This window comes from Amphiura filiformis, chromosome 11, assembly GCF_039555335.1.
Source record: "Amphiura filiformis chromosome 11, Afil_fr2py, whole genome shotgun sequence".
Lineage (NCBI taxonomy): Eukaryota > Metazoa > Echinodermata > Ophiuroidea > Amphilepidida > Amphiuridae > Amphiura > Amphiura filiformis.
Window position 1 is genome coordinate 51,564,162 of NC_092638.1, and position 144,179 is coordinate 51,708,340.

Genomic DNA, 144,179 nt, shown 5'->3' on the forward strand with positions numbered 1-144,179 from the left:
CGTTTAATGTCAACCCTAATAATTATTACATAATTTATTATATTATTGTAAGAAAAACAGACGGCAACTCTGCCCAGACGTTAATTTTTTGTTTAAAGTAAAGATGATAATTACATAAATGTATTTGGAAATGATGCAAGGAATCCAACTAGCACGGTAGATATCTTGAAAAATTAGCAGTTTTTAAGAAAAGCACCAAATTTGATTTTCATACTAATTCTTTTGTTTCAGTCCACCATAACAACTTGCCCTAAATATCGAAATTGGCGAAAATTGCGTATTTGTGTTCAAATACAAAACTAGTAACAGTTTTCTTAAATGTTAAAATTGTTCTTCGTTTAAACAATTGGGTCAACAAGGATCAAAATTTGCCTTTTGTTTTCAATTTTGACCCAAATTTAGGATTGGGGCCAAAAATTCAAAAATGTGATAGAATTGTTTCTAGTTTTGTGTTTTTAGAACACACATCATGCAATTTTCATCAATTTGGATATTTAAGGTAAGTTGTTATGGTGGACCGAAAAAAATTGGCATGAAAAATAAAATCAATTTTGACGTTTTTTTCAAAAACTGTTGACTTTGCATAAATCTGCCATGCTAGATGGATTTCTTGCATCATTTCCTTTCTGAAAATGTATACTTTTATGTACTTATCATTATTACTTTTAAAGATATACAATACAAAACAATCTCTAAAAAATCCAAATTTAAAGTGCGCAAACCGGGGGGGGGGCAGCTGTCCCCTTTGCCCCCGCCCTCCTCGCCACTGCATCAGACATATCGAATTACATTTTGAAAACGAGGAACGTCTTTCTGAATTCAAATAATAATTATGATTGCCCCCCCCACCCCCCACCCCAAAAAAAACACACCAACAAAATTTAGGTGGGTTTTTTTTTGGGGGGGGGGGGCTTTATCTTCAATATAAAAGGTTAGATTTTCAATTGATGGCAAGCTTTTCATCCCAACTAGGCCTACATACACTTTAAGTATCATAAAGTTTACTTCGAGGACTGTCAAATATCAGAGATATTAAAAAAAACCTCTATAATAAATTGCTATAAAATTTGTATTATATATCGCGCATTTCAAAAAGTCAAAATTATTTGATATCAGAAGGACATACCTCGTATTCATAATGCAATTCGATATGTCTGATGTGCTCTCATGTCCCAAAAATACTGTGCAAACTGCAAACGTTGCTATCCGATTCCTCAAGGCCCATTCGGTGACTTGCTCATCCAGTGGATCGCAAAATTACCAAAATTCGTATTTTGGTATAATAGATGTGCTATTATAGCCCGGGATTATAGCCTGCTAGTGGTTCAGCCAAAAGCCGTGTATTGAAAGACAAAATAAGGCATTTGCATGAATCTGTAATTTATATCTGACACGGCCTATTTCGTGTTTCAACTTTCTCATGAGCTGCTGTTTTCTTCGTTTTTCGCCAACGTTTTGAATGACATTATCCTTCACCATTAAAGCAATTTATAAACAATTGCAGATTAATTCGTATCGTAGAATTTGAATGTACACGGCTTGTGTAACAGAACGAAATTACGCTGCTTGTGGCCCATGGACATGATGGAGCAGGTAATACACATACTCATCCATACCTTGGTGTCGAAATTGATAGCAAGATGAGCTGGAAGGCTCAATACCAGAAGTTGACATCCAAAGCCAACAAAGTTCTTGGTTTCCTCAAGCGTAACTTGTGGTTTTGCCCGAGAGAAATGAAAGAGACAGCTTATAAAACGCTGGTACGTCCAATCCTGGAATACGCTGGTTGCTCTTGGGACCCGTACAAGAAGAAGGACATCGTAGCCATCGAGGCAGTGCAGAGAAAGGCAGCAAGATTCTGTATGAATGACTACAAGCAACTCAGCAGTGTCACAGAAATGACCAGAGTGCTGGGATGGGAAGCGTTACAAGACAGAAGAAAAGACGCCAGACTCCAGCTCATGTATAGGATCATGAATGGGGAAGTTGGAATCAGAGCGGAAGACTATGTTCAACAGGGTGGAACAGCAGGATTGAAAACAAGAGGAAACAGCAGGAAACTCAAAGGGAGCTGATCAGGAAGGATGTGCACAAATTCAGCTACTTCCACAGAACGACGACCGACTGGAATGACCTCGACGAGACGAGACGACAGTGACAGCGACGAGCGGGGAAATGTTCAAAAATAATCTTCATTAATTAGCTCTTTTCGCGACGCGACGCCATTAAATGCGCATAGACCTTTGACCGCGAAGTTGGTGAAGTACAGCATGTCTGGCAATGCCGACTCAACCAGAACCAGAACCAGAACCAGAACCATTGTCATGCCGATATTTGTGTTGATTGGCTCTATCGGGAACCAATGGGATTTGTCGCCTTCGCGGGTTTCGGGCGTGATTAGGTGATGATTTATTCACTGTTGGTTTTGTATCGGACTCGACAACAACAAAAATTTTCCCACCCACCGCTCCCTATATGGGCGTGTGAGAAGGAGTTAAAATATAAAATTTTGCGTGTGAAGGTCATAAGATAATGACCCGTTTAAGGGCTGGGGTATGAACGTTTGGACAGTATTTATTTTGGGACATTAGAGCACGTCAGACATATCGAATTGCATTCTGAATACGAAGAATGTCATTCTGATATCACATAATTTTGATTTTTGAAATTCGCAATTTAATACACATTTTATGGCAAATCATTAAAATTGATATTTTTGATATTTAACAGTACTTGAAGTAAACTTTATAAATCTGATGATTTATACTTAAAGTGTATGTAGGTGGGATGAAAAGCCGACGATCTATTGAAAATTTTGACCTTTCGTATTGAAGATATGGATTTTTTTCCCAAAACACCAAAAAAATAGGTCTTTTTGGGAAAAAATCCATATCTTCAATATGAAAGGTCAAAATTTTCAATTGACCGTCGGCTTTTTCTCCCTGCTACATACACTTTAAGAATATATCATTAGATTTATATAATTTACTTCGAGGACTGTTATATATCAAACATTTGAAAAATATCAAATTTTTATAATTTGTCATAAAATTTGTATTATATTGTGATTTTCAAAAATGAAAATTATTTGATATCAGAAAGACATGCTTCGTATTCAGAATGCAATTCGATAGGTCTGAGGTGCTCTCATGTCCCACAAAAAATACTGTCGAAACGCATAATAAACGCTCATTTTAGATCCCTTAACAACAGAAAAATTTTTCTACTTAGGTACAGTCATCTACTACATAGTAGTGTGTTAAATAGCTAAGTAAAGCATTCAACTGTCTGCAAGTTTAAAAATCAAGAATTATGATTCATATAGATAAGGAGGAAGGAATGGAGTGTTGACGCCAATCATTAGAATTACATGTGACTTGCAATTATTTTCCCTTTCTCAGATCTTCAAAGGTACAATGTACACTGTCTAATAGATCATGTGTTCAATATGTTGCTACAAAAAAATTTATATATTTGTTCTGTATTAACCAATGTAGGATAACAGTTCAAGAGGGAAGTAAGTCACCGAAATGCTACAAATAATTTATATATTTGTTCTGTATTAACCAATGTAGGATAACAGTTCAAGAGAGAAGTAAGTCACCAAAATTATATATTTCTTAATGTACAGGAATTGAGAATCATATTGTTACATGCAGGCACAGGTGTCTTCAAAGACGGTGTTAATAGAATATGCTTTCTTTTATTGGGTCAAAGACTTCACACAGTAAGCAAAATAAAATAAGGTGGGGTTTTGAATTATCTTTTATGTATTTATTTATTATGATATACATGTATGTACATGTCATAGAATGCTAACATTAATACTTTATCCTTTGTAACTTCAGGGCAATCACCTGTTGAGAGTCTCGAGAATTGTTTCCACTCGGGAGCGTCTGACCTGTATGCACCAGTACCGTAATTTATTGTTGAGTTTCCAGCCATTATATTTGATTTAATGATCCAAGGGTTCGGGGTCAAACGCTCAGAATTTGAGCTTCGGGTGGCGGCTACTCGAATGCAAGTTTGGATCACGTGTTGGTTTATCCAAAGCGAGATTTCTCTGCGCCTTTGGTCGTTGTATCGCTAGAGTCTTGGGTTGGGTATTGTTCGCTCGATTAGAGAATCTCCTATTATATATTTTGCTATAAATGCGGCTGAGAGTGTAGGTACTTAGTGCGGGTCCTAAACAAAAGTCAATAAATGGTTGTCGTGTCCGATTGCCAATATGCATGCAATTTTTGCGTCCGATTGTTTTTCTTAAATTTCTCTGTCTTAGGGTAATGGACAGGAACCCTTCCCGGCACTTATTAATTACCCGGTACTACCAGTAATATTATTTCAACATTTTGAGTAAAGAATAACGAAATTGTAAATTATGGACTTAATCTCCCACACAAGGGGTGTAGATTTCAGATGGAGTCATCCATTCAGGCAACTCCATTTGAAATTTACACTCCCTGTGTGGAAGAGCTAAGGTCATGTTTTTCATAGGGGTGTATGGATTTCAACTGGAATAGGCCACTGAATACAATGATAACATTTGCATTTTTAAGAACATTTTGAATCAATGAATTTTTAATACCCTTTACATTAATGAAAAATGTAAATATACGGTATTTTTAGGTGATAATTTATTATGGGAAAATGTATGTTAAAAGTGAAATGCATAAAATCTAAAAATAAATATTTAACTCAATCTCTGGTTCAGTGATTTATGTAGTTTTCATTTTGAACATCAAGGACATACACTTTGCCATTTTCATATTAATTTTACATTCATTATATCTCCTGCACAAAATTTAAAAAGTGACATTTTTTTCACCATTGAAATATACAATTCCATAATGAATTTCACTCCTGTACAATATGTACACAGGAGTTTAAAATATTTAAGTGAAATTAATGTGAAAATGACATTATTTATTTTACAATATGTAGTATATATTATTATTACCAAAAAAAATATATTTGAAAACATATCAGGTGCAAAAATCTGATTTTTTTTTGGCATTTGTTTACGTTTACACATGTCCAAACTTACATTGTACATCTAATTGGATTCAGCATGACTTTAAATCCCCCATAGAACACAACAATTAAGCAGCTAAGATATCAATTGAGTTTTCCTTCATTTTCCCTATTTAGTTTGGCTTAAAATGACCAGAAAACTTTCCTGATGAGAGTTGCTACTAATAATATTTTATAATATTGTCAAAGAAAAACCTAATTAAATTTTACCAAAACCATATATAAAGGTTTTAAAGGGGCATTCAGCAATCCATCAATCCCGAACTCCACCATTCCCACTTTTTTTTTCACTCAAAGATATAAGCACTGATCAGCATTATTATTCTTCCCAAGCTTTTGTCATTGTTGCAGTCCAATTTTTCCCAGTAAAGCTGGATTGATGGCAAAATCCAAATTGTCCCTTCATGGGGCAATAACAAAAGGCTCCCAAAATATTCAACTCAGGGGTGTGCCCCAAAACCAGATACTCTGTGGTGGAGGAGGCTGCATGGAATTGAGGCTGATTTTGCATGATGTTTCAGAAAACCGAGGGGGACTGAAAGGACTGAAACCCCCTACATTGCTTGAAAAAATGGCACAGCTTTTTGTTTGTCTCAATATCCTAAGTAACCCGCAGATTTGATCGGCTTAGGAACCCCAAAGCCACCCCTGGGCACGCAACTGCAACTAAATACTGGTCCACTGGGCTATTCCAGTTAAAATCCATACACCCCCTATGGAAGACATGACCTTGATCTTCTACACAGGAAGTGTGAATTTTAATTGGGGTTACCTGAATGGGTAACTCCATACACCCCAGGGTCCCTTTGTGGGAGATTTTAAAAGGTTCTGTCTTCCATTAGGGGTGTATGGATTTCAACTGGAATAGCCCATTAAATGGCTCAACCTATGCCCCTGTAGCTCAACAGAAATTGTTTATAATTCATCATCAAGTTAGGGAACAAATCAAAACATAGATGAAGTGCTAGGAACAAAACTACAATCCTGGTGAAAAAGGTTGCCCCACCAAAGCATTAATTGGCCAACATAATTCCCTGTTCCCCTGTATTGCAATATTGATGATTTGGACAACATCATAATCATTATTCATTTCTACATTGTAGTTGCCCAGCATTAAAAAATGGGGGTGGGGAAAGGGAGTGTGTAAGCTGAATGTGTATTTGCAACTATTATACAAATATGCAGAAGCATACTTAGCTCTGGCGATTGCGTGCTTTTAACACCAAATGTGCTGGTGTGGCAACAAATTCCCGTCAGGATTCTAATCCCGGGGGCACTCAACTTAAATTTTGGTAGAGGTGTACGGCACGGAGCTCTGAACTTTGGGAAGAACTGATTGTCAGGTAAAATAGGGGCTTGATGAACTGAAATTAGGGCCAAATTATAGGCTGTGGAAGTAAAAAAATCAATTTGTTTCCAAATTTGAGCTTATTAAAGACTTTGAGGCACAAAGAACTGTCCAGAGCAGATCCATATGGCTCAAAATAAGCTAAGGTGTCATAAAAGTGTAACACACAATTATTTTTCCAGCTCTTTTCTTTTGGTCTCCAACCAGGTTTAAATTATAGTATGCACATATATCGTTCATAATACACTTAAAGAAAGATAAGTTATAGACCATTTACTTCACAAATTTAATTTTCTAGCCCTTGCGTACGTTATATTTGACAGACACAATTTTGATGATTTTCTGCAATCAAATAAAAATTTATAAAGTATTACATACAGGTATTTTGTGGTTATTTAGGTGTAGGACCTACAGCAACTGATTGTGGAAAAAAATGTGTCCAAATATTACAATAAGGAGGATAAATTGTTATAAATAAAATATGTGTGTCTGTCAAGCCATAACATACGCAAGATGTCTGTCAAATGTAACATACAGAATAATAATTTGGCAAAAACAGTAGTTCAAGATGGGAAATTGAATAAAGATCACATGCAGTTTATAAATCACATGTTTTAAAACACTTTTATAAACTCTAAACTATCATCATAATGTGAACATCAAGTGATTTTTAATTTTTTTAAACATATTGCGTATGTTACTTTTGACAGACACATACAAATCTTGCGTATGTTACTTGCGTACAAATGTTTGACAGACAACACTTAACAATGGATTGTGTCATCAAAAAAGCTTCTCCTCACAAAGTGATAGTGCCACAAAGCTAGGTGGAGCTAAATGCTATGTCATGTAGCATAATTAGCTGTATCACCCTAGTTTAGCAGGAATTACAGCACCGTCTTGCGTATGTTACTATTTGACAGACATTTCAAGAAAAATTTTAAAATTGTTATATGTTCAAAAAAGATGGCAGCCACTTACAAATTGATTATAATATGGAGAAATGAAGTTATTTACAATAGATTTACCCTTTAGTTTATGCTTCAAGTCTTTGTTTATAAAAAACTGAGGGACTTCAAAATCAATCAAAAGTTTGACAGACAATAGTAACATACGCAAGGCAAACTTTTAAATCCTTTTTTTTATCTGTTAACTTATAATTCATAATGCCTCTTTCTGTTTTTTTGATTGGTTTACTGCACCATTTTGGGAAACAGGTCACATGAATTTCTATAAGGATCCATAAAAAAAATTAAAAGCTGTTGAAAAAAGGCGTCTCTTGGCATGTTACAAATAAAAGTGTAAAAATAGGCATTTTTACAGCTATTTTTTATCTTTTTTATTATTTAGAGTGAAAGGATTTTACTTAAATTGTGTATGCTATGTCTTTACTACCTAAACTTGCCACTAAACTAGCAAATATTCCATTTCTATAATTATTATTTTTAAAAAAAGATGTCAAAATATATGGCTATAATATGACACCTTAGCATATTTTGAGCCATATGCAGGTCTTAAGGGGGTACTACACCCCTGGGGAATTTTGTGCCTATTTTTGCATTTTTCTCAAAAATTATAGCGCATTGGTGACCATTAAGATATGTATATTATAGGGGCAAGGACTACAACTACTGCACTGAAAATTCAGCAACTCAAGGCAAGTAGTTATTGATTTATTGATCAAATATTGGTTTTCCCTAATTTTTTACTGTAACTCCACAACTGTTGTCTGTGCTGAAATAAAATTTCCAGTGCAGTAACTGTAGTCCTTGCCCCTATAATATACATATCTTACTTGTCATCAATGCTCTATAATTTTTGAGAAAAATGCAAAAATAGGCACAAAATTGGGCAGGGGTGTAGTACCCCCTTAAAGAACTGCCGGAGAGCCTGAAAAAGGGACCCTTGACTGCCGCACATACATGTACCTGTACCACCTTAACATGTGAGTGCCCCCCCCCCCTGATTGTATTTTCCTTAGGAGGGAGTTGTTACAAATGTCATTTATGTTTCCCTTAGTCCTATGCTATAGTCTGTGTCATCTCAAGTTGAAGATGACACCATCTTGGGTTTTTCAGCACAAATTCAAATCATGCAAGCTAACCTAATCCTGTAGGCGTACTATACACACGCCTAGAAGGGCAGTTTGTCCGTACACTGGTGATGCAACCTTGTAAATGCACCGATTCGAATCTGCCACTGCAAAATCAAATTAAACATTACTCTCAACTTGAGATGAGACATGTTATAATTTAAACATGAATATTATTTTAATCCACTTCTGGATTTGTTACAAATATGGGCTATTCCATTCAAAATCCACACTCCCCCTGTGGAAGATTATAGAAATATCTTCCACAGGGGGTGTATGGATTTCAAAGGAATGAACACATATAGACAACTCCATTTGAAACTCACCCTCCCTCATAGGGTGTATGAAATTCAAATGAAACTGCCTGATGTGCCAATTCCATTTGAAATGCATACTCCCCTGTAGAACATATTTCCAAAATCTTCCACACAATAACAGGGGGAGTGTGGATTTTAAATGGATTAGCCCAATTGACAGGGGAAGGGGTCAGCAATGTAATGTAACTATACATGTACATGTATACCAAATTTATAGGGCTTCAACAATGGGTTGGTTTGTTCCTTAAATCAGTAACAATGACCTCACACATAAATGTTCCTAAATGTATGTATTTGAAGAACTTGTTTCCAAACCATGTTAAGTCCACAAACACATGTTTCTGATTTACCTGTGCGATATTGCAATGGGTTGTGATGCTATAGGTATAGTAATATCAGTTGGATGCAACAAAGCAAACAGTGAATGGATGCACAGTAGCAATACTGTGTGAGGCCTTTGGTTCCAAATGAGAACAATAGTTTGCATGCAGCATTGTTGTGGTAAATAATGGCTTGTTGATGGCACAACTCATTGTTAAACTTGTGAAAGTAATTGTGATTGTACCACACAAGTAAATGAGAAACATTTGATTGTGGAGTTAACATGGTTTGGAAACAAGCTCTTCATATCTAGATTCAACTGAGCATTATACCCAAAGAGTACCAACTTCTCAATATTGTGCATCGTGCATGGAGGACAAAATAGTATACTCTGGATTATTTTGTCATGGGCCTGCTTAAATTTAGATTCAATGTGCAGGCTTGATTGCATTCAAGACGCAAAGCACCATTCGATTTTGGACTTTGTGGATAAATGCCGGATGTACACTATTTTTCTGAGTTAGTACTCTTTGAGTCTAATATCTTTGGCTATTAGTCATCTTTCATGTCTGTATCATCTGTTTCTTGGAATCAAAAATGTAGCGCTTGAAATCAAGGAAGATCTTAATTGACTGACGACTGCCACTTGGTGCATCAGTAGAAGCACCCTCAACCTCCCCAGATGCTGACGCCGCAGCCTTTTTCCCTTTCTTTCCTTTCTCCGATAACTGTTTGAATGTCTCTTCCTTCAAACCGGATGGTATCCTGATTTTAAACTTTCCACTTTGGCCAAACCCACCCTCAATGACTCCCTCTTCACCGGAAGAAAGGCTGACTTTCAGTCCGACGAAAGTCTGGATGTTTGTCTCCTTCTTGAACAAAGATCTTCCAATTACGGAGTTGTTGTCAGTTGCCCTCTCTACAACACCTTCTCTTGACTTTGTCTTGAAGATTTTCAAGTTTGGCAGCAAAGTTTCATTGTATGTTTTGTCTGTAACAGCATATAGTAATTCGCCATGGAAAGCTAACCTGCATGTATTGGAATGGATATCAGTGTCTAGCTTTGAGCCAATCACCAGACAGTTTCTTTGACAAGTCACTGGTTTCTCAAACTCAATGAGAGCCCATTGTTGATTGGTTGTTGCTTGAGTTGAGCTGGCACCTGATTGGTTATTCGAAGCAGTGTTTTCTTTCCCTGCAATTGGTGGGGACATCAATTCATCCTGATAGAGGTACTCTTGATCCAGATTAAACTTTGACCCCTCTCCATCGGCGTCGTTTGGTGATGAGGATGCTTCAGAAGAAGCACCAAAGAATAGCACTTTAGCCATGACTGTGTCGTGGCCCATTGTCACATGGAACTTCGCTTTTGTTGAGCATGTCCCTTTAAAGTATGGTATCTTCTTCACCAATGCAATTCCAGCAAACAATGTTGGTAATGTGCCAGGCGTACACACCAGACCTCGTTCTAACTGCTTCGGATCAAACTGTGTGACACAGACCCCTACTCTGTCTCCCTGAATGGCCTGGGTGACAGGCTGTCTAAACATCTGCATCGACTTCACTTTACGATTCATTTTCAAAGCAGGAATTTCAACTGTGTCGTTGATAGCTACTTTCCCACTTAGGATCGTGCCGGTCATTACCGTACCTTGGCCTCGAATTGAGAAGCAGTGGTCAACTGAAAAGAGAAAGGGACCTGTTGGGTCTCTTTCCGGAAGATAGGATTGCTTTTTCAACTCGTCAATCAAATCTGCCACACCTTCAGCTTGCATACTTTCCGCAGCTTCAGGTCCTCCTGGTTTCGCTGCCACAGCTAGAATCGGACAATTTGCAAAGCGTGTATTCTCTAACGTCTTTAGCATCCGTTTCTTCATCTTCTCGATGGTAGCCGCTTTCTTTGCAGCAGGAAGCAGATCTACTTTGTTCAACACGACCACCATTTTCTTACAAGCTATCTCTCCGATAACGAGGCACTCCGCCGATTGGGTCTGCATACCCTTGGTTACATCGATGACAAGCATCATCAAATCGATGATCTGTGCACCTCCGATAATCGTCCTGATGAGAGAGGCATGTCCGGGGCAATCAACAAGCGTAAACTGTAACCTCTCGTAACTGGTACCCTTGAGATGTTCTGGTAAATCAACGATAAAAGAAGAGAAGCCTAAGTCAAGAGTGATCCCTCTTTCTTTACTCTGTGGATTCTTGTCAAAGGCAGCCGTTGACGCTATTGTGCTAAGCGCTTTAGCTAATGACGTTTTCCCACTGTCAACATGACCAAGAACACCAATGTTAAAATTCAGCAAATTTTTCGCTGCTGCTGTTGAGTCGGATGCCATTGTATTTTCCAAGTCTGCTACAATTTCTTCAATAGACAGATTTCCAATACACTTACATGTAGATCAAGATACACCGGCAACCCTGGAAAAAAGTAAGAATATGATTATAAGTTAATTGAGGAAGAATATTAAAGTGTTAGTTATAAACAAATCGCCATGGCTTGAAAAAGTGGGGAATTTGGGAAGCTTCTTCCCAGGAGATGTTTGTGTTCGGAGGGAAATTCTGGTATTTGGAGGAAATTGTGTCTTTTTGTAAATAAAAGCACATGCTATAAATTGTGGGAAAGTTAGCTTGCTTCCCGGGAAATTAACATTTTTTTAAGCCCAGCAAATCGTACTGACTCGAGTATACTATAGTCCCACCCCTTTTTAGGTGAAAAATTACCAAAATTGGGGTGGGGTGGAACTATACTGGAATTTTTTTGTTTATTTATTTATTTATAATATTTTGGGGTTTTTTTTTTGGATCTGGAGTGTCATTGCACCTACATGTAGAGCTAAATGCTATGATCATGCACAGTTGACTCGGAAAAAATATATGCATAAGTTATAATTTGTGTTCATGCCATGTACATGTACCTCTACATCAAATAATTGGCAAGGTCCTTAAGTCTGGATGTCAAGTGCCAAGGCAGAAAAATCTGTTACTCCCTTGCAGGTGCCAATATACAAAGTGTGAGCATAGTCTAACACTAACATGAACACACACTATAGCTTTGCATTTAGACAAAAAATATTTTGTTTCTTTTTTTAGTCAACCATGAGAATGACTAGCATTTGGGTCTGGGTCCAGGGACAATCCAAATCTGAAAAAAAAAGAAAAAGAAAATGTTTAACTATTTCTGGAATTTAAAAAATGGGGTGGGACTTTACTCTATAAAGGTGGGACTATACTCGCATCAGTATAGTAATTGGGATCTGCTCTCACAAAATGAGCATAAACTTGCAGTCAATTTAGTAAAATGCCAAATTCTTTTTAAGCGCAGTCCTCATAAAATCAAATTTATAAAAAATATATGAATTTATGGAGCAAATAATTTATTGATTTTTGAAGGCAAAAAAGAAGATAGCAAATTAGCAACTTCACTTGAACATCTTTGAATAAAGGTTTCAAATCTCCAACATCTCAGTCCGAAAGTTATTTTGTCCACTTCTTCATTTCATGTTTATTTTCGGAGAGCAGCACAATTTGCAAGAACTTGTGTATGGTCAACATCATCACCCCTGCTTTCTAACCACAAAATAAATATGTCTATAACCAGTTTCCCCACCTAATAAATTAATATTGATGAAACACGGCTATTTCACGAAAATGCCCAACCAGTATATTTTAGCCCAATTGGGCACCACAAATGACAGGGCTGTTATAGGTATAAAGGTTAAGACTTTAAGAATAAAGCATTATAAGGTCAAATAAAATAAATAACATGTCTATTATCCCTGCCCTCATCAATTTTTGGAGATTTTCAAATAATTTTGTTATTTTCCCACTTACTTTGTTTTTAAAATTGTTGTGATGAAAAGACATGGGTAGGGCTTAAGTTTTGGAGATCTAAATAAAATTAAAAAAATATTTCATGGGACCTCTCCGTTTTTATGATGCGTTTACACAGCTGTTGCAATTGCAATTTTACACAGAAATAAATAGTAAATTTGTAACAAATTAACAAATTAACAAATAATAATTTATAAGGGCCTCCCTCACCAAATTTTGAGCCAGTCCGGACAGAAGCGGCTACGGGACGCCAGTATTAAATTGTTGTTTAATACACAGTCAGCAGTAATCCGTTGACCACTATCCTCTCAATCAACATCTAATTGGGTGGTTTATAGGGCATGCAAGGGTTAGGTTGGCAAGAAAATACCGAGATTACCTGGCGTCCGTAGCCGCTTGTGTCCGGTATACATAAGTACATGTATTGTCAATTGTGTTGTGATGATCATGATGTAATAAATGTATGCTTACATTTTTTACATTGAGTGTTCGTGTCAGTTCACTAGTCCGAATAATCAGACCCAGAACAAAATATTAATTTCTGACATGATCGTGTTCTGTACGTGTTCACTGGGACTGGGTTTAGTGCTAGTACAAGGAACTTATAGAGGCCGTCAGCGTGACGTCATATGCCGCCATCTTGTGGGTACACGCTGCGATGGTCGTTCGATCTCCATGCGTGAACAGCAAAATCACTGCGTCGATGCATTAAAACAGCTGCGTGGCAAGCTGCGCCCTGCGCGCAGTGTCTGGCGCATGAACACGCGTATCTTTTGTACCCACAAGATGGCGAAAGGCTGACGGCCTCTATACGATGTCCTCATTCACAAACTGATACTATCTGTCCACGAGCGGTCCGAATTTTGACCCATACAAGTTTACGTGGTGAACTAGTTAAATTTAGTGCATCACTTAAGTCATACTGAAGTATGACTTACCCACACAGGGTATATATGCATCACTATCATCATGATCATGCTATTCACTGTATTTACTTGATCCTAATTACAACTTACCCAGCTTCAATTTGCAAAGCTACACATGTATGACGCAAGCTGCTTTCCAGCGGATCAACCGATGCAATGGAAATAATACAGATAGATAAATCTTATCACTTACACGTAGCGATATGGGCGTGTGTGAACCAGTGTGCGATGGATCAGCGGGCATTGGCTGAGATTCGGGATTCTCCTAGTATCAGGGCTCACTGCACACAAGTATTAGGGATGGGCAAACCATATCATGATGCGTATTGGGTTTTGGTCATAACGTGTAAGGAGTGGTGCAATAATTATGTGTAGGCCCTACCCCCGGGGTGGTGAATTCTCAAATTGGTCTGCCAAAAATCGATTTGCCCCCCCCCCTTTGACCGTGCCAAAAAACCTTTGCCGGCCTTTTGATGTGCCAAAAAATCTTTGCCCCCGGGGTGGTGCAATAATTAGGGCCTATGTGTAGGCTACCCCGGGGTGGTGAATTATAGGGGGGGGGGGCAAAGATTTTTTGGCAGGTCGAAAGGGGGTGGCAATTCACAAGCAAGTTCAAATATGCGAAATTTCCTGCTCACTGTGATCAGACAATTTCGGGTTCCCCAATCAAGTGTAAGGGGGGGCAAAGATTTTTGGCACGTCGGAAATTCCCCGGGGCTCATAATTATTGCACAGCCCCACACATGCAAGATTTTTGGGAACCTGAATTTAACTTGAACCTTAAAAGCTCTTAAACGTCTTATCATATATATCCTATATAGGGCCTACCGTACGGTAGTGCGAGCGCAGCTATCAGAAAATTATGCATATTGAACATGTTCCTAACGGTTTCCTACACCTTTTTAGGGCGTAATATAGAAACGGTAGGCCTACGCGGTACCCAAAATATCTGTGCCAAAAATTGCTTCCCCCCCCCTTTCGATCTGCCAAAAATCGCTTGACTCCCCCCCTTTCGACCTGCCAAAAATGCTTACCCCCCACCCATTTGGCCTGCCAAAAAATCTTTGCCCCCCTATAATTCACCACCCCGGGGTGCACATAATTATTGCACCACCCCTAATACATTATAACATTTCCAAGGTTATGAAACGAACAAAGCGTATAAAAAAAATACAATAAAAATGTTTTAAATGATGTTAGGGACCGCTCATTATTAATGTGGGAGGGGCCGGGAAAAATGTAGGGGGATATGTGATTTTTACTTTGACAAACAGGGGGTTATGTGATTAAATTTTTCCTGATAGGGGGGGTCATGTGAAATTTAATAGTCAATATCAATCATACCACGGTCTTACTTGACTTTAACAAAATTGTTCCCATTTTGCACCATATGTCACCATTTTAGCTTCAATTGGGCCAAAAAATTGCGCGCTTTGTAGTTATAAACATAGTCAACAGCCAAAATGTGCTGGATTCACTATACCCAGTTCAAGAAATATTTTCTTTTTCCTACCCCATCCCCCAATGTCAAAAAAGAAATCTACGCCACTGCCACATAGCTGCCACATGCTACACACACCTCTCACTCCTCACCACATGACCACCCCACCTCCAAGCACACACCTATAGGCCTACATTTTCTCATCAAAGTAGATCTATTGGCATAGGGGTAGATCCCTGGGTGGGGGGGGGGGTAAATTCCCTCCTATTTGGCCAGGGGGATAGTCCATACAATCACCTAGGCCTATGTGGGTTTCTTATATTTGGCAATTTTAGTTACAAAATCGCAAATTTTGTGCGCTTCGCACGAATTTATTCCACTTTTGCAGCTTTTCGCATCATATTTCATCAATTAAGCTTCAAAATGGCAAAATTTTCCTCGCGCTTCGCGCCCATTTATACAATACACTTATGTTGTCGCCAAAAAGAGCTGGATTCCCTATGACTTCAAGAAATTGTTTCCCAGCCCAACACCCCCAATGTCAAAATCCGATCTCCGTGACTGAATTAATTAATATTTAAGTTTGCTTGAAGGGGGGGGGGGTATGTGATTTGTTTGATTCAATAGGGGGTTACGTGAAATTGATTCATCGCAATAGGGGGTTAGGTATTTTTCACCCATAAAGCTCAACATTCCCTCCCCGCATTAATAATGAGCGGTCCCTTATCAAAATGATATTAAATAACATTAGGCCTATGTTTAATGTTTTGCAGCAATTTTACAAAAATGTTTTGAATCATTTTATATCTTTTATCATGGGTGTAGGCTCTAAAATTCTCATTTCAAATCGAGAAATAATTCTAGGTAGGCCTATAGGCCTACTACTTGCACTAGTAATATTCCCTTTAAGCTTCTTCATTTAACCCGATAAAAACATTTGAGTTTGGCTGCTGTAAAACTTGCCCGCAGAAAATATAGTCTCTGTGTGGAGGGTTTCTCTTCAAGGAAATTTCCATGACCGTGCATTTGGAAGGGTTAAAGCTCATCTTCCAGGTCTCCTGCCATGTTTCAAGAGGCAGGCTATATGGCTCTGACAAAGCATGGGGCAAAATTTTGCCAATCCACTGAATGTTGTGATTTTTGCCAGAGCCTAGACACCAAAAAGAGGGGATTCTCGGTTTAAAGGCCCCAAAAAGAGGATCTTTTCGTGGGACTAAGAAAATCTTACCAAAAAGATGGAAATGTCCGTATGGAAATATTGCCCCGCGGCTCATTGCCCAGCCCGGGGCCCAGCCCCAAGAAGGAATAAGTGCATTATTGCCCAAGCATAAAAAGTGCAATGAGCTTTGAATAACGAAATAATATTGAAACGACGAGGAAAAGTCTAACAAAATTAAGCGTGAGCCTTGTGGAAATAATATAGTTTCATACTTACTTTTTATGTATGCTATATGAATACTGGACACTTCATCCCCTGGACACTTCATCCCCTGGACACTTCATCCCCTGGACATTTCATCCCCTGGACATTTCATCCCCTGGACATTTCATCCCCTCGTGTTAAAACGCTTCTTTGAGCGTGACAGTCATGACAGTGAATCAAGAATGCATATGAATATAATAATTGAACTTAGAAGGAACTAATATAAGGGAATTAATCATCTTATTTATCCAATGTATGCACCGTGTTCTGTATGAGCTATCACCAGCTGATCACACGTATAATAATCGATCAATGTTGAATGGCAGCAGGGCCTATAATAGACTAATAGTTAATAATAGTTTATACATTCAATGAATTTACCTAAATTGAACAGTGCATACGCACATATCTTTTGTTATTACTGTGAGTATAATTGTAATCATTATATTACTATTATTGTTAATATTATTAGGCATATTATTATTATCATTATTATTATTATTTACTGTGGGTTTTTTTTGTTGATAGCTCAGACTAATTATTGTTATGTTATGTTAAGTGCATTCTCTTTTTTCCTGTTATTTATGTATTTATTATGTATTGTTTGTTTGTTAATTAATTATTTTTATTTATTTATTTATTTATTTATTTATTTATTTATTTATTTATTTATTTATTTATTTATTTATTTATTTATTATTTACTTAAAGTTGTTCATCTAACAAAATTAGTACATTTTTAATACTATTTATCTGTTTATTGTATATTGATAAATATGTTTGCATATGGAAGGATCATGGCAATATTTTTGTATTGTCCACTTGATGAGGTGATTAGCGCAATGTCATGTTATACAATAGGAACAATAGCCGAATGGTTACAGGAAGTTGAATTCTTTCAATCATTGACTGGTGTACTATTAATCAATGGAATCTACATAACTATCATTCGGGAACCTGTAATATAACCACTGATAAGGTGCGATTAAAAGGTTCTAAAAGTAGTAAAGTACAAGGATAGTTAGAACTTATACTTGTAGGAGAATTAAATTAATACTAAACGGTAAAGACTAAGGAGTACTATGTATACGCAAAATACTGGAATTCCATCAGTTCAACTGATAATAAATATCTGCATTATATTTTTCTTTTTCTCCTATTTTTGCCCATTTATTTTTCTTGCTTTCCTCCAAAGATCCCCTTCACCACCTCCAAAGATCCAATTTTTTCTTGTTTTCACCCAAAAAGCCATTTTTTGCAGACCATTTTGTGGGGACACTCTATACTGTTATAAGATCGGCAACCAAGTTTTAGAATATGGCTCAAAAAACTGCAGAAAGAACTGATTTTGGGGGTTTTCCGCACATGCATGTCATTTTACTATTAGAGTGCCCCCTCCCCGGAAACTTTAAAGTTTGAACTACGTGATTCCCGACAGAGTTTACACTCTGCATCTGTATGGATTACAATCCATGGCCCCTAAAGACCGGGTTATAAAAAATCGCACGACCGCAAATATTTAAATTTGATTTCTCTAAATTAAATTTTCTAGTTTCTAAAAGTAAGACAAAATTACTCAGTTTCACCGCACCCCATACAAACTTGCTCAAAAATATTAATCAACATAATTTGTCAGTCGAGTATACATGTACATGTACATGTAAGTCATATTTGTTCACCTGAAGATCGTGTGGTTACTTATTTTGTTTATTTATTTGTTTCTTTGTTTGTTTATTTTAACAACATATATTTGTATTTACTTCCAAATCTGGGTGTTTGATAAACCTAGATTTGGAAGATGTGTGTGCACTCTATTCATTATTTTATTTTTGCATGTCGTGTGTAGAGGCCCTGTACGGGTGTTACTTACTGATAATGATAATAGTCATTATCAAATTTACATTTGTAAGTTATTACGTATAGTCTAATGTGAAATTCATGAAAATCCTATCATTCAACAAAGAATTTATCGGGGAAAAGCTCTTTGACCGTTTCCAATTAGGGATTTTCCTTTTAACAAAGGAACACCGGCGTGGTACAACGCCCTGCAGCATGTAGCAATATCCATCGGCATAATCAAATACTATCAATCATTTGCAAATCAAATAGTCAGATTGCACCCTTTTTCATACTATATGATTAATATTATAATACTTTATATAGGCATGGTGTTTGCTAAAAATTAGTAAATAAATATAATGTGCATGATCATGATGTGTATAGGCAAAAAGGTATAGGCCGTAGGCTAAACATCATAAATGAAAGAAAGAACCATAAAAGAAACAAGTACGGAATTATTTTAGACATGCGAACGACATCAACTGGCCGAGCTACCTATAGCTTCCAAAACTAGGTGTTTGATATTCCTAGATAGGGAAGACGGTGCGCCGTGAACAGGAATGAACAAGTTATATGAAGTTTAAAATGCAATGATGCATAAGCCGAACCACCTACATCTTCCAAATTTGGGCGTTTACTGTTTGGTATACCTAGGTAGGGAAGACCTACGTGCACGCATGAACAGGGAAAAAACCTGAGTATCTGAAAAGTCCCTTTCACTAAACATATTATTATACAAAATTGTTCCATTTACCTTTTACTTAGGGTAGCTCCAATGTCTTACAAACATAATGAATTTGAGTGATTCCAATGTAAGCGTAGACATGTTTAAACATTACAAATAATATGCCAAAATATCAGCATGATCAGGGTTGAAAAAGTAGGCCCTACTGAAATACAATCGTAGGCCTATATACATTATGACCTTGTCTCCAGCTCTTGACCCCGCCTCTTGACATTCAGCTTTCTGCTCACTAGTCATATTGAAAGAGAGAAGAAAGCAAGAGAGAAACTTAAGAATGAAGAACTACCGGGGAAGGACTAGAAAAACTTCACCAAAAGACCGAGCTGTAATTCCATGCCCGGAGGTTCTATATCCACAGCAGCATAATACTCGTAAACGCGCGGTTAGAAAAGCGCAACTCAGATCATGCAGCTAGCATCTGAGCTCATCTGTAAAATGAGTATAACCTATTATGTGAGGAGGAGGTGGTCCAGGTTTTGGTACATTTATACCACTAAATCAAATTAAAAGACTAGAACAAAAGATGAACGATCAAGAAGGGTTCCCGTGTAAAAACTATAGAGCATTTGTCCACAAAAGACCTTACCATGCCGCATAATCTGAGACGAAAATACCTAGTCTCAGACCATCATGACCATCTTATCTAGCTGTATCCCAATCATCACCATGCACTGCATAATAATTATTCGTAAATGAATGAAAGAAAAAAACTTGAGAAAAAAAGGACTCTGGCAGGGAAGGACTCAAAGACTGAGCTTTTCACCAAAGACCCTTAAATACCTTAGAGCTGTAACCCGTGCCCAAGGAACCCATGCACAGTAGGCCTATGTCAGCATTGATAGGCCTATATAAGGAGGAGGTATGATAACTTGAACAATGTTATTAGGAATGACCTTGAAAAGATGTCATGCAGTTATATTCCGGTCTGAAACTATCAGACAATATTTTAAAAACATTATTAACGTTAACATCAACAATTTACAACAAACCCAAATTATGAAAAAATCACCACAGGGTAGTTTTACATTTCTCCATTTACGATCCTGCCCAAAAGTGTCTCCTTTTATATACCACGTCACAACTACATGTATTTGCATGGGACTCAACTTTGTCATTACTGTGGATTCCTCATTTTTGACAAATGTTTCATTTTGAAAATACCTTGATCCGATTTGTGCATGATGATGGATGCATCATAATATTTCGGAGCGTGCTTGTACACGCCGTACTGGAAGTCAAATTGTCATTACAAAAGCGATTTAAAAAAAAAAATTTCATGATAAATTTATGTGAGACCTTATACTTTGCGAATATACTTTCTTGCTGATCAAAATCAAAAATAATATAGGCCTACCATTCCTTTTTATACAATTTTTTTTATAAACATGAGTTTTAAGTTCAGTCAACTTTCAATCAATCAACCCAGAACACCCTCCCGGGTCCGTGGATAACGACTGGTAATGTAGTCTAAGCTATTTTCTATTTTCATCGCCCCCCTGCCCACCCCCTTCGTAGGCATACATCATGCATTTTTGTAAAATTAAAAATTTTAATTTTAATTTTAAAAAAAATAGATAACGACTGGTAATGTAGACTAACCTATTTTCAGCCACTGCCCCACTCCCCCAGAGCCATGGAACATGGAAATAGTAGATGCCCCCGCTTGGCACTTTTGTCGTCTTAAGCCACTTGTGAGAATTGATATGGGAATATTCTAAGGATAATCATGGGGATTAAGCCCTTATATCAGTTATCTCCCTGTGCGTGTATGACTTTAATTGTTTCCCATTGTCATACTTGAATGCACACTGACCACAGAATGTTTTCTTTTTATTTGAATTAGTTGTTTGGAGGTTTTGTTTTGAAGGACCATTGACTATGACAGAATATCCAATTTAACAATTTTGAAGTCGGCATTTCAAAAACCACCCAATATTTAATGGATTTCGAGGGTGAGATTTTTAAAGCAGCCAAAATGTCGCGAAATCGCGGGAGCACTTCGTATACTTTCTTGCTGATCAAAATCAAAAATAGTATTGGCCTACCATTCCTTTCTATACAATTTTTTATAACCATGAGTTAGCTTTCAATCAATCAACCCAGAACACCCTCCGGGTCCGTGGATAACGACTGGTAATGTAGTCTAAGCTATTTTCTATTTTCATCCCCCCCCGTGACCACCCCTCCGTGCCAATGTATAATGTTGTGTAGTTAGTGATCTTTTTAATTAACCCCAAAACAACCTCTTTCGTAGGCCTACATCATGCATTTTTGTAAAATTAGTTGATTTTCAAAAAAATAAAATAAAATAAAATAAAATAGATAACGACTGGTAATGTAGACTAACCTATTTTCAGCCACTGCCCACTCCCCAGAGCCATGGAACGACATGTTGTTATGTTATTTTTAATAAACCCAAGTGAACCTACATGAAAAGAGAAACTTGGCCCCCCGCTTGGCACTTTTGTCGTCTTAAGCCACTTGTGAGAATTGATATGGGAATATTCTAAGGATAATCATGGGGATTAAGCCCTAATATCAGTTATCTCCCTGCGCGTGTATGACTTTAATTTGTTTCCCATTGTCATACTTGGATGCACACTAACCACAGAATGTTTTCTCTTTATTTGAATTAGTTGTTTGGAGGTTTTGTTTTGAAGGACCATTGACTATGACAGAACATGGAAATAGTAGATAAGAATCTTATCTACTATTTCCATGGACAGAATATCAAATTTAACAATTATGAAGTCGGCTTTTCAAAAATCGCCCAATATTTAATGGATTTTGCGGGTGAGATTTTCAAAGTAGCCAAAATGTCGCGAAATCGCGGGAGCACTTTGTTTGTCGCGGGACGAAAGTCAAAAGTCGCCCAATTGGGCAACTAAAACGGGCAATATAGTTATATGTATAGATTCCAATGAATGAAAGAGTTCAACTTCCTGTAACCATTCGGCTGACGGCTATTGTTCCTATTGTATAACATGACATTGCACTAAATCTAATCACCTCATCAAGTGGACAATACAAAAATATTGCCATGAACCTTCCCTTGGGCCTATATGCAGACATATTTGATGCTATTATCTTTTATCACTATAATATAACATACTATCCACATGACATAACATTAACAGATACATGGTTCCCATAAAAATGTAGGCCTACTAATTTTGTTAGATGAACAACTAAGTAAATAATAATAAAGAAAGAAACAAACAAAATAAATAATAAATACATAAATTATAATAATTATAAATAAATAAACAGCCTATAAACAATACACAATAAATACATAAATAACAGGAAGAAAGAGAAGAAATACACTTTAGCTAAGTTAAATAGTCCAGGCTAATATCAACAACAACAAAAAACAAAGTATAATAAGTAATATAAATAATAATAATAAAAATATTAATAATAATATATTGACGATAGGCCTACCCGGTAAAATAACAAAATAAAATAATAATACTTTTAATAATAATAATAGGCGTAATACTGAATTAGAATCATCCGTGTCGGGGGCCTACACGCACTGTTCAATAGGTAAATTCATTGCACTATTGCCATTCAACATCGATTGATTTTTTATACGTGTGATCAGCTGGTGATAGCTCATACAGAGCACGGTGCATACATTGGATAAATAAGACTAATTTTAAATAAAGATTAATTTCCTTATATTATTTCCTTCTAAAGATCCTAAACAATTATTATATTCATATGCAATCTTTTTACTGTCACGCTCAAATAACGCTACAATAGCGTTTTAACATGAGGGGATGAAATGTCCAGGGGATGAAATGTCCAGGGGATGAAAATGCGAGGGGATGAAATGTCCAGTTACCTGCTAGATCATGATATTAACAGCACAAACGTACATAACGCTTCTCTGATACATTAGATTAAGAGCAAGCTTTAAAAGAGGCTACTGCTCGAAGTCGGCTGCTGATTTTGCATCGGAGTGGTAGAAAAAAAATGGGGAAAAATAAAGCTAAGAAAGATGATAAGGATGGTGGAGGTTTGTAGAATAATTATATATTTTTAACTTAGTATTAAGTATCGTAGTGAACGTAAATTTAGCTATTGAAAGGATCGTGGGACTTGACATTTGCGATTTTAGAGTAAGCTTACCGAGCTGTGCTGACAGTGGCTGTGTATGGTGAATGATGTACCCACCTTCAGAATGTAGGTAACCTAGGCTAGGCAAACCTTAGTTAACACATTTACTAGTCAGCGAATTCGCCGAGACCGGGGCCCCAACACAATGCATATTTACATAGAAATTTGAATTTTTTTCGAGAATAGGTGGGTGAAGGAAACCTACATAAATATGTTTTCTATACTTCACTTGACCCAAATATATGATAGAGGATTTTGATAGCAGTTCCATTAAAAAAGCTGCCATCGCCATGAGACTAAGATCTAGAAACACCCCGAAATGCCGTTTTGGGGAATTTTGCTAGCTGAATCTTTTTGATGAAAGTCAATCTTTGACAAGATGTAACTTTGCTACGGAAAGTGCTATGAAAAAAGGTTTTCAGTTTTGGCTTAGTTTACTCAAGGGCTTTAATTTGATATATAAAACGATGCAATTTGATGGCAAATTTGAATTCACCTAGGATACCTACAGAATGCCTATCCTGCACGAAAACGCCTGGTGTGGCTATCTAAACATGCAGCGTTGTCATGCATGCATACTGCTGCATGTAGGTAATAGTATGAGAGGCAAACCTTAGTTTAATATTAATAACACATTTGCTACAATCAAATTACGTAATTCTTGGCCAAACTGGAACACTGTGAACGCTAGTCACTGCTAGTGGCTCCGCGATAAACACACGCGAATATAGCGTGGCAGAAAGCCTACAATGTAATGCTGGTTTCATATTACCCTGCCGCTGAGCGGCGTGGCGCACGCGTATTGCAGACAAACAGACACAATCAAGGCTTGAAACGCGCAGCGGCAAGCGGCAGGAAAGTATGCTGGAGGCTTTACACTGCGTACACGCACTACATGGACGCAACATGCATGTTCCAGTTTGGCCAAGAATTACTTAATTTGGCCCTTCGCACTTGATTATTAGTTTCCTGTTTACCGCCTGCGTCCAAAATTTAAAATCTCAAAATAATTAATTATTTTATTTTTATTTCTAATTTTCTCCTTAAAAATAACTTTCAACTACTTCTACTTGCCATTTTCTGACTTGAATAATATCAACAATAATGATAAATGAACAAAGAGTACAACTCCACCTTTGAACACTTATTTAGAAAATCAAATATTGTTGTGAAATAATTAAATGCCCGCTCTAGTCAAAACGAGTCAATAGTTGCTTGTAATAGTTCAAACTAAATAAAGAAAATAAAAGATAATTAATAATTAAAAGTCACCTCGTCCCTTTTTCAAAATCTTTAACAGGAAACTAATAATCAAGTGCGAAGGGCCTTATAGTCAGCCAAATTAGCCTAGACCGGGGCCCAAACACAATACATATTTACATGGAAATTTTTACATGTAATCTTTATCAAGATGTAACTTTGCAACGGAAAGTGCTATGATAAAACGGTTTTCAGTTTTGGATTAGTTGACTCAAGGGCTTTAATTTTGATAAAATGATGCAATTTGATGGCAAATTTGAAATCACCTAGTATACCTACATGCTGATCATGAACCTTCTGAAGTTGTAGTCAGCAGGGGGAAAACCGCAAATCGCTAACTATTTGGTGACCGGCAAGCTAGAGGTTTTTCTTGAAAATATATAAAGATGGGGCTGATATAGTGGTTTGAGCGAGGGAATTCCATGCCCTTCCAGTTCTTGGGGAAAATGAGTTTTTATAGATGTCCTTCTTGATGAATGGAATTTCAACATGTAGGTGGTGGTTTCTTCTCAAACCCGCAGCAGAAGAAGTTTGAATACCGTATAGGCTTCTTTGTTGATTCCTACCAACTCATTTTGGATTTTGTAAAACATAGCTAAACGATTTCTCTCCCTTCTGACAGCTAGAGTGTCCCATCCGAGATCTTCCAGCATTTGAGTGACACTACTTTCTCTTTGGTAATCCCCTGTGCAAAATCTTGCAGCTTTTCTCTGCACACTTTCAAGCTTCTTTATACATATGAAGGAGGCACTTATAAGGAAGAAGAAGAAGAAGAGTCCTGCCCTGTATGGGTCCCATGCACAAGCAGCGTACTCTAGGACTGGACGCACTAACGTTAGATATGCAATAGACTTCACTTCCCTGGACAAAACCACAAGTTTCTCCTCAGGAAACCTAAAGTCCGGTTTGCTTTGTTAACTGTGTTTGTAACATGTTCTCCCCAGTTCAGCTTGTTATTCAGCTGCACCCCTAAGTAAGGATTTGAGTTTGGCTGCTGTAAAACTTGCCCGCAGAAAATATAGTCTCTGTGTGGAGGGTTTCTTTTCAAGGAAATTTCCATGACTGTGCATTTGGAAGGGTTAAAGCTCATCTTCCAGGTCTCCTGCCATGTTTCAAGAGATTTTAGATCAGCTTGTAGAGAGTCCATGTCCCTTTCATCTGACACTGTAGAGTACACCAGGCAGTCGTCTGCAAAGAGTCTTACTTGGTTGCTCAACATGTCCGGGAGAACGTTTATATAGGTTAAAAACAACAACGGCCCCAACACCGCCCCCTGTGGTACTCCAGAAAGGACCTCTGTGGGTGATGAAAAGTTGCCCTCACATGCAACTCTCTGGATCCTATTTGTTAGGAAACTTCTGATCCATTGATGAAGGTTGTTTCTAATCCCATAATGATGAAGCTTATTCAGAAGGCGTTCATGAGGAACCTTATCAAAGGCTTTGGAGAAGTCTAGAACAGTTAAAATGAGTTGAGTTTCAGTGGAGCGCTTAGATCTGAAGCCATGTTGTAAATCAACCAAACTATTATGCTGCTCCAAGTGATCCATAACATGAGAATGTATAGATGAGGTGACCTCATTGTTTAATCAACAAAGACTGTTTAATAGTCTTATTGTGATGTGGCAGGAGTTTTAAAAACACGAGCCCTGAACAAAATATGATGCGCGTGCATACTGCCAGGCAAAAAACAATGGAAATTGTGATGATGCGTGCGCATACTGTCAGGCATTGACGTCAGAAGTCACATCATCTATAATATACTCCAGAATCTCGCAGGTGACGCTTGCTAACGAAACGGGTCTATAATTTTCAGGCACGGCTTTGTCCCCCTTTTTAAAGATGCCACAAATGTTTGCCTCCCTCCATTGATGGGGGAGAGTCCCTTGATCAACAGAAGCTTGGAACAAGTCTGTAAATATCGGCGCAAGTTTCTCAACAAACATTTTGAGAAACCATGGAGATGGAGGTATCTCATCAGGTCCTGCTGCTTTATTCGGAGACAGTTCCTGGAGTTGCTTTAAAACCCCCTTTTCATGAATGATTAAATCCGGAATATCTTGAATACTGCTACTGCCAAGTGTAGGAATCGCTTCCTTGTCTTCCCTTACACTAGCAAATTGTGCGTTCAATGCCTCTGCTTTTTCCTTCCCATCGCTAATCATGATATTATTGTTAACTTTGAGATCTGCGACACCGCTTTCACTTTTACCCAGTCTTTTCATGTATGACCAAAACTGCTTGGTGTTCTCTTTTATTGCAGTGGTAAGATTATTTGCAACAAACTCACGCTCGGATTCATTGAGAGATTTCTTAAGTTCTTTCTGGCAAGACAAAAAAAATTTCCAGTCATCACTACTTTTTGTAACTGACCATTTCTTTCTTCATTTAAAGGTTAATATAATGCAATCACCATTCCACTTAAATTGCTCTTTAATTTTCATTCTTGTATTTTCTTTTCAGGAGAAGAACATAATCAAATGTACTCTGCACTTGCCATAGGGTTAGTGTGCATTGTTATTGGTCTGCCATTATGGTGGAAAACAACAACTACATACAGAGCTAGTCTACCATACAGTGAAATTGACACTCTAGCACAAACACAGGTATGCTATCCCCTAGACTACCCCGTAGTCCACTTGCCCATTCTGCATATACTCTGGGTATTGTATTTGAGCTTAAAACTCTGATTTAATTAATGTGTGCACAATTGATAGATTTTCACATCTGATCTTTTAGTCACCCTACACCCTCTGTTTGTTAGCTCCCCAAGTGGACTACTGACATTGGATTGCGGTCAGAGATGCTTAACACGGCTGTCTATGAGCTTCTATGGATGAGATTGTCGGAAATCTGGCCTACTAAAATTGGCCATGATGTAATGCGTCTTTAAATGGATCTGGCTTGTGATTGGTCGCCCAGATCTCGTTATGGTTTAAATCCTGGTATCTATCATTACCATTAATAACTACATGGTACACAAGTCTGCCGCCATTGTGTTGTGTAATTGCATGAACGCGTCACTAAGTGCATGAGCGCGTATTGTATTTGCTTGCGGTTAAATTTGATTGATAAACAAGTGTGATTGACAGTGTGAGTGTCAGGGACTTTGCCCACTCAAAATCTCGTTTATAATTGGAAGTCCATAGTCTATTTTTAACCTGGAATTTCGCGATTAATAAACTTGCAGATTTTAAAATCAGAATTGTTCAGTGAAGTGCCAATACAATTATGACATTATGATAATTTATGTTGCATTCAATAATATAAGCCTACGTACACTTTACTTTTACTGTCACTAATATAATTATAATACTTTTTCATAACAATTTTATACTAGTATATATTTTGATGTAATAAATATCAGTATAATTTCGAGTTCAACTGAATGCTTTCATCATGATTAACATTAATAACCCCTATCCTTGTATTTGTTTGTTAGGCCCTTGAAAGTTCATTGTGTGTTTCCCGTCGCACATCCCATCACCAACATCAGAGAGTCATTTTGCAGAAATAATTCATTATTTTTCCATTTTATTGAAAACTTTTTTTCTACATTTGATAGTCTCAGGTGTAAAATAAACTTATACCACAGTGGCAGTGCATTATAGAGGTCAATATAAGCTGCCATTTTCTTGAGCTTGCCTTCTGTTGGTTACCATTAAGTAACATATATGTTTTAGAGGTTAATAACTGCGCATCGGTTATTTGGAGGCATTGTGAAAAATCTAAACATTTTGCCTTTGGAACCGAGGAATATCCCGAGGCGCAGCCCGAGGATATTCCGAGGTCCAAAGCAAAATGTTTAGATTTTTCACAATGCCTGGCATATTATACTGATGCAAAGTTATTAACCTCATTCATAACCGTCACTTTGATCTTTTAACTTTACAAAATAACACAAAATTTTCCTCAAAAGTTGTTTATTTTTACATCTTCCCTTTCCCAAAATCGATCAGGCTAAAACAAAACGACCAATAACAAAAGTGCGTATCAGAATCTGTGCAAATATGGTAGCGCGCATAATCCAAATCTGACAGCCAGCGCGCAGCAGTTCGTTGGACGCTGTCACGGCGCACGAGAAGTCAATTGTGTGCGACATTGGAACAATTACGCATTTTGCGGTCAATTGTGAGATATTAATGACCTCGATTTGCGTTCGCGTTTTCACAAATAATAAAATATGATTGGATCGCACGCATCGCGTTTATTAATGAGGTTATGAAATATAATTAATGGTCAAATAATTAATAACCCTAAAAGTCTTACAAAATCTTGCAAAGAAAACCACTGGGCATGCATGCACTCCACATGATGCCATGACACAATCAGCCTAAGTCATGTGTACGGAATCACTGGCCGGGCCAGCAAAACCCCTGTGGCTACCGGTCAAGTTTTTTTGCTTGGCACGCGAAGGGTCTAAGGTTTTAATTGTAAGGGTGCCAAGTAACTTCTTTGTTCATCTTCTCTCCTTTTTTGTTCCTTCTTTTCTTTCAAATAGCCAAAAAACATGTTTGGCATTTGGGTTAATACTAAAAGAGATGCCTCATCACTCACCAAAAAAAAATGTGACAGGAAACTCACAAAGCACAATCAACTTGGGAGGGCCTAATCATTGTTTTTAGTTTGTTCTTCCTAACTGCAAAGCATTGTTGGCTGGGGAAAACCTCCTATATGTGTCATTGGCCCCTGAACATGTTTAAAGCAAAACCTCCTATGTTGTTGGACTCATTAACCCTAAGCTGGAAGTATATGACCCTTGTGTTTCCCATTTGACTCTTGGTTGTCAATTATCATCCCCAAAAGTAATTTTACACCCAGATTTTAGTCGGGACTTTATAATGCTCACACATTGGGAATTCATTTTGATTCTGGGAAATTTACCCAAAAGTCAAATTACTGGAAAGAATTGATTCATCATTACTGTTAAACCTGCAGTTATAGCCAAGACGAAACATGATTCCATTTTCTGTTATCAATTGCAGATTTTAGTTTATAAACTTTGCATGAATTAGAAATAAAATGCTACAAAATCCTAGCATTTTGATATTGTATTTTACCACATTATGCCCATATTAACAGATATCGTCAGTTTGATATATTTTATTTATTCATTTGTTTTCAGATGCAATATAAAGTACCAGTAAACATTAGATCTTGCCTTAGTGAACCTTCAACCAATGAAAATAATATATTAAAACAACTGCAGGAAAAATTGAATCAAGGTAAGAATGTGTAGGGAGTTGTTGGCTATTCCAGTTGAAATCCATACACCCCCTATGGAAGACATGATGTTAATCTCCCACACAGGGAGTGTAGATTTCAAATGGAGTCATCCATTTAGGTAACCCCATTTGAAATTCACACTCCCTGTATGGAAGATTAAGGTCATGTCTTTTGTAGGGGTGTATGGATTTTAAATAGAATTGCCCATTATTTCCAACTCTGCAGACTATTTATTAGCATCCATGGGCAGGAAAACCTCCTATGTGTCTTTGGCCCCTGAACATGTTTAAAGCAAAACCTCCTATGGTCATGTTTTTTGAGGTGGGACCCAAATGCGTCACATCTTGCAATTTGTCAAAAATCAACTCCTTTTTTGTATTTCTGATTATATTTCAAAAGTTTTCACCCAAACTATGTAAAAGTATATATTTTAGAAAGCATATATTGTCAGGATTGCAAATCTGTTAAGTTTGAGTGGATATACAGGGTGTGCCAAAAAATATACAGGGTGATTCCATTGAAAAATACCTAAAAAATTGCATTTCTTTACCACTCCAATACTTCTACATAGTATATTAAATTGGAAAATGAACTTGATATTTGGAATGTACACAATTAGTCCTTTCATTAAATATTTAGTTTGCACTATATTTGTTAAGCCCATTGTGTTATACAGGGTGTGAAAAAAGTTGTATTTTAAATTGTTTAATTTAATGTAAAGTTTCCCCAAGTGCCATTTGTAAGCAAATGCACTTCAAATTTGGAAACAAAATAGTGTAAAGAATTGCTATAATATCACATTTAAATATTCAATTCCATATAGGGTTTTTCAAAAATCAATTTACAGTGAATAAATTGTAACAATGGTACATGTTGGCATATGCACAATTAGCCTACATCAATAAACTATTTAACAATAACCATAGATCAATATGTCATCAGATTAAATCCTTTGACTGCAATAATCTCCTGAGAAGATTTATTTAATAGATATTTCAAAGATAAAACAATTCAAAAGATTTATTTATGACAGATGAGATTTATTTTCATTCCTTTCTTCAGGCATGCAAAATTTAAAGCCCATTTTATTGCATGACACACATTCCCCTGCATTAATTAAAAGCTTGTTAAATCCTTAATTACAAAGTTTATTAAGATTAGCTAGGCAATTATAGTTACAGAAAGTTAAAAAATAAGATTAACATTATGCAAATGCATTTTTACTTCTACTAGGCAACAAAGTGCATATATTTTATTATTGAACACCAACTTCTCATTGGATTCACACAGAGCTCCTCCTCTACTGGCTCCTCCTCTACCGGCTCCACCCCTGGCTAATTAACTTAATTAAGCAGTTGTAATTAATTAATACATTTGTTCAACTGTATTTAATTTGTTACTATTTCATTAGATTAATAATTTATCTTCAAAATGAGACCAAAACCATTTCTTCATGATGGATTTTAGCAAAAATATATGAAGAAGAAGAAAATTTTTGTTGGAAAATGTGACAGCTCCACCTTTTTTGGGTGCCCACCTCAAAAAACATGACCCTATGTAACCTTTTTGCAGTTCTGTTTTAAAACTTAAGGACGATACTATACCTTGACGTTCAAAATTAGCAACATTTGCCACTGCATTTAATGATATTTGTATAAATGTTAGATGTGCATTGAAAATTTTGAACAAAAATTTTGTCTTCAACCCAACACCTCCCCCCCCCCCCCACCCACCGCCCCACCCACCCATATACATTTTAGATTCTTGAGTGACCTGGACAAAACAAAATTAGGGAAGTTTGACCAACAATTCACAATTTTGTGGCAAAAACAAATCTCATTAATCTGTCTTTATACATTCACAAGTTTGTAATTCCTCTGTGGAATTTGATGGAGTTAAATTTTATTTTTCATTTTAAAATTGTTTTATAATCTACCTTGTGCTGAGTTTCTAGCTATATATTCCCATTGACTTTGCATGCAACAGTTTGAAGTCCGGTAGCACCCTCTAAACTTCATTCAAAAAGCGATACAGTTTTGCATTTTTTTCACTAAAATTCACAAAATGAAAGGCTGCTCTGTTAAAAAATTAAAAATACTTTGTTCTCAGAATCAGCCGACTCTGTAACTATCATTCTACCCCTCAAAATATGCCTTTCTGTTTTTCAGATAATCCAAATTCAAAAGTTTCTGTGCAGTATAGCATAAATGTTAGAAAGTGCAATCCAAATGATCTTGATAGAGTTCATCAGCATCAAAATTTACAAGGTAAGTTAGAATAAGTAAAGATGGCTAACTTGAAAATTACAGATTTCAAGCCATATAGTTCTCAAGACAAATACATGGGTTAGAGGTCATAACCAAATTCAAATATAGATATATTCTATACCAATATTCATATCCATTGGCTTATTTGCTTGTAGTTTTTGTTTGCAAGCTGGTTTCTATACTCCAGTGATATACCTGAACTTTTTTGGGGGAAGGGGGAGGCAACTTTCAAGTGGGAAAACTTTGACAAAAATTGGCTTATAAGTACAACGAAGGCATAAAAATCTTAAATATCTGGACGGCCAGCATCCCAGAGAGGAGGCAAGACTTCTCACAGGGGGCAGCTGCCCCTTTTTCCTCCCTGAATACGCCACTGGTACTTGTATGTATACCTTGGTACAATACCAACCAGGTAGTGCTTCAGGTTACATGATAAGGGGGAGTTTTGTCACCGAGGTATAAGTGTGTTAGTGCCATAGGCGATCTAAAAGAGAAGTCCTCTTTTGGTCTATGCACTAGCGCTCGCCTTTTCATCACGAGGTCGGCAATGATCATTGGATCAAGTCCTGGCAGGACCGAGTGACTGGATACTTAGTTAACAGATGTCTGGGCAGTGTGTGACAAAAATTGTGGCAGTGGTGGTCCCTTGTGGTTTTTAACACCAGGTGGGCTTAATAAAAAATACCTGGGTATGCCTTTTATCAAGGACCAGGTACAAGGATGCACCATGTGAGAAGGGAGGAGGGGGGGGGGTTGCAGGGAGATTTGTCACCAAGGTGTAAGTAAGTGTCAAAGACCAGACAGGGAAGTCCTCTTTTGGTCTTTGATGAATTTAAGGATGCTGGCTGGGTGGTCCATGGCAATACTGATATTAAATTTGGAGATTCACTTGACTAATGTACATATCCTTTTTATATTTACAGAATTAGACAGGAGTTTCCTGAACACTAACACTGATACGGTGGGACATCCTGTTATATATTTACTATCTGGTGATCATAAAGGCTTTCAGGGTATACACACTTATATTGGCAAACAGAGAATATCTTATGTAGCAATCCACAAAGATGGTGAGTATATAATGTCATGGATTTGGTCAGAGTTTCGTCTTTTTCAAAATCAAGTTTATATTTTAAGTCAATAAAAAACTAGCAATTTATTTAAGGAATCGGATAGCAACGTTTGCACAGTATTTTTGTGGGACATGAGAGCACATCAGACACATCACATTACATTCTGAATATGACGAATGTCCTTCTGATATCCAACAATTTTGATTTTTTTTTTAATTCGCGATACAATACAAATGTTATGGCAAATTATTAAAATTGAGATTTTTGACATTAAACAGTCCTCGAAGTAATCTTTATAAATCTAATGAAGTGTATGTAGCTGCGATGAAAAGCTGACCATCAATTGAAAATTTTGACCTTTCGTATTGAAGATGTACATTTTTTCCAAAAAAAACCCTAAATGTCAGGATTTCAGGAAGCTAAATACCCATAATCCTCATTTGGCCCTCAAGCCTAAACAAATAGTTTCCTTTCAAGGCCTAATATCTGATCAAATTCACCCCCGTAATTTAATTTTCGAGGGGTGTTGTGGTATCAGGGGAAAATCGCATTTTGTCCTGTCTATTTTGAGCCCTGGTCTGAAGACAATTGAGCTTACATATTTAGAAGCTGTATTTTAATTGGGCACTCAGATGAATATAGCACATCAGAAACCAATCAGAAACGCTGAAAGAAAAACAGTAGTTATCAGGGGCTTAAAAATACAAATAGGCTTGAGGTAGACCTTCACTAAGTCTTTTACGCAATTTCTTTTTAATGCAGATTTATCAAATTCCCTGGATCATGTAGTTCAGCTTCTCAGGACAACACTAGTTAATGAGTTATCTATGGTTAAAATATGCAACGCAGCTCAGGGATTTCAACATACACAGGTAAGTTGAAATCAGCATCTAAAACTGGACATGATGCCGGAAGAAAGGAAGGGATGAGCTTAGGGAGGAATTGTGATGATTAATGAATAAATGAACAAACCACCGATTACAAAGAACCAACCAACCCAATCAATTTAGAATCTGAGACCGGATTAAAAATTCTAGTTTGTGCCTGATGTCACCTGTCAATCAAACTAAGAAACGATTTATTTATGTAGAGCAAGGGTTTTTTTTTGCCTGCCCGTATAGAGCAAGGTTTTTTTTTTCATTACCTACATGTAATAGGAAACTTTTATCCTGAAGGCACCGTATCAACAATTTCCGTTTGTTGTAGACCAAGCTTATACAAGACCAAACAATATGCAAAACACAAGTATAAAGCATTTTTACAAAGTGTGAAGTTCACCCCAGGTAATTATAGATACTGTGTGAGTTTGAGGCTGGTTTATCTTCCATGCATACATTGTAGTACCCAAAATGCACTTTGTTGTCTGTAGTAAAAAGAAGGGGCTCATTACATTACTAATTAGTAGTGTCAAATGCTGAATTGTGTTTGCAACATCATACATATAAATGTAGGTGAATAAATTTATGTCATGAGTTATTGCAATTAAAATTGCAGCCAGATAAAATCAAAAGTACTCTATTATACATTTGGATAGGTAGACAAGTTAGCAACAATATACATACAAGCTATAATGAAAGAGAGAGATAAAAAGACTATTTCACGTCTGAAATTCTGAAAACTAGACAGAAAATGCTATACTGCGCAGGTCGGCAACCAATCACGGCACACCTTTGCCCTGACGTCAGACACGATTTAGTCTTTTTATCTCTGTCTTATATTATATAGTGTGTCTTGTCTTGAGTTGAGAGCAACGCCATGTTGGATTTCACAGTGGCAGCAGGGTTAGCGCTAGGTCAAAAACCTTACAACAGGACGCAATAACTCACTGCTTTTACAAAATTTGTGTGCGAGATTTGATTTTTGGTGAGTCTGGGAGCTAAAAACACAGCCCAGCACAACCACTGAGTGGCAGATTTGAATCAGTGTTTATGTAGTTGCGTTGCCAGCGAATGGACGAATGGATAAATCGCCTTTCTACGCGTGTGTATATGCCCGGCGGGATTTGGTTAGCTCGTGTGATTTGAATCTGCCACTGCAAAGTCCAACATGGCGTTACTCTCACCTTGACACGAGTAGGTGGCTTATCAACACTCAAGATGATTTGCTGCTGTAAAGTTTGAGAATGCATCTTAACGGAGTGTAAAAGACAGCAAGTATAACTTTAATAACAGTGAATTGACTGTGTATGTATTGTTTTCAGGCTGATGCAGGTACCATGCGAGCAGTGCGTTCAACTCCAGGCTATGGGATATCTTTCAGTTTACTGAATCCTCAACCAGATGTGCTGGATGTCAAGTGGGACATACGACAAGCCATCCAGGGTGAGTCTGTTGCCCATTTTTGATGAGTCATTTTCAAGCCCAGTAAACCAAGTTGGTAAATGGACACATGCAATCTACATTCATTTTCAGTTGCCATTTTGATATGAAGTGAAATGCTGGTTTTGATTATCCCTTTAGGCTTGAGTTAATTGAGCCTTATTTACCTTATTTACCTGCAGCTTGCTCTATCCTATTGGGCTATTCCATTTAAAATCCACACTACCCTGTGGAAGATTTAGCTAAAGTCTGCCACAGAGGGAGTATCAATTTTGAATAGAAGAGACAATTGGGTAACTTCCATTTCTAATACTCACTCCAGTTGTGGAAGATATAGGTAAAGCCACAATACAGGGGGAGTATGGGTTTCAAATGATTACCTCTGACCAATTACATTTGAAAAACATCCTCCCATTATGGAACATATTTCCAAATCCTTCCACAGGGGTAGTGTGGATTTCAACTGGAATAGCCCATTCAGCAGGCTGGCCTGTAGGCAGGGTTTTTTTTGCTAGCCCTTGCGGAATTTCCAAAATGTGAATTGGTTTTTTTTCCTTTAAAAAATTGCTTACATGCATAGAATGAACTTAACCCCCTCCTCCTAAAAATTTACTTTGCTAGGCAATTTTGAACACTTTAACATCAAAAAGTGGTCCCTCTGTTATTTTTTCTTTGACAGATCCCCTAGCTATAGTAACAGGCCTAAGCACTATATTAAAATTCCACATGTTTTTATTTCCTTTCTCCATACAGATTACTTGGAACCATTCACACAAAAACTTGATGAGTTTGCCAACTTTGTAGTAGATTCCCAAGTGTTATACTACACAGGGATATCAGTGAAGCCCAAACAATCAGAGGATAAGAGTTATTACTATCTATCTCAGGGGCAGCTCCCTCAGGTCATCACACCAGTTGAGGCTAAACTAGGTAGGTGGCAGTTGCATTGGTCAGTATTATTTAAAAAATATTGTAGCATTCTACAAAAGTTGCATTTCAACTTCTTTTTTTTTTTTACAAGTATGAAAACATTGATCAAAGTTTATGACACTTACTATTAGATCCTTGTCATTTGATTGGTTAAATTAACATCACTTGACTATAATAAGTGACAAAATAACTAATCAATGGTCAAACCGTTGATTATATTTTCTATTCATTATGGTAGTCCGTACTTTATCCCACATTCTTAGTCAGTGGGAGTGGTCTAGTTCGTAGACACATTTCTGATTGGACAATCGCATGAATTTGGGTGCCGTCTATCAGGCCGTAGACGACCCCACGTCATCATGCGTCTTGATAATCCGTAACACAGCGTGTAGAGGTGTGGCGTATGTATCGCGCTGGATCGTGAGACTAGCTAGTGCGGAATACGCGAGCACGCGCTAGCAGTCGCGCAACAGAATACTGAAAAGTTGTAAACAAGTTTCGTTCATTTTATAATGAGGGGAGTTTTTATGACGGTAACTTAGTTTTTGCTTTAAAAAATTGTTTACAGTTATTAAAATAATATTTAACTGACTAAGAATGAGAATAAGCGATAGGAATTTTTATTTTGCCTATCCTCTACCTATGATGAGCGACAGGCAGGTCCAATATTTTTTATCGTAGTGGATACCCGGCTGCGCCGGCATCCACTACTCAAAATATTGGACCTGCCTGTAAATCTATCACTGATGAGAGGATAGGCAAAATAAAAATTCTATCGTTATTCTCTAAGTGCTCAATGCATTACGATTATTACTCATACCATGCTTTGACGCAATAGGGTGGGAATGACACCATATTCACTGCTCACCAGATGTCAAGTGGGACATACATCAAGTTATTCAGTGTTGATGAGTATTCATTGAACATACTGTAATGTGACTAATGAATTGTGGTACTAAAGGTGGTGTTCTGATTGCGATTACCTATATGCTTAGACGCAATAGGGTTGGAATGAGACTGTGCGCACTGCTGATAACCAAGTGTGTAGCGTTAAGTTAATGTTAAATTAAAAGAATGCTGTGAAATAGGGTACTCCAGTTGAAATAGATATTGATCCATACACCCCCTATGGAAAGCTATGGAAGACATGACCTTAAATGCCCATGCAGGATGTGCAGATTTCAAATGGAGTCACCCATTGAGGTAACCCTATTTTGAAATTCATACTCCCTGTGTGGGAGATTAATTTTGATAAGGTCATGTCTTCCATAGGGGGTGTATGGATTTCAACTGGAATAGCCCAATAAAACAACTGATGGACCAATATTAAATAATTTTAATCTGAAAATGACTATTTAAAAAAAATTAATTATAATCTATGCAGCAGAATATTATATTCACAAACATTTTTTTCTGTCTTTGTTTTTATTTATAACCAGGATCTCATGTATCAACCTATCCAAGTCTAAATTTCTTGCTTTACGTTCCCAAAAGAAATCATGCACCATTGTATGTCGTTGACGCTAAAGGTAAGAACCGATAGAAGTATTTAGAAGTAAAGGCATGTTTTAGTACAGCTATGAGCTCCCTGCTTAGGTTTACTATGCATGTGCTCCCTACTCATGTGTTTTTAATCAGTTACTCTGGGTTTCCACATACATACTTGACCTCTTCTCATATTCTGTACAGTCTCGCTCTTGAGTGGACTTCAGTTTAGCTGCTAGTGATTCAGTGGCTGGGGTACTGTTATAGCTAAAACCTCAAAAGTTATCTCTCCCAACTCCAGAGATGCTCTGCAAAAAGGTGGATTTTTCCCCACAATTACAAGATTTTCAAATTTGAAGTGATTTTGAAGTTTTATTGTGGTTTTAACTTAACTTTGATAAATTTGCTACTGATATATACGTTTACATGTCCTAAAACATATATTCTTTGTAGGTGACCAAGTGTCCACTAATGCCTTTCTGAGTCCTCGATGGGGCGGTGTAATGGTTTACAATGTCCAGGACCCTACCAACAACACTGAATTACCTGCTGAGGTGATGGTGAATATGCATTCAGCAATGGAAGTATTCTTATCTCAGCTGAGGTTGCTCATCGGAATACCAGCTCAGTCTCAGGTAAATGAAAAATGGTAGTAACGATCAAGACATACGCAATATATGACAGGTCATACCAGAACCAGAAGTATGCAATTGTTGGCCTAACATACACCTCATGCATGGTACTGGTATATTGGTTCATGCTTTTATCAACATCTCTGTCAATAAACACAAAAACAAAACAAAAACAGCTTTATGTACTCCTAATCATCCATCAATCATTATCTGATGATGTACATATCCTAGACATGGACACACATAATATATGCTCACAGTTTTCATAAAGTAAAAGAATTTCAAAATAAAATAAAAAAATCACAGAACAGTTTTTAGCAAGTTATCTACATATAACTGTGTATTGAAGTATAAATTATTTGACCAGTTTAAATTTGCTTTCCTTGTAGGGTGGTGTATCTAACGTGCATATTGAGCAGCCTGGAGCATCAGGTGTTACTGATTGGGTGAGTTTGAACATATAATATGCATATGCAGTAAATAAGGTTTCTATAATAATGATTGAAAATGCTTTACTATCAACTCACTCACCTCAGCAATTAAGAAATCACCTGCTTGATGGTGATCAGCTTGAGGTGTTGACTGTTTAGTAATTGTACCATACTTGTACATTAGGGTGATTCACAAAAAATGAAATTGGTATTTTTCAACGGGACACCCCCTCATTTTGTTCATTTTGATAATAAAATCATACCTGCAAAATATGTATAAAAATTCAAAAAAGGATATGGGGTGCTACCGGTGAATGAACTTTTGTACACAAAGTCAATGGGATTTATGAGCCATTTTCTTTACAACACAAAAAAGCCATGTTAATTTTCCCTGATTGTGCCAAAAATATTTGATCATAGTGTGAGTAATGTCCTTAAAATAAATGCTAAAGAAAATTGTAAAATGTTAACCCGCTTTCCAGAAAATTGAATTTTGTGAAAACTGTTACATTTGGGGCAAGGCAGTTGCTGGAACAGCCAAAATATTATGAACTGGCCACTATCCAATGTTGTGACCCCAATTTATATACATTTCTTTTCAACCATGGTGAATCTAATCCTTCCTGTGGTCATTCAATTCAAACAATACAAATCTTCATCAGGTATGGCCATAATGACCACCCTTGATACAGATGTATGGATTTTGATAGTTACTATTACATAAGATTTCAAAAGCTGGTATCACCATTGGGGTAAACTAATATGTGAAGAATTTTAATCTTTTTTTTTATCAACAGTTCACTTCAATAAGGTATAAATTTGGGGTGCCTGGTGGGATTCCAGGGGATATCCCAGGGTATTCTTTTCTTGAGCTACACTCCCTCTGTCACTTTTGAAACATTTTTTATTATTACAGTCAACTATGAACTTTAATTTGGTAAAAAACCCATGTTTTCACAAAGTTAGGTATATCATTGAACATTTACTTCAGTTTTGCAAGCCTGGTAGACTTTTTAGGCCCTGAAATAAGCGTTTGAAATTTTTGACAAAAAATCCCATTGACTTTGTGTACAAAAGTTCATTGACCGGTAGCACCCCTAAACTTTTTGAATTTTTTCATATTTTGCAGGTATGATTTTATTATCAAAATGAACAAAATGAGGGGGTGTCCGTTGAAAAATACCAATTTCATTTTTTGTGAATCACCCTATTGTACATAGGGCAGCATGACTTTAGATGTAATTGTGACTATTGGACTTGGTGATATAGTGTATCTTGTCTCAAGTTGAGAGTAATGCCATGTTGGATGTGGCAGATTCGAATCAGTGCGTTTATGTGGTTGCGTCACCAGGGTACAGACAAATTGCCCTTCTATGTGTGTGTATATGCCCCGCTGGATTAAGTTAGCATGCACGATTCAAATCTACCACTGTGAAATCCAACATGGTGTTGCTGTTAACTTGAGATGAGACAGAATAAAGTTGACTGTTTTTGCATGCTATGAGCACAGATATCCCAGTAAAATTGGGCAGAACTAATGCTCACTGTGCAAATTCTGGGGTTTTTTTGCCCCTCTGACAAAAAGTACAGTCACACCACTGCAGTTTTACTTTTGCAACTTACTTGGTGTCTTTACTCTATGTGTAATAAATTGCAGGAAATTCACATACTGTAAAGATTTCCTAATGGCACATGGGCTCCATTGACATAACTTTAATTTAGGCTCAAACTAAAAGTGCAATCCCTTTTCAATTTCCACCAGCAAATAAGGGCATGGGGACCCTAAAATCATGTTGGGATTTTCAGAGGAAGAAGCTCTCTATTTGTACCCTAAGGTAAAGGAGTCCATGTGCGCCATTAGACAAATCTTTGCGGTATACCCATGTCACCCAGAATTAGGGTTAAATCAATTCATAAAACAAAGAAATGAATGCCATATTTCCTTTTCTTTCCAAATTCTAGGAATATGATGTCTTACTACGAGGGCGTACACTAGAGAACATAGCCACCGCTAGTGCAACACTGGTGTCTCTATCACAGCTACTGGACAAGATTGGCAATATTGTTATCAATGATGATATTGCACAACAGGTAGGCATGACTGTTCAATCCAAAGAAAAAGGCAGTGTTCCTGATTTGTATTTGTAGTCTAATGATGTCAACTAGACATTACCGATCTAGCCACCATTCGATAATAATGTTGAAAACAGCTCCACAGAGGATTCCGTTTGATAGTAAATGGATCTACTATAATTCTAAATTGCTGGATTTTAGTCATCATTCGTGTATAGGTATAACATCATTATATTGACATTTAAACACACAATGACATAAACATCTCAAAAAAAGTAACTAACCCCCCTTAAATAATGAACATTATTCAAAAAGGGACTATTGTATTACAAATCTGTAAAATGCATTGGAAGCAGAATTTATTTCTGCGCATTTTGACACCTCATTTGATACGATAGCCCAAAAAACAATAAAACACCAGTCAATTTAATGTAGCGAGGTCCAGATTTGAAAGTTGCACTTACATACAAATTTTTACAATACAAAAACACTCAGATATCATTACACAGATTTCCTTCCATTACACTGAATGCAAAATCAATACAATTTACTGCAACTGTCAAATCTTGGGCTACATTGATTTAAATGTACGCTGTGACGTCAATATTTAGTCAATTGCTACAAATGAGGTGTCAAAATGTGTAGAAATAAATTCTGCTTCCAACACATTTTACAGATTTGTAATACAATCACCCGTGTTTGAATAATGGTCATTATTGAAGGGGGTTAGTTACTTTTTTTGAGATGTTTATAATTCTGTGTTGTATTCTTATTACACAGGCTTTGGATATCGACATTTTCCAATGATGCACTGCATATTTTGGCCTCTCCCTAGCAAACACTGCAAGTGTATCGTGTTGTCAGAAAAATTGACTGAATAATTGTCCACACTTTTACCACTGTTTTAGATGAAAATTGTTGCATCTGGAATGTCTTCAGCTGTTGAAATTTGGAGTTGTCTTTTGCCTATCAACTCGGCATTGACATATTTTGCAAACAATGAATATTCAATTTTATATTGATAATCAAGGTTCAATGAGAGTTAATTTGATTAGTCAACTTTATCTTTTAGGGAGCACAGCTTTATTGATTTGATGAGCCGTCTTTGATAACGCATTGTAGCGAAGAGGTACCTGGCTTTTAACAAAAACCAAACCCATGAAAGCCTGTAGCAAACTCTGCCAGGCTCCGCTGAATTGTACACACCGCTCCGATACCACGCGTTGACCAAATATCGATCAAATCTATTTTATGACCATGCTTGAATTAACAACCACTTGAAACCTAATTACACATAATATTGACTTTATATTCACCGCAGATACGATCCCAGACATGCTTATTTAATGACCAATTGAGCAGTTGATAAGGGGGTCGTTATATACTTACGGAACACAAAGGCAATTGATTATGGTTGTGCCATCTACCTTGTTTATATTAAATCCTGTTGGTTTGCTGAATGGCTCCGATATATATCAGCAAACAGGTTTGCTGCTCGCTTGTTCCTATTGAACGCTCTGGCGTACACGACCCCATATCGAATACAGCAAAGCATGGCTGAGCTCATCAAATCATTAAAGCTGTGTGCTCCCTTAGAGCAAAGGTTGCCTATTCACTGCATTTTTCTGAGTTGAAGTGTCAGTTCAACATCTTTTTGGTGCGATCATCTGTTACAATCAGCTGGTTTTACTTTCAAACTGCTATTGCATTACATGATGTCACGCTTCATCAATTTAAGCTATCGGTGATCTGGATGAAGGACAACTTTCTCAATCAAATTAGGTCTTCAACAGAAGATGCTTGATGGTTCCATATATTGAACGATGTTATTATTTTCATTACCCCTAGGTTTACAAAGCAGTGGAGTCAGTGAATCAGGGTCATGCTTATCTACAACAAGGCAATCTATACAGAGCATTCCATGCATCAAAGAGAGCCATTGCTGCATCAGAAAAAGCTTTCTTTGATCCTTCATTGTTAGAACTACTCTACTTTCCAGATGATCAAAAGTAAGATGCTGTTCCATTTTTCACCTGGTGTGGCAGTGACATCAGTGTGCATTTCTTTAGGCACAGGTTTAAATAGCTAGCATTCTCACAAAGTGCTGGTGTACACACGCATGCATAACCCGAACTGAACACAAGGTTTTTTTGCTTTCGGAAGGGAAAGAAGAAACGAAAAAGGAGAGAAGATGAACAAAGAAGTCACTTGGTACCCCTGGGATTCGAACCTCAGACCCCTCGCATAACACCGAAGATCACCGACCTGTAGCCGCACGGATGACACTTGCCCGGCCAGCGATTCCCTGGGTATATATGACTTAGGCTGATTGCGTCATCACATCACGTGCAATGCATGCACGAGCAGTGGTTTTAATAGTGAGATTTAGTGAGACCTGATTCAGTTAGGGTTAAAGGTGCCGCATAGATGCACACATTAAACAGCTGCCTCTACGCGTTGACGTCACTGCCACATCAGGGTGAAAAATGCTATAGCTTTAGCTGCACATACATTCCTAGATCATGTACATTGCAAGTATAAGAAAAGATATTGCAAATTTAGCATTGTATTAATGGTCTGATTATTTGGGTCAAAATTGTTATAGAGAAGTGTGAATTTCATAATATTGGGATCAAGTCCAGTTGAATGTAAGAGAGAAAAGTTTTACAAGCTTCAATTGCTGATAACAAAACCGTTTTCAAAAACTTATCAATATTATTGCCAAATTGTCAAAGGTTTCCCACTTATCTATTCAAGGCTCAATTATCACAAGTTTTGATTAATCAACAAAAACATATTGGAGAAATTGATTGTTTGAAAGGAGTTGGTGATATCCAATATGTGGATTCTGGTTTTTCTAGCAAAAGTCAGTTTGTATCAAAATTCCTAACCACAAGGTAATAGGCATATTGCATAACAATAGGTACACATCAGGGGGTTAATCCATCTGCTTTGTTATTACAATATGCATTTTGTATTGTGGGAAGAAATTTCGGTACAAATTGACTTTGGAAGGACAGATCCAGGATCCATGTATTGATACTCATAGATAACTGCAGGGGCATCCTGAGCATGAAATTGGTCAAATAATAATAATACTAAAGGCTTATACGTGCCAGTATCTGTGATGAGAATAACACCCTTGGCCAGTGGCGGTGCTACGGGGGGACATGGGGGGGTGAATGCCCCCAGACAGAAGCTCTGCCCCCATTGCCCCCCCCCCCCAGAAAAATTGAAAAGAGGGTGAAAAGCCACTTTTAGCCCAAATTAGGTGAAAATGCCCCTCCCCCAGTCAGAGGCTCTGCCCCCCTTGCCCCCTAAAAAAAAAAATTCTGGTGCCACCACTGCTCTTGGCACTGTTCTTTCAAAAAATATCTGGAGCAATGACTTATAAGGCCATCTTAATTTGATAGTTTGTCTCCAAGCCCGCAAGCCGTTCCCAAGTTGAAAACCTATTGCGGAATGCGTTTTTTTTTTTTCAATGATTTGTTTTTTGTCTCGCCTGATAAGGCAGGAGACTATATAATCACTTTTCCGTATGTATGTGTGTAGGGGTGTATGTGTGTGTGTATGTGACAAATTTGGTTAAAGTTTTGGTTAAAGTTTGCTTTCCGCCTATTTTCTAGGAGAATATGAGTAGCACGTTCCTCAAACTTGGTGGGTGGGTGCATCTTGACCCAAGACAGAACCGGTTTGTATTGGTTAGTGGGTCAAGGTCACTGAGGTCATGTAGGGGTCATCTGAGGTCAAATGAGTAAAAACTGTCGTATGGGCATGAAACTTGGTTGGTACAGTCAACATTTAAAGCCAAATTTTTGGAAGGTCATTTCAAGGTCACCAGGGGTCATCTGAGGTCAAATTAGTCAAAACTGTTGTATGGGCATGAAACTTGGTGGGTACAGTCAACATTTAAAGCCAAATTTTTGGAAGGTCGTTTCGAGGTCACCAGGGGTCATCTGAGGTCAAATTAGTAAAAACTGTTGTACGGGCATGAAACTTGGTGGGTACAGTCAACATTTAAAGCCAAGTTTTTGGAAGGTCTTTTCAAGGTCACCAGGGGTCATCTGAGGTCAAATTTAGTAAAAACTGTTGTACGGGCATGAAACTTGGTGGGTACAGTCAACATTTAAAGCCCAATTTTGGAAGGTCATTTCGAGGTCACCAGGGTCATCTGAGGTCAAATTAGTAAAAACTGTTGTACGGGCATGAATCTTGGTGGGTACAGTCAACATTTAAAGCCAAATTTTTGGAAGGTCATTTCGAGGTCACCAGGGGTCATCTGAGGTCAAATTAGTAAAAACTGTTGTATGGGCATGAAACTTGGTGGGTACAGTCAACATTTTAAAGCCAAATTTTTGGAAGGTCATTTCGAGGCCACCAGGGGTCATCTGAGGTCAAATTAGTAAAAAATTTCAGATAGGCATGAAATTTGGTGGGTACAGTCAACATTTAGAGCCAAATTTTTGGAAGGTCTTTTCAAGGTCACCAGGGGTCATCTGAGGTCAAATTTAGTAAAAACTGTTGTACGGGCATGAAACTTGGTGGGTACAGTCAACATTTAAAGCCCAATTTTTGGAAGGTCATTTCGAGGTCACCAGGGTCATCTGAGGTCAAATTAGTAAAAACTGTTGTATGGGCATGAAACTTGGTGGGTACAGTCAACATTTTAAAGCCAAATTTTTGGAAGGTCATTTCGAGGCCACCAGGGGTCATCTGAGGTCAAATTAGTAAAAAATTTCAGATAGGCATGAAATTTGGTGGGTACAGTCAACATTTAGAGCCAAATTTTTGGAAGGTCATTTCAGGGTCACCAGGGGTCATCTGAGGTCAAATTAGTAAAAACTGTTGCATGGGCATGAAACTTGGTGGGTACAGTCACCATCAGCCAGATAATCGTGCCCAGCCGATAACCGCCAAATTCATTTACCTCTACCCAAAGTAATCGCAAAAGCAGGTGGTCGCGAAAGCAGGCGAGACTCGTGGTTCGAGAACCGCCTTGTATCTGCTTTTCATCTCTCAAGGAGATTTCACTGTGGTCAAGATGAAGACTTTTATTGAGATCTATGATTTAGGCTATTTTCACGTCTGACGATGTCAGACGTTATATTTTTGTGTGTCAGACGTGAAAATAGCTTAAATAAAACAAAGGGAAAAAATGAAATTTTCTCAAAAAGCGGGCAATTTTATTAATGCGCGCGGGGCTTTGAGACAAACCATTAAATTAAGATGGCCTAAATTTTAATAATTTTTTCTAAAGGGGACGGGCAAAACAACCATATAAATTTGGAAGTAATATCATTGTCTTACAAAAGAATTTCATTTTTTTTTTCTGTAGATTTGCCATCTACATTCCACTATTTCTACCCATCAGTATACCAGTGTTTGCATCCCTCTTCAAGGTGGTGAAGTGGTTCCGTGCCAGAAGGAAAACTAAACAAGATTGATGACTTGGGCAATCGAAAGCTGATTCCGGTCCCGAAGATTGGCAGAGGAAAACTCAGGCTTAATAGAATATGGAGACATATCAAATTATGCCCTGTTTTTAAGAAATGTGTGCAAATTACACACATTAAATACTTTTTACACCAAAATGGTCCACCAAAGGGCAAATTGTTTGAAATGGCAAACTTTGGCCTATATGTGCTTTCAAGTGGATAGACCCTATCCCATCTAGCTACACGCTGATCAACATCTGGTCATCCGAGTACTTGAGCCTGTGAAGGAATAGTATAGGCCCTTTGTATTGTGCACCATAGGGGAAGAGGAAGCAGAGACTTTTTTTGCAATATTTTCAGCACCTGTTTGGTGATCTTGATGGAATGCTGCAGCCAGAAAAAAACTGTTTCAATTGTCCAAGATCGCAGCAGTTGGAAGAAACTTGTGGTGGCCTGCTCCACAGTCGACTGATGATCGATGGCCTGTGTGTGCTGTCAGCTTTGGGCAAGGGACAGGCCTGATGATAACTGAAAGTATAATGTACTTTCTCAGTGGCAGCGAAGCTTTAAAATTCAAGGGAGGGGGACAAACATATTTTGTGCCGCTTTTACTGGCATATTTGGACAGATTTATAGGGGAGTATAGTGATGTTATCACTGTAGAAGTGATGATGTAACAGGATTAACTACCATAGCAATGGATTAATAAAATTTTTAAATATATCACACTGCACTACAGCGTTCACACGGTACCTATGCATTGAACCATAGATGCCAAAGAACAGGGATAAAGACCTAAAGGATGCTGATCATTCCCACCTGTAAGATTAGTATCTTTGAAAAGAGCAGTTTTGTATTCAATCTATGATTGCAGACATACACAGATGATGAGTGCAACATGCTTGTAGTGCAGGGCAATATATTATGTATTGATCTATTGTTATGGTAGTTAATCCTGTTACATCATCACTTCTACGGCGAATAATTACTGGCATACAGCTAAAAAAACACCCAAAACAATTTGGGTCATCTGGGTCCGTAGAACAAGGGTTTTTTTGTCACTGTCTAAAATTTATTCTTGATCCCTGGTGATTCTTGTACCCGGGTCCCCGGCCGTAAATTACATAGGGTACCTGGGCACAAAATTACCTGAAATAATGCAATAGTTTTTGTTGGCCGATCTTGAGATATTGTATTTGACCCATAGGATGTCGTCAGCCTACTACGCTAATTGCCGAAGTCATTTTTTGTAATTTTAAGAACAAAGTACAAAATGTGGTTCAAGTATAAATTTAAACATATTTTTTTCAAGTTTTTTCAAGGGGCCACTTACTGTTTACTATATATTGAATGTTTTCTAGAATGCAGAAATATTAGCTGCATAGACTTGTGCAGTTTTTCTCTGATTTCAATTTGATTACACGCTTCAGGTACACTGAAGAGCTGCAAGTTAGAAAGTTCACCGTTTATTAGGGAAAGGGTGTTAATTGGGACAACATAGTGATAATTGATTAGTCTTAATAATGGTATCATTGCCACATATAAATTCTACATTTACTTTGAGAATCCTAAAACAAACTGAAATTCAAACAAAAGTATCATGTACACTCTTGCACATTGGGCTATTCCAGTTGAAATCCATACACCCCTATGGAAGACATGGCCTTAATCTTACACAGGGAGTGTGAATTTCAAATGGTGTTACCTAAATGAGTGACTCCATTTGAAATCTACACCCACTGTGTAGGAGAGTAAGGTTGTGTCTTCCAGGGAGTGTATGGATTTCAGTTGGAATAGCTCATTTTTAGTAACAGCAAGTTCACAGCTTTCCAAAAAACCTTCGAAGAGAAACGGTTCTCCAATTCAGCCAGCACATTTTGCTGGATGTTTCCGAATTTATTTGGGGGGGGTGATTTTTTGTCTTGTATCATGTACATAAATGAAATAAAATGGCAATAAAATATGATTTTATTGCCACATTTTCTAGAAATAAATTGAAATTGTGCAATATTTATTATATTGTCATACCATGAGAGTTGATACATCAAAGTGCCCATGGATTAGCATGGGCAAGTGGACACTTTTAACTTGGTTGGGGTACTCGGTGTGGTACCTATTTTTGAAAACAGGGTTTAGGACCTGACTGGGAACTCTCACTTTGAATTGATGGCCACATCTCTCCACTTTACCCCCACCGAATGCATATTTAGGTATCAGGGGAAAGCTCTAGTGACATTTGGGCCTTAAATATGTTTCATTTATGCAGTATGAAAAAAAAAACCTTAGTTTAGTGGTTTCCACTTCGGTGCTGCCAACAAAGGAATGTGTTGCCCTTGGCCCAGGGTCTTGGGGGCCCTAAAAAGTAAAGATAACTTAGGGTACCATTACAAAGCAAACAAAGGAACCTTTGAGTCCATACAAGTTTTTTCCTTTACAGGGCTCATGTGAAATTCACACTCCCTTTGTGGAAGATTAAGGTCGTCTCTTCCAAAGGCTGTGAGGATTTCGACTCGAATACTGTTATTTGAAACAAAGATGACACTGACAAAAGATGACACGCTGACAAAGTTTACATCCATTTTTGAGTCAATAATTTAATGTTGATCCATTTCTTGATCTATGTCATATCTGAACATGGACAATACATACTTTTGACCAATTTTAAGCAACTAAAAACCACATAAGATTCAAAATTTACTGCACTTCCAATCAAAGACTCTCTAAAACCTAGAATACCAATTCAAAATTGATATCAAAATTCCATTAAATTAATGTAGGATTTATAACTGAAATGTAAATTCCCTAGTAACACACAATGTTGTTACAGCATCACATAACATTGTTACAACATTATGTGACATCTGATGTGACAATGTCACAACATTGTCACCACAATGTCACATAATGTTGTTACAACACCACACCCTTGTCACAACATTGCATAACTGTTACAATGTCATATAATGTTGTCACAATGTCACATAACGTTGTTACGTCACATAATGCTGTTACAACATCACACCGTTGTCACAATGTCACATAACGTTGTCACGTCACATAATGCTGTTACAACGTCACATAACGTAACAATTTGGCTACAACATTGTTTGTTAGCAGGGTTATTCAAAACAATTTATAAAATAAAAATGGATACAGTCATGTACCACATGCATACCATATTTTTGCGGTACTAGCTATTTGTGTATACCCTAGATGTGTAATGTTACATTACATACAATGGTAATTTCTCAGTGCATACATGGAAAATTACTCTTAAAGGTTTTATATGTGGTGGGGGAAACATGCGTAGATAAGGTCAAAACAAGTTTACAGCGTTGTACACCAAAATTTTTCCAGACAAATTGGAATAAATATGGTTCTTGATGGTTTGGGATGTACTGACGATCTGATCTGTTCACAGGGCTGTCAACTTTTTGGAATTGCTTGGCGTGAGACAGATGCGTACCGGGATTTGCCGACTCCAATGTTCATTTTGAGCCATGATTATTTGAGCCACGGCGTTCAAGAATGTGAAAAGCGGGTGGGGGGGTAGGAACAACAAATTATTCATGAATATGCGTGAGATTTTACTCATTTTCCAGCTTTTTGCGTGAGATTTACTACCTAGTCGTGAGATTATACTACCTTGGCGTGAGACCGTGAGAAAGTGACCCAATGCGTGAGACTCACGGCCAATGCGTGAAAGTTGACAGCCCTGTGTTCATGGATGATGATGGTGCTGTGTAATCCTAGGTGTTTCTAGAGATTTTTTTCAAAGTTTAAGAATCACTGCATAAATAAAGAGACTAACCCTAATCTCAATTAGAACAGGGGCTGTGAACTTTCCAAGATTATGACTCTTGCTCTCTAGGCATATCAAGAATTACAGCACCAGCACTATTCGAAAAGAGAAGGGGCTATCCTCAGTGTTGATACCTGTACCCCACTCTCTAGGTTCAAGAGGACAAGCTGGGCGCCGCATACAACATTTCAGAAGTAGGACCATCATCATCTGTGAATACCTGATAGTCAGTCCATCTCAAACTATAAAGTACCAAGTATGGTTAATCCAAAACGTCTTTAACAAAATTTTGTAAGCTGCTGAGACTTGTTATATAACCTTGCCTGCTCAATTTTATAGAGAATTCTTGGATGATTTACAGAGTTTTCAGAAGTTATAAAATGTCTATGAAACACTAGAACAGTTTTAATACCGATATGTCACCTACTACAAAAGGTGAGTTCATACAAGATGGGGAGACAAATGGTTTGGTCAGCAATTTATATTTGTCATCATGCCGTCGTCTGCTTCACATACTGTCATATCATAAAAGGCTGCCTTTTGTGATTTCTTTTATTTTTGTCATCTAATTGTGATGAGATACTCTGTAATTTTAAGTTTATATATTAAAGCGGTATTATCACAATATTACAACTTCATGTTCATTCATAATAGAAAGAAGCATACCGAAATATAAAATAACAATATGGAATACAACAATGATAATAAAAAGCACACAAAGCAGCCTTTTGAGATATGACAATATGTGGTGTAGACAACGATTTACAAGTCCTAAATATCGGAGCTACAAGTTTGGTGTAAATAGAAGAATATGTATTAGGCTATTCCACTTGAAATTCATACACCCCCTGTGGAAGACATGCCCTTAATCTTCCTCACAGGGAGTGTGGATTTCAAATGGGGTTACCTGAATGGCTTGACTCCATTTGAAATCAGCACCCCATGTGTGGGAGATTTTAGGACATGTCTTCCACAGGGGTGTATGGATTTTAAATGGAATGGCCTATTCCTAATTTCAGCTAGTACACATTTGGTTTTATACTGTCTTGTTCCAGAGAAGGTCTTCTCTGCTTGTTCTGGTCAAATTTGAATCCATTTCAAATGCATCATAAAAACTGAGAATTTAGTCTCGGATAAAAACAATGCATTTGTTATTAAATGTTTGAAATACATTTCACATCTTCAACATACGCTAGGTAATCATCATCTACATAACTTCTCAACTATCAAACTCTTCACTATCAAACTTTTCACTAGTGTGTAAGCATACACTATGAAACATTGTCTACATTACTGTTCAACTATCAAACTTTTCAATATAGTGTGTCAAATTTACATCATCAGCCTCTTGTAAAAAAAAAAAAAAAAAGTCTTATAATTCGCTGTCGTAGTGCACGTTAGTAACCATTGGTTACTGCTCCAAGCCTGGGCTCAAGCACCTGTTCCGAATTTTGATATGCCATAGGCTTTGTGTTGTGATCATTTCGATCAGTGGTTCGTAACAAGGAAAGCGTGATCCAGTTGACCTGGCAACGGTCATATTCTAACGTGCACTACGACAGCGAATACCACCTTCACCTTTGAAGATCTTTTTGTCATGTTTACTATAGGTGCTAGCTTTGAGGGTATCCTAAAATCCATTTGTGCAGGAAATGTTTACACATATATTGTCACATGTCAAATACTGTGTGATTTTAATTTCTAGTACATTTTCAACTTTTTATGTTTATTTAGCCTATTCCAGTTGAAATCCATACACCCCTATGGAAGACACAACCTTAAATTTCAAATGGAGTGACCCAATCAGGTAAACATATTTGAAATTCACACTCCCTGTGTGGAAGATTAAGGTCATATCTTCCATAGGGGCTGTATGGATTTCAACTGGAATAGCCCATTTTGCATTCACTCATTTGCTGCAAATAAATTTGATAACAATATCCGTTGTAATAGGTAACATTATTTTAACAAGTTATATGCAATCAGCATATTAGTTATTACCATTATAATATAACTTTGAAACAGTGTAGATAAATAAAAATGCCACAGACACTACTACAAGTAGCATATAAACTGAGCTCAAAAAGAAACTTATAATTTTTTACAACTTGTGAATCACAAGGTCATATCTTAAAATACTGTCAATCAAAATGAACCAAAATTACACAGGATTACCTTAATACTCTACTCAAAACACATGTCAGTAACCAAGCAGTTGTCAACTGACACAACAGCAAAATGCACTGTCATGGGACAGCCGTGGACTTCCTTCACTTTCACAGCCCAACATTTGGCACCCAGGACAAAAAATCTGTGAGAATGTACACAAGATCCTTGCACAGATGATAAAATGGTGCTGCTTTCTGCTTTTCATACACTTTTTTCATGAAACAGGGCTGGGCTGTGAATGTGGTCCAGGAAGCTGTCCCATGTCAGTGCATTTTGCTGTTGTGACAGTTGGATAACTGCTTGGTTACTGACATGTGTTAAGAGTAGAGTATTGAAGTAAATCTGTGTGTAATTTTGGTTCAATTTGGTGGACAGGATTTCAAGATATGACCTTGTGAAAAATTATATAAGTTTCTTTTTGAGCTCAGTTTACTTATACTGAGATTGAATTTGGTCCAAAAAATTTGCTACCAGTAATGTTCCTATAATGTTATTCTCAAGATAGAGTATGACCATCTATACATTCTAGTACGGACAAGTATATACGTATTGAAATGTAGTGTTAGCAATGGCTTCAATCTCTGACCAGACTCTCTTTTGGAATTTGCAGGAGAGCATTATATAGCTCTTCTGGAGCCTTCAAGGGGAGCTGTTTAGAGCATTTACAATAGAATGTAAGGAGAGAATGGTCAACTAAGGAGGGCTAAATATCACTCTCCTATATCAGATTTAGGGAGAGCAGTGGAGAGTGATTGCTCTCGCTCTCCTCAAAAGGCAGTCCCTGCCTGGCAAAACCAGCGAATTGTTATAAGCAGAATAAAAACACAATCTGTGATGTAACAGGAAAGAAAACACTCAGTGTTTGGAATTGCATGCAAGTCAATTTTTCTTTCCCGAATTATCATATACTTGTTTGTATTTTGGTACTTCAAGTAAATATTAATGTTCTTATCATACGATCTTAAGTAATTAGCAATTTGTTAATGTAGGCTGATATGAATGTAAATACTAGATACTATTACTACCTCTGGTAGGCATGCCATGATAAAATTTATGAGTGGTATAATTAGTCCTAAAATGGACAATTCCATTTGAAATCCATATACACCCATACAGAAGACATGCTTAATCTCCCACACAGGGTGTATGTACATTTCAAATGGAGTCATTCAGGTAACCTTTCTTGAAATTCACACTCCTTATGTGGGAGATTATTTAAGGTCATGTCTTCCATAGGGGTGTATAATGGATTTCAATTACAATACCCCAATTTTAAATTTGTGCACAATTGTGAACAGAAGCTGGCCTACATGCAACACCCTGTAATAAAAAATGATGCAAAATTAAAAATGCATTGACACTTGTTAACAAACTTCTATCACACCCTGTATATCGTGGCCAACATTTACTTCACATACACAAAATAGTTAAAAAGATTCTTCACCCTGACCCCCCATACCAATTTCCTCCTATGCTTCGGCTGGATTTGGCCAATAATAAAATAATTCATGCAATTTTTAAGAGTGAGAAAATGTACTTTTTGACTTTTTCTAGGTGATACAGTGTAATTATACAGTATATACTTCGTGAGACGAGATTAAAGTTATACTTCAAAGTTCAAACAAATCAATTTCCGTCATCAAAAAAAAATGATTTGATAAATTTCTACATAGGTTACAGTAATTCAACAAAAAATACCATGATTAATATTATGGTAATAGTCTTAATTTATAACCATTATTTTATAAAAAATCATTTTTAAGGACAGTATTATAATACATCTAAGATAGTTGAAATATTTGTGCAATTACTATAAAATGAGCCTGCTCAAACTCTTATTTAATATTGGTCAACATGTACAACATCAATGGCACAGCCATGTAGTAGTATTTATTTAATATCAAAATGTGTGCGTGCCTGAAAGCGTCTCAGATGACGGCGCTGACTAGGTAACGATTTTAATAGCTTCATTGCATTGTTTTAATATATGAAGATTTTTGATAAACTGGTATATCTGACAATATTCTAGCTAGTTCATAATCAATAATGTGGATTTTGAAGCTCAATTTTTAGAATGTAAGCTTTTGCTAGTCATGGCTTGTCAAGAATTGACTTTTAGAGTAGGGCTCAACAGATTATTGGATCGGATATCGTATCGGCCCGATATTTTCGATATCGGTATCGGATTGATATCAATTTGGAAAAAAAAAACCAATTTTCAATTAATTAATTTTTTTTAATTAAAAAAAATCAATATTTTTAATTTTTACCGATATCGGATTGGATATCGGCCGATATTTACAACATTGATATCGGATCGGTAGTCAAATTCCATATCAGTTGAGCCCTAGTATTTTAGAGTTCTAAAAATGGCAGGCAAATTACTCTCTTACAGGTGTTTAGGGGAGCAGTCTTAAGTGCTTCGAACAACACACCTGCATGTACCTGATCATAATAGCTATTCCAGTTTTGAAATCTATACACCCACTATAATAGAAGACATGACCTTAATCTTCCACACAGTGAGTATGAACTTCAAAAGGGGTTACTTGCCTCCATTTGAAATCTACACCCCTTGTGTCGGAGACTAAGGTCATGTATTCCATAGGTATATGGATTTCAACTGGAATAGCCATTGTACTATGTAGAAAGCTCAACTGAACTATGGTGTCTTGTTATACCATTTGTATACTTCAAATTTGCTGGCTATAATATCTGGTCCCACTCTGCAAAACCACATTACATAAAAAAGTGAGTGAAATATTTTGTAGCTTTTTACTATAAGCTGTATGAATACAATACTTAAACACTAGTGCCCACTGTCAATTTTGAGACATTTCCTCATGTGCATATTAATTAAATCGGGTCAACAAATTTTATCCCAATTAAGATTTATCTATACATTTGTTTTAATATATTTATGAAGAATATATGTAGTGATAAATAATTGACATAACTTTCTTACAGCTAGCTTTAAGCTTAAGCTTTTTAAGCTTTAATGTGTTAAAACACATTAAGTATGCTGGCTTATTTTGTAATGTTTCCAATACTCTATTGACGGAAAAAATATGAAAAAGAAAACGCTGCACAGGATCTCTATACGGACTTCAAAAAATGTTTATTTTGCACTTTAAAGTGAATTTCAAAAGCAAGCAAAAAAAATTCTGCAGCTAGTACATCAGAACAGACCTAACATGGAACATCAAGAATTGTACCTTATTGTATATAGAATTCAACATAAAAAATTTGATAATACATACTCATTAAAAAGATTTACTTTTTACTACTACAGGATAAATTTTAGCAAAATATAATTTAATGTTTTAAACCTTTGACCTTAATAACACAAATTATAGATGGAGATCAAATTTTTGGTCACAATTGGGACTGGCAACCTCAACTAAGGATTCCAGTGACAGTATGGACGCTTGACCCCAAACAGAGTCATAAAATATATTCACACTTAAAAATTAAATCATCTTGGAATTCCGCGATACCGTATTTAAAATACATATAATAAATAAATAATTTCTTTAATTGCATTGAAATGATTTTCACATGACATAGATACAAAAAGTAAACCATGTGATACAAATTCAATTTCAAATCTGTAATACTGCCTTGATCTGGTTAAGGGCTGTTCTCCTTTAGATCAGATATGTTTACGCCCAAACTGTGTTTGTATATAAAGGAGAACCTCGCCTTACTGCGTATTGGCTTATATCAGTTGGGGGCGCTGTGAATTCACAGACTCCTCTAAATTCAGAGACACGGTCTGTGAAATCACATGCCCGGGTCTGTGATTTCGCACACTTTTCACTTGTTTCAATTTTGGCAGCAAGTAGAACACTTAGGCAGTCTGTTTGGTACATTAGATAGGTAATGAGCTTTTTTGCTTCAAATTCATCTGTGCAAATTTAAATTCTATCTGTGCAATATTTTTAAGCAGAGCAAAACGACTCAATAAAGCAGAAATATCCGAAAAACTTACAGCATAACTTCGTTTACTGTTTTTTAAAGATATTAAGTTGTTAGGAAATGTTTAAACTTCAACAATATAAATAAACAACAGCATGTAAGCACCTTGAAACAAAAGTAGCTAAAATGCAGTAAGACGTTAACAAGAGTATTTGAATTCAGGAGTCTTTGAATTCACAGCGCCCTCCAAACTGATATAGCAGGAGACCATGAATAAAAAATAATGGGTGTATTCCTTCAACATATCTTGGAGTAATAACAACATGTACTGACGTAACAACCCCAGGTTTAATTCTAATGTTATTGATGAACACATACCATTACCTTACTCAATTCTAACATGATGTCAACCATCTAACATGACGCATTGCTGTATACTTTTAAGTAAAAGTACTACAGACTTAAATAAATAGCGCTGAAATGTTGAAATACATTGTGGTGTAACTATGACTGACTGTAGTTAGTCATAGCGCTCGCATTACTATAACACACATGCATATCACGTAAAAAAAATGTTGAGCCTTGGGCGATGAAAAAACCTGGTCTACAGGCCAACTCAGATTTTGTATTTTGGGGGTTTGCTGTATATAATTAAAAACAGCTCTATTTTTTGGCTGAAATGATTGATTTTTAACTTGAAATTTTTAAACTGGAAACCATCAAAATGCAGATTTTTAAAGATTTTTCAAGCTATCTTCTTCAAAAACAAAAAAATCCAGATGGATCGACCCTAGAGATTTATTTTCATCACCTTATGACCTTTGACTAGTTTTACTAGATTTCTTTTTGACATTGGGGGGATGGGGTTGGAAATTTTTTCTTGAAGTATAGTGAATGCAGAACCTTTTGACGACACAATAAGGTCATGGTAAAAATGTGTGTGAAGAGCGCAGACATTTTGCCATTTCGAAATGGATGAAATTTCCACTTTGGGGGCTAAAATGGACAATAAAATGGTTAATTTGGTCAGAAACCCACATACAGGCATCAACATGGGGGGATGATTGTATGGACCATCCCTCCCTGGCAAAATATTGGGCCCATCCCCCGGGATCTATGCCTATGTTGAAACCACCTACACTACAACATAAATAGCACAGCCATAGCAACTACGCAAGATCTATGCAGATATGTATAAAAAAAGGTAAAGGAGTCGAACCTGTATTTTACAGGACGGAGCGCCCCTCTCTTCCAAAATAAAAGCAATACCTAACTGAAAGTCATCCTGCATAGCTATAGTACAGTCACCTATGTACACTCAAACACAACCTCTTCAAATCCACAGCCATTTGTACAAAATAATAAAAATCTACGCATTTTGCATTTGTTTGGAATCATTGCTAGTACACCACACACATAATTAGGGTAAAGATAAAGTTTGGATATACTACTAAAAATGGTACAACTTTAGTCGCATGTTTTTGGTATCTTACGGTGATGGTATCAACCGTATCACAAGGAAGTAAATACAAGATTGCACTTGAGAATCTTAAACTGTTCACTTGATTCTTCAGTTGTAAAAATAAAAATCAGCTTTGGCGAAAAAAAAAAACCCTGTTCTACAGGCCCGAACGACCCTGAATTTGCACTTTTTTTTAGCCGTATGAGATTAAAATGGCTGTTTTTAGCCAAAGTGGATTGTTTTTGTATAGATTAATTTTGACTGAAATATTATGGAAAAAATTGGAAACTTTTTAACATAAGTTTGCAAAAAATCGTAGATTTTTCCAGATTTATAAAGTTTTGATGATTTAAAAACAAATAATTACACAACTTGTTTGTAAAATCCGAACCGACCAACCCTACTTGACAAGTCTGTCCGGCGTCCAGAAGATGTTTTTTTTCTTTGTCGCCTAAGCTACAGAATTTGATATATTCCATAATCCCCTACTCTAGCTTACATAAAAATATTCATGTTAAGATTATTTACCGTAAAATCTCGTCTACAAGCATATAGAGTGTTTTTGATGAAAGCTAATTTAATATGAAGGAGCCGTATGCCAATACAATAGACTGGTCTTTCAATAATACTTATTTGTATACGCTTGTATCAGTAATTTATTTGCTCAAGCTTCATGTTATAATTTTGTGGATGGAGGGCGTCTGGATTAATTTAGCTTTCATCAAAAGCACTCTATATGCTTGTAGGCTAGATTTTACGGTATATTGTAAATATAACAAAACTGCTGCAGCACAGAATGGAACTTATCTTCAAGATACTCTACTATATTTCAGTAACTGTTTTTATGAATAGTAATCAGTTTAAGTTACGAGAATGAGCGACTCTACTTGAAATTCACACTCCCTGTGTAGGAGATTAAGGACATGTCTTCCACATGGGGTGTATGAATTCAAATAGAATACCCCAATTACCTTGGTTTGGCACATTTCTTGTCTCCATATCACTATGGACCACAATGGCCTCATCCCAATGGCACAGTTCAATAACCTCAATTAACCAATCATAGTGCACAATTTGACCTCAAGTTTCAGATTATGAGTTTTTGTACCCAAATTTTCAAAGGTCATTCAATGAATGTGCAAATGTATTGGGGTTAAAAAACTGTGCCTTGATAGATGAGCATGTTGTGGATCCTAGTGTATGCATTTAAATGAAGCTATTATTTGCATCATGAAACATTAACATAATTTTATGTTTTAAATATCATATTCATTTTTTTATATTATTTGTTGCTCCTAAACTGTAAACAACTTGTATTATTTCACAACGGAGCACTATTTTTTTACAATGATCACTTAAAAATTAGGGAGGAGAAAGCTACATGGATGACAATTTTACTCTACATGTACATTGAAATCTTCACAATCAACCTTTAAAAATTGTTTTCATGTACAAGGCCCATTCAGCGATTTATTGAACAAGACGACCCTAAAATTCATCAAAATTCATATTTTTGCATAAAGATCGGACGTCAAAAGGAAGATAGAATACTAATACTTAAGTATAAGTAAGTATAAGTATTAAATCCTGAGGGTTTTTTTATCGCACAACAAGGCTGTTGAATTTGGCACGGTACAGCGCTAGCAGACAGCGCGGAAAACATTTTACATTTTCAGAGCAATTTATTTACATGTTTTATGCAATAGACATGATTTGTTGTAATCAAATCGACCTATATATAATTGCTGATCATTTTAGGGTAGTTAGACAATATATTTTGAACAAAAAATCTCTGAATGGGCCTTTAAATTTTAAGTACTTCATAGTGAAAGGGCACTTATCTACCATATGCACTGACATCTCAAGGATTGGGAAATGTATAAAAAACATTCACAATGACATAAACCACACCAAACTGATTAAAAAATAAACTAATTTAATATATAAAGCAAAACCAAAAAGTGTATCTCTTTGGAATAAAATGTCACTGAACTTACATGTAGCTGCATATTAATTTATTTTATATAATGATGTATATTCATACGTAACGGTATTCATAAATAGAAAGCAAATTAAGACTTCTTCGCTACTCCATTTTCACTCACCGGGTCACAGGGGAGGCTGGCGGAACATGGGTCCAGGGGAGCATTTTGGCAGGAGCAAAGGGCACCGGATTGACTGGGAGAACGTAAAAGTGTTAGAGAGGGAGTCTAAGGACTACCCTCGTAGGGTCTTGGAAGCCATCCATATCAGAACTAAAAGACCCAGACCGAACCGTAAAAAAGGATTAGACATTGACCCTGTCTGGGGCAACCTCCTGAACAAGCCTCAAAATAAGCAGGCACCCAGGAGCCATTTAAACCGGTTTTTGTATTTAATGTGTACAATTAAAATCTAAATGACTCCCAGCTCTTTAAAAATAGCTCCTGGTTCACTAGATAATCACAGGACCAAGAGCCGCTTCCAAATGTGTGGCTCCTGGTCCAGATCTGCTTATTTCGAGGCTTGCTCCTGAACCTCCAGAACCTACATCTGTGACGTCATCGGAGGTGTCTCAATAACATCACTAGCAACAACAAATCTTCAGAGCAATAACATCCGCTGAAGACGCCGGTTGACCCTGTGAAAGCGCTCCAGTGAGTGAAATTTGAGTAGCGTAGAAGTCTTAATTGGCTTTCTATTGATCGATTTTAATTTCAAATCTATAATGTTTATTTCCTGCATGATGGGGTAATTCTATAGCATTTTGGTGTAAGATGCATGGTATCTCTATCGCTCATTTCATATAACTATAATAATCATTATTGTTGTAATATTTATTTATCTATTTGTTTACTTTAATATGTGAGGAAACTTAGTGTTCCAGGAACTATAAAATTGCACTGAAATTTATGAATGTTTTGCAGTTATATTGCATTAAAAAAAATCAAAAGTGTCAATAACACATAAATTAAGAACCCAATTGGCCTACATCTTACTTCCAACAAAAGAAAGCTTTACAACCCAACTGATGGTCGACCTCCAGCACCCTGGAAGAACCAGTAGTTTAACCATGTTCTATTGTCCTGAACACCAGCCCCAATAAGCCTTTTTGAAGTATGGCGGGCACAAAAGGAGAGGGCGTACTTTGGAGTGAGTAAACTTTTGTCAGCTGAGAAAGCATACAAAAGTTTAATCACTCCAAAGTATGCCCTCTCCTTTGTGCCCGCCATACTTCAAAAAAGGCTTATGGTTTGTTTTGTCAGGGTGACAGCCATCGACTGACTGGTGAGTTTTGAGGCCATCCCTAATACATCTTCGAAGTTTCCTGGTATGTCTCTTCTATGTATACATTTTTGATGCCTTACTTAAAAGCCATAATGTACGATTTCCATCAAATTTTAATTTTGTTATTTTTTACTCAAAATGCTAAAATAATATTAGTATAATGACTGACTGGAAAGGTTTCTGTTCCATTGTAAGCCAAAAAACAAGGTATAGTGAAAAAAATCCACTTGATATTTTAGCCGTTTAACATGGAGTTTGACAGGGGACTGAATGTCTGAATATGACATTATGTCAAAATTACACTGTTGACCTGACAAACACAACAAATTTGGCTGATTCCATTTATAAATAGGCCAACAAATCAGGTTTGAAATCAAATTTACAAATTTCATATAAGATTGTACATTATGGCTTTAAGCTTTTTGAAATCCTGGTATTATTGTGAAGTTGAAAATAAAAATATTAATGATTACAACTATGTAACCTCTTTTTTCATGGACATGTAGCAATAGCCGTATATGCAAGCAACATGCACCAACAACTCTCTAATGATGAACAAAAAAATTAAAAAAAAAAAAAAAAAACATGGAAGTTATTTGGATTTTACACAATGTGAGAGATTTCATTGTTACACTTATAAGTCAATAATCAACAACTTGCTAATATATATACATATTTTTATATATTGAACAAGTACGCAATGCTAAAAGATGTGATAAGAGAGTGGAGCAAATACTTTGCACGCTTACACTAATAAGCTAGGACGGATGCTTAATATTTATGCCTATATCATACATATCAGTCGCAACGAGCAGTTTTTTTATGACATCCCAGCAAACACAAAAACATTTTTTAAATGTTACAAACGATTAAACATTTTATAAACACGTTTTGGTTGTGGTCAAAACATTTTAATTGCATTCAAATGTTGGGTTCTATAATAGTAGGGATAACCATCAAAATTTCATGTTGCCCCTATTGCTACAAAAGATTGTTTTCTGGATAGAACTCATCAATAGAAGTATTTTGGTGGTTAAATGGTCAAAATTGGTCAAAAACTTTTTGAATTATGAATTTTCAAAGTTTCCCATTCTGACCGGTCATTGGAACGAAATAAAATGACAAGGTCCAAAAATATCAATTGGGAGCAAAATTGGCATAAGCATATATTTACCTTTATATATTTCTTTATTTTAACATATATGCAAACATGAAACAAGTATATTGTGAAAGTATCAAAGGGTTTCTTATGAAATGGCACTTTACTAGTCAATGGCATAAATTGTTTTTTCAAACCGAGGCATTGAAATCATGCATTTAGAGAACATTTTGCCAAAAATCATCCAAGATGGCCGATATGGCACAAAATCAAAATTGCACCAAGTCCAGGTAAACTTTTTTTTTCACAACCAAAAATTTCGATGTTATTGGGTTTAATATGACCAATTAGTAGGTGTATGCAAATTAAATCGTAAGTGTCATTGAAGGTCATTGACTCATTCACAACAATACAGGAAATCCACTTCACTCATCATGCTCATGTGTGACTTCTAACAAAAGGTGCTGGTTGCCGTAGTATTCCTCATTCAAAACAATTCAATACATGACCTCGGAGTTACCTGCATGACTTTCGCGGGCTATTTTGAAACAGTTATGGTTGCACATTCAGGTACTTCTTTTGAAAGTTCTAAACAAGGTATAGCCAGCAGCAAGTTGTAGATGGTATGGGCCTAAATATAAGAAAACGTTTAGGGTTGAAATCAGGTGCAAAATACATCAAATGAGCACGAAACTTCACATTTATGTTCAGAAAGGTGTCTTCTTAGCATGATTCGAAAGGAGTATGGAAATTCCAAAGGGAAGCTGGTGATTTAATTTGTAACTCGAGATCTACTTGTTCAATATTTTAACCTTTTACAGAGGGTATGATAGAGGTATTACTGGCAACTCTGCCAAATTTCAGCTCAGTAGGCCACGTTTTTCACCTGAAATTATTGACATGAATATTTTGTGCCATTCTTGAGCAGTGCTGAACTCAGCCACTGGCAATTAAGCGCACTGTGGCGATGGACCAATTTTGACTCGCACTTACAGGAAAATGAAATAAGTTATGTTGCTGTAATTTGCAAGATAGTTAAAAAATATAATTGGCATATTAACTTCCCCAATTTTTACAGAAAAATATTGAAAAATAAAAGATTGAGATCAATTTAGAAATGTCTGTGCAAGCAGTGCACAGTTGAGCTCCCTGCATGTCTATGGGAGTGTTCTAATCAAGTTGATGGTTCATTGGTCATCCCTAATAATAGTCATGAAAACAGTTTTAAAACGTTTTATATGAAAAAAAACACAACATTTCTAAAATGTTGTCAAAATGTCATTGCAAATTATTTTTTGGCAAACATTTTTGCAAAATACTTTGTCAACACTTAAAACATTATGTTTTGCAGCAAGTTTTCAAATGTTTTGTACCCTTTATAGAAACCGACATTTACATGTTTTCTGTAAAACGTTTTGTGTTTGCTGGGATGTTTTGCATCTATATCTGTTGCTTGATCGTTGATTAGAAGTCGCTAGCATTGCCTAGTGTCAAATCTACACCAGTTGATGTCAATGCTACTTTACAGCATGTCACTAGCCACAACTGAAATGCTGGCACAGTGACAGTGGCATAGCCAGGGATAAAATGGGGACAGTAAAGAGTAAATAATTGTTAAAATAACTGAAACTGGGGCAAAAATTGACAAATAGGGACAAAAATTTGGCTTTGCTCTCCACAATGGGAAAAACAAGACAAAAATTTGGCTTTCTCCCGTACACTAAAAGGTTGGCTACGCCCATGCTGGCAGCATTGTACAATCACCACAGGCGTTTGATCAATAGTAGTAGCGATTTTCCTGGGTATTACCTACATGTTAGCATACTTGGAGTTAGCCTAGTATTCCGCTACTTGTATGGTTCCGCCATTATGCACTATGTGCGGGGAGAGTCTCAAACTGGCAGCATACATGAATGGAAGAATTACGTAACCTTACAAGAATGTTATATGACTGGTTCAATTTCCATTCATGAATGCTGCCAGTTCGAGGATCTCCCCGCACATAGTGCATAATGGCGGAACCATGCAAGTAGCGAATACAGACAGGGATTTTACAGCTTACAGAACAAAGCTGTATAATCCCTTAATGAAGACTTGACAAAAGGCTAATTTTGTGTATGCTTACATGAAGGATAAACCTTATTCAGTCACTGTAACTGCCAGTATGACATAGGCATAAAACTACTTGGCCAACGCAGCCATGATTCAGTACAATAACCTTCTCAACTTACAAGGGTACAAAGTTTGATTTTTTAAGTAGAAATACATTTGATAGCAAATGGGAGTTTTTTATATTAACATTTCTAATAATATACAATTTAGTTTAGTTAAAAGTGTTGTAACCAAAGATCTTTGAATTCTAGATTGACGGTTCATTGCATAATCCACTTTAGCTACGATTAATTGTATAATATTGTATATTTATACCGTTTTCTGGAGCAGCACACAATATAAGGCTGGCACACAGAGCCTGTCAGAGAGATTATAGTCCATTTCGCTTCGTCTCGACAGTGGCGTCTATGATACACACACAAAGGCAGTGCATCTGTAGAGCGTGATGTGGTGCTTAGTGACTGTGCCCTACTGATACACCACCTTTGATCGTGCATGTATCATACACAGACGCTACTGTGTCAAGGAACCCAAAAGGACTATTGACCCAAAGAGAACGCCGCGAAAGAGAGTCTGCAATGTTTGTGTGTCACTCATAGAGGGCAAATAGTGTGCCTCCAGATTATTTCACCATGCACCAAGTAAACTTCGGTTTAGCATTAATTTTCCATTACGCATGCTAAGTGCTACATGGGCAATGCGTGTAAGCCTTTACAATACTCACGCTTAAAGACGCTATTTTGGTCCCCATTGTGACAAACCAATATGGGGCATTTACCATAGAGTTGCGCATGGAGCACACTTCCGAGCCGAGACTCTTTGGGTCTATATCTCTTTGCACAAAGTTACCAAGATGCATATATGAAGTGCAGAAGAGTGTCTTTTTAAGTTGTGGAATTTTGCTGTACATTGTGCTTTTTTTGTTATTTTGAGATGTAAATTTTACTCCGTGAAATTGTAAATATCAGACAAAATCTTTGATTACAAATATTTTAGTTAGCCAAGAAAGTAAACCCTTTTTTAGTCAAGTACTATAAGATACATATGACTTTGATTCAGAGTCCTTAAGGGTTCAACATGTGATTTGCCTAGAATCTTAGGCAACTCGGGAGAAAGAACAGTAACTATATTATGGTCTCTTTTGGTGGATGGCTGGTTCACTATAAACACATTAGATTTAACTTTATATATTTCAATCAATCATACGTAAAATCATACTACAATATCAAAACAACCCATTACACCACTGTTTGCTTAAAATACACCGAAACTAAATGGTGCTTGTGCCCGATACTAGATACAATTCATGGTGCGATGTATTGAATGCGTCTAAGGAGTGACACAATCTGTTATAGTGTAATTATCACAAAGAATTTTCTTCGTTCATTTCCGTGTACCATTGGCAAGAACCTGATACCCCAACTTTTTCCCCATAAACTATTGCACATGGTGGTATAGGGAGTCCTGGTACTCTGGTTTTAATTCTGATGAGAATTCTACAGCCTGATGGGCTCTTACTGGCAGATTAAATTTCAATTGAAAGCATATTTGTGAAAGTTTGTTGTTTAGCATATACATCTGTTTTTACTCAAACCAACTGATCTAAAATAAACAAATTTCATCTTTTTGCCAATTAATACTTTTAGCTGCTTTGGCTTTTAATGAAAGATACGCAATTCAAATTCCACAGCTGTATTAAACCCATGAGAACTACCTGCCTATTGGTCAAACAGAAGTTTTCATTATCAATTGGACCAATCAGCAACATTGTTAGAATAATCTCAACACACAAAAAAATTGGGGTGAATTATTTGCAAAGCTCCATTCTGATTGGTGATTAAAATGAATATATCATGTAATTGACCAATCAGAGGCAATGTTAGATCAGCAGGTAGTGCTCAAGGGGTTAAAGAATCGCAGGCCGGTAGTGACCAATAAACACCCATAATATGAGGGCTTTCTATGTATAGATTGATGATAAGTAAATCCATCATTATATCTGGACGGTTGAGATCAGAGGTACATATATAGTAGTAACGTACGATGCAATTTACTCAGATTTGTGCGATACAAAATACGACCTTCAACCCGATATTACGTTCTCAGCCTTGCCAGTGACTAAGCATGGCTACATGCTTAGCTTTAAAACCCAACCGCCGGTCGACTGACCTGGATCCTATTGTTCGGAATAACAGGCCCAAGGTTTAACCGCTGGTTCAGCCGGGTGCCGGTGGTCGACCGGCAGTTGGGTTTTGAAGCCATCCCCAACATAAATCCACAAACTTTTCTCAAAGCACTTTGTAAAACCTGGATTGACAAGAACTGAGCAGACAGTCAATTGAAAGTATATATCCCTTCACTGTACAGTTTGGGCGGATATAGTTGACCTTTGCCCTCCATCCTTACTGGAGACCATAAACACAACACACACACATACAGGAACATGTAATAATAAGAGGCTAAAACCTTTTGGCACGGCTATCATCAATCGGTGTACTTGTTTGTCTGCTTTAGCCCATTTACGAGTCCTCTCTCCTCCATGAAATTCTTGAGCTGAGTCGGGTAGTCGGTCATGATGCCGTTGGCTCCCACTTTGATTGCTCGCTCCCATTCATCCTCGTAGTTTAGAACCCACAGATATACCTGACAAAAAAGAATGTTAAAAAAACATTTATTGCATCTGTATAGCAGCTCAACTATTTCTGCAACACAAAATACTTGTTTAACATTTGGGGTATTGGATTCTAATCCGAACAAAATCTTAATCAAAGGCAAATGAATTTTGTTAAATGCTACAGCTATGAAGAACACTATTATAGGTGTCAAAGGTCAAAGAGGACATTGATCATCTTAAATACTGTAAAGTGAAATATTTTCGTGGCATGACATAATTTTCACAATTTTGGCATACATTTTCTTTAACCCCATGAGAACTACCTGCCTATTGGTCAAAAAGACGTTTTCATTATCAATATTGGACCAATCAGCACCATTGTTAGAACAATGTCACCATGTAAAAAAATTGGGGTGAATTATTTGCAAAGCTCCATTATGATTGGTGATTTTAAAATAGAAGATATCATGTAATTGACCAATCAGAAGCAATGTTAGATCGGCAGGTAGTGCTCAGGGGGTTAAGGCCTTCAGGAAAAAGAAATATTTGCGAGAATGAAAATTTCTCAAATCCATGTCGTTCGCAAAATACACTGGGGATACACTGAGTACTTTGGGACATACATTTGCTGGGTAAGCAAAGGTGTCAATTGACTCTCCACTGTCTAACAACTTTCAAAGTTGTGTCATTTCTGCATCTGATGAACAAATTTTTTTCAGTTTTGTAAATTTTACCATGCTTACATGCTATGGCATGAAAAATTCCGCATTTTGGTTCCTTTTACTTTGAAAATGGATGGGGCATTTATTAGCGAGGCTTTATTTTAATTAGACTATAATATTTTGCAGTAAACCTTTGACGAGTATGACTACCGTTATGTTGCAAATTCGGAGCTAACAACGCGTACGGCGCCCAGTTCATTCATAAATTTCCACCCGGCAACAGCAGATCGCCTCAGCAGCCATTCAGAGACACATGCGTCCAACGCAGTAAATACGCAATGTATGCTTAAAATACGCGATTGTCCAAGGTTTACTGCAAATGATTATATATACCGTACCTTATTTGCTACATGGTCAAGTATGAGATGACGTTGACAAATCAAGTGTTAGTCCCCCCCCCCCATGAGAACTACCTGCCGATTGGCCAAAATGAATATTGTGTCCAATTTTTAACCAATCAAGGAGAGTATTAATAAGATCATCTGCAAATGCAAGTTTGACCATAAATAGTTTAAACTCTCGTCATAATTGGCAATTGAAATGAGCATTTCAAGTTATCAACCAATCAGAAATGTTAAATAATGAAGAAGGAGGCGGCCTATATGCTTCACCCTAGCAGGGCGTAAGACAATGCGAAACACAAATTAATATATGCGAGGATCGGAAAATAAACGATGCAAGCTCGAGAAATTATAATTTAAATGGCGTGATTGGGGCTCGAGCAAACTGGCATATGAAAATATTGAGAGAGAAAAAATCAGGACTCAGCGGGGATTGAACCCCGGTCGCTGGATTACCGGTCCAGAGCTTTACCACTGTGCTACCTGAGTTCACAGTCGGTACTCGGGCAATCTCAACTTAAGTCCCCATGATAACTCTCTCATTGTGTCTCAGCGGCCAATTATATATTAAATAATGAAGAAGGAGGCGGCCTATATGCTTCACCCTAGCAGGGCGTAAGACAATGCGAAACACAAATTAATATATGCGAGGATCGGAAATAAACGATGCAAGCTCGAGAAATTATAATTTAAATGGCGTGATTGGGGCTCGAGCAAACTGGTATATGAAAATATTGAGAGAGAAAAATCAGGACTCAGCGGGATTGAACCCCGGTCGCTGGATTACCTGTCCAGAGCTTTACCACTGTGCTACCTGAGTTCACAGTCGGTACTCGGGCAATCTCAACTTAAGTCCCCATGATAACTCTCTCATTGTGTCTCAGCGGCCAATTATATATTAAATAATGAAGAAGGAGGCGGCCTATATGCTTCACCCTAGCAGGGCGTAAGACAATGCGAAACACAAATTAATATATGCGAGGATCGGAAAATAAACGATGCAAGCTCGAGAAATTATAATTTAAATGGCGTGATTGGGGCTCGAGCAAACTGGCATATGAAAATATTGAGAGAGAAAAAAATCAGGACTCAGGGGGAATTGAACCCCGGCCGCTGGATTACCGGTCCAGAGCTTTACCACTGTGCTACCTGAGTTCACAGTCGGTACTAGGGCAATCGCAACTTAAGTCCCCATGATAACTCTCTCATTGTGTCTCAGCGGCCAATTATATATTAAATAATGAAGAAGGAGGCGGCCTATATGCTTCACCCTAGCAGGGCGTAAGACAATGCGAAACACAAATTAATATATGCGAGGATCGGAAAATAAACGATGCAAGCTCGAGAAATTATAATTTAAATGGCGTGATTGGGGCTCGAGCAAACTGGCATATGAAAATATTGAGAGAGAAAAAATCAGGACTCAGCGGGATTGAACCCGGTCGCTGGATTACCGGTCCAGAGCTTTACCACTGTGCTACCTGAGTTCACAGTCGGTACTCGGGCAATCTCAACTTAAGTCCCCATGATAACTCTCTCATTGTGTCTCAGCGGCCAATTATATATTAAATAATGAAGAAGGAGGCGGCCTATATGCTTCACCCTAGCAGGGCGTAAGACAATGCGAAACACAAATTAATATATGCGAGGATCGGAAAATAAACGATGCAAGCTCGAGAAATTATAATTTAAATCGAGAAAGTATAATTATAGTTGAGATTACACAATGAGAGAGTTATCATGGGGACTTTAAGTTGAGATTACCTGAGTTCACAGTCGACTGCAACTCAGGTAGCACAGTGGTAAAGCTCTGGACCGTAATCCAGCGACCGGGGTTATAAATAATGAAAGCTGAGTCCTGATTTTTCTCTCTCAATTTTTCATATGCCAGTTTGCTCGAGCCCCAATCACGCCTAATCAGAAATGTTGTTAGATGACCAGTAGTGTCCAGGGGGTTAATACTTACCACAATACCTCTTCGCTGTAGATGTCTAAACATGATAGGGCTGACCAGCAACGCATCGACCAACCAGATCATAGAACGCACCCAGAAACTTGTAAACTCACTGCAATAGGGATGAATGCATGGAAACGCTCAATCAAACAAATGGTTTTAATATGTCATGATAAGGATAATAAACTGAGTGCAATGCATTAGTCAAGATAATCGCACGCGCCGTGAGTTATTGCATTTAGCTCGAGAGCCGATTGGGAATTTAGGGAATTTACGGCTCATTTGTGCTGCCGGGTCACATACAGTAAGCCAAAAACATATCAAAACCTTTAGTAACATTTCAGAATCAGTGAATTCACGGCAGACTTGGCCATTCAAAACGCAACAGAAAACTGGCTAAAAATGACCAAATTTTTCTTTAAATCGCCGTCAATTTAGAACTAGTGAACTCAGAATTCTATACCCACGTTTATATTACCTTGAGATATTCTTTAACCCTAAAATTATTTTTTTTGAAGCTGTAGGTGCTTCCATAAACCCGCCTGAATTTTTTATTTATTCCATCTTTTCACTCATTTTGTTCCTTTCCTCATGCGTGAGATCAAGTTTTTCTGGGTTTTCCTGTCAAACCTGCCCTGTTCCAATAGTCACTCTACGAAATTGCTCTACGTTATTAAAAATGTTTTCGGGTTAATCGACTGTATAGACATTTTCCCTAATGGTCATCTAAAAATGGTTATGATAGACCTGAATTTAGTCACACCGCAAACAAAAAACTATGGGTACCCCTAATCAGAAGTCAATTCTAGTCCCTTCGATAACTCGCTGGGTCTGCCAGTCTTAGTCACAGCCTATATGGCACAGCATAATTAGCATTACGTGAAATACGACCAAGCGTAGACTTTGCGTGAGACTATACGATCTGACTCCACACAGCTCGCGTTCATCAAGGTCACTATTGCTTTTCATTGTGTAGTGAATATTATTTTGGGTAAAAAACATGTTACTTTTCACATAGAAAGGTTTTGATATGATTAAGGTACCAGTTACATTCACCCCCTGTATATCCTAAACAAAGGCAGATATGTAATAATTGGAACCAACAGCCAATAGCTTCATATTTTAGCTCGAATTTAAGACCTCATTCATTGACATTGTTTAAAAAATAAAAACACGACGATCCAAAAACCCAAGGAAGATGGCAATTTAAAAGTTGCAGTTTGCCACATTGCATGCCCTATTGATTTGTACACAAAGCGTTCGCGAACAAGATAACTAGCGCTGTGCTTTCATTGATTAGCACGAAAAACTAGTGTCATGCTTTCATTGATTAGAACACCGTTGTGCAACTTTTTATTTCGTATTTTCATCAGGTTTTGGACTACCGTTTCTTTAATTCTCAACCAATTTCAACAAATATTGACGTCCCATTCGTCTTTATTTAGGATATACAGGGATGAACACAACTGGTACCTTAATTTTTTGGCTTACTGTAATTAGGATTAAGGTTGGTCTGAACCCTGGAATTATGGAAACTTTGGCCTCATAACTTCTAAATTGTTGGTCTAAAGTATATAAAAGTATACATATTTAGAATGGCAAAGACTTGATAAGTTCATCTGTGAGGTCAAATTTGGGCCAAAATGGCACTTTTGGCCCAAAATCCCAAAATAATGGTTTTGGCCCACTTCTTTTCAGTGCATCATAACAAAAAATTCTTGGGCCAAAATTTTTTCTTTTTAATTTTTAAAAACTAGATCAAAATATCTAGGACCGGTTTTTTTTTTTTTTTTAATTTCGACCAATTTCACCAAAAAATATTTGAAATTTGGGCCCAAATCGGGCTTTTTTATGATTTTTTTGAAAAATCATCATTTTTTGACCATTTTTAAAAAAAATTTCTCAAAGTTAATAGAAAATCAAAAAAATGAAAAAACGGGTCCTAGATATTTTGATCTAGTTTTTAAAAAAAATTAAAAAAATTTTGGCCCAAGAATTTTTTTGTTACGATGCACTGAAAAGAAGTGGGCCAAAACGGTTATTTTTAGATTTAAATAAAAGTGCCATTTTGGCCCAAATTTGACCTCACAGATGAACTTATCAAGTCTTTGCCATTCTAAATATGTATACTTTTATATACTTTGGACCAACAATTTAGAAGTTATGAGGCCTGAAAGTTTCCATATTTCCAGGGTTCAGACCAACCTTAAGGTTTTTAATAAGCATTAAGATTAGCATGAGTTCAGCAAAGGTTCAAATTTGTTGATATTTCTCCTTTATTTTGGGACAACCTTTTAAATAAATTTATCTAGACTCCTTCATCAACTTTTCCTAGTGTATTAAATTTTATCTAAACATAACAACTTATATATATATGATGTTAATATGACCCACTTTGCTTGATCACATCACAAATATTTGGGCTGTTCCAGTTGAAATCCATACACCCTGTGGAAGACATGACCTTAATCTTCCACACAGGGAGTGTGAATTTCAAATGGGGTTACCTGAATGGGTGACTCCATTGAAATCTACACCCCTGTGTGGGAGATTAAGGTCATGTCTTCCATACAGGGGTGTATGAATTTAAACTGGAACAGGCCATTTTCTAGACTACTTACAAATTTCTGGATAGTACAGTTCCTATTGGAATTTCAAGGAATGTTTCTTTTAGAGGAAAAAATGGTAATAACCCCGAGTAGAAGAGTAGTACCGTCTTGACGACACTCTGCATACTGAAACATAACGGAATATCTGGCTCCTGAAAAGTAAAGAACACAAAATTTAATCAAAAATTATTTCGACCAAGTTCCGTAAGGTTAAAGAATAGCGTTTTTTTCCTTTATCACTTTTTTATGGGGACTTTGCCCAAAAATGATAGGATTACTACTCATTTCAAAATCAACATATTTTTGTTGTAGGGCTACCCTGAATGGAAAAATATTTATATAAGTGCTTTACATTAAAACATTTTTTGTTTTAGGAACATGTGTCTTCATCATCACTTAAAATTTGCAGTGGCAAAATTACTCATTACTTTCAACTTCTTTCACCTCCTGCGTGATACTTTTGCACAAAAAAAGCGCAATGATTTATAGTGCGTTACGCACAGACACACCGCCTAGACGTTGATCCACAAGCCTCAGCACACTATACAGGTTGTCGCTGACCACTACGGCCCACATCATTTCATAATACATTTGACAACAACACAGGGATTTTGCTGCACATCCTAGACATACCGCAACTGATATTTGCACACACTATTAAATCATTGCTGCGCCATGCATGTATTCTTATCCATGATCAATCATGATACGTAGTACGTACATATTACGAGATATAACACGGCTCATATACAAGGATAAGCAAATTATCAGATTGCCAAGATTATTACAACTGTTTAAAAATATGCTATAAAATGACACCTTAGCATTGATGTTGGATGTAGAAAATCGTCCAAGAAGAGAAAACAACAAAAACTTTGTGTGCTGTGTGAAGCTTAGACGTAAATATTTGATTTTCTGTCTGTCATTATATGGATGAACTATCACCTCACGTGACATTACTTTGCCAAGTAATGTATTGTTTGAGACAAGAATTGAAGCGGCAGATCATTCCTCCAGTCCTTAGACCCAAGTAAGAATGATGTCATCCTCATGGTGCTGATCACTTTTGGAGGAAAAAAACAACCTTTTTACAACCAACTAACCCATCTATCAAAACTGGTATATGGACCAGCAAACAATCTCATTTTTTTTTGCTTAATTTGAGACCTATAAACAATTCTGGGAGACCCCATATTTTGCAGAGTATGGGATCTATAACTTGAAAAATTAGCGGGAACCCTGCACGCATGATTCCACGTTTACTACATGCAATTGTAGTACAATAGTATCAAATTACTCTTACCGCTTTATGACACTTTTTGCCAATTTTTTCTTTGAAATTTCCCACTACTGTTATGTCTTTTCTCTCAAACTCCCGTATTAATTGAATCACCTGCAAAAATAAGAGAATTATTATTAGCAACACAGAACAAGACAAAAAGACTTGTTACAAATAACCCAAATTGGCATTACAATTTGCATTACATTGTGGAATAGGTTTTGCAGTTTTGGGACACTTTGCCCTAGACCTACCAGGAAAATTGTTTTTTTGTGCATGCAAAATAATATTTAAAATGTTTTACTAAAACATAGGTATTTCATAAATTAATTATTTAAAATATTCTATTGATAACATCATTACAATAATAAATGAATAACAATTAAAGAAACTTTCCTGATAGGTCATAGTTCAATGTGTCCCAAAACTGCTCGGTGAAAACCAGTAGTTACAATGCAGACAGAGCTTATACTCAACATCATACCAAAATACAGCTAAAAGCAGAGGTTGCACTAGGGCTTGAACTCGCACTGCCACACATACCAGTGCACCGAGTCTAATGCCTTACCTTTATAACTGGTGGCTTTGAATAAGGCTGGGAGTAATACCTGGGAAATCGAGTCCTGCTCCAAAATTGTGATACTCGGGTACAAAAACCAGCTGCTCGATACATTTCCACTACCCTGTGGAAGATGTTAGAAATGTCTTCCACAGGGGGAGTATGAAATTCAAATGGAATTACTAATTAACACTACCCTCTGAGAACAATTCAACCTAAATCTTCTACAGAGGGAGGGTGATTTACAAATAAAATTGATAATGTGTTAATTCCATTTGAAATTCATACTCCTTCTGTGGAAGATATTTCCATAATCACCCACAGAGGGAGTGTGGACTTGAAATGTATTAGCCCGATACCAACATCATACAGCAACACCTACCCTTGCTATAAGCTCATCATTGTTAATTTTGATGTCCAGATTGATTGGTATGTTAGGGAATTGTTCAAAGACTTCTCTCAGCAATGGTATACGTCTGTCCTTGATGTCACCTTGGCACCATTTACCTAAATATAACAAAAAGTATTGATCATTACAAACAAAAAGTATTTATACTTTAACATACTTTGACATACCTGGAATTTTAGGCACAAACTAAAAGTGTCTTCTCGTAAAAATCCCACCAGCAAGTAAGGGCACAAGTCCTTAATTCTTGTTGGGATTTTCAGAGGATGGAGTTCTCTATTTGTACATGAAATAAACAAGTTCTATCACTGAAAACTTTTCCTGGGAGAAGCTTGTTATATAAAAGACCCTTATTATTTCCTATGACTACGAAATACATTATCTGTAAGATGCAATTATTAAGAGATACTGCTATAAAATTAAAAATTCAACATTCTGAAAATCAAGACACTTCTTGATGCTGTCTCATTTGATTGAAAAATCGACAACGAACAATCAAAACACAATTGCGCTCTGACGCGCTCCTGAAACGGCAATTCTCATTGGTTTCCAGGCCATACCACTAACAAAACAATCTGCCTAGCAATGGCCCACAAAACCAAAAACGGAAACGTCAATTTTCTAAATTTGCTGCACATCGTTAAACTTTATTCTTTATGTATCTCCGTTTGTCTGTCGATCTTTGTTACAAACCTGTGTGCCTTTGTTAGCACACAATAGCATACAACAATATGGTAATCAGTCTACTGTGGACATTATTAAGAACTCACCTAAGAATACTTTACTTAATTCAGGGAAAAAGTTCATATTGGCATTTGCTTGGGCAGCCAGGCAATTCTGCTAAAGGCCTGCTATGCCCAAAGGCAATCACATGCTAAACAATACATCTAAAGTTACACATTTTGAGGGGCACCAAGGCAAAGGCATGGGGGCACCCAACGCAATTGCCTTCGTTGCCTCTAGTTAGTTTTTTTCCTGCTTAATTGTTACATGTACATACCTTTGCAAAATGGTACGCTGAGTGCTGTGGACATTAGAGGTAAATCCTGGGGAGATAGGGAAAAAAATCACAAATAAATGAATTAATTACTTCACAATTTGCTAAATGGTTTGTTAAGGATACCAAGCACAGTTGCCACTGTAGAAGGCAATTCTTATTATCCATATAACCCAAAATCCTTTGCAAATTGGGGTATTCCAGCTGCAATCCATACACTATGAAAGACATCAACCTTAACCTACCACACAAGGGGTGTAGATTTCAAATGGAGTCACCTTTTCAGCTAAGTCATTTGAAGTTCACACTCCCTGTGTGGAACATGTCATGTCTTCCATACGGGGTGTATGGATTTCAACTGGAAGCCCAATAATGCCTAAAAACCATCACTGTAAATGTTTACGATGGGCTGAGTGCACAGTGACAGTGTATACATCAAACTCTTCTTGTAACAAATAGAGTGACATACCTTGTAATTAGTCTCTGATATGAGGGCATTAATCCCTGATACCCTGCCCAGATGATCATCATGTGATACCACTACTTGCTTATCCATAGTCAGATGACAATCCAACTCCAACATGTCAAAGCCAAGGTCAAGAGCACTATAGACAAACAGAAAAAAAGATACAGGTTATTCAAGGATAATAGGCATGCCCACACAGGTGGCCTTTTGCTTATAAGTAGGTATATCACCTCAAAAATAATCGCAGCAGAAACGCGTTATTTAATGTTCCTACATTATTAAGCTTTATTAAAGCATCAAAAATCAAAAACAGAATTGAAATCGGTCAATGCATTGTGATGTAATGTCAATTTAAAGATGCTCGTAGATGGAATGAAATCCTGCCACAAATGGCTGTAATGACAAAATTGGCACATTTCGAGATTTTGAAGGTTTATTTGGACGCTTGCTTGGAAAAACAGCGTTAATTTAAATAGCACATGTTAAATGCCTATCTTTCCTGACTTCGTTACAGAAAACAAAATAAAAAAATCCATCATTGAATAATTATAATAAATTAATCAAATATACTATTTTAGCCATTTCGGCCAATCTGCAGACAAATAAAATCTAAAAAAATGACTAAGTTCAGCTTATTAATATGCAAAATTGATGCCAATAGAAAACCGTACATGATATAAAGGTGCGGTTTTTTTTGCACACATATGTATACAAAGTTCTTTCAATTGATGACAAAAAATACACAAAAAGTAATTAATTATGCAAATTAGGTAATTACAGCTAATTATGTATTTATGATATTATTATGCAAATTAGGCATGAGTAATTTTGGTTTTTTTTTCAATATTTAATGAACGTCTGTTCATTCATCATAAATCTTTTAAGTATGATCCTGTTATGAGGTTGAATAAATGAACTGCAGTTAATTATTTAAAAACAATACAAAAAAATTAAAAGTTTGACATTTTGACGGTGTCTGGAATATAATTTTCATTCTTACTGTAAACATGGTATGTGTCACCATTACTCAAAGCCAAGTCCGAAAAGTAAAAATTAAAATTCAGTTGCAATGAGACTTTAAATTAACATTTTGTCATCTGGATTAACATGGGAGGATAATCGGTAAAATGAACAGCAATTTTACTGTACAGCGTATACAAAAATAGTATGGCCTTGGACACACACAATGGCTTAGAGCTATTGTGGTTTGGAAAATTACTCCCTAAAAAAAACATTGATTAATGTTTTGCTTCAACTGGTTTTAGGGAAGTGTTTCATTTGTTGTCGACGGAATTAATTTACATGCTAAGAAAGATTAGTATTTCAGCTAAATGGTGGTAGTTCCTTTACTTCAGTAGGCCTATATTTACTGATTTATGAGCGATCTTCAAAAATCCATAAAAACAGGCAGTAGTTCTTAAACAAAACAATTTTTAATTTGGGGGGACCCGATGGTAGCCTCGGGAAGGCTTCACACACCATATATTAAAAATTCAAACAATTTGGATAAATGAAGCATATCAAGAAATTCATTTATCGACATGGATGTTTTCTAAAATTGGCCAAATTTGAAGCGCGCCTTTTCAATTCACTGTTATGCTTGCATGCACAGTGTAGCAGAATTATTGTGCAGCCACTGTGACATACCTATTATAAGCAACAGGTTCTCCAAGCAAAAACTTGTCTGGAGGATTTTCCCCCAAATTTATCCCCAAGAAATTTAGGGAATTTCATGATTTCCCCAATATGGTTAAATTTGGCGCAATACTAGATACAGTTTGTCCACTCTGAAGTACAAAGTGACAACGCGCGTGTATACAGCGTGTTAACAGTGCGTAGTGCTGCGTCTCTGCTGGAGGTATGCGTGCCTTCAAAGTCGGCACAATGTGTGCGTCCGCGTCAGTACTTTGTACTTCAGAGTAGACTGACTGTAGGTCACAGTAAGCTTCCGGTTGTAATGCCCTAAGATGACGACATCGGGCATCGCAAAACCTGATGATTCCAGGCTTCAATTAGTCGTGTGGGCACACACTCGGGGATTGACTTAGGAATAGTAATACTTGAGCATGCCGATCCTCAAGATTTCTATAATCGTCTTAACACGACTATTGGTGCAAATTCTCATTTATGAATACCGGATTCATTCCATTAACTGCCCAAGACGCTCAACAAAATCATTTTGAGTGGCCGCTTATTTATTACATTGTTTACATAATTGCATACTTTAAAAATTTAATTAAAATTTAATGCACATTTTTGATATTTTAAGGCTCAATTTCCCACATGTAGTCACACGATAGGTATACACCAATCCGAGAAGCGTTTACTGCATTTGGCCATCTATTGAGGAACCACAGATGTACCATACCAGTGTGGGAGATTTAATTTGTTCAATCAATTCATGATTTTGTATTGAAAATCACTGTTGTGTACAATTCTATATAGCACACTAAACAAGTAATTGTTGGAACCCCCGACCTTGGGACACCACCATTTTACGTCAGGGACATCGCAGTAATGGCCTAGTCGGATTGGCGTATAGCTTAAAATGGAAGTATTTTGACAGTACTAGTGAATGGGCAATCATAATATCACATTTTCCTTGTTGTAAAGTTGCTGGTGGGCGCTTATAAGGGCATGAGTGGTTAACAGTATAAATACGGTAATTGGTTTTAATATCTTTCAAACAATATTTGTATAATTTCCTATAAAGCACAATAATATTAAAATGCTGCTTTCTCATTATCATTTGTGACATGATCAAGGGAAATGAGTCGGACGTCGCTAATATTGATTTTGAGATATTGGGAAAGAAAGTGTTAAAATTCTTTTGTTTTACATTGTTTTCAGCAATTGATCAAGTGACGTAACTTCGCAAAGAAAAGTCGACATGGGGGTTTCCGATTTTGACAGCTAAATGTCTTATTTTAAGAAACAAATGTAAAACAGGGTCGACATGTGACTCATTTCCCTTGATCATGTCACATTTCTTTTATCCAATCTTTTTCAAATGTAAGTCTGTACTTTAGGGTATAAATATGTGATTTTGTAATAAATGTTTTTACTTTGTGACGTGCCTATAGAGAGCTTTTGTTGTACGGCACTGTACAAAAATCTTTAAACCCAGTCCGCTTTAACCGTTAATTGATAACATGTAATTGTGTATGCAGAGCTATCTTCAGAAAAAAAAATGGTTTGTTTCCAGGGATGCTGAGAGATGGCCATGGTCTAAGGCAAGGGTGAAAATAAGTGGGAGATGGGAGCCGTTTAGCCCCCAGAAACCCTGAAATGGCCCCTGGTCCCATCCAAACTTAAGCTGACCAGGGGACACTTTTCTTCAGAAACTGGCTCCTGGTCATTATACCCAAAAATGTCAATTCCATAGCCATAAATGCATGATGAACTTATCCAGAACAAATATTGGCCCTTTGTTGATTAGAAGTGGCCCCTGGTTCCATATTGAATGAAGTGAAGCAGGGGCCATTTTGTGTAAAAAGGAGCCCCTAGTTCATTATTTCTTATTTTCACCCTAGGAAGGGGTAGATGGAATTTCAGACTTGATTGAACATCTAGAAATACACATCAAATATATATAAGCCCTGGTTTCGGCATGTGAGAAAAAATATTTTCACACAAAGTGGACTTCCAAAGATGTATAAAATCATACAGAACTAGAATTTCGCGGTTCTCGAGCTGCGTGGTTCTCGACGCTTTTCGCCTCCACCTTGACGCCCATCATTTTAACCTGTGCAATTTCACTTGACCCAAAAATGACCTCCACATTATCTGCCTCACTAAGGAGGGAGTTCCCACCAAATATGAACCTGCAGCAGTCTATGGCAATTTGACCCCAGATGACCCCAAAATGACCTTGACATTTTTGCCTTGTTTCAGTGGTCATCCCCACAAAATTTCATGAATCTGCGACAATCTATGGTGATTTGACCTTGAATGACCTTGGATGACCCCAAAATGACCTTGACATTTTTGTCTTCCTACAGTGGTTGTTCCCACCAAATTTCATGAATCTGCGACAATCTATGACGATTTGACCTCGAATGACCTTGGATGACCCCAAAATGACCTTGACATTTTTGTCTTCCTACAGTGGTCGTTCCCACCAAATTTCATCAACCTGAAACAATATATGGCGATTTGACCCCGGATGACCCCAAATGACCTCACAATGACCTTGCGATTACGCATATTTTGCGCTGAAAGCAAATCAGGTCAAGAACTTCTGGCTGTGCTACTCTCCGCCAAGTTTCATGCTGTAACTCGTAAAGATCTCCAGATAATCTGTGCACAAGGTTATTTTCCTTGATATGCATAAATTATGCAAATTAGGTACTTAATTACCATATTTGCGACGAAAACCAGCTTAGATTTGCAGACCACCAATTGCCACCCCTCCACCAAATTGCATCTCATTATGCCTTACCAGTTCCGAGAAATTGCACTCGCAAGCTCGGACGGACATTTGCTTGATATGCATAAATTATGCAAATTAGGTACTTAATTACCATATTTTGTGACAAAAACCTGCTAAAATTTGGAGACCGCCAATTGCCACCCCTCCACCAAATTGCATCACCATACGCCTTACCAGTTCTACGAAATTGCACTCGCAAGCTCGGACGGACGGACGGACGGATGGACAGACAGACGGACAACCAGGAAACATAATACCTCAGGTGGAGGCATAAAAACACTTCTTTTCCTTTTTTTCCTTTTTGAGAAATTATCAAGTAAAATCATCAAAAACAGGGGGAAATACTCCAAATTCAGTTTCAATCCAGACCCCTATTTGGTAAATTCCGAGGGTTAATAATGCAAAATACATGTATGTCTACGAATGTATATGTATTTTGCATTATTGTAAATGAAGTAAAAATTATATTCCTCTATAAGACATGGTCTCAGATTTGAAGCAGGTTTCACTGCCAAAGTGTGTAAAAATTCACTCCAGAGTGAAAATAGCTATATGTTTAATTTCTAAGGTGTCTTTTCTAGGGTAAAATTGTTTGTAGAACATGATTTTTTTGTCAAAACGTGTGCATCGTACATCGTTTTGCTACAAAATGTTGATTTGTGTCCGATTTTGCCCGAAAAATGCACTTTTTGGGTGACAAAAATTTTCACATGCCAACTTTGTATACTCATAGAGTCTACAATATACATAGATATGGCCCTTTAAAATGTTAACATATCAGCTGAGGGTACTATTTGATGGATTCAGGTATTTGTTTTGTGATTGACTTAATCATTTGCGTGTCAGAATCATTCAAATATGACATGCCTCGTGACAATTGACATGGCAAAATAAGCTGTTTTCGGCAAAAAAATTCATTTGAAAAATCATAACTCTTGATAGGAAGGTGCTACAGTGATGGTTGACCTACCAGTCTATGCAGTATTGAATGGGCTTTCATTTGATACCTAACTTTGTTCATTTTAACTAAGGGAAAAACTTGCAAAATGTAAAAATGTTTCCCCTACCCCTTAAAATTTTGATGGTGTAAAAATTCCCGCCATTTATAAAAATCGGGATTACAAGAAAACTACAAGAGCTATAGGCTTGAAAAACTAATCAGTTATGCGCAGTATAAGTTCCTACTTGGGTATAACATTAATATCTTTCCATTCCTTCTCAATTTTCTTTTCTAATTTTTTTTAACAATTTGTGACATCTGTAAATTACGTAAAATTTGGCATTTGAAAAATCGCAAAAAAAAAAAAAAATATGAGGGCGACATGTTTAAAAAACTAATCAGTTATTCCCATGATACAGTACTACAGGGATATAGTACCAAACTTGTGCTAAAATGAATATTTTTTAGTTCTAATTTTTTTAACAAATTGATTCGCCACCCCATTTTTGAGCAAAATCGGGAACAATTAGTACCTGTAATATTATGCAATCATGTGACCTATATTCAATGTGTGTGCACCAATCAGATGTCAGACTTGCACTACAACATGATGTGAGCCTTGCAGAGCCTTTATAAGTGTGCCAATAGAGTTCAAATATGTTGTGATGATGTTGTCACTTATGGATCTCATATTTTTATTTCCGTCAAAAGCATATGCCTCTACTGTAATGCTCATATCAGGAAAACAATGACAGATTTTGCATTTCTGACTTCAGAAAAACTAATCAGTTATTCCCATGATACAGTACTACAGGGATATAGTATCAAACTTGTGCTAAAATGCATATTGTTTAAGTTCTAATTTTTTTATCAAATTGACTCGCCACCCCATTTTTGAGCAAAATCGGGAACAATTAGTACCTGTAATATTGCGCAATCATGTGACCTATATTCAATGTGTGTGCACCAATCAGATGTCAGACTTGCACTACAACATGATGTGAGCCTTGCAGAGCCTTTATAAGTGTGCCAATAGAGTTCAAATATGTTGTGATGATGTTGTCACTTATGGATCTCATATTTTTATTTCCGCGTCAAAAGCATATGCCTCTACTGTAATGCTCATATCAGGAAAACAATGACAGATTGTGCATTTCTGACTTCAGAAATGAATTCTGCACAAAATTTCAGTCTAGAAAACATATTTAAAACAATATTTTTTGAAACTTTATATTTTGCCATTTTTGGCAGTCAAACCTGCTTCAAATCTGAAACCGTGTCATAATTGGATTTTTTATGTGAACAAATCATGCAAGAAATTTATCATTTGACACTTTCAGCAGGAAAGTCTCCGATATTATGGGGCACACACCCAACATAGATTGTGTATGTAGCGTGGATATATTGTACCGATTTTATTTAAGGTCACTGGAAAACAAAGGGTTGACTGTCCGTATAAACAATGAACGGGTCAAAGCTATGGAAATAAAAGTCTTCTGGAACAAAACGATATTGAAAATCATATTTTTTCTGATTCATTTAACATTAGATGAATTCCAAAGACCTTTGTTTTTGAAATTTTCTCAGAATTCAGTTGAAAATTGTGGCAATCAGTCAAATTAGAGCTGATTATGTGAATGGCTCTTTTGTTGTCTTCAAGACAGATGACTTGTGCATGCATATAGTATTCAGCAAGTTCCTTCAGCGGTGTCCGTCTGCTCTCTCTCTGATTATTACGTAAAAAGAACTAGGTCTCGCGATGCAACACAGCTTGATCAACGAACAGCGAATGAGGTGCCTATGTAATGATGATGTGATTCAATTAGCCAATCAGAACCCCACTTCCCGGTGCTTGCAAAATAAGCAGCGCCAAATCTCAGACCACTGAAGAACCTTGTTGAAAACTACAGTACCTTACTAACCAGATATAATGGACAAATTATATGCACAAAGGGCAGAATATATACATGTAGGCCTACAATGTATCTATCCAGTTATTATCCAATGAAAACACAAACTACTTGAAACTGCTATCTTCAGTAGCCAACAAGTATATGCACTATCTTCAGTAGATAGTAATTCTGAAATTTTCTGGTAATTTTGTGCCCGGGTACCCCATGTAATTAACGGGTGGGTACCCGGGGTACAAATATCACCAGGGATCAAGTCAAAATGGAGTGCAAAATTTGCTTTTTTTTTTTTTTTTTTTAATGGTCCCCAAACAGTTATGTGTATGTAGCAATGATATTTATTGAAAACATACACCTGCAAAATATTTATATAAACAAGTTAAACAACAGCTGTCTTTCACACTGAATTCTAGCCTCATTGTAATTGGATTTTGGCTCTATCAACTCACTATGATAGTATGAATGATGCCATACAACTTTGCAAGGAAAAACACAAACTGGGTCATGACAAGGCTTGTAAATATAAAAAAATAATGTCCTTGGGGTATCAAGCTGCTGGTTTTTGTACCTAGCACACTTTTTGAGCAGGACTCAATTTCTCGGGTATTACTAACAGGCTTAGTAGATATAAAGTGTGTGTACATCTTGTGCTATCTTCAGCAGACAGTAGATGTGCTAACTTCAGTAGATAGTACTCAGGTACATAGACCTGTCTTCAGTAACAGTATGTCTTTGCTATCTCGTAAATATATGTCTGTGCTAATAGTGATATCTTCAGGAGACAGCACACTTGTCTATGGCTATCTTCAGGAGACAGGTATGTCTGTGCTATCTTCAGGAGATGGCAAGTTTATATGTCTGTGCTATCTTCAGGAGACAGCAAGTATATGTCTGTGCTATCTTCAGGAGACAGTAAGTATATACATGTCTGTGCTTTCTTCAGGAGACAGCAAGTATATGTCTGTGCTACCTTCAGGAGACAGCAAGTACATATGTCTGTGCTTTCTTCAGTAGACAGCAAGTATTATGTCTGTGCTATCTTCAGGAGACAGCAAGTATATGTCTGTGCTATCTTCAGGAGATAGCAAGTATAATGTATGTGCTATCTTCAGGAGATAGTAAGTATATGTATGTGCTATCTTCAGGAGCCAGCAAGTATACATGTAGTATGTATGTGCTGTCTTTAGGAGATGGCAAGTATATGTCTGTGCTATCTTCAGGAGACGGCAAGTATATATATGTCTCTGCTCTTCAGTTGACAGCAGGTCTGTCAACTGAAGGTCTGTACAAAGCATTGTTTTCAGTACAATAGCAGAAGCTGCCACTTCTACCTGTACGGTAGTAGATTTATTTAATGATCACTTGAAGTATTTCGGAAATGGTGCTTAAAGTTCAATTGGTTATTAGCACAGGCCAAAAACAGTCCATATCACATATTGTGCAGTTGTATCAGTATTTCATTTACCGGTATTTATTATTTTAAATTTAATCTTTGACATGTATGACTCACAAAAGCCAAAACATGGACCAGTTTGAATAGATTTTTCCAACCCAATTGTTTTTAGCTTTATCGTTACTATATTACACTTACAATTTCCAAATAATAAAAATCACATAATATTATTGATCCAGAGACAAGTTAACACTAGTGCCTGTCATTTTTTAATTAGAACCTCAAATTTAATTTATGGTCAAAAAAGCCCCCAAAGCATTTATTTTCTTTAGGCTATTTGCCAGCTATTATTACTGCTCGCACAACATTCTCTAAAACCTTAATAAATCTTGCACGAGCCTATACAGCTTGTCACAATTTTATTAGAGCGCTATTAGTTTTGTATATTAGCCCACCCGACGTTCATAAGAACACATTAAGCTTTTCTATTCCAATAATTTATGCATGGGAAATTTTACATGTTTTTGAACTGTTTGTTTTAGAACCTAAAAAACTCCAAAAAGAGTTCACTTGGCCAAATGCCAACCTGCCCATTGGGCTATTCCATCTAAAATCCACACTACCCCTGTGGAAGATTTTGGAAATATCTTCCACAGAGGGATAATGTTTTTCAGATGTACATTGTAACTGGTCAAGGTTAATCATTTTGAAACCCATACTTCCCCTGTATTATGGCTTCACCTATATCTTCACCTGGCTTGTGCCCCCCTCCCATCATACCTGGTGCTCCCCCAATCATGGTTGGTGCCCCCCCTCCCCCATGTGATGACCCACGCTACACCACTGGTTAAATGTATGATGTAAACTTGAATTGGAAACCTAAAGTAGCATTTAGGCCAAATAAAAAAGAAAGTATGTCTCAGACACATTTGGTAAAAAAGCTGTGTGCTATGCGTTTTTTTATTTTTTTATTTTTTTAAGAATAATTATGAGCTATGCGATATGCGATATTTGTATTTATTTATTTTTACAGTCAAGGCACAATATTTATGTACTTTTTGATATTCAAATTATACAGAAACATATAGTAATATAATATGTACACATTCGGAATAGTTTTATTTGTCTCTTTTACAATCATGACAAAATGTGTACAAAAAACAACAACCACACTGCAAAGAAGACAAAATTGAATCGCTATACGATACTGAAAAAATGAACATGGGGAAAAATAAATATAAAAAAATACGGCCAATGCCTAGCGCTAAGCGCTAAATTGGATTTCACATAGCAATGCGTGTGGGTGTCTGAGACATACATTCTTTTTTTCTTGGCCTTACATGTATATCTTCGATGCTCCTGTAAATCAATCTAATTCATTTTGCACATGGTATGGTACAACATGTTGTGTTCATACATAATGTACACATTCAATACCAGTGTCTATACTGATTATTAATGCTGTAAAGTGTGCTGAGGCCTTGTTCATTTGGCATTGCACACTGCACATCACACTAAAAGGGTTTTTTTGTTTGTCCATCATGTTTTGTTTTTCTTTTCTTCTGTTGTTTTCCCCTTTTTCTTCTTTTCTTTTGTTTCCGTTTTTAATGGCTCTAGATCTAAAGTGGGGTTCTCCCCTAAAAAGAAACCTGAAAGCATTTACAGAATTATTGAATCACATTCCTTTTAACTAAAGCCAGCAATAAATAACAACAGATTGTGACATTAATTTTGAAAAGGACATGATTTGATTTTGAACGTAAATAGAAAAATGTGCGACTTGCTTTTTTTTCCAAATATGCCAAATATGCTTGGTAACTTATGTGTATTTTTTCCATTATGTCCATGTCAATATGAAATTTATATATAAACATTGATCGCTACAAAATTAGCCTCTTACCCAGATGCAACAGTGCCTCTATGCTACTGAGGTTATAATGGTGAACATAATTATTGTGTTGCACAAACCTTGTTATGTGTGCGGCCATTAAAGTTTGCTTGCTTGAACTGACACAGGAGACCATTATTTTCAACAACAACAAAAATGCTCCATAATTGCTAAAATAAAGTTTGCTGCATTCATTATACAAACAATTGTTATGGACCCTTTGAATACTGTAAATGGAAATGGAAAAGTTGCATAAGTCCTAAAAAAATAAAAGAATGCTACGGTACACCTGGTATTGCCCTTAAAACTCCAAAACGCTCATTTTTTTATAAAAATGTTTGTGTTCCAAGCTTCTACCAGTAGCGTAGCCAGCAGGGGGCAGGGGACAGACTGCCTCCCCACCCCACCCCACCCGGATACCTAAAATGGGGATGGAGAAGCGGAAAAATGGGGACAAGAAGAAGGGGAAGAAAAGAGAGAAAGAATGGTAAAGAGAAGAGAAAGCGGAAGGAGAGAGACAAAGAGAAGGGAAAGGGGAAGCAGAGAGGAAAGAGAAGGGGAATGGGGGAAGGGAAGAGAAAAAGAAAAGGGAAAAAGAGGAGAGGGAGTGTAAATGAATTCAAGAAAAGGTTTGATTGAGCATTGGTGAAGATGCACAAGAAGTGTGCATGGAACTCTCTGGCAAAAAAATGGTGTGTTTAATAAGTGCTGTTAATCAAGGTTTTTTTGTTTTTCCATTCGTCAAGAGCCTGAGAGGAAGGTGTGAACTTCAAGAAGTTTTCTAGTGGCTCAAATAAACAAAATCTGAACAATAATATTGCAAAAACCAACAGTCACAAGCCTGTAACCAGGGCCCAAATGGTCAAAAAAAGTCCAAATTTTGGTAAAAAAAGTTCACTTTTTCAAAAACCACCCACCCCCAAACCAAAAAGGTCCAAATTTTGAAGAAAAAAAATCCACATTTTCAAAATCAGACCCCCCCCCCCCAAAAAAATAAATCCTGGTTGCGGGCCTGTTCAGTCACACAAGAATATTGCGGAAATAAATATCAGGATGTGAAAAACTGTCTTAATTTAAGGGATGGGGTATGAACGTTTGGACAGTATTTATTGTGGGACATTAGAGGACATCAGACATATCGAATTGCATTCTGAACACGAAGAATGTCCTTCTGATATCAAATAATTTTGATTTTTTGAAATTTGCAATGTAATACACATTTTATGGCAAATGATTAAAATTGATATTTTTGATATTTAACAGTACTTGAAGTAAACTTTATAAATCTGATGATTTATACTTAAAGTGTATGTAGGTGGGATGAAAAGCCGACGATCAATTGAAAATTTTGACCTTTTCGTATTGAAGATATGAGTTTTTTCCCAAAACACACAAAAATTAGGTCTTTTTGGGAAAAAATCCATATCTTCAATATAAAAGGTCAAAATTTTCAATTGATCGTCGGCTTTTCCTCCCAGCTACATACACTTTCATTAGATTTATAAAATTTACTTTGAGGACTGTTATATATGGCCATGCGTTTTGAACTGAACACCCAAAAAGGGTGGTGGTGTCACACTTTTCACCATGATCGTTTTGTTTTTTGAGCATATCTTTAAAAGTAAAGAAGCTATGGCAATAAATTTGGTACCAAATGAAAGCTAATATATTAATGATGAATTATGGAAAGTTACATGAAGGTATCTTGAACAGAAGCAGAATGGCATTCAATCCAGTGACCCAAGTCAGGGGTGGTGGAGGCAGCGGCTCATGAGGCAGCGGCTCACTATGTACAAACTCAATGGGAATTTTTATTTTGGTGCCTCGTGAGTGCAAAAAATGTTGAAATTTTCTTTAAAAACTAAGTGTATATCAATAAATTTGGTATCAAAAGAAAGCTGACATTGTTATCTAAACTTTTATTGTAAAATAGTTGAAACATTAAACTGCCTGGAGCTAATGCTAGGGGCATGTGCTTTGAACTCTACATCTAAAATGGGTGAGAGTGGCATCACATTTTTCACTGTAATCATTAGGTTTTTTTAATGTATCATTGGAATAAAAATAGATTTTATAGTAAATTTGGTATCAAATGACAGCTAAAACACCAAATATTAATTATGGAAAAGTGTCAATAAGATATCTTGAACATCTATAGAATGGGACTCAATCCAATTGGCCAAGGCAGGGGTGGTGGAGGTAGCGGGTCACTCTGCACAAAACTGTAAGCCAAGTTTTCATTTTGGGAGCCTCGCAGTCGGTGTGCAAATAAGTTGCCATTTCCTTAAAAATGAGTGTTTATCAATAAAGTTGGTATCAAAAGAAAGCTGACATTATTACCTACACTTGTATTTTGTACAAAGTTAAAATAGTTAGCTGCTATAGGGTATATGATAGGCCAATGTTCTCCAAGACAATAAGAAAAATTAATTCTATTTTGGTCACTTTTTGAAGGGTTGTATCATTTTACGAAAGTGATAACCCCCATACATTTATATATTGCAGGAAAGCCCTTACACTGATCTATTAGAAAATGACATAAAATAAGATGCAGGGGTAACACAGAAATGTCAGTGACATTATACCCCTACACCACTGTCAGTTGATGTTTTGTCTCATTCACATAAATGTAGCATTAGAACCTTACATCTGACAGTGTTTCTGAGCATTTTGCTGGATTCCTTGTTCAATTTCCATTCAGAAAATGTATACTTTTATCATGCTGGGGGTATGGTTTGAAAAATGTGGGCATTTGAAGGTGAAAGAGTGTCGCGAATTTCAAAAATCAGTGTGTGACGAAAAGTCGGCGAGGTTAAAACACATGGCCATATCAAGAATTTGAAAAACATCAAGTTTTAATAATTTGTCATAAAATTTGTATTACCGTACATACGAAAGTATAGTCCCACCTTCGAGTAAAGTCCCACCCCCAAATTTTCGAAAAATTAAAAAAATTACAAAAAAAAAATTTAAAAGTTATTTATTTTTTCGGCTTTGGAGTGTCCCTTGACCTAGACCTAAATGCTAGGATCATTCATGGTTGATTTTTAAAAAAAATTGAATTTTGCACGGTGTTTTGTGTTTTTAATATGAAAATTGATTTTTTTTTTTTTTTAATTTTTTTTTTAGGTCAACCATGAATGATCCTAGCATTTAGGTCTAGGTCCAGGGACACTACAGAACTGAAAAATAAAAACTTCACTTTTTTTTTTTTTTTTGGAAATTCAAGCCAACACCCCCCTAATTTTGAAAAAATGTTCACCCAAAAACGGGGTGGGACTATACTCGCGTCAGTACGGTATATCGTGAATTTCAAAAAATTAAAACTATTTGATATCAGAAAGACATTCTTCATTATTCAGAATGCAATTCAATATGTCTGATGTGCTCTCATGTCCCACAAAAAATACTGTCGAAACGCTCAAAAAGCTCATTCTAGAACCCTTAATGTAAGATATGATCAACATAAAAATTATTTTAAACTTAATAATGTGCCTCCAGACATGTCCAATTATTTTCCTAACACCCAAAACATATGCAGTAAATTTATGCATGCTAATAGTGTTGTGGAGAGTAAGGAGATGATGAACTATTCTGGTAATTTTGTTCTGGTGCAAGATTTGTATTTTGCAAGCTTTCTGAGCCTTTTGAAGTAGTGCTTTTTATATTGTATTGTTATTGTATTGTATTGTATTGTATTGTATTGTATTGTATTGTATTGTATTGTATTGTATTGTATTGTTATTGTATTGTATTGTATTGTATTGTAACTGTTTTTATTTTTAGTTAAAAGGGAATTTGATTGTAAATTTGATGTTTTGGTGCAGTTGTTCAAATTTTAACACAGTGGTGCAGCTGGGAGGGAACGGGAGGGTATGTGCCTTGGGGCTGTATAGGGGGTTCCGAAGTCCGAACCCACCAATTCAGCACCCCTAGTTTACTGCTGCCCCTCCAAGCCCACAATAAACTGGACATGTTCTATTATCTTTTGCAAAATTCCTTTGCAGTTTTAATTTTAGTGCAGTTTATGGAGTAAATGTTATGAAGTCGGGTTCGGATTGGCTAGTTGAAACACCTCATCATCACATCTGCACCTCATTCACCCATCAATCTGCGTAGCATGTCATGTGACGCAGTCATGATTTTAAGCGATCGGTCAGCCAGTACGATAGAGCTTTGCAAAATACATTGTAGTTTCATTGAAATTTTTTGTTCTTTTACTGTGCAAGTACATGTACAAGTAAACTAAATTCCAAATTTTTAGTTGTCACATCTGATGACCTTTTCAATTTGCTAAAAGGACAATACACCACTAAATTCAGAAATTTTGAAGAATTAATCAAGTGACTGGCATACTTGATTGCAAAGTTTGAACTTTTCCTGTTTCTTTTGAATGCCTTTTATAATTTTTTGCTCCTTATTTTTGCCCATCCCAATCTCATTATTGGCAACTTTTGAATCAGATTGTATAAACTGATAAACTAAGAGCCCCAAAGCAGCCCTAGGAGTAAATCCGGGGAGGGGGAAATGGGGGATATGAACCCCCAATATTTTGGTAAGGGGGATAGTCCATACAGGACCAACGGAATATTTAGCACCATAATCAACGCCGCCAGGCGTTGGGTCTTACACATTGGGTCGCTACCCCAGCAGTGCACCCTCATTATAATAAACAGTGACCAAAACCAAACCAGTCGATGAGTTACGCCATGAATCCAAATATGGAAAATAGCCCCGCCCATCATTCGGGCCATCATTCAACCGCATCTATTACATAACTGGGACTCTCAAGTCATCTCTAGTACTTGGTATCTCAATCGATTGATTTTGATAATGCAATAAAAGCAATACAAACTTTTGAGGTCGCTTACTAGTGCATAGTAGATATCTACTATTTCCATGACCAGTGTAAATCGGGCTAGTATGAATTAAATGAAAGTTTTTTGTTGCTATATCAGTGCAGAGATAATGTAGGCATAATCAGTGTTAACAAAAAGTCATTTATATGATTCTAGGTTTGTTTTCTTTTTATTTAAAATTGTCACATTTGTCGATAGGCCTAACCGTGATACAATTAAAAAAGCTAAAAGAACATTAATTCTACACACCGCTTATTTGGAACTGAACTTTGATTTATTAAAGTCTAAGTCATAATGTGTACGATCTTATATAAATATGAATTTGGTGTTTTTTTTTCAAACCTGATTTTTTGGCATATTTGTAATGTTTTTTACATGTCACAACTTCCACCTGAATGGAATCAGCCAAATTTGTTGTGTTTGTATGTAAACAGAGCAAAGTTTGACATAAAGTCATAATTCAAGAATTAAAATTAACGGCCAAAATAACAAGCAGTGTTTACCTCGTTATTTCCGCTCAAAATGGACAGAAACCATTCCCGATAATTAGGGCCTATTACTGGTATTATTTCAGCATTTTGAATATATAATGACAAATTTAAAATTTGAAGGAAATCGTACATTAAGCCTTTAACACCTAACTGGAAATAATAGAGTGAGTAAAATAAAACAAAAGGCGATACAACTCGCAAGTACTGTTGATATTTCAAATGCATGTGAAGAAAAAAAGGAACGGAAAAATTACAGTATATTTCTTTAATCCCGAAGGCATGAAAGGGCCTGTGATTACTATTTGAATTTAGGGTTTTGATTTAAACTATTTTAATATCAACTCTTTAAAAAACAACATGGCCCTCTCGTTTTAACCGAGGGCATGGGATTCACCACTTTTAATTGATCAATCGAAAAATGAATTGATGATTTAATAAAATAATATAAATTTAATGTAAATAATAAATATTTTCTTTCTATAAATAAATGGATAAATAAATCAACAAATAATTCGAATAAAATAAATAACAACCATAAACCTGATAAATGGCAATATATAAATCAATAAATGAATAGAAAATAAATAAATGAATAATAAAACCAATACTGATGAATAGAAATAAATATATATATTTACGAATAATTAATGAATACACATTAGGTTAATTCCTTTTCTTGAAAATAATAAGTTCAGCAAGTTCTTTCTTTCTTTCCTTCCTTCCTTTTTTTCTTTCTTTCTTTCTTTCCTTCCTTCCTTCCTTCCTTCCTTCCTTCCTTCCTTCCTTCTTTCTTTCTTTCTTTCTTTCTTTCTTTCTTTCTTTCCTTCTTTCCTTCTTTCTTTCTTTCTTTCTTTTATGAGTGAAACCCAAAGTTTTTATGAAGCGTGTGTCCTCCAATTATATATTTTTCTTAAACATGTTAAACGAATAGGCCAACTATCACAGTTAATAGAGGTTGTGCATATGACGTATCATATACCGTAAATATGGCGGACTACTCAAATCCATTCAGCAAAAGCATGAGTGCAATCTACTGAGACAGTTCGTCTCACATACATAACAAATGCACTACGATCAAATAGGTTGATTACAACATTTGATTAAATGGACTGCACTGGCCCATGATTACTGTGAAGGACACCGTTTCAAATCCTTTGTTTGTAGCCAATCACTAATTTCAAGCACAATCTCTATACAAAAATAGTAACGAATCGTGGTTAACCAGGACAATATTAAATGTAGTGATGACAAACAAAAGGAATTGATTGTGTGCAACCTACAGGTCAGTGAACTGAGTGTAAGAAGAAAACCGAGTAGTATAATATCATTAACACATATCAACTGAAGAGGATTAATAATCAATTTCATACGCAATACTTGTGTCAATCCCAAGCTAGAAGCTAGTGTTCTGGTAGCAGGTAGTTAAGCCACACCTACTGACAGTTATTAATGATATTCAGTCAATCGGATTGGCTGAATATCACTAGTAGCTGTCAGTAGGCGTGGTTAATCAGTTTGACATTTCCCCGACTTTCCGGGAAGGATATGTCTAATGTAGAAGGACCCACGCCTGACGGCGTGGACTATCGTACTAAATGGAGCGTGGTCCTCCTTGAAGGACTAAAGGGGGATGGTCCATATACAATCATACCTTGAATGTTGACACCGGTATACGAGTTTCTGACCAAATTTAGCTCGTATTTGGCCAATTTTTGCACTCTTTGCACAAATTTGTTCTACTTTTGCATGATCATAATATTATTCCACCATTTTAGCCTCAATACATGTATGGCAAAATTTTTTGAGCACTGCGCTTATTTGTACCATAAGTTACTTATTCTGTTGCCAAAAGATGAAGGATTCACTATATTTCAAGAAGTTTTTTTCATTGTGAAAATGTATAAAAATTTCAAAATTAAATGTTTCTGACTTTTATCTGAATTTTGTTTATAATGTTGGTTCAGAATTTTACTTTAACAATTTATACTCACTGCTGGTATGCTGCCATGGTATTCTCCAGATTTTCTCCAGCTCCTGAAATAAATAAAGAAAATACAAGATAAAGAGAAAATTGTAAAAAAAAAATTGTCAATTGTTCTCAGAGCTGAACTCACCCGAGCATTCTGTTTGATCTCAAGCTTTTAATTATGAATCTTCATGGGGATATTATTGATGACTCAACCAATTACTAATTAGAGTTTTGCGTGGGGGGGGGGGGATGGACAGTACACTGCAGAAACTGTCTTTGATAAGGTTAAAGTTGGTCTTATAAAAAGCCATATTATATACGATCTTATAATATGAAATTTTTTCAATCTTGTTTTTTTGGCATATTTGTAATGTTTACAGTACAAACCCCAACTTGCACCTAAATGGACTCCACCCAAATTTGTTGTATTTGTAGGCCAACAGAGCAAAGTTCGACATGAAAGTCATAATTTCATGAAATTATGACTTTACAATGCATGTTCTCCTATAGAACTACCGTATTGGTCCGAGTATAGTTCCACCCGTTTTTTAGGTGAAAATTTTTCACAATGGGGGGGGGGATTATACTCGAACTGGACCTAGACCATGTCTTTCAACCATAGTCAAGAGATATCTATGCAGACAAACAATGGCACCAAACTAGATGAGGTGAGCGACTTCAAGTATCTGGGTGCATGGATGGCTAGCACGGAAAAAGACGTAAAAACACGCAAAGCAGCTGCATGGAGAGCATGTAACAGCCTCAACAAAATCTGGAGGTCAACTCTCCCAAGGAAATTCAAGACTCGTTTATTTTCTGCTACCGTCGAATCTGTACTAACCTATGGATGTGAAGCATGGACCATGTCTCCCAAATTATGTAAAGAACTTGATGGTTGCTACACAAGAATGCTTAGAGCAGTTTACAACATCAATTGGAAGCAGCACATCACAAACAAAGAGCTGTATGGGGACGTACCAAAACTTTCACAGAAGATCAGAGAGAGGAGGACACGTTTCGCTGGGCATGCATACAGAAGCAAAAATGAGCCTGTAGCCAAGCTGATCCATTGGACACCAAAACATGGAAACAGAAAACCTGGCAGACCCCCTCTAACATACGTGGATGTATTGAAACAGGACACTGGACTGGATGTTATGGATTTGGGAACGCCATGCAGGACAGAAGGGTTTGGCGTGTTGTTGTAGTTCGAGGACACCACTCATCTTAAGCAAGTAAGCAAGGACCTAGACCTACATGTAGATGCTAGTATAATTCATGGTTAACATAAAAAAAAAATGCATGAATTTGAATGCATTTTGAAATCATTAATAGAATATGACATGAATACAAATTATCAATTTTCACATTAAAAATACAAAACATCTTGATTTTTTTTTTTTTTTTCAACCATGAATGATCCTAGGGACACTCCAAAACCAAAAAAAAACAAAAACTTTACAATTTTACTATTTCTGGAATTTTTCGAAAAATGCGGGGTGGGACTATACTCGAATGTGGGACTATACTCGGACGAATACGGTACATACATGTATGTTAAATGGCCAAAATAATAAGTCTCTTTCACTTTACCTTGTCATTGCAGCTCAAAATGGACACTGAACAGAAACCCTTCCCAACAATTATTACTATGGTAGTATTGTTTCAGCATTTTGAGTATAGAGTAACAGATTAAAAATTTGAAAGATATCATACATTAGGGCTTTAAGTAACCCTGGAATTATGGACACTTTCGGGCCTTACATGTATCTGTTAAATTGTTGGTCTAATTGAAATTATAAATTAGAATGGTAAACGCTTTAAAAAATCCATCTGTGACATTAAATTTTGGTAAAATATGCTCAGTTTTGTAGAAAATTTGAAAAAAAAACTTTTACTAGGAATATCTACAGGCAGAAAAAAAACCTTTCTATTTCTACTTTTTTTTCTAACTTCACCAAAAATGATTGAAATTTGGATGAATGGAGGGTTTATGATTTCTTTTTCAAAACAATTTCAACCATTTTTGGTGAATATTTCTCACAGTTGACCAAGTAATGTGCTGTATTGGTACACAACACTTTGGCTCATTTTGTCAATGAACTTTATTCCAGGCTCCATGAACGGGACAATGACTAAGCCATTTTATACATATAGTTTAGTGTTCAATGACCTGAGTGCACACATAGTGAAAGTTTATTTCATATGTGACTCAGCAATATCGACAAAGTGCAAATTTATATATTCCATTAGGGCCGTATAAAATTAGTGGTTTATTCTCATCCCCTCCCTCCTCAATTTATGGGATTTGTCAGATTTTTTTTTTTTTTTTTCATTTTTTCAAATTTGACTTTGGAATACTTTAAATAGGAAAACTTTATATAATTATACATAAGTTAAAAAGAGAACATGGATCACTTCCAAGACTTTTTGTGGTACTCTAGGGGCTTATCCCTCAGAAAAAAAGGGGGGCCTTCTACTTTCCTAAAGGTAGTAAAGCACTGTTGGAAAAGTCCGAAAACTACTAACAATGCTAATAATTTTACATTGGAAAAAAAAAACCTCCCATCCTCATCAATTCATAAAAATCCTCTGGACGAGAACCACAACATTAATTCTATATGGCCCAATGTAGATGAGCAGTAAAATAATCTTGTCCTTTAAATCCATCTGAACTGAAGTATTGCCAATTCATGCAGACTTCTGATAGCAGGATCTTGAAAAATGTGTGTAATAAATATCTATTTAATGCATGTAAGTGTAGAAGAGAGATACTTTCGTCAGTAGATGTATATATGTCAAAATATTTAAGGGCCCCCTTTTTGCACCGTCACTGAGATTATTCTCTGCCCGGGTAATAGGATTATCTGGCGGGACTAATGTTAATTCAATGCAATGAAATCAAATTGAATTGAAATGAATTTTGGGCGATTTTCATTTCAATGCATTGGAATTGAATTGGAATCGAAATGAGTGGGCTTGGACATGAATTGAATTGGATTGGAATTGAAATCATCGTGAGCAATGAATAATTGAATTGGATTGGAATTGAAATCATGTTGAGTGATGAAGAATGAAGTGGAATTGAAATGAAATTCAGCTTTGATTTCAATTCAGCATTTCAATTCACAAGCAGATGTCTGTGATTCCAGATCATTCCATCAGTAAAAAGTGCCCTGGAAGTGAACTTGCCAAAGATCTCAAACTTTTGGCACTAATCATAAAGCCCCTATTTTTCTCAAGCTCCTAATTTTTATGCTCAAAAGTCATTGTGCATTTGAACAAATTGTGAGAAAACCATTAAGGTACTACACCCCTGGCCAATTTGGTGCCTATTTTTGCATTTTTCTCAAAAATTATAGTGCATTTGATACAAGTAAGATATGTATATTATAGGGGCAAGGACTACAACTACTGCACTGAAAATTCAGCAACTCAAGGCAAATAATTATTGATTTATTGATCAAATACTGGTTTTCCCTCATTTTTGACTGTAACTCCATAAATGGTGTCTGTGCTGAAATAAAATTTCCAGTGCAGTAGCTGTAGTCCTTGCCCCTATAATATGCATATATCTTATGCGCTATAATTTTTGAGAAAAATGCAAAAATATGCACAAAATTGGGCAGGGGTGTAGTACCCCCTTAAAGAAAATGCTTATATCTTTGACAGGTTTTTTCACATTTTTCCAAAAGTACAAGGATATTGGGTGTAAAATCTTAAGGGGAGCAGGAGACAAGCTGTGTCACTGACACTGTCACTGATGTATGTCATCTGTGATTGCTCAACTTATTCTGACGCATCAGCTTTAGTCCATAAAAATATCTAAAAAGATGATTTTTGAGTGATTTTTATGAGCAGCGAGAAGTCCACTCCACGACTATGTGAATATGGTGATGAATGCACACTAAATCCTGATGGTACATACATGTACACGTACCTCCTTGGAACTCATGGTCAGAGCCGTGAGTTTCAATTTATTGGAACTAATAATAAATACCTCCGTGGTGATATCTAGTGCGGACACCGGTCACATGGTATTTAGTAGCTGTATATTGCATTATTTAGTTTTTTACATAAATAATCAATGTCATTGTCAAGTTTTTTGTTAACCTGTTTTGAATAACTACCAACACATGACCAAAGGACATTGAATGACTGACATGCATGATGCATGCATGATCATGTGCATGTCATGACTGTACATGCTCTCCTCACAGGCCCCGAGCCTGTCACAGACACAGGGCATTGGTTTTGCATGCACATGCCCATGGCCAGAAAATTCTATTATTTAAGAGAATATTAAGCTCATAAAACACAGTATTACTATTTAAACCAGTGCTATGCATGTGATGATCATGTTTTACACCGAGTATTCATGTATTGTTTACGTAAAAAAATCAGCTGATTCACGATCCAACTCACCTCCTCTGTGTGCAATCAATTTAGCTTGAATCTTCGGCTTCTTTTTACGATGAACAAGATTTGGAAAACGTAATAAAAGCGACGATAAAACAACATAGCCTCCAAATAAGGAAAGTGGTACATACAAAGACACCGACATGGTGACACAAATATTGTTAATTTGGATATTACGAGCACTTTACAATTGACATCTCTGATCAATGCAGCTTGTTTTTCTCCAGATCACCGGCTGACAATAAAATGTCAAAGGTCAATAAATAGATCCGGTTGTAGGATTTTTTAGAGGGGATATTGTATTAAAATGGGTGTAGTTACCCAAAATAACTGAGTAAAACTACAAAATATAGAGCATGTCTCATGATTTAACAACATTTAATTTGTTATATTTTAGCTTGTTGCACAATCTAGAGCATTTAAGAAAGAGAGTATTGTAAAAATTTATTATATGTACTTGTCAAAAAAATTAATCTACCTATAATAAAATAGACGATTCCAAAGACAAAATAATCTTTTTTACCAGTCGCTTGCAACGCTGTGGGTTTTTCCGTGTTTTTTGTGCAAGTGTTTGTTTGTATTGTTCCGGGGTTTTGTTTTTGTTGTTTGTTTGTTTGTTTGTTTGTTTGTTTGTTGGTTGGGGTTTTTTTTGTTTGTTTGGGGGTTGGGTTTTGCTTTGCTAGTGTATGGGTTTTTTTGGGGGGTTCAAGTTTTTGTTTTTTGCTTTTAATGAATATAGTCAAAGGTCACTAGAGCAGTTTTGCTAAAAAAAAAGGACACAAAGTAACTGAAAAAGCTTTAAAAAGGCGAAATTAATTAAAAAGATATTTTTACATGAACTAATAAAATCGGCTTCAAAATTCAACATACTTTAGGGGCTGGCATTTTCTTCGGAAAGGGGGTCCCAAAAATTAATACAGGGGGGTCATAGAATTTTCAGACCAAAAATAGGGGGGTTATAATTTTTTAACACCCAAAATAGGGGGGTTATAGAATTATTAAGGGCTGGTGACTCAAAATTTTCGCGCATTCTTTAACTTCACAATCGAAATGTGCGCACAATCTATGCAAAATTTTTACGAACTCCGCGCGCCTTCGTTGCACTTACAATAAAAAATTTAACGCGCTCCGCACACTTTCTTCACTTTTAAGTTATGGCGCACTGCGTGCCTTAGTTCTGGCAATGAATAATTTTTCTTGAGTCTGTGTAGTTGGAATGGAAGGGGGTTATAAAAATTTTCGACCCGCGATAGGGGGGGTCATAAAAAATTGACTCCGGTCACCGACATATTTGGGAACCCCCCCTTCCGAAGAAAATGCCAGCCCCCTTAAGTGAAATAAAGTTAATAAACTATCATGTCACCAGCATGATTATATCGATCTAAGAATCGCAAATCACGGCCATACCCAGTCTCTGTCTTGCGACATTTTACGATATATTGCAATAACCTTATCAGAAAAATACGGCATTTGACCTTTGTAAAGCGGAATATTTTGGGCTTTATCTTAAGTAGAAGACTAGTAGATAGCACTCACTGATGAAGTTATCGTATAGATATCACCCAATCCGACACCCATCATTGATGAAATCATCTTAGGTAGATAGCACCCATTGATATGATGAAGTCATTTTAGCCTAGATAGCACACGTTGGTGAAGTCGTCGTAGATAGGTAAAATCACCTCATTGATAAAATTACTTCTAGCATTCGTTGATGAAGGCATCTTATTGATGAGGTCACTGCTTATGTAGATAGCACTCATTGATGAAGTCATCTTAGGTAGATAGCACTCATTGATGAAGTCATCTTAGGTAGATAGCACTCATTGATGAAGTCATCTTAGCTAGGTAGATAGCACTCATTGCATTGATGAAGTCATCTTAGGTGAAGGCACCTTATTGATGAGGTCACTGCTTAGGTAGATAGCACTCATTGATGAAGTCATCTTAGGTAGATAGCACTCATTGATGAAGTCATCTTAGTAGATAGCACTCATTGATGAAGTCATCTTAGGTAGATAGCACTCATTGCATTGATGAAGTCATCTTAGGTAGATAGCACTCATTGATGAAGTCATCTTAGGTAGATAGCACTCATTGATGAAGTCATCTTAGGTAGATAGCACTCATAGATGAAGTCATCTTAGGTAGATAGTAGCCTACTCATTGATGAATTCATCTTAGGTACCGTACTAGGTACTAGGTAGAGAGCACTCATTGATGAAGTCATCATAGCACTCATTGATGAAGTCATCTTAGATAGATATCACCCATTGATGAAGTTATCTTAGGTAGATAGCACTCATTGACAAAGTCATCTTAGGTAGATAGCACCCATTGATGAAGTCATCTTAGGTAGATAGCACCCATTGATGAAGTCACCTTAGGAAGACAACACCCATTGATGAAGTCATCTTAGGTAGATAGCACCCATTGATGAAGTTATCTTAAGTAGATAGCACCCATTGATGAAGTCATCTTAGTAGATAGCACTCATTGATGAAGTCATCATAGCACTCATTGATGATATCATCTTAGATAGATATCACCCATTGATGAAGTTATCTTAGGTAGATAGCACTCATTGATATAAAGTCATCTGAGGTAGATAGCACCCATTGATGAAGTCACCTTAGGTAGATAGCCCCCATTGATGAAGTCATCTTAGGTAGATAGCACTCATTGATAAAGAAGTCATCTTAGGTAGATAGCACCCATTGATGAAGTCATCTTAGGTAGATAGCACCCATTGATGAAGTCATCTTAGGTAGATAGCACCCATTGATGAAGTTATCTTAGGTAGATAGCACCCATTGATGAAGTCATCTTAGGTAGATAGCACTCATTGATGAAGTCATCTTAGTAGATAGCACTCATTGATGAAGTCATCTTAGGTAGATAGCACTCATTGCATTGATGAAGTCATCTTAGGTAGATAGCACTCATTGATGAAGTCATCTTAGTTAGATATCACCCATTGATGAAGTTATCTTAGGTAGATAGCACTCATTGATAAAGTCATCTTAGGTAGATAGCACCCATTGATGAAGTCACCTTAGGAAGACAGCACCCATTGATGAAGTCATCTTAGGTAGATAGCACTCATTGATGAAGTCATCTTAGTAGATAGCACTCATCGATGAAGTCATCTTCGGTAGATAGCACTCATTGCATTGATGAAGTCATCTTAGGTAGATAGCACTCATTGATGAAGTCATCTTAGTTAGATATCACCCATTGATGAAGTTATCTTAGGTAGATAGCACTCATTGATAAAGTCATCTTAGGTAGATAGCACCCATTGATGAAGTCATCTTAGGTAGATAGCACCCATTGATGAAGTCACCTTAGGAAGACAACACCCATTGATGAAGTCATCTTAGGTAGATAGCACCCATTGATGAAGTTATCTTAAGTAGATAGCACTCATTGCATTGGAAGATAGCACTCGTTGATGAAGTCATCTTAGGTAGATAGCACTCATTGATAAAGTCATCTTAGGTAGATAGCACCCATTGATGAAGTCATCTTAGGTAGATAGCACCCATTGATGAAGTCATCATAGGTAGATAGCACTCATTGATGAAGTCATCTTAGGTAGATAGCACTCATTGATGAAGTCATCTTAGGTAGATAGCACCCATTGATGAAGTCATCTTAGGTAGATAGCACTCATTGCATTGATGAAGTCATCTTAGGTAGATAGCACTCATTGATGAAGTCATCTTAGTTAGATATCACCCATTGATGAAGTTATCTTAGGTAGATAGCACTCATTGATAAAGTCATCTTAGGTAGATAGCACCCATTGATGAAGCACCCATTGATGAAGTCACCTTAGGAAGACAACACCCATTGATGAAGTCATCTTAGGTAGATAGCACCCATTGATGAAGTCACCTTAGGAAGACAACACCCATTGATGAAGTCATCTTAGGTAGATAGCACCCATTGATGAAGTCACCTTAGGAAGACAACACCCATTGATGAAGTCATCTTAGGTAGATAGCACCCATTGATGAAGTTATCTTAAGTAGATAGCACTCATTGATAAAGTCATCTTAGGTAGATAGCACTCATTGATGAAGTCATCTTAGGTAGATAGCACCCATTGATGAAGTCATCTTAGGTAGATAGCACTCATTGAGGAAGTCATCTTAGTAGATAGCACTCATTGATGAAGTCATCTTAGGTAGATAGCACTCATTGCATTGATGAAGTCATCTTAGGTAGATAGCACTCATTGATGAAGTCATCTTAGGTAGATAGCACTCATTGATGAAGTCATCTTAGTTAGATAGTACTCATTGATGAAGTCATCTTAGGTACTAGGTAGAGAGCACTCATTGATGAAGTCTTCTTAGGTAGATAGCACTCATTGATGAAGTCATCTTAGGTAGATAGCACCCATTGATGAAGTTATCTTAGGTAGATAGCACCCATTGATGAAGTCATCATAGGTAGATAGCACCCATTGATGAAGTCATCTTAGGTAGATAGCACCCATTGATGAAGTCACCTTAGGAAGACAACACCCATTGATGAAGTCATCTTAGGTAGATAGCACCCATTGATGAAGTTATCTTAAGTAGATAGCACTCATTGATGAAGTCATCTTAGGTAGATAGCACCCATTGATGAAGTCATCTTAGGTAGATAGCACCCATTGATGAAGTCATCTTAGGTAGATAGCACCCATTGATGAAGTCATCTTAGGTAGATAGCACCCATTGATGAAGTCATCTTAGGTAGATAGCACTCATTGATGAAGTTATCTTAGGTAGATAGCACCCATTGATGAAGTCATCTTAGATAGATATCACCCATTGATGAAGTTATCTTAGGTAGATAGCACTCATTGATGAAGTCATCTTAGGTAGATAGCACTCATTGATGAAGTCATCTTAGGTAGATAGCACTCATTGATGAAGTCATCTTAGGTAGATAGCACCCATTGATGAAGTCATCTTAGGTAGATAGCACTCATTGATGAAGTCATCTTAGCAGATAGCACTCATTGATGAAGTCATCATAGCACTCATTGATGAAATCATCTTAGATAGATATCACCCATTGATGAAGTTATCTTAGGTAGATAGCACTCATTGATAAAGTCATCTGAGGTAGATAGCACCCATTGATGAAGTCACCTTAGGAAGACAGCACCCGTTGATGAAGTCATCTTAGGTAGATAGCACCCATTGATGAAGTTATCTTAGGTAGATAGCACTCATTGATGAAGTCATCTTAGGTAGATAGCACTCATTGATGAAGTCATTTTAGTAGATAGCACTCATTGATGAAGTCATCTTAGGTAGATAGCACTCATTGATGAAGTCTTCTTAGGTAGATAGCACTCATTGATGAAGTCATCTTAGTAGATAGCACTCATTGATGAAGTCATCTTAGGTAGATAGCACTCATTGCATTGATGAAGTCATCTTAGGTAGATAGCACTCATTGATGAAGTCATCTTAGGTAGATAGCACTCATTGATGAAGTCATCTTAGGTAGATAGCACTCATTGATGAAGTCATCTTAGGTAGATAGCACTCATTGATGAAGTCATCTTAGGTAGATAGTACTCATTGATGAAGTCATCTTAGGTACTAGGTAGAGAGCACTCATTGATGAAGTCTTCTTAGGTAGATAGCACTCATTGATGAAGTCATCATAGCACTCATTGATGAAGTCATCTTAGATAGATATCACCCATTGATGAAGTTATCTTAGGTAGATAGCACTCATTGATAAAGTCATCTTAGGTAGATAGCACCCATTGATGAAGTCATCTTAGGTAGATAGCACCCATTGATGAAGTCACCTTAAGAAGACAGCACCCATTGATGAAGTCATCTTAGGTACATAGCACCCATTGATGAAGTTATCTTAGGTAGATAGATTTTGGGGTGAGACACGGACTTTTTGGGGAAAAAAGAGAAATTAATACTCGACCTCTTTTAACATCACCATTATTTGGTGTTAGAAAATAACCAAAATTTTTACTTTTTCACCCACTGAGCTGCTATTTTTCTATATTTGTCGCTTATTTATTGTTATACAAGATTTGATGAATTTCTCAATATTTTATGATTTTGGATATATTTATGCATATACAATGCACGAGCATTGCATAACAGCTATACTTACATCAATCATGAGCCTCATTTAATGCATGGTTTTAACAAAAGCGATAATCACTGACGTATTGCCTAAGAAAAAGTACATCAGCAATTAAAAGTTCGCTGAAATAATAACGTATTTCAATTTCACATGAAACGATGATTTAAAAAACACATTAAAAATCATAACGATCGTCACCTGGGCTATTGCGACATTGGGCTTATACATGAAAATTAGTTATATAAGCGTTACAAAAGGAAATTCAGTTTCAATGTCATGATTTGAAAAACACATTCACCATGTACATAAGTCATAACGAGGGAATCATATCACCTGGCGAAATTGGTCTAACATCCTATCTACCATTTTATCCGTAACACTATGTACATGTAGTCCTAAAATTAAATGCCCTAAACCTAACTTTAACCCTTTTCTGACTAATGACCCTTCGGACTATACAGGCTGTATCAAAATGATTGGTAGGCCTACTCATCAGTTTTTTGGTGTTTATTGACAAGCCTGCTTCTTGATATGCAATACTGAATCCTATTGAAATGCCTAGGATTTATAGTTATATACAGGGACTGCCTTTTGAGGAGAGCGAGAGCAATCGATCTCTACTGCTCTCCTTAAATCTGATATAGGAGAGTGATTTTTAGCTCTCCTTATTTGACCATTTTTTTCCTTACATTCTGTTGTAAATGCTCTAAACAGCTCTCCTTAAAGGCTCCAGAAGTGCTATTTAATGCTCTCCTGTAAATTCCAAAAGACAGTCCCTGGTTATATGACCTTTTATAACATTAATAAGGTAGCCCCTATGTTGCATTTTGATGTGGCAGTCTTGCCCATAAAATTCAATGGGAGCTGATTGGTACCAATCATTTTGATACAGCCTGTATAGGCCACGGATTTGTCCACAAACATGGTAATCATGTCCAATAGCCAGTCACTCTTGAGGAGAGGTACCCCCGGAGGATGAATTCCAGAAATATAATGCCATTATAATGCATCGATAGAAAACAATTTGCCCACAGTAAACACAGCTTGCATCAAATGGAATCAGACAAACTCGATCGTATAGCGTTTTTGCCCTACTGACATCAAGAAAATGTTAGGTGTGACTGTGAAAACAATTGTAATCTTGACATCAAGCTTGAACATGAACACGGCCCAGATTCTTATCTTTTTGTTGGTGGTAACCATGGCTTCTTGGGTACACAATGCAGATGCGGCACCCACGAGTACTTTGAATAGCCTAGAACGGAGAGTGACACCCGCCGGTACTTTGAAGAGCCTAGAACGGAGAGTGACACCGGCGGGTACTTTGAAGAGCCTAGAACGGAGATTGACACCCGCGGGTACTTTGAAGAGCATAGAACGGAGAGTGATACCCGCGAATCAAGGCCCTGAGTAAGTATAGAGGTTGTGCATAATGACGTATCATACCGTAAATATGGCGGACTACTCAAATGCATTCAACAAAAGCATGATTGCAATCTACCGCGACAGTTCGTCTCACACATATATTATCAAATGCACTATGATCAAATAGGTTGATGACAACATTTGATTGAATGGACTACACTGCGCCATGATTACGGTGAAGGACACCGGTTCAAATCATTTGTTTACAGCCAATTAATAATTTCACGCACACCCTCTATTCTACTAGTAGATCTAGGCAGGGTCGCCGCTAGAGGCCTTTCTTTGATGTGGACATGACCCCTGTTTTTCTTTTCATTATATAATTCAGAGATTTGTAGACCTGTTATACTAGTCTTAAGGGGGTACTACACCCCTGGCCAATTCTGTGCCTATTTTTGCTTTTTCTCAAAAATTATAGCGCATTGGTGACAATTAAGATGTGCATGTTGTAGGGGCAAGGACTACAACTATTGCTCTGAAAATTCAGCAACTCAAGGCAAGTAGTTATTGATTTATTGATCAAATACTGGTTTTCCCTCATTTTTTACTGCAATTCCACAACTGCTGTATGTGCCGAAATAAAATTTCCAGTGCAGTAGCTGTAGTCCTTGCCACTATAATATACATATCTTACTTGTCACCAATGCGCTATAATTTTAGAGAAAAATGCAAAAATAGGCACAAAATTGGACATGGGTGTAGTACCCCCTTAAGCGCGACCAATAAGCCTATATGAATATTTTTCACAAATTAGATTTACAAAATATTGGTTGTTGGTTTCGTTATTGTTGTTTTAGTAATTGTTATATATACTGCAACAATCAGGGTAATACTATATAGCCTATAGCAGTATTGATTTCGGGATTGATTTATTTCACCAAAGATATCATCCAAGGATAATTTAAACTTTGAAAATGTAGAAAATCCCAAAAATGCCGAAAAATGGCTGCCCTCCCTTCCATCAGCCCACATATCATGGTCCCCTTCCTATCCCTGTCCCATCACGAGCTACCCGGCTTCATAGGTTCGTGGTCCTGTGCATGTGGATTGATATACTAAGTACGCTTTCTGCATGGCTGTTTTTGTTATTAACTTAAGCTAACTTAGGGGGCAGTCACTATTTACGCCAGGGGGGGGATGGTGGATTGAAGGGGGGAACACGAAAAAAATTCTATTATGATTGGGGGGAACACGAATTATATTTATTCCATTTGGGGGGAACATGAATTTTTTCCCCAGTATATTAAAAATTTAAAAAAAACCACTGTAAAACAGGAAAAGCAGAGTGACAGAGCGGTAGTACATGTTGATATTAAAGCATATGTGCATATTCACTACTTTATTTAATCTTTTGACAGCCTTGGTGGCATGACATGTTTTCTTGGATTACATGTAACATAAAATACAATGTACAAACAAGGCTGATTCACTACTGATTTTTACAGTGAAAGTCAAAATTGTTCCCAGGTTTGTGAAAGTGCAGGCTATACAGGGCCTCGTTCTTTTAATGTGTAAAATGTGCAAATACTTGCAATGTACGTGCATGTTAGGTGCTACGCAATTATCACCATGGCCCCGCAGCCAGCACTTTCACCAAAAGCTTCGAAACAAAGTATTTTCATTTTTGCTTTTGCTACAAATACAGATGTTGTTATTACTATTCTACACCTACAAAACAGCACAGTACACTCTTTCAAAACCATTAAAGTACAAAATACAAAATGTATGTGCAAATCTGAAAGCAGACGGAGAAAAAAGTCTTACAGCCTGACTAACCCAGGAAAATATTAATCATATACAAAAGTATCAATGTACTAACCCACAATTCTAAACTGTTTTCTTGAACGAAAAATGTGTATTATTGATATGATCCAAAAGTAAATTGAATTTTTAACCAGTATATAAAGACAAATATAATTATTACTATTCAAATTTTAATCTTGACAAAAGGACAGATCCCACTACTTTTCTTGGCTTGTAAATTACTTTTTGCTGGGGCATGGGGTACGTCAAACCTAAATTTTGTGAAAAATACAAAATGCTGTCAAGTTTTACCTTTCAAAGTTATGTACTCAAATCATACATTTTTGGAAAGGGCAAGAGTGTTACTGTTAGACTCAATTTCCGTCATCAAATTTCACACAAACCAATGATTTTTCCAATTAGGCCAAATTAAAAAAATGTTTGTCTCAAAGCCCCCGCGCGCATTTAGCAAATGGACACGCATTCGATATCCCACAAATCCATGTTTTCTTTTTTATTTTCTTAATTTTATTTTACAAACATCCCGAAAATCTGAAAATTTACCCAAACGTTTTGCCTTTTGACATTAATTGAAAAAACATTTGAAAAAAATCTTTAAAAAAAATATATAAAAAATAGCAAAACAATAAAGTTTTTGAAAAATAGGTGGGCTTTGAGTCCTTTGAGACAAACAATTAATTTAAGTTGGCCTTAATAGGCCAAAAAGAAGCAAAATTTAAATTGTTTTATCAACAAATCTAAATTTTGACAGTTTTCATCAATATCTTGAAAACTAACCATTTTTGTGGTGGAAAAAAGTCATGTACACAAGTTTATAGGCCATGTTGCATCACGTATTCCTCAACCTATGCTAGACAGAGAAAATCCAGGGCACTACATGGATGTCTTTAATACCCCTTCTATGGATGGCGACAATGCACGCCAAGTTGATGATTACCTTCCTCGGACACAAATCAAGATCAGATTCAGAGAAGGGGTCCTAGCAGCTTCAAATGGAGAGGCCATAAAGGCATTTGCATCAGAATTTGCAGTCAATGATGAATTAGTCCAAAAATATGTGAAGCACCTTCACCATTTGCAATGCAAGGAAGAGATGCGTCGAAGGCAGCGGGACATGGCACGGAATGAAAGGGAGCGGCTGGAGTATGATGACTACGATTGGCATGAACTGGTGGGCAATGATTCCCTTTCCACACTTTTAGTTAGTGAACTTACTAAATATCTCAAGAAACACAATCTTCAAACCACAGGTAATAAGCGGGCAAAAATACAACTGATTAAAAGGCACATCCAGAATCAGGAAGATGCGCCCAGAAGTGACTCTGAGAATGCTGAAGAGGAGAGTGAAGACAGTGACCATGAAGAAGTTGAAAGTGAAAGTATTGAGGAGGAGAGTGAAGACAGTGACCATGAAGAAGTTGAAAGTGAAAGTATTGAGGAGGAGAGTGATCAAGTATATGGTGTTGTAGGATCAGACACAAGTGATAGTGAGCACGAGGAAAACTTTGAAGATCATGTTGTAGTCACAAGAAGTGGAAGGAAAGCAGGGTCATGGAGAAGTGTTTTTTCATTTTAAAGTGGTATGTTCCTTGCACAGCGTTACCAACAGGCAAATAATGATTCAACACGTACAAGGTTTCCATATTTGATAGTCATTTTTGTATGATGATGGTCTACAGAAAAGATGAAAATATCCTGATACTATTGATATAGATGAACTTCAGTGTCACATTCTTGCCCAAAAGAGAAAATACAAAGCAACTTTAGAGGTAACATTGTACAAAATGTGGCCGGGGCCATGAAGGTTTATCAATAGAGTAGACTGAAAATACACAGGTCAAAATTGGCCTGCCCCTTTTTTAATTTCACCAAGTTCTTCTGCTGTAAATAATAGTATTCAGCATTTTCTCTTCGATAAACAGTGTTGGAAATAACCAGTAAAGCGTAGCAACAAGCTGCACCCTGGGTATGTACACAGCCAGAATCTTCAAAATCAACTGGCAACACAGGTATAATGTTAATCACCTTGAGTCCTACTTGTAGCACCCTCGAGTCGCTTGGTGCACATATTAAACCTGTGTTGCCAGTCACAAGAATCTGCCTGTGAATATAGTACTGTGATATTTAATACATGTACAGGCTAGAGTTCTGTGCACCTGTACTATACTTTTACCAGTAACTTAATTTTATTTAATTTTATTATTCCATTTGTGATTTTAAAAAGGCCAAGAAAAAGAAAACATTTCTTGTACAAACTTATTAAAAAACAAGGGGTACAGTATACAGAACTCTTTCCATGATTATGAATACTCATATATTTCATTATTTTAAAAGAGAGACAATAAAAGTACAAAGTAAAAATACATGAAGACCGTAGTATTGTTTTTGTTAGGGAGGGGGGAACCTGAATTTTTTTACCTGATCGATGGGGGGAACCTGAATTTTTTTCTGAAGCCAACAGGGGGAACATGAACATGAAAATTTGAGGGAAAAGTTGAAAAATCCTCCATCCCCCCCTGGCGTAAATAGTGACCGCCCCCTTACGCCCCTCTGGAATCAAGCCTCGAAAAATCCATGGTATAACCTCAATCCTTCTCTCTTTCCTTATATTTTCAGGCGCTGTTGTTCTTATTCAAAGGCAGTTTCTTTTACTCAGCAGCTACTGCTTGGAACAATCTCCCGGATCAATATTTTCTTTCAAGTTTTATTTTGGTTTGTAGTGTAGCTAAGCGGGAGCGAAGTTGAGAAACCATTCCACCGGCAACGGTCACACAACAAGAAAATACTCTGAGGTATATCCCAATTATTTCTACAAACATGGATGCAAATATGATTATTCACTATATTTGCATTCATCTTAGGTAGATAGCACCCATTGATGAAGTCATCTTAGGTAGATAGCACCCCTTGATAAAGCCATCTTAGATAGCAAACATTGATGATGAAGTCATCTTAGGTAAATAGCACTCATTGATGAAGTCATCTTATGTAGATAGCACCCATTGATGAAGTCATCTTAGGTAGATAACACCCATTGATGAAGTCATCTTAGGTAGATAGCACCAATTGATGAAGTCATCTTAGGTAGATAGCACCCATTGATGAAGTCATCTTAGGTAGATAGCACCCATTGATGAAGTCATCTTAGGTAGATAGCACCCATTGATGAAGTCATCTTAGGTAGATAGCACTCATTGATGAAGTCATCTTAGGTAGATAGCACCCATTGATAAAGTCATCTTAGGTAGATAGCACTCATTGATGAAGTCATCTTAGGTAGCTAGCACCCTTTGATGAAGTCATCTTAGGTAGATAACACCCATTGATGAAGTCATCTTAGGTAGATAGCACCCATTGCATATTGATGAAGTCATCTTAGGTAGGTAGCACCCATTGATGAAGTCATCTTAGGTAGATAGCACCCATTGATGAAGTCATCTTAGGTAGATAGCACCCATTGATGAAGTCATCTTAGGTAGATAACACCCATTGAAAAAGTCATCTTAGGTAGATAGCACCCATTGATGAAGTCATCTTAGTTAGATAGCGCCCATCGATGAAGTCATCTTAGGTAGATAACACCCATTGATGAAGTCATCTTAGGTAGATAGCACCCATTGATGAAGTCATCTTGTGTAGATAGCACCCATTGATGAAGTCATCTTAGGTAGATAGCACTCATTGATGAAGTCATCTTAGGTAGATAGCACCCATTGATAAAGTCATCTTAGGTAGATAGCACCCATTGATGAAGTCATCTTAGGTAGATAGCGCCCTTTGATGAAGTCATCTTAGGTAGATAACACCCATTGATGAAGTCATCTTAGGTAGATAGCACCCATTGATGAAGTCATCTTTGGTAGATAGCACCCATTGATGAAGTCATCTTAGGTAGATAGCACCCATTGATGAAGTCATCTTAGGTAGATAGCACCCCCATTGATGAAGTCATCTTAGGTAGATAGCACCCATTGATGAAGTCATCTTAGGTAGATAGCGCCCTTTGATGAAGTCATCTTAGGTAGATAACACCCATTGATGAAGTCATCTTAGGTAGATTGCACCCATTGATGAAGTCATCTTAGGTAGATAGCACCCATTGATGAAGTCATCTTAGGTAGATAGCACCCATTGATGAAGTCATCTTAGGTAGATAGCACCCATTGATGAAGTCATCTTAGGTAGATAACACCCATTGAAAAAGTCATCTTAGGTAGATAACACCCATTGAAAAAGTCATCTTATGTAGATAGCACCCATTGATGAAGTCATCTTAGGTAGATAGTACTCATTGATGATGTCATCTTAGGTAGATAGCACCCATTGATAAAGTCATCTTAGGTAGATAGCACTCATTGATGAAGTCATCTTAGGTAGATAGCACCCATTGATAAAGTCATCTTAGGTAGATAGCACCCATTGATGAAGTCATCTTAGGTAGATAGCGCCAATTGATGAAGTCATCTTAGGTAGATAGCACCCATTGATGAAGTCATCTTAGGTAGATAGCACCCATTGATGAAGTCATCTTAGGTAGATAACACCCATTGAAAAAGTCATCTTAGGTAGATAACACCCATTGAAAAAGTCATCTTATGTAGATAGCACCCATCGATGAAGTCATCTTAGGTAGATAACACCCATTGATGAAGTCATCTTAGGTAGATAGCACCCATTGATGAAGTCATCTTAGGTAGATAGCACCCACTGATGAAGTCATCTGAGATAACACCCATTGATGAAGTCATCTTAGGCAGATGAATTTTAGCTTGCTGACATTTATCCACTCAAACATATCAAATGATGTAAAAATGTTTGAAATAATGTCCGTCAGCTCACCGAAGTTAATTTCACCGCGTCGAAAGTAATCAACCCCGGGAATCAACTGGCATGAGAGGACGGGTGATTGATTAGTGGTCTTCTCACTCGCTAAGCGCTTCTCTTCGCTGCGGCCCGGATTCAATTCATGGTATTGCCACATGCGAATTTGGTTGCCGATCCATGCTCGTCCTCGCAGGTTTTTCACCGGGTATTCCGGTTTTGCTCCTGCTTTTAAAATAGGAGTTCTACACATATCATTGCCCTGTCATATTCGGCTGACATCCCGACTTTATTAGTACATGTAGCCTGTGCTGTGCTTTAACATACGGCGATTATAGACTTACCTATAATTATGCCAATTCCATTTCGCGTTTAATACTTGCCGTGATAAATGGAAGATATAGGCCCATTGATATATCTTGGTGAAGTTGGTGTACCAGAAAGGTTTCAAAGCCTTTTATTTTATTAATGGTAAAAGGTTTATTTTTCGTTAAAACAAATCTTGCAGCATGGTACCAATATGAAAGGGTTGCAAATTTTAACATTTTGTTGAGAAGTATTATGGCCTATAGGCTGTATAGGCCTGTGGGTACTCAACTTTAGAAGTGACCGGTATGTCTACCGACGTCGGAAGTAGTTTAATGTAAAAATAAAAGGGGATCATTGGGTTTAACAAAATGTAAAAAGAGGGTCATTGGGGTATAACATTTTGAAAAAATGGGGTCATTGTGTATCCAATTTTGAAAAAAGGATCATCGTAAAAAAGGGTAAATTATTTCGAAAAAAAAAGTAGGCCTACATTGTTTTTGTTCCAAATTTGCACAAATTTACATACAAATTTATTGAAATAAGAGAATTTGAAGTTTCTGCATACTTTTATCACAGTTTTATGTCATTATTTATGCTAACATTCTAGAAAAATTGGGGTCATTGGGTAGCCAAACCTAAAAAAAAGGAGGGGTCAATGGGTATGACTTTTTATTAACAAATGGGGTCATTGGGTATATTCGACTTCAACAAAAAAGGGGGACGTAATGACAGGCACATACAGTCACTTCTAATGTTGAGGTTCACCCTGTGGGCACGGTTGTCTGATGGCATGTAAAACTGAGTCATTTTAAAGAAAAGTTAACAATGATGGCGCTATTTATCAAAAATCTTGTTTGCATCTTTACAAGGGGAAGACACTTGTAAAATGGTATTAGAACATCAGTAAACAGACTAACAAATGACAAGAGAATTTTCACAAAACTTTTTATCATTAAATGTAAGCTATAACTCATATTATTTGGCTAGTATAATATGTAAATAGCGCCCTCAAATTTGAACACAAAATGCACGGTTTATAGAATTAAAATTACCACAAAAAGCAGTAAAAGATGAATAATTTGATGTAGAATCGAAAATCTTTGTTAAAATTGCTACAAAATATATGTGTATTATACAGTTTATTAGTGTGATAGCTGTTGGTATTATTCAGGTCTGGAATTAAACATTATAATAATGTTTTGTTTTAATAAATAAAAATGAATGGGAGGGATATTATATCACTTGTGAATCATTAAGCAGTACGCTTCGACTATATTTCAAATACGTTTTTATAAATACGCATGTGACCACCTCTGTGCTGCCATAACAGCTTGTAGACAGTAAGTCTCGAAGTGACATTCTACATAGCGAGTGGTCTTCCTATAAATTTGAATGCAAAGGCGGAACAACATGAGACTACTGTGCAACAGTTGTCTATTTTGTTCAACTTTGTGATTATGTTGTAAATGTTTCCGTCGTTGAATATTTTTTTGCTATTCAATTAACACTTAAATTTAATATTTATCTGCAGAGTTCCTATCCTTTTTTGTATATAGTGGTCAATGCATGAGGAATTGGTCACGCTTGCTGGTCTTGGTATGTCGTGCCCATGGGTCACGTGCGTATTTATAAAAACGTATTTATAAATATAATCGAAGCATACTGTTAAGAACGAGTTACTTCGTAATTTGCTGTCCTATTTTCTGCCTATTATTCGATATCATGATTGACATGGAAACGGCTGCTATGACGCTGATTAAATAATTGATTACCTGTATAATACGGTCTTGCATGGTACAATATAATTTGAGTAAAAGCATTAGGGGCCGTTCACAAACACTAAAGGGAGGGGGCTGATGCAAAATGAAAAATTCACATTTTTTTTTCAGGGCCCCCTTTAGGAGCTAAAATTATTTTCAGCCCCCCCCCTTATGGCCATGAAAAATGTACGTCAACCCCATAGAAAATAGTGCCAACTCATGCTCTACGAGAAAAATTAAGGTGATTTTTATAAAGGGCCGCCTTCAGAGGGATATAAAAATCAGCCCCCTTTTGCATCAGCCCCCCGTTACAAGTATTTGTGAACGGTCCCTTATTACGTTATTACTACTTAAAGGTATGTGATCCAATTGTAAAATAATGGCGTTTTTTTCCTCATCTCATAACACCAAAACATTTGTATTCCAAATTTTTAAGTTAAATCGTTTCTTCAGCGATTTAGGTTCTAAAAGCAAAAGTGTGCAGTGACCCATAGAACAGTACACGACTTCTGGGTTACCGGGAAAAGTAACCACTAAACTACCATATCGCCTAAAAAAAGTTACAAGGCCTAAATTTTCACTGGGGATATGAGAAAAATATGAGCGTTCACCTGATACCAACATCTGCATTTTGAAGGAGGTAAAATGGGGACGAGACAGTCAATCGGATCAAGTACCTTTAATATCATTTAGCTTTTAATATCCACTAGGATCCACAACATGCTCATCTATCAAGGCACGGTTCTTTAACCCCAATACATTTGCAGATTCATTAAATGACCTTTGAAAATTTGGGTACAAAAACTCATACTCTGAAACTTGAGATTAAATTTTGCACTATGATTACTTAATTGAGGTTATTGAACAATGCCATTGGGTTGAGGCCATTGAGGTCCATAGTGATCAGACCTGTTTTCAATTGTGTGCCATGGCATTACTTTAATTATTAAATTATATATTACAACAAGTATCTATCATGTCTATATCGTTTACTATCATTTTGAAAGACTGATAATAAAGTCTCTGTAGTCACACATGATTTATCATTTTGATAAAATGTAATTGTCATTAAGGTAATTGGTATTAAGGTTAATCGGAGGATTTTCTGTGTGATGTTTTTGTATTAACTATACATTTCTTTAAAGAAAAATGACATAGCTTCGGGGAGCAGGTAAAACCGAAGAAAATGCAGCAACACGACTGTATAATAAAGAACCTTATTGTAAACAGGTGAAATGCAACTCGAACGCTGTTGAACATCAGAAAGCCTTTGATATGTTTGAGAGAGCGACGCGGGCCGGGGCAAGCCAAATGTTCCCTATCCAACAATCCTACAAATTCAAGGGTTCTTTTGTAGCTTTGTTGGGCAAACCAAAATGTTCCCAATCCTAATTTACATAATTATTTGTATTGACTAAAATCAGCCTAATAAAACCCTCCGAGTCACCTTAAAACAATGCTCAACAATTAGACCAACAACCATATCCATGACTACCAGCGTGTGATATTTAGCCGATTGGCTGCACCGTTTCTGGCTACTTTTGAAGAAATAAACCAGTAATTGGCTAACCTATATAACTCGCTCATCTCTAGCGAATAAAGTATAAATCCAGCTCACGTATCGCGTATCAAAACCAGTCATCCGATTACACCTCCGCTCAATTTATTTCATCATTTAGTCATGAATTAAGTCTGAACAGTGAAAGTGCTGAAGGACATGAAGGAAGAGATGATTTTGATTGTAACATCATGGAAAATCTACGGAAATATGTTACCAAAATGTGCTATTTTAATCCGCTGATCATCTTGTTTCATATTTTTATCATTCTTCAGAACGGTAAGTAATCTCCTGTAAAATAGAAAAGATAAACGAGTAAAAATAGCATATCACAATATACTCAATTTTGACCATTTTTGATCACATTATAGTAATTATTTTGAAAGCAATAGTAAATTGGTGCCACACTATTTCTAAAATTCCAAATTCTGGTCCCATATTTTTTTTTTTAATGTTCAGGTTTGCTTGACTTTTTCCCCCTGTACTTGGGACTGGTGGGGAAATCTGGTTCCATATTTTCATTATTTGGAAGAGGCGAATTTTTGTTGTAATGAAGGTTCTTTTAGACAACAGGGTATTAAGTGCCATTATTTTAAACATTAATGAGAAAAGCCTTTTGTACACATTTCAAAATATTATCATATAACATTGTCTTGTTATTGCAAGCATTCTTGTGTATAGTACATTTATTATTGTCCCAACGAACAATTTTTATATGTGGTACAAAAAATACGGTATTTAGCTTGATTTCATATAAAATGGTATCTCACAAAATAATGACAATACGATTGCACTATGAGCAAAGCAGCCAAGTTTGGTTGCACCTTTTTTTAATGGGACATGCTGTAAATAATAAAGAACAATAGCCTATATGGAAAGAAATCATGAATAATACAGATTGAAATTCGCAATCATTGAAATATATTTTTCTTTTTCCCGTTGATAGATTTTGTTGACGCGATTATCGGTAACGATATCTTATGCCCAGAATACTTCGAAAAATGTGGCGAAACGTCATGTTATTTCTACTCTTCTCGTCACACTGACATTGGACCACAGAGGTGGGAGAACGCTAAAATTAAATGTTTAAGCCTCTCAGCCGAGTCCTACCTGGCTACTGTACAATCTGAGGATGAAGAGGATTGTGTAAAGCAAGGAATAGCTGGAGATACCTGGCTAGGGTGCCATTATTTAAGTGGTCCCAATAGGCCTAAGTGGAACTGCCAACAGCCAATTGATATGCCTATTTCCACCCAGAGTAAGCTGAACTCTATTGTATAAATACCCGCATAGGCCTATGCAGGGCCATCAAAGATGACCATAGAGGTGGGGGGGAGGCCCCAATGATTTTCATTTCGCTCTTGTTAAATTATTCGAAGAGCTACTGACTTTCTACTTATTGGTTAGGTGAAAATAGTCATTTCCTTTTATATTTAGGAGAATATTCGGTAAAAATATGCCACAATTGGGTATCACGAATCGTTATAATTATATGATGTGCAGTAAATATTCATATATTCTTTTATACATAGGATGCTTCAATTTTGACACAAAAAATATTTCATTGAAAACTCTCTCACTCGGCTATTTAAAAAAAGGTAACCACGCTTCCCTAGAATGTGCAATAAATTAGCATTAAAAGTTTTCTTATGTTAGCAGCATTCCAGAAACACTTGTCGTTTGGCGAAAAGAGGAGTAGTGCTCCACATGCGTATTGGGCTATTCCATTTGAAATCCATAGCTAAAGTCTTCCACAAAGGGAGTAAGAGTTTCAAATAGAATAGACAATTGGGTAACTTCCATTTGAAGTACTCCAGTTGTGGAAGACTATGGGTAAAGCCATAATATTGTAGTATGGGTTTCAAAATGATTAACACTTATCAATTACATTTGAAAAACATACAACCCCTGTGGAAGATTTCAATTCCATTTGAAGTCCACACTACCCCTGTGGAAGATTTAGCTAAAGTCTTCCACAAAGGGAGTATGAGTTTCAAATAGAATACCGTATTGGGTAACTTCCATTTGAAGTACTCCAGTTGTGGAAGATATAGGTAAAGCCACAATATTGTAGTATGAGATTCAAAATGATTAACCCTTATCAATTACATTTGAAAAACATACTCCCTCTATGGAAGATATTTCCAAAATCTTCCACAGGGGTAGTGTGGATTTCAACTGGCATATCCCATTGGGGTTCGGGTCATGTTGAGATGTACAGATGAAGGTGCATAGGGCCTGCACTTTGGCTCGACATTTGAAAGGGGTGTGAATTCATTTTTGGATACGCCCCTATTATAATTAGGTAATACTCGAACACATTCCCTATATGTATATATACATGTACCACATGTAGTAAATCTGTCTGCTTTATCTGTATTGTGCCTTTCTTAAGCAAATAGTTAAACACGATTTCATCAAACATTATAACAATAGCTCTTTTACAGTGTGCAATCATCCCGGGCAATAATTGGGCAATAATAGAGGATGTGCGTGAAATTATTGATTAGCTCCATACAAAGGATTTGAAGCGGTGTCCTTCACCGTAATCATGGCGCAATGCAGTGCATTCAATCAAACGTTGTCGTCAACCTATTTGATCCTATAGTGCATTTGTTATGTGTGTGAGACGAGCTGTCGCGGTAGATTGCAATAGCTTGTAATCATGCTTTTGTTGAATGAATTTGAGTACTCCGCCATATTTACGGTATGAACGTCATAATCTATGAGCGTGTTTATAGTGAGCCAGATTATGCGGTATTTATGCGTGGCAGTCTATATTTGTTTATGTTTTACTAACCATTGCAAATCTAGACTACGCGGTAGTTTAGCTAAATAACGGACAGATTGTCTCACTATAAACACGCTCTAGGTGATTATTTGCATTGGATGTCTTGAATACGCTGGCGAAGTTGTGTAATAATCGGATTAATGCTATAAAAGTAGGTGAATACAAGTTTTGAATATATCGCGTTGCAAAGCCCCATTCAGTGATCCCAGCGAAAGTGAAAAAATTGTTACTTTTATAAAATTTTTTAATGAAAAAAATGGCAAAAAACCCAAGAAAACGGCAGTATCGACGAAGTTGAAGCCCCATTCAAATAGGCCTACATGTAGCTAATTTATATATACTGTCAGTATATAAATTAAATCAGTTCAATTCACGCCGAGTGTCCTTGACAGGTTTGACTCTGCTTCAGCGGTCATGAAAGAATTCAAAAGATAACCTCTGCCCCAACAATCCCAAGCAATTGTCTGAAACTGCTCTTAATGATCAAAAGATTATTACTGACTATATCATTGTTTGGTTTATAAAATTAATGTGACCGTGATGAGGCTCGAACTCACCACCTTCCGATTTAAAGTTCGAAGCGCTCGTGTACCAAATTCTGACGCCTTACCAAGTGAGCTGTGCTCCTGAGATACGAAATAAAAATAAAATAATACACTGTATACCTGCTTGTGTCGGTAATTGATTTGCTCAAATTCCATAATGGTACAGTGCAACAGAGCAAAAATGCCCAAAATTTAAAAGCTATATAATTTATGAACAATATACACTACACATAAAAATACTAATACAAGGGAATTTCAACATAAGAATCCAAACAATTAAGTACCAACATGCACAGCTTTGTCCTTATATCACATTTGGGTTTTAACAAAATGTTATCAAACCTCTACTGTGATTGGCAGCTGCACAAGGCATCTCTTTGATAGCTGATAATGGCCATCCATTCAGCAAGTGGCTACTAACTGACCTTGACAGGCTTGAATGAGCACTGTCATCTGCTACAAAACCATCACACTCTAGGACCTGGTCGCCTATATTAATTACTAGTCAACATTTGCATAGGAACCGCTAGTCGGAGGCAAGGTTCATTATTGATTGGAGATTATATACGTATTTATTACTATAGACAAGTAATATATATATATCGTGTGTTTGCGATTTATTCCGTAATCAATAAGTATGATGAACAAACGCATTTCTGGCAGAAGCGCTCACAGCGTAGTGGTATTCGATCTCGACTGTTAAATAAAAGGTTGTGGGTTCGAACCCTGGTAGAATTTTAATTGGAATAAATTTGTTTTTCTTTTGTTAAGTAAGAGGTAATAATTATGGCAATAAATCCGCCGTATAAAACTGAACACAGCTCAATCCAGCCTCATATAGGCCTATATCATGTAAATGTATTATCTACCAAAAAACGTTGACAACGTAAAGAAATCAGCAAGTTTAAAAAACCCACCTCGGCTCACTTTTTGAAACTTGGTCCCATTTGTAAAAGGTACTGATTTAAACTTTATCATATTTATAAATCTAAAACATTTCCAGAAGTGTTATGTATCTTTAATGTGCAGATGCGATATTAATTTGTAAGCTTTCTGGAACGACCTGAAAGGTTATTATCTTGTTCTTGCATGGTAAGCCAATATCCTATTGTTTTTGTTTTACAATAATCATGATTAATGATTGAATTAAACGAATAACAAATAGGCTTGTAATCCTGTTGGAAACGCTGTATTCTGTTGAAATAAAATAAAAACACTGATTTGCTGTTGGTATTCAAAATGGGACCAAGTTTCAAAAAGTGAGCCGAGGTGGGTTTTTTAAACTTGCTGATTTCTTTACGTTGTCAACGTTTTTTGGTAGATTTCTTTTCTTTTATGAATGTAGCCAAGCAGCTCCAAGCTTGGAAAGTCATCAGGTTACGAAGTGCTCCATAAAACGAATAAAACGAAAAATAGATGTTTGAAGTTGCTATTCTTGATTCATGACAATAAATAATTAAACAAAACTTTATCAGTCGTTTAAAACTTGATCGTCACGCGTGACTGTAATGTAATGAGGCGTACACAATGATCAATATACATTTTAATATACTTTAATTATTCAAGGCAACGTAAATAATTATATAAAGAAAATGTAAATATGAACAACACACACCCAATGTTGACAATGCCAGAGAGACACAGAGAGTAAGTCCGATTTAGGCCTACTTCAAGTCAGAACTGGTAAATGCGCATAAGCGTCTAAATGCCCCGACTAGGCAAGATAATCGTGTTTTAATGTTTGTGGTTCTTTGTAGCCCTGCGGGGCAATATACTTGGCTCTCCGAATTTCGCGGTCTTTGGTTCTTTGTAGCCCTTCGGGGCAACCTAGTTGGATATTGCTATTAAGTGGCGGTTGTCGGCGATCTTTCGTGGTTTGTGGTTTTCATCAAGCCTTGCCATCTATCGGGAGCTAATTTATAGTTTAAGCTTGTTGGATATCCATATTTCTTTGTTTTAATGTTTGTGGTTCTTTGTAGCCCTGTAGGGAAATCTAGTTGCAGATCCAAATTTCGCGGTTTGTGGTTCTTTATAGCCCTGCGGGGCAATCTAGTTGAATATCTCTATTAAGCGGCGGTTATCGGCGATCTTTCGTGGTTTGCGGTTTTAATTTCCCTCATCAAGCCCTGCCCTCTATCGGGAGGTAATTTATAGTTTTAGCTTGTTGGATATCCATATTTCGCGGTTTGTGGTTCTTTATAATTGATAGGCCTGCGGGAAATCTGGTTGGATATCCAAATTTCGCGGTTTGTGGTTCTTTGTAGCCCTGCGGGGCAATCTAGTTGGATATCCCTATTAAGCGGCGGTTGTCGGCGATCTTCCGCGGCCAGTTTGTGATTTTAATTTCCTTCAAGCCCTGCCCTCTATCGGGAGCTTAATTTATAATTTAAGCTTGTTGGATATCCATATTCCGTGGTGTGTGATTCTTTGTAGCCTTACGGGGCAATCTAGTTGGATATCCAAATTTCGCGGTTTGTGGTTCTCAATATCAATATTCAGCGGCAGTTGTTTGCGATCTTTCGCGGTTTGTGATTATTAATTTGTGACAATTTATAATATTTATTCCAAATATAATTTCAGTCTGAGCTGTGAACAGAGACACTGATAATGGGTTTTAAATGACGAAGATGTCGTGATAGTCAGGCATGGTGAAAGCATCTGGATGGTGAAAGTAGGCCCTAGGCCTAAATGTGATTAATAAATCAAACATGTTTGTTTGATGAAAAAAATATAATATCACAATAGCAAAGGATGTTCGAAATGGTGTTATTCTTGATTTATGGCAATAAATTGGTTAATAAAACATTGAAAAAAAAAGTGGTGAGAAGTTTCGAACTTGAGCAAAAATTCATAAATGGATTAGAAGTCCATGGCCTTAACCGCTTCGCCACAAGGACGTCCCGTTATAACGAGGTGTGAAAGTGGAGTATTTATTAATATGAATGTATGCTGTGGTCCGGAAAGAATAAAAGACTTGTGAAAAACTTGATTTGTTGGCGAATGGGATCCAGAATTTGTATGTAGGGTATCCAGGAAAATGCTAGGGTATATTTGAAAGTGAATCTGAAAAAGTGGTGCGGCAGTGACAGCCATGTATGGCTGTAGCAGTGACGAAAGATTGTGGATATCAGTATGATTTAGCTATGATTTGCCACTAATTTTGGCTATGAAATACCGCGTGAAATAAAGCAAGAATGTTTGTTTATTATCAAACATTCGCATTGACTGTAAGATTGGTGTAACTTTTTGAAATAATGAGTTATTAAAATATGACACTTTGGACAGTAAATAAGATTTAGGATGGTTTTAGATATATTTTGTACCCAGCGAAAAATATCATAGAACAATAGCGTTTTGTTCCGTGTAAATCACACCACCACATTGGGTTCGTATATTTTAATGCACTCGGTGTTTCTACCGTCCCGGCTCAAACCAGGCTCAAACGATTCTAGAAGTTTTTCTCACAAGCCCCGCCTACTTTTCCTGCCTTCTCGGCGACCCGGAAGTAACGTTTTCCATTGGTTTGTGTGGTGCAAAATGAGGAAATTACCAATATTTGGCAACGAATTACAGGAATTCCAGTCGTAGATCTCGACTGAAATCGATATAGTAGGTAAATAACACTTTCATTTATGTAATATCAAAAAATTGTAGGAGATCTACTACCAGTTTGGTAGAAAATCGAGTTGAAATGTGGGCATGTTTTTGGTATAATGGTCAATTGAATTGACAGGTTCGTATTAAACTCAATGGGAATCTCAAGCTTTCGGCTAGGCTAAATTTTAGTCTCGGCATTATACAACAATATTTTGTAAATTTTTCTCGTAAATCAACTCGTCCATGTGTGGTATACACTCTCTTATTCCATTTAAATAGTTAAGAATGGAAATTTTGGCCTTACGAGCGTAACAATTACGAGGTATTTGTCCGCGGTTTCGGATTCTGTTCCCTTCGCCAGTAGTGCAAGACTGTGGAATTCGGCAATGTCGAGATAGTATTTTCACGAGTTCATACCCTAAAATGCACTTTATCACTGAGTGTCCCCCAACGAGTGTTTGTTTATTAATATCAAATGTCTTCATTACAAAAGAAAACGTCCAAACCTGTTAATTTAGATTTTAGTTTTAGAATTTCCACACATAAGGGGCTGGCATTTTCTTCGGAAAGGGGGGGGTCCCAAATATGTCGGTGCCCGGAGGCAATTTTTTATGCCCCCCCCCCCCCCTATCGTGGGCAAAAAATTTTACGACCCCTAAATTGGGTGAAAAATTTTATGACCCCCCTTCCACCTACACAGACTCAAGACAAACTAAAGGTATAGCACCAAAACTTTATAGTGAAGAAAGTGCATGGAGCGTGTTCAATTTTTTATTGTAAGTATAAAAAAGGCTAGCGTTGCCAAGCATAAACATTTTGCATAGATTATGCGCATATTTGATTGTGAAGTCACCAGCCCTTAATAATTCTATAACCCCCCTATTTTGGGTGTTAACAAAATTATAACCACCCCTATTTTTAGTCTGAAAATTCTATGACCCCTGTATTTTTGGGACCCCTTCCAAGAAAATGCCAGCCCCATAACCACCTTCAAAATACAAAACACTGATTTGTTTACCTCTGATGAAGTATGTATTTATACATATTTTTAAAACTGCATTTAGGGGTTGTGCAATAATTATGAGCTCGGGGGTAAAATTTCAAATGGCTCGCCAAAATTGCCAAAAATATTTACCCCCCCCTCCTTTTGCACATGCCAAACTTTTGGGATCCCAATTTGCAAACCTTAAAATGGTCTATAGGCCTTCAGGAAAATTGGCATATTTAAGCATTTCCACGGTTTTCCTAAGCCTTTTTAGAGCGATTTATTTCAAAGGCGCCAAAAGAATATATGAAAAAAATCATATGCCCCCCCCTCTCAGCTTCGGGGTCTGAAATATTTTCAGGGCCCCACTTTCAGACCTAATATTAATTTCAGGGCCCCTTTCTGGCCATGATTAATGAATGTCAACCCTATAGAAAATAGTGTAAATTAATGTTCTACAAAAAAAATTAAGGTGAAATTTTAAAGCCCCCCGGCAATTTTTCTTTGGGCATTAGGCCCCCCTGTTACAAGTGTTTGTGAACGTTCCCAAATATGACACCTAAATGAACCCTGTGGTGTGCGACCGACTGGGGGGGGTTAATAATTTGCCCCATAAATGAAATCACTCATTCAGGGGTAACATTCTCCAGTGACGAAACTAGACTTTCGCAATCAAGAGAACAGTTACATGTAGCTGATGGGGGTAAATCTGCCACCACCACCAAAGGGGACTGGGGAAATGCTGATTTTTTATTGAAGAATGTGTTCATTTGGGAAAGTGTGAGTGGGGGGCAAGGATTTCAAACGAAGCTGCTGTAACAGCCCCATGCTGGAGGTATTGTGCCACTGTCCCAGCTCTACCCTAACAAATTTTCTAAAATCCTATTTTCCTTTTCAGACCCCGGTTCAGCCCTGCCAAAAGATGAGAGCTACTGTACAAGTAACAACCAACTGCCAGTCACCATTGACCAATGCCCCTGTGAGCCATTCCATGTCGCTTTTGCAGCAGAGGCAGACAAAACAAAGGACTGAAATAACGGAGTTCAGAAACGCACTTCACTATGTTGCTAATTGAAGAACAATACTAGTATTAAAAGTCGGGACTCATAAATTAGGTGTAATGGAATGTGTAAAAAATTATTCAGATCTAGTATTAGAAATATTCAATCTAGACAGATTGGAATATAATTTAATTCAATTTTAATTTAAGGGATTAAAAATTGCTTAGATTGATTTTTAACCCCTTAAATTAAAATCAAATTAGATTGAATCGAATTGGATTTTAAAAAATCAAAGCGATTTAAAAATCGAATTAGATTGAATTCTAGATTGAATGTTTCTAATTAGAGAATAAAGGTATTGTTTTTTAACGCTGTAGTGCATCTATCGTCTCATATAACACGAGGCGACATCATTATTTTAAGTAAAACAAAAATAATGATGTCGCTAACTCTCCGTGTTATATGAGATGATAGATGCACGATAGCTGCTAAAAAACAATACCTTTATTCTCATTCTTAAACACTTCAATTCAAATAAAAATATCAAAAGAATTACAAATTTTAATCAAATTAAATCCTACATTTTGCAAGGAATTATACCTAGGGCTTAAAATCGATCAGTCCGTTGTTGCTACAATGTATCGCCTCCAATTGGTTCAAATAGCTTAGTACGCCTATATCATGTCGTATCACACGGGTAAGAACCAATAAGATTGCAGGAACATTCTCAAGTGTTTAAGAATAGATTAGAATTCAGTTAAATTTCATTTAATTGTTTTAATCCGATTTTGGACTTGTCTCTGATTACAATCACTAGTAGACTGATTGAGGATTTTGTAGGGAACTTATACTGGATATCTTCTTCCATCACACAATAGTAGAGGCTAGTAAAAAAATTCCCATCATTTATTCTCTATTTAGTAGGTGTGATGAACTATTTTGGTTTGATTGTTTATTGATGCCAAACACAAGCAAACACAGAACTTCATACTGTTTTAATTAAAAAAATAGTGCTTTTTATTTTTTTTAATTTCTTACAAATCTCAAAATAAACAGTGATCAAAACTACATACCGGCCATATTCACCATGCTTTCTTGTTGTGTTTTTTTCATGAACTCTTGTCTTTTTTATATAGTGTAAAAATAACTTTAGTAATGAATTGCAAGTACAAAAAGATCATTTGTTTGTCTATTGGCAGTCACTAGTCTTTTGGGAAGGCTTGTGTGCAGGCCTCGAATTTCAATGTGTTTTTTTTTGGGGGCTTGAAAATGGGTGCCCAAAAAAAAAAAAACACATTGAAATTCGAGGCCTGCACACAAGCCTTCCCAATTTCCCAAAAGACTAGCAAGGGCACCAAGTGATGAAGAATGCCTTGAAAATGACAAAGATATGGGGTACCAAGGCCGAAACTGAAATAGGGCAGGCAATGGCCTTGGTAGCTTCACTGCAATTCAAGCCCTACTTTATGGTACTTTCACAAAAGACTAGCATTGACTGACACCTGCCAATGCTAGTCTTCATGAAAGAAATAGTTTGTCTGCCAATAATAAAGCATTTACAAGTCGAAGATTTAGGACCAGAAGGCCCTATCTGCAATAGCTGCCAGGTGTCATATTTTAGATATGTACACTACATTAAATGTAAAAATTATTGAGATGTCTACATGGCAGCTATTGCAATTGGGGCCTTCTGGACTTAAACCCTTGAAGTGGATACTCGTCATATTTGCAGTATCGAGATTTTTAATTATTGGAATGAAGGTACACCTTACCCATCACTGCCACCCCCACACACACACCCACGGAACCCTAGTTTGACTCAAGTTCGGTAGTGATGTTGGTGCAAAATTTTTTGGGCCGGGGTGGAGTATTGAATCGCACTCATAAAGTTAATTGCGTAGAGCGCACATGTACAATGTTGGTAGGCTCTCAACTAACAGGTAATTATGTACTTGGGTGCGGTACCTGATTTAAATTTGAAAAAATTTAAAGACAACAACTTTTGCTTCTATTGAACAGGCAGGGACAAATTGAATTAGTATGCATTGCTAGCTGATCAATAGAAGCAAAAGTAATTAAAATGTACAACTTAATCCAATTTTTAAATTTTTTTTATATAGCAGTATTTCTCTGGTTTCCAACCTCGAATAACAACTGAGTAATTTAAGGCCTATAACTGCCAGGTTATTTTTTCAAATTTTGTTTAAAAAAAATTGCCATTTTTCAGGTACTTTGACCCGGGTAGGCCAAGAACAGGCGGGAACTCAGAATTGGTGAGAGCCTTAGTTGGTTTGTAATGGCACAACCGCGAAAAGACATTGATGTCATTAGGCCTACCGAACTTGAGGCGAATCAAATAAAAATGCCTGCACATTGAACATTTCCAATCATTCTGTGCTATAATTTACAGTCTACAAAATATAGTACAAGGAACTCTGCATTGTACTTGTAGGCATCACATGTCAGTGTCACTTTTGAGGTCCTTATTGTTTTTATAATTGGAGTTCATATTTACTAAATTACTACTGCATCGTGCATGTAGTTAGTTTATGCACAACATGTATTGCTATGCAAGTATTTAATTTCTTTTAAAATGTTAAACCTCCAGATAAGATTTTTCTTCAAAAAATTAAATTGTTGACTTTATCGGTCCAGCAGCATGTTGGGAGAGTTTTAAATGCATGCAACAGATAGTTTACAGATGCCAGCTGTTCACTTCCAAATCATTATCTTTTCGGTCTTTCAAGAATTGCGCCATTATACTCAGTTGTTCTACTGCACCTGGAAATGAGAATAAAATAAAATGTAAAATAATATTAGCCAATGATAAATTACAAATTATTATCCATGTATCAGGATTATAGACTGCCTTTTACCATGGACAGCATCCAGCGATGCTTTTAGTTTCATTCTTTTAACTGGGATGCGCTCGATTTTGAAATTGAAAATCGCCTTGCCACGATTTATTAAAAATTCCTGTAGTAGGATGCAGAATAAATTTTTGTACAGTAACTGAGTAAGGGCTGTGCAATAATTATGAGCCCTGGGGAGGGTAAAATTGGGGGGGGGGGGGCAAGAAATGTTTGGCGAGCAGATAGGGGTGGGGCAAACAATTTTTGGCAAGCCAAGAGGGAGGGGCAAACGATTTTTGGCACACATTCATGGGGCGCCTTTTAAATAAAAGGCTTGTGGAAAACAGGACGGAAACGCTTAAAATCGTAAATGTTCCTTCACGCCACGCTTCGCAACAGACCATTTGAGTTTGTAAATTGGGATCCCAAAAATTTGGCATACGCAATAAAGGGCAAAGAATTTTGGCAGGCGAGAGGGGGGAAGCGAATTTTGGCGGGCGAGAAGGGGGGCAAGTGATTTTTGGCGAGCCGTTTGGAAATCCCCGGTTCATAATTATTGCACAGCCATGGTGGCAAGACCCTCATTTTTTGAGTTTTAAATCATCACCTTTTAAACAAAATAATTAAATGTAAAGGACCGTTCACAAACACTAGTCTTGTAAGGGGGACTTTACAGACCTCGAAAATTTCAGGGACCTCCTTTTTGACATGAAAATTATGGGTCAACCCCATAGAAAAGCATATAAACTCAATTTTTCCAAGAAAATTTGTGGTCATCACCTGGTCATTTTTTTCAGGTCCCCCTGCCCCCCTTAGAGAGGGTCAAAAAATTTCAGGGCCGCCCTTTTTGCATCATGCCCCCTAACAAGTGTTTGTGAACGGAGACTTAGACTAGTATTGGTTAGGGGTGGTGCAATAATTATGTGTACCGGGGGATTATAGGGGGCAAGCATTTTTGGCAGGTCAAAAGGGGGGTCAAGCGATTTTTGGCAGATGGAAAGGGGGGGCAAGCAATTTTTGGCACAGATATTTTGGGTACCGTTTCTACATTACGCCCTAAAAAGGCATAGGAAAACGTTAGGAACACATTCAAATATGCAAAATTTCCTGATCGCTGCGCTCGCATTATATGATAAGACAATTTAAGGTTTTAAATTCGGGTTCCCCAAAATCTTGCATGTGTAAGGGGGGGGCAAAGATTTTTGGCACATCAAAAGGGGGGGCAAACGTTTTTGGCACGTCGAAAGGGGGCAAAGATTTTTGGCATGGCCAAGGGGGGAACAAGCGTTTTTGGCAGACCATTTTGAGAATTCACCCCCAGGGGTAGGCCTACACAAAATTATTGCACCACCCCTTATATAAAAATAACCCACCTTGCAGAATCGTGTACACAACAAGCAACACAATCCAACATACATGTACAGCATGCTCAGCTAGCTGTACACACAAGCTCACACATTATGATTAACTGATGCATATGAAAACATACGGGCAGCGCAGTACATGGTAGTCAATGGAACAAATCTCGATATCTCGTCATGTTTTCGCCGTCTATTCGATGCGGGATTCGATGTCCGTGGCAATATTTGTCCTTAGTCCATCTAAGTTGCTTCTCATACAAGATGAATTGAAAACCTATTGCAAACTTGTCAAAGCACGTCGGTAAACGAGGCAAATAATGCGATTGATTTTCACAACTATCGTGTGTATTGCATTTTGTGTGTGTGTGAATGTCCCACTGGGCGCAGCCATGTTTGTGATCGAGGTCAGAGGTGAAATCTGTCAATCAAACTACTTTGCGATATTTTAGGGAAATATCACATATTTTGCCGAAGGCATTGAGGTGGTGTGCGTGTAAATATAGTCTTGCGGTGCATCTGTTTATTCTTCTTTATCAGTCGTTTTTTTTAAAAACTTGCTGGTCATGCTACCGCATGACTCTAATGTGATGCAAATGTTGACTAGGAAAAAAAATATCGCGACCTGGTCACTATAATGCTACAGGGAGCACAGTACTTTGACAATGGAGTGAAAGACTATTATTATTGAAGGCCCCATGTCACAGGGGAAGTTGCTCAACTTCGTCCAAAATTGTCAAAAATGACCAAAGTTGCACAAAGTTGCATTTAGTTGCCTAAATATTTTGCAAAGTTGCGCAAAGTCGCTTTAAGTTGCTTAAATGTTTTGCAAAGTTGCATTAAGTTGCCTAAATATTTTTCAAAGTTGCGCAAAGTTGCTTTAAGTTGCCTAAATATTTTGCAAAGTTGTCCAAAATTGCATTATGTTGCCTAAACATTTTGCAAAGTTGCATTAAGTTGTCGAAACATTTTACAAAGTTGCGGAAAGTTGCATTGCCCATAGTTATGCAAAGTTGCCCAAAGTTGTGTAAACTTCTCATAAAATTACGTCAAGTTGCTGCTGGTTTTGCTGACTCACCCCAGAAGATTTTAAACCCCTAAAACCAACCCAAAACACCCCCCCCTTACCTGCCTACATATGCAATATAAATATGTCAAATGGTGTCCTCGAAATGTATAAATGGCCCCCTGACTTGCATCACTGTTATTGGAGACTCAACTCTCATGTCAATTGCCTTTAGGATATCGCCTTCCTGGGTTTTCTTTTCCCATGTTTTGAAAAGTCTGATATAGCAGCCGTCCAGTTTTTCTGCCATTTTAGGTGACTATGCCTCGTCTATTTTAAATTGGAAAATGGGCCCGGTAAACACATGCAAAATTTAACCTTTATTTTGTGCTAATGCTATAGTGTAAAATTTAAAATGGCCCGGTATTATAGACTTTTACAAAATTTTACTTTAGTAGTTACCTGCCATTGTTTGCCCAAGTTGATTTTAAAAATATCTTGTACTATAAATAAGTAATAACTTGTATCTCGGTCTACAGTATATGTGTGCATCTATAAAATATAGTGCTATATTATTTATATGTATGAGTTTGAATTACCCGGCGCCTGTGCCAAGCCCTGTGGTTGAACCTGGCACGGGGTCAGAGGGTAATGGTATTTTCAGTATTTCCATGGTAACACTTGGAAATACTGGGGTATAAATGAAATGTAAATTCCCTACTTGTGATTATAGATATGTGAATCTATGTTGTGTTGGCAGAATGTAAACATGATTGTATAAATGAAGGTAGTTGTTGTTGGAAAAAATATTGGGAGAAAAGAAAATATAATAGTCAGTTCCAACTTGCATATAAAAATCTTGCTGTATATTTCTGGGGGATTTTTTTCTGGTATTGGAAGTAGGTGTTTTACTATTAAGGATAAATCAAAGATGTCATGCGGTTCTTACATTATGCAGACTGGCAGACTGGCAGACTGGGTTAGAATATGAGACTAGTATCAAAATATACCATTTGGTATACTAGTGGTAGTAATGTCAGGTTAGAACTACCCCTAATGGTGGACAAAAATTATCAAGGTCATACAGGCTCAAATTGCCACAGATTGTTGCAGGTTCTTAAAAATTGGTGTGAAGGAAAGCGAGACAACAAGCTACAACAAATGTCTGACGTAAAATCGATATATGAATACCAGACTTGTAGTGACTCGACTCGAAATGACTCGACTCGACTCGACTCGAGTTTTGGTGACTCGATGACTCGACTCGAGGCAAGGTGACGCGACGACCCGACTCGACTCGAGGGGTGATGAATCGATGACTCGACTCGACTCGAAATTTAATGACTCGACTTCGATGACTCGAGGCTTGTGACTCGAGTCACTGTGGCTGAATCGACTTTTTAAAAATGACTCGAAAATATAAATTATACCTTAATATTTCTAATAATACCTGCATGTTTTCTTCCACACATCTTAAAGTGTATTGTGATTCTTATATTTTACAAAAATATGTTATAGTATAGCTTTTATTAATCATTTTGATTATTCCCCATCCAAATACACTCCTCTACATGCTGCACACATGAAGAACTACATTGCAATGTGACTGACTGGTGTGAGCATTTCCACCAGCCATGTACTTCTTGTGCCCAGGCTTGGGCTTGTGCATCTGAGTCAAATAAATAGAGAGGTTCTTACCATATACAGAAATTTGGGATGTATATGAATTTTAAAATATTAATAAAACATGGATATAATTATCCAGATGTGCATAATAAGACTAGAAAGCTACATCATTGCTAAATATATGTTGAAATTAGTATTGCACAGTCTGGCTGTCCATACTGTACATAGACATAGTTTTTTCACTTGCATTCCAAAATATGCCACCTTAGGCTAGATTCACTATGACCACCAATATTTGATCTCTTTTTGTACTTGATTAATTAATTTGTTTGTACTCATACCCATAATAGGACCCATACAAGTACTTGAAGTCCCAATTTCCATACCACTACTGGACCAGTACCCGTACTCGAGTCCCAATTTCCGTACTCCATACTCAGTATCCGTACCCATGGCTCCGTGCCATGCACTCGCACCCTATTTTGGAATGGACCCGTACTGAATACTCATGGCTAGGGATCCGTACCCACTGCCTTACCCATGACCTGAAATCCGTACCCATGGCCTGGGACCCGTACCCGTACAAGTACTCGTGGTCCGGGACACGCACCTATACTCATACTCATGGCGGGTCCTAATGGCAATACTATCTGACTGATTACTGATTTCCACAATGCACTGGATGGAGCACATAGATTAATATTATGTACTCTCACTGGGATTTTAATTTCAAAAAAGTACAAAATTCATGCAAATTGGGCTATCAAGTGCAAAACGTGAAGTGACTCGAAATGACTCGACAAAATATATCCGACTCGACTCGACTCGACTCGACAGAATGGCCTGACTCGACTCGACTCGACTCGACTGACAACTTCAAATGACTCGACTCGACTCGGACTCGAAGGCTTCATGACTCGACTCCACTCGAGACTCGAGGGCTCGATGACTTCGACTCGACTCGGACTCGACTTTCAGTGACTCGACTACAAGTCTGATGAATACGTATAATATCTGGTAAAAATATATTATTGTTTTTATGTCATCAAACATACGTTAGAACTTAAGGGCAACAACAATTATGAGCCCTGGGTGAGGGTAAAAATCAGGGGGGAATTTTTTGGCGAGCCGAAAGGGGGGGGAGCAATTTTTGGCAAGCCGAGAGGGGGAGCAATTTTGGCCAGCCGAGAGGGGGGGCAAGCGATTTTGGCACACATTCATGGGGCGTCTTTTGAATAAAACGTGCTAAAAAGGCTTAGGAAAACGGTACGGTACTGAAACGCTTTAATATGCAAAGTTTTCCTGCTCGCTAAGGCCGCAACATTTATCAAGACCATTTAAGGTTTGTAAATTGGGATGTGCAAGGGGGGAGGCAAAGAATTTTTGTCGGTCCTTGTGGGGGGCAAGCAATTTTTGGCGAGCCGTTTCGAAATTTACCCCCCCCCCCCCAATACACACACACTGGGGGCTCATAATTATTGCACAGCCCCTAAACATTTAAATACTGAAAATAGAATGGAATAGATTTAAAAAAATACGGTACATATGTTACATCAAATATTTTACATCGAATAAAAAGTCTGTAGGGTGATAGGGTCACTAACACTATTAAGATTTGACAACCACTTTCCATCCTATTTATCATAAATCTAGGCCACCACACACTATGGACCACAATGACCGCATCCCAATGGCATAGCCCAATAACCTGAATTAAACAATCATAGTGCAAAATTTGACCTGAAGTTGCAGAGTATGAGTTTTTATCCCCATATTTTGAAAGGTCATTCAATGAATGTACAAATGTATTGGGGTTAAAGAACTGTGCCCCTGATAGATGAGCATGTTGCGGATCCTAGTGACACTACGTGTATTATCCATTATAATACTAGGAACACAAGAGGATGAATTCCTAGCATGAGGGTCAACCCAAATATATTGCTCAATACAATAGGGGTATTTTGTTAAATAATTGAATTGAATTGAATACATACAATAGAGGGTATTCATTACTACGTCATTGGTGTGATTGCTCATGCATACAATTCCTCCACATAGGCTGTTTAGCTTATTCATGAAAGTGGCCTCTTGACATGATATAACAGTAACCTTTATGTCATTAGTGAGGCCCACTTACAATGTTCAACACAAAGTGAACAATGCTATAACTTGGAGGACAAACAAACGAATACCGCCAAATTCGACTGACGTGTGTACAACGTGGGAAGCTATGGGGAAATTGAAGACTCGCTCTCTGATCATGCATGTGTTTATGGTTCGGTTAGCGGTTACTTAGCAACTCTCGTTCCGCTTGGGTTTATTGCATACACTCTATTATTAAGTATGACCTGTTTACAGCAACTGTTGTAAAAAATTACAGTTTTATAATGATGGAAAGTATTTCATGAACATGCAACAATCCAGTCTGCCACAGTCTGCCAGTCTGCCACAGTCTGCCAGTCTGCCACAGTCTGCCAGTCTGCCACAGTCTGCCAGTCTGCATAATGTAAGAACCGGATGTCATGGGCACTTTGAGTCTAAAGAAATTAATTACTATTTTAAATATTATCTAGCCTGGACCTGATATCAAAATTATCCAGTACTACAGGTAATAGTGTGTGCATAAGTTTCATATAGGCCCTATATAAGTTTATGTGTATGCTCTGAGTTTGGATGTCTTTATCCAATTATTTTGTTTTAAAAAGGAACTGCAATCTTGTACATTTTTCTGTAATTTCATACTAGTATTTTGATGTAATAAATATCAGTATAATTTTGAGTTCAACTGAATGCGTTCATCATGATTAATAACATATTTTTATTTATCAAAAATCGACTATGGCATAGTCTATTGTAATGATGTATCCCCTGTTTTGTTTTACTGTCACCAACACCCCTCACCCCCATTTTTGATAACTCACAAAATGAGTTTTTTGTCTAAATTCACTAAATGTCATTATTTTTCTTTGTGAACTTTAATATTTTGACCAAAGACGATCCCAGTCTAATAAGACCCTCTTTTGGGGTAAAATATTCCCCATGCAGTCTCACAGAATGACCCGGGGGGGATTTCATCAAATAACTCCCTTTTTTGGTGTCAAATCTCGCCTAAGTTGGTTTTTGTGGAATATCAATTTTAAACGTCGTATTTTTTCAAAAAAGGAGTTATTTTCATTGTCCTCATAATATTAGCTTGCCAATGATATGATGTTGTCCGAGCAATATATGCCCTTTAAACAGTTAAATTTTGGTCATGATGAAATTATTATACAGTAAAAGTAGAACACATAACACATCATAATTTGTGGTTGGCCTTTTTTTCGTGATCCACAGCCTCATCCCCCCACTTTTCTCAAAAAAAGAGATTTTTACATCACTGGAAACCTCTGGCTAAATGTTTATGTACAAAATATTTCTTGCAGATTAATTCGTTTAGCAAAGATATCGTGAAATTTGAATTTCGTTCTGGTGCACCAGAACGAAATTACAACACATTGTCTATGGAGCAGCGTAATACATGTACATAAATCATGTATAACTCGCGAACGCAAAATCGGAATCAACTGAAATGTTGGGTATAGTTTTTTTTTCGTGGATATCTAATGAAAAATGACATGCTAGGATCACGAAATACTCCTTTATAGTATGTTCACATAACCAACTTCGTTCAAGTCCTGTGAACCACATAAAACCTATATCCATTCATACAGTTGTGTCATAAATGATAACAGCTATGGGATATATCCCAACATTCCCTGCCGTAAAAACAACAAAATTGCTTGTTCAGCAGTAAATACATACAAAATACTTGTTTAAGTTTAATTAAATTAATTGCTTTGTTTAAACTAGAATTACGCGGTTCGTAAGTACGGTGGCCCTCCCACAAAGGTATGTAAATAATAAAAGATTTGTTATATGCAATATATGCAAATAAGCTCATTAATATTCATAAATATGCAAATAATATGCCACAAAACTATACAGCACACCAGGCCACCATCATGACCATATCCAAGTTTGATATAATATTGGATGGCTGAGCATGATACCATAACATATCGGATGAGTCGTAAAAATATCGGACGAGCCAACCGCGGCGAGTTCGATATTTGTATGACGAATCCGATATGTTATGGTATCATGCGAAATAAGCCATCCAATATTATCATTATTAGGTTTTCTTAACTCCTAATAACCCTGAAAACATAATAATGAAATTGATCGGATATAGCGTTGGAGCTGTATGCACAATGGATTAAAGGAATTTGCGTCCGCCCGGACAGCCAAACAAACAAAGAAACAAACAAACAAACAAACAACCATCTGGATGATAACATAAGCCCCACATATGTGTGGGGGCCAAAAAGAAGCTCAATGCTTTAAATCTGAGTGGTCTTAGTTATTTTCAGTTTTGTACGTTTACTCTTCAGATCCACTACAATGCATGCAGGGATAGCACTTATTGCTGAGAGGATCCTTGTCCCATCTGATCACAAGTATATCCTACCTGTCTCAATATGCAAGAGGTGTCAGGCTAATATAAAATTACTATAGCAAATAGATCATTTCTGCCTCCATAATTAACTTCTTATCTACAATCAACGAAATATGTCTTGGAACGCTTGCGTGTAAATAACCGAAAACTCTCACCCCCTCTCCCCCGTTCAATGTTGAGAAATGCCAATGTCTTCAGCGGTTTCCAAATGTGTTCCAACATTGATTGATGGGGAGAGGGAAAATAAATCATTGCTGTAGATGTCATGCTTGTTTCCAGGCAAAATATACGTCATTTCCATGATCATATAAAATTCTGCACGGGATTTCGACAGAGTGTACCAAGCGTTCCAAGGACTTTTTTCGTAGATTGTCTCTGCCGAATGCAAAATATTTCATCTAAATTTCGTTTTTGTCTCATAACTCAAAAACGGAATGTCGTATGAGCTTTACATTACACACGATTTGAGAGTGGATTATATGCTTTGGAATCATAACAAAATTGTTGATAAAGAAATTGGTTTATTTAGAAAGTGGTCACTTTAATCACCCCTATGCTAAAATACACACATTTCGCAATTATAGCTCTAAAATGCTCTAAAATGTCGTCTTTGTCCCATAACTCAAAAACAGAATGTTGTATGAGCTTCATATTGCACAGGATTTGGAAGCAGATCATGTACTTAGGAATCATAATACAATTGTTGATAAAGAAATTGGTTGGTTCAGGGAGTGGACACTGAAATACCCCATACCCTAGCATACACGCATTTAATGAAATTTTTATGCTATATCTCAAAACCGAGAAATCGTATCACGGCTCTAAGCTGCATGATTCCGAGTTGTTTAATTTATTTTTAAAATTAATATTTAAAGTTCACCTTCATAGCACTTGTCAGATAGGTGAACGAGCGTTAGAAAACAGACAAATGAGTTTTAATTAGATACTAAAACCGCATGTACGTTAAGATTGTAAGGAAGTAAATAATAAACTACGACTATCTTCAGTAGATAGCATTAACTTGTTTTTGACATGATGTAACAACTATCTTCAGCAGATTTGTGCTTCATATTTTTTGTGTGGGTGTGTGTATAATGTGGGGGGTGTGTGCGTGCGAGGTGTTGGGCGTGGGATGTATGTGGGGTAGGGTGGAGGAGGTTTGTAGGACTATTATAAGATCACATTTAAATCGGAAAGTATTTCATTTGGGGGCTTTTGGGAAAGAAAGAAAGAAAGAATTAAATTAATTAATCAAACATAGAGAAAGAAAGGAAGAAAGAAAGACAGAAAAAATAAATCAAAAATGTATACTTCATGTATTTATGATAAACAAATATTTTCACCGGGTTCACTGTCGCAAATAATAAATGAAACAGAAAAAGTAATACCACCTGGGAATCGAACCCAGGACCTCATGTTTACAAGACCTATGCCTTAACCACTTGGCTACGTGAGCTTCGTGATTAAGCTGCTTGCAATTTGAACCTATAAGCGGTCACTTCAACCCTTTTCCACGTTCATGTTTTTATTTATTTCAAATGTCTTTCGTTCGTTCATTCATTCATTCATTCATTCATTCATTCATTCATTCATTCATTCATTCATTCACCCATTCATTCATTCATTCATTTTTCTTTCCTTCTTTCTTTCTTTTTTCTTTTTTTCCTTTTTTCTTTCTTTCTTTCTTTCTTTCTTTCTTTCTTTCTTTCTTTCTTTAGTTATTTTTAATACAAAGAAAGAAAAAAAGAAGCATAGAAAATAATGAATGCATAATTTAGCAATGATTCACGCAATTAAAACACGAATAGTCAAAGGGTGTAAAGTGTAAACCCATAATGGTAATCTGTAATGGTAAACTGCTACATTGAATAACGTGCATACTGAGCAGTTTGCCCTGCATTGATATTAATATATACGTATAGATATTTATTTCAATTCAAAATGGCAAACTGTTAACAAATGTCATAAATGCGATCAATTTGTCATTCCTTTTGTATTCAAACATTCTCAATTGGTATAGCCAAGGTAAACGAACGTCAGGCTTCATGAGATGCGGCCTAAAAACCATAAAATGTCGATTTTGGACCATTTTGTCATTATGGTAAACTGATGCACTTTGCCATTTCCACTATACAGGTTTACACTTTCCCCGATACTTGACTACTACAAAAGACCAAAACTGGTTACTTCGATTGCGAAATGACAGCGTGGTGCAACGGCTTAGACCTTCGACTCATAATCTTTTGACTAATGATTGATGTGAATGGTTCGAGTCCCCGTGGTGGTCGATTTTTTCTTTAAGTGTATTTAATTGTTGTTTTTTTTTTTTCTCACCCCAAAAGCGTATTTTATTATAAATAATATTCAGAAATGAGTTGTTTCAAATTGTTACATCATAATCATTCTGATTCGTTCGGATAGGCCTATACTCAGCAAACGCAAGTTTTACAGAAAACATTTACATGTTAGGTTATATTATAAAGGGTACAGAACGTTTTAATAAAATTCAAAAACATTTTAGAAAACATGCTGCAAACATTGTAATATTTCTTTAAAAATTATATTTGTAGTGTTTTTGAATTAGGAGACAAAAACGAGATTTGACTCAGTATCATACAGTAGAGAGTCATAATTACGAAATGTGCGTAATTTAGCAAAGGAGGTGTTTTCAGTGACCATTCCCTAAATATTCCAACTTCTTTATCAACAATTTTATTATGATTCAAAGGAATATTATATACTTCCAAATCGTGTGCAATATGAAGCTCATACAACATTTTGTTTTCAAGTTATGGGACAAAATGACATTTTAGAGCAGTTTAGAGCCATAATTACGAAACGTGTGTAGTTTAGCATAGGGGATGGTTTCAGTGACCACTCCCTAAATAAACCAATTTCTTATTCAACAATTTTGTTATGATTCCAAAGCCAAATATCCACTCTCAAATCGTGTGCAATATGAAGCTCATACGACATTCCGTTTTTGAGTTATGACACAAAAACGAAATTTATATGAAATATTTTGCATTCGGCAGAGACAATCAACGAAATATGTCTTGGAACGCTTGCGTGTAAATAACCGAAAACTCTCACCCCCTCTCCCCCGTTCAATGTTGAGAAATGCCAATGTCTTCAGCGGTTTCCAAATGTGTTCCAACATTGATTGATGGGGAGAGGGGAAGGGTAAATCATTGCTGTAGATGTCATGCTTGTTTCCAGGCAAAATATACGTCATTTCCATGATCATATAAAATTCTGCACGGGATTTCGACAGAGTGTACCAAGCGTTCCAAGGACTTTTTTCGTAGATTGTAGGTTGTGCACGCACAAACAGAATATATTTTGGAATCCAAGGGGCCAGACGCATTATTTGACATACAGTATCTGACACGATCAAGGGGAATGATTCACATATATATGTATTGATTATAGAATTAATTTGTCCTGATTGAGCACCATTGTCTCATGTTATGGTTATTGAATATTAACTCAGTCAGTTAATTTGTCCTCATTGAGCATCATCAATCATCATTGTCTCAAATGGTTATTGTCTTGCATTTTTATTTAGGTTCTAAGTTTAGCTAAGTTTCATTGTTTGGTAACTTATAATAGCAACGGAAGAGCTGCCATACATCTTCCAGCATTTTCCTCCATAATGTGTCTGTTTATTGAATTGTGTTCAATTGTTTTTATTGTATTTGTACTGTGAAATATTAGTATATTGCTACATGGCTGTATCGCCATTACCACTAGCACTAGGCCTGCATGCACAGTATAAACTGCAATGTATAGTGAACCTGCAAGTTTTGATAACATTTGTAGACTCCTATATATAATAGTACAAGTGAAGTGAACTTGCTAATTTGCTGTCTACCCAAGATAGCACTCTCCATTGATTGATCGACTGACATAGGTACATGATGAAAGTCTCACCCTGTGATGGGTAGGCCCTATCTAATACCATTATATAGTTTATACTCACAAATACATGGTTCTACCTGGTAGCACATTCAGAAACAACATGGAAAGTATTTGCTATCTACCGCAGATACAGATAGATAACGTTTGCATGTCATTTTGACTTCTGTGAAATACATTTGACTTCTGTGACATCATATCCTTATTTTAATCTCCAATCTCTCTGACAACTTATTGGTATTCCTTGGTGTCAAATATAGCTGTATAGTGAATCCAAAATTGCATAAATTTTTATTGAAATGTCTTTTTTGAATTTCAACTCGGTGTAAAATATTTTTGTAGCTTTTCTATTTATATAAATGTAAATAATATATATTTATGTAAATAGGAGCATGTTGTCTATATAGTCAATGTTTACAGTGTAGGGCCCTACATTTCTTTACTTCATAGCTATTTTCAAATCTAACAATATTACTTTCCAGTCAATGAGTCAGTCAATGAGTTCAGTTTAATCTTGACCTAGAGTAAATGTCCCATTGGGAAATATTGATAGTATTTATATAGCCCAGTCGTGTGCTGGTGTTGTGTTGGTCGTGTGTCACATTTATTGCCCTCAAAATACCATACAGTTTCTCATGCACTCATCAAATTTTCACAGATTAATTCGTGTTGTTCAAACGTGTCATTTTGCTGGAAATACGGTATTAGGTCTTCCACAAAAAAAGGTTTAGGGCTACTTTTGTCATGTTTGCTGTAATGTGCTTACATCAAAGTAACAACTGTTCATCAAAGTATTGATTTGACCAAAAATTATGTCTCCTGATTGACCTGACAATTGATTGACACGATGGTACGATTTCTTCACAGATGTGCGGTTTTCACCTTGGTGACTCCGCTCCCCCCCACCTATTGTGGAGCTTTATGCCCAAAATATGCACAGTGCACTTGTATTTTATAAGGGTGGTTCAATAATTATGTATAGGCCTACGCCTGGGATGGTGACTAAGGAGGACAGGAGGGGGGGTTGTTTGGCAGGCCGAAGGGGGGTAGGCCTATTGCTTAAAATTGTATTGTGGTAATTTAAGATGGGTTCTTATAATTCATATTGTGCTGACTCTTGTGTTATTCGCTATACTATTTAATACTATACTACTGCTAAAATATGTGTTTGCTTAAAATTGTATTATGGTAAATTAAGATGGGTTCTTTGCAAATGTTTTTTATTTTTTTTAATGTTTATGTGTATATTCGTTGTTTTGATTAAATTATAATTATTTGTTAGTTAAAAGGATATCAGGCCTCGGCTTTGTGATGTATCTACCTTCATCAAATCTTGTTAATACACAATAATTGTATATAATAATGCTACAATGTTTGTATGAGATTGATGAAAATAAAGATTGATTGTTTGATTATTTGGCAGGCTAAAGGGGGAGGCAAGCGATTTTTGGCACATATACTTGGCACCATTTCGACATTCCTACAAAGATGTAAAACATGTTATGAAATGCTCAAATATGCAAAATGTTCTGTTTGATGCACTCGCATCACATGATTAAAGATAATTTCAGGTTTTAAATTGGGGTTCCCACAAATCTAGCATGTGTAAAGAAAGGGCAAAGATGTTTTGGCATGTCAAAAGGGGTGTGGCAACTGAGATCTTTCAGCATGTCAAAAAGAGCAGCAAGGACTTTTTGGCATAATGAAAGGGAGGAGCAAGCAAATTGTAACAGAATCACTCCCTGTACACATAATCATGCAGAGCCCCTAAAATACCTTGCAGAGGATTGTCTTGAAAATTCAAACAGGCTTGTCTTTAATTCATGTCTACACTTGAAGACCTAAGCGCAAGAAGACAGTAAGTCCATATTTGCCATAAGAGATATGATCTTTAATTTAAACTTTTTAAAATAAGATAATTTGGAAACCAAAAAAGCCATACATGGGTATAGGCAAGAATCATATTGATCGATTTATCATTTTTGGACTTACTGTCTTCTTGCGCTCAGGTCTTCACTTTCACATAGCATTCATAAGGTCAATGATACTAATGAGTTTTCTACTGATGCAAACAAAATCTACATTTTGATGTGGGGAATATAGGCTGTGGATTTGATCATCCTCACCAACATATGAAGCTATATGAACAGGCACTTTGCACAGACATACAAACATAAATAGCTATAAATCACCCCAGTACCCCACTACAGTAAAAATGATAGGGGTGCCCATGCTGTGGAAGATGACAGAGCCCAAGAATACTTTGGGGATAAGCCCATACATGTATGCATTGACAGGGGTGGTGGTTTGGTTGGAAGGCTGTATGAGGGGTAGGAGGAGGAGTTTAGCAAGAATGTAATCATAGAGGAAATTTAAGAAACAAGTTTTTATGAATAAGCCTTTAATAACACATTATGATACAGGGTGAACAAATGGACGGATTTGACAGGTTTCGTGTTTTTTTTTTTTTTTTTGTGTGTGTGTTTTTTTGTTGTTGTTGTTGTTTATTTTAATAAAAAGAGTTTGGAAGATATTGGAAGATATGGCGATGTGCACAGACACCAGTTTGAAACTAGACGGTCTCGATGAGATACTTGACACCCAAAGATGGAGTCATTAGCGTGATATAGCCCAAATAGGAGGGGGTGTGAGAGTCATGGGAAACATTTTATCAAAAAGAGAGTGGCAACAATGAGGTAAAAATATAAAAGTTGACAAAGTTTGGATTTTTTTTTCAAAAAGCCATGGAAAGGTTTAGGAGGAAATATTTGAAGAAAAAACTTTTTTTTTACAGAGAAAACAGGGTCACCTGATGACAGATTATCAGAAATGAGGGGGGGGGAGGGTGTGGTGTGGTGTTTGGCAAGGCCACATAAATCGAAAATTTGTTTCACGTCCCAACATTTATTTATTTTTTTGCTAAATAAAAAATACTGCAGTTTCCATGTGATATTGACAGTGCTAGCAGTTTTCGATCAGCATCTAACAAGAATATTGTCACGGAGGTATAAGTGTGTTAGTGTTATAGACCTGACGGGGAAGTCCTCTTTTGGTCTATACGCTAGCGCGCACGCCTCTTAACTCCAGGGTCGTGGGTTCAAGTCCCGGCAGGACCGGAAGTGGCTCGAGGAGGCGCAGGATATTTCTGTGAGGGGTTTGTGCATAAATGGTGGCAGTGGTGGTCCCTGGTGTTTCTTAACACCAGGGGGATCCATCCATCGGAAAGGGTTAGGCGTTCAAAAAAATGGCTGGCCGAGTATTATATCAAGGACGACCAGTCTGGCCGAGTGTATCAAGGACGACCAGTTTAAACAGAGGACGTGCCTTACGAGGAGGGGGAGCATGTCACGGAGGTATAAGCGTGTTAGTGTTAATGTTAGTGTTGTAGACCTGACGGGGAAGTCCTCTTTTGGTCTATAAGCGCTAGCGCGCTCGCCTCTTAATCCCAGGGTCGTGGGTTCGAGTCCCGGCAGGACCGGAAGTGGATTGAGGAGGCGCATGATATTTCTGTGAGGGGTTTGTGACAATATGATGAGGCCCTTTTTATATTTAAGATTATGAAGGATTAGAGTTCCAAAAATACTTGCAAGTGATT

General features: G+C 36.8%; 3 protein-coding genes across 3 annotated transcripts; 1 reads left to right on the forward strand and 2 right to left on the reverse strand.

Annotated features, from left to right (window-relative positions):
- Nucleotides 1–8,254: 8,254 nt before the first annotated feature.
- On the reverse strand, nt 8,255–14,125 carry LOC140164972 (selenocysteine-specific elongation factor-like). The gene is made up of 2 exons (XM_072188378.1): nt 13,963–14,125; nt 8,255–11,533 (listed from the first exon to the last, which is right to left on the reverse strand). The coding sequence occupies exon 2, from the start codon at nt 11,449–11,451 to the stop codon at nt 9,673–9,675; it is 1,779 nt and encodes a 592-aa protein (XP_072044479.1). The 5' UTR covers nt 11,452–11,533; nt 13,963–14,125; the 3' UTR covers nt 8,255–9,672.
- Nucleotides 14,126–23,188: 9,063 nt separating this feature from the next.
- Nucleotides 23,189–47,960, forward strand: LOC140164973 (GPI transamidase component PIG-S-like). Its single transcript, XM_072188379.1, has 14 exons — nt 23,189–23,343; nt 27,167–27,309; nt 29,829–29,928; nt 32,098–32,196; nt 33,120–33,266; nt 34,032–34,141; nt 35,470–35,590; nt 36,341–36,517; nt 37,957–38,046; nt 38,456–38,637; nt 39,024–39,080; nt 41,028–41,156; nt 42,987–43,147; nt 46,474–47,960. Exons 1-14 carry the CDS (start codon nt 23,301–23,303, stop codon nt 46,580–46,582), a joined length of 1,668 nt encoding a protein of 555 aa, XP_072044480.1. The 5' UTR covers nt 23,189–23,300; the 3' UTR covers nt 46,583–47,960.
- A 17,936-nt stretch (nt 47,961–65,896) lies between these two features.
- LOC140164974 (lysophospholipase D GDPD1-like) lies at nt 65,897–99,026 on the reverse strand. The gene is made up of 9 exons (XM_072188380.1): nt 98,657–99,026; nt 94,254–94,296; nt 76,353–76,488; nt 75,887–75,932; nt 74,863–74,987; nt 73,946–74,035; nt 72,655–72,794; nt 70,046–70,145; nt 65,897–67,045 (listed from the first exon to the last, which is right to left on the reverse strand). The coding sequence occupies exons 1-9, from the start codon at nt 98,793–98,795 to the stop codon at nt 66,887–66,889; spliced, it is 978 nt and encodes a 325-aa protein (XP_072044481.1). The 5' UTR covers nt 98,796–99,026; the 3' UTR covers nt 65,897–66,886.
- Nucleotides 99,027–144,179: the final 45,153 nt, after the last annotated feature.

Coding starts and splice junctions, on each gene's coding strand:
- LOC140164972 (XM_072188378.1), bottom strand. CDS start 11,451: ATGGCATCCGACTCAACAGCAGCAGCGAAAAATTTGCTGAATTTTAAC.
- LOC140164973 (XM_072188379.1), top strand. CDS start 23,301: ATGGGGAAAAATAAAGCTAAGAAAGATGATAAGGATGGTGGAG. Junction 38,638..39,023: donor GAATACCAGCTCAGTCTCAG/GTAAATGAAAAA, acceptor CTTTCCTTGTAG/GGTGGTGTATCTAACGTGCA. Junction 39,081..41,027: donor CATCAGGTGTTACTGATTGG/GTGAGTTTGAAC, acceptor TCCAAATTCTAG/GAATATGATGTCTTACTACG.
- LOC140164974 (XM_072188380.1), bottom strand. CDS start 98,795: ATGTCGGTGTCTTTGTATGTACCACTTTCCTTATTTGGAGGCTATGTT. Junction 74,036..74,862: donor ATGATGAGCTTATAGCAAGG/GTAGGTGTTGCT, acceptor TTATTTTTGCAG/GTGATTCAATTAATACGGGA. Junction 72,795..73,945: donor GCAAAAAGTGTCATAAAGCG/GTAAGAGTAATT, acceptor TTTACTTTTCAG/GAGCCAGATATTCCGTTATG.